Source organism: Carettochelys insculpta, chromosome 1 (assembly GCF_033958435.1).
Source record: "Carettochelys insculpta isolate YL-2023 chromosome 1, ASM3395843v1, whole genome shotgun sequence".
Lineage (NCBI taxonomy): Eukaryota > Metazoa > Chordata > Testudines > Carettochelyidae > Carettochelys > Carettochelys insculpta.
In genome coordinates this window covers 286,747,112-286,890,602 of record NC_134137.1, presented here as the reverse complement: position 1 = coordinate 286,890,602, position 143,491 = coordinate 286,747,112, and the positions used below count along the sequence as shown (strand labels likewise).

The 143,491-nt window shown below is 46.6% G+C and overlaps 4 protein-coding genes and 2 long non-coding RNA genes across 12 annotated transcripts in view; 3 read left to right on the top strand and 3 right to left on the bottom strand.

Moving 5' to 3' along the window:
• The first annotated feature begins 27,586 nt into the window (after nt 1-27,586).
• Nucleotides 27,587-31,384, top strand: APOLD1 (apolipoprotein L domain containing 1). The gene is made up of 2 exons (XM_075010846.1): nt 27,587-27,648; nt 28,820-31,384. The coding sequence occupies exon 2, from the start codon at nt 28,824-28,826 to the stop codon at nt 29,562-29,564; it is 741 nt and encodes a 246-aa protein (XP_074866947.1). The 5' UTR covers nt 27,587-27,648; nt 28,820-28,823; the 3' UTR covers nt 29,565-31,384.
• Nucleotides 31,385-41,403: 10,019 nt separating this feature from the next.
• DDX47 (DEAD-box helicase 47) lies at nt 41,404-55,521 on the top strand. 4 transcript variants are annotated; one of them, XM_075010810.1, is made up of 12 exons: nt 41,404-41,503; nt 45,002-45,095; nt 46,458-46,646; nt 47,587-47,658; nt 48,243-48,361; nt 49,982-50,053; nt 50,728-50,844; nt 51,000-51,146; nt 51,382-51,519; nt 53,087-53,157; nt 53,380-53,509; nt 54,801-55,520. In XM_075010810.1, the coding sequence occupies exons 1-12, from the start codon at nt 41,438-41,440 to the stop codon at nt 54,930-54,932; spliced, it is 1,347 nt and encodes a 448-aa protein (XP_074866911.1). In that variant the 5' UTR covers nt 41,404-41,437; the 3' UTR covers nt 54,933-55,520. The 4 variants fall into 4 exon arrangements, with proteins under 4 accessions (XP_074866911.1, XP_074866894.1, XP_074866901.1 ...); XM_075010786.1 differs by lacking the exon at nt 41,404-41,503 and adding an exon at nt 41,802-41,851; XM_075010793.1 differs by lacking the exon at nt 50,728-50,844 and having other exon boundaries at nt 41,425-41,503; nt 54,801-55,521.
• Nucleotides 53,990-57,885, bottom strand: LOC142021714 (uncharacterized). Its single transcript, XR_012647758.1, has 3 exons — nt 57,103-57,885; nt 55,536-55,670; nt 53,990-54,897 (listed from the first exon to the last, which is right to left on the bottom strand). It is a non-coding gene; the product is annotated as an uncharacterized LOC142021714 (long non-coding RNA).
• On the top strand, nt 55,666-109,405 carry LOC142021700 (retinoic acid-induced protein 3-like). 2 transcript variants are annotated; one of them, XM_075010826.1, is made up of 4 exons: nt 55,666-56,003; nt 104,692-105,756; nt 106,868-106,926; nt 107,642-109,405. In XM_075010826.1, the coding sequence occupies exons 2-4, from the start codon at nt 104,838-104,840 to the stop codon at nt 107,732-107,734; spliced, it is 1,071 nt and encodes a 356-aa protein (XP_074866927.1). In that variant the 5' UTR covers nt 55,666-56,003; nt 104,692-104,837; the 3' UTR covers nt 107,735-109,405. The 2 variants fall into 2 exon arrangements, with proteins under 2 accessions (XP_074866927.1, XP_074866918.1); XM_075010817.1 differs by lacking the exon at nt 55,666-56,003 and adding an exon at nt 97,065-97,227.
• An 11,843-nt stretch (nt 109,406-121,248) lies between these two features.
• Nucleotides 121,249-128,580, bottom strand: LOC142007325 (uncharacterized). Of its 2 annotated transcripts, none has more exons than XR_012643919.1 (3): nt 127,683-128,580; nt 126,903-126,986; nt 121,249-121,342 (listed from the first exon to the last, which is right to left on the bottom strand). It is a non-coding gene; the product is annotated as an uncharacterized LOC142007325 (long non-coding RNA). The 2 variants fall into 2 exon arrangements; XR_012643918.1 differs by lacking the exon at nt 121,249-121,342 and adding an exon at nt 126,553-126,729.
• An 11,110-nt stretch (nt 128,581-139,690) lies between these two features.
• HEBP1 (heme binding protein 1) overlaps nt 139,691-143,491 on the bottom strand; it is a 16,102-nt gene continuing 12,301 nt past the window's right edge. For both annotated transcript variants that reach the window (XM_075010772.1, XM_075010766.1), the window contains exon 4: nt 139,691-143,491. This exon is cut by the window's right edge and continues 858 nt beyond it. The gene's annotated coding sequence lies outside the window, so the exon portion shown is untranslated.

Here is a 143,491-nt window from a genome sequence, read left to right as displayed (position 1 = left end):
TGGGCTGCATGAGTGGGGCTCCTTCATCTCAGTGGGCTGCAATATTGTTGTAACAAAGATGGTCTCCTGGGATAGGGTAGTTTTGTTAACTGCACTTGTGTACCTACAATTTACAGAGTGTGCTGACTGAACTGTACCAGCACTTTGACTGGATGTGAGGAAGCACACAGCTTTCACCGTCAATGTTGTGTGTCACTTTAATAACACTGGTAGGAAAGAAACTACATGGATGGAAAACAACGGAATATGACAATCCTGAGCATGGGCAATCGTAAACAAAATGTCTGTCAGGCCAGAAAGAGAACCCTGATGGGTCACACATGGCCCATGCCCTGCAGGCTGCCCACTAGTGATTTAAACAGCTTACTAGAAAAGAGGGCTTAGGTACGGTTTTACTTGAGGCAGCATATTCTGGAGTGGCAAAAGCCTAGAAATACCAATCACCATTAAAGTCCCATAGCTGATGGTTGCAAGCAGTCCAGGTGGTTGAGGATCTGAGTGCTGCTTCAGAGAAAACCTACCGCTGTTTAGCCTTTGCATAGGCCCTGAGACCAGGAACTCTCCACAGCAAATGGCGAGAGCCTACCTCCAGAAGAGGGTCCTCAGTTGAAAAGGTCTTAGAGGTGAAGAGGAGTTAAATGGGCTCAGGTGACAAACAAACCTTAACAAATATATACACAGTATAGGGCAGTGGGGGGTGAAGACATTTGCAAGTCTGGGTGGCCAATGATTAACTAAAACTAGACCATTGAAGTCTACCATTTGCTAAATACAAAACTTCACCACTGGAGTGGTACCATTTGCTATATACAACCCTCACTAAACTGAGTGATAACCCATAAGAGCAAACCAAGGCAGAGACAGACTTTGTTCTCCTCGCCAAGCTGAAGGCTAATGGCCGCACCGACACAAGGGGAAGTTCCTGGGGTGAGTTCCCATGCTATAGCAACAAGAAGTCCTGTGGCACTTTATAGGCTAACAGATATTTTGGAGCATAAGTTTTCGTGTGCAAAGACCCGCTCCACCAGATCTGGACTTCTTGTGGACTTCTTCGCAGGACTTCTTGCTGTTCTCGGAGATACAGACTAACACAGCTACCTCTCTGATACATGCTATACCAGAAACCCTGTCACAACATTATTATTAAAAAAAAATAATAATAATAAAATAGAAAGTTAACTCAGGTCTGGGATTTACTGTCACAGTCTTGGTGACTTACTCCCCTACTCCCATTATACCACTTGCTCAATTTACAGGAGACTTGGGTTTCAGACCTTTCCCTCATTCCCCTGTTGTTGATCACATGAGCATAGCACAAAGAGGAAGACAAACCTCACTGTAACGGACCCCTTGGGATACGAGATCAACTGGTTAGGGTGGAAGTGACGGAGACCCTTATGTAATTACATTATTTATAAGGCTACAAGTGGGTCATGAAGGACACAGGTTCCATGACTTTATGTGATCACTGCAACTTCACCCCCAGGCAGCAGGGCTTGAGCTTCTGTCACGTATTGTTTGGTGCCCAGCCCCATCCGTGGTTCTTACCAACAACTGTAGGCACCTGCTTCGATTTCTGACGGGTTTCTCAATCCTACCCCACATCTGCGGCCCTCCACCCACCCTACCCCTTTTCCCCATGCCCCACCCCCACCCCACCTCTTTCTGCCCCTCTTCCAAGGTTGCCCCATATTCAACTGGTGCGTCTCACAATGGTGGGGACATGATCTAAAGGGCAGGTCACATGCTGCACCTCCCCCGTGTGCCCTGCTCTGGGGCCACCACACTCTCTGTGCTCCATGGTACCTGCAGGGGGCAGTGGCAGCGGACACTTTGGATCTTTGGTCTTCCCCTGTGCCTGTCTCCCCAGCACATTCTGCAGCTCTCCCTAGCAGGCAGGATGCCAGGCATGGAGCAGAGGGAGCCACTTTTAATGCCGGCCCCTCCTGATTGCTACTCTGCAGCTCTGTGCAGCGGCTGTCTGAGTGTGCCTGGCAGGGGATGAAATGGCTCCCACTCCTGGCTGGGCTGGGCTGCTGGCCAGGCCAGGGAGTGGAAGTCTTCTTCCCAATGAGGGTCTCTCAGGCAGCCACCTCACAGGGCCACAGAGCAGCTTCTCAGGGGCTGAAAAGGGCTAACCCTGCTCCTTCCACTCCTGGCATCTGGGACATGAATTAGCCAGAGCTGCCCCTGCTCCTCCCCCTCCAGCCTGCCACCATCAGCTGTTTGGCAGTGGGCTGGAAATGCAGGGGGGTGGGAGGAATAGGGTCAAACTAATCAGGGGGAGCAGCCACTGGCAGGAAGCACTTGGGGGTTGGGAAAAGGAGGCCCACCACTGGGTGCTCAGCACCAATTATATTTCTTTTGTCATAGGGGCTTAATGCTAAAAGTACCCAGCACAAAAAACATGGCTTTAAGGTTGCCTGCTGCATTCCATTCTAGTCCTGTTGTCAGTCACTGATAAGCTTCTGAGATTGTCATAGTTTCAGTGATACTTTCCATGCTGGGTCTCCACCCACAGATGATGTCTGTAAAGCTTGCTGGGGAAACAGATTATCCATTTTTGGTCATAAGACGGGGAAACCCTTTACTCGTCATGTATGGGACACTTTCAAACTGGGCCACCCCTAGGGGGCCTGGGGAAACCCCCCCATTCCTCTTCCCACCCCTGCTCCTATTGAACACCATCTCCAGAGCCCCCAGCCCTGAGCTACCAGACCTGGAGTATTAACAGGAGGCAAAGGGGTCAGCCACCGTGGCGGCAGGAGCCAAGGGAAGCGGTGTGACCCAGCAGACTGCTCTGCTGTGCGCTGCTCTCCCCCACTGGGTCACTCTAACTCACTGTGGCAGCAGAGTGCCCCGGCCCCAGCCTATTGCACTCCACTCCCTCAAGCCAGTGCAACAGCAGTGAAGCGGAGCAACTGCCTGGGAGATGGCAGCAGAGCAGGTTGCTTTGTCACTTCACTTCCCATGGCTCCCACTGCCTTGGTGAGCGTGGGGGGCTTGACCCCTGCTGCTGTCCCTCACCAGGCCCCCAGGTAACCCCCCAAGCCACCCTGGGTTCCGTGGGCTACCATCAACGTGGGGGACCGTCCCTATGGACGGGAGAGCTTTGCATTCAAGTGTCTTACAGGCAGAACAGCTGGGAGGTGAAAGATGAACGTTGCCTCTGATGATTAATAATTTTCCTTGTTCCTTGGGTTTGTCCTAGCTCAACTTTAAGTCTAATATTTCTGTATCCCCAAACCTAAGGTGATCAAGCTGGCTGGTTGTTTGGTACCTGGGAAGGACCTGAAGCAGTGGCATATGGATTAGCCAGGCACTTGTAAAGCCAGTGGGCCCTGGTGGGATTCAAGCTGGGACCTTAGGGGCTAAAGCCATGTGCCTGGCTTACCACATGAGCTAAAAAGCCAATTGATTCTTAGCTAAAGCTGTAGACCAGACTTCACTTTTCTCTTAGTGCCTCTGGGTTACACAGTGAAGGCACAGAGAAGCTATGAAGCTACAATGATGAGTCTAGAGCCCGATACATTGCTACCAATCAGGAGGGACAACGGGCTGAACTTCCAAGCATCCTGTAGCACATAAAGGGGACAAAGAAGGTCTCCTATGTATTTTCAAAGATGCACAGGAGGAACCCCTGCTCTGATGTACCTTAGCAGCTCTGCATCTAGTGACTCCCCCCTGCTCTTCAGTTCTCTAGAAGCACAGAAGAGGGCTTGACCTGGTTATTAAAACAAAAGAAAGAAACAGTTTGAACTTCTGCCAGAAATTTTTGGCTTCCAGGGGTCCTTATTCCCAAAAGGAATGGGTAAAGAGTGGTAATTCCATTTTATAAATATTGTTTTTCATTACGAATCATAATGAATCCACCCTTTGAAACCATCCTCAAAAAACTACCATTCTTTCCTCACTTCTAGGTGGGGCATTCTAGTGGCATCCAGCCAAATAATTTCCCATTATGGAATTTACCCATGCTATTTTCAATTCTTATGTACTTTTTGCAAGTCAGAGTACTGAAGAATTTGGGAATGGATCTTCTTTCATGTATGTTTTTATCTTTTTTTAGAAAAAACTAGGAAATATAGATGAGGCATTTTAATAGAATGTTAAGGATGAATAGCTAAACATTGCTTAGGACATATTTACACTAGAAATGGCAGCTGTAGAAATGGTAGAAGTTTAGCAGTGGTTCTCAAAGTGTGATGCATGATCATCTTGCAGGTGGGGATGTGGGCTCAGAACTTGCCTCACCCCCACTCCTACCCTGCCCCACATCTGGGAGCCTATCCTGGCTTTCCAGCCCTGTGTCCCCGCTTCCTCCCTCCTTCCCACACTCTTATATTACATTTGCGTATGGATGTTTTTATGCTTCAGTAGCTAAATATGAGTAATTTAGCATTTAAGGCATTTAGAGAGAAATGCATGCATTTTGTCATCCTGGGTGGCTGGCTGGTGGTCCATGGAAAGATATGTATTGAGAATCACCGCACTACTGTGATGGAAGGTGTTCTTTCATCATTATAATAAAATCCACACCTCCAAAATGTAATCACTAGATCAGGAGTTCCCAATCTTTTCAAGATAGTGACCCATTTTGATAATTCTGTAAGACTTTGTGATCCAAGACAATTCAAAACTGTGAAGAGGGAGGCAGCTTCTCCCTGGGAATTTTTTTTTTTTTAATAAATCTTGATTTTGTTTTACCCCAGTGCTCTCATCGCCCTCATCAGGTTTAACCCCCGCCCCACACCCACGGCAGTACCAACTCCCCTCTCAACCTCCTCCCACCATGGCTTCTGGCCCCAGCGCTGCTAGGGCTCTCCAGTCAGTGCCCGGGCCGCTAGCGGGGCTTTGCACCCTGCCAGCTTCCAGCTATAGCACAGCTCCTGCTACCAGCTGTTAAACCAATCAAATTGAATGCTAGTCTTTCAGCCCGCAGGCAGGGTGGGAGCTAAAAATGGCTCATTAATGAGCCATTTGCAGCTTATAGCCGCCTTGCCCAGCCAGCTTTCAAAATGGCAATGCTAGGGGAAAAAGGTGGCAGAACGTCATTCCACAGCATTCCACTAGAAAAAAGTCCTGTCTTATCCCCCTTGAACAATTTTAAACCCCGTGAAAATTTCATCTGGATCCGCCCTTGCAACATACGTATTAAATTTATATGCTGTTGAAAGTAAAGAAAATAATTAATATGTATTCTAAAAAGTTTATTTGCAGGTGTCAGAACTGGTGTGTGTAGTGGTCCTGTGTGTAGGGGCAGTGTACGTGTGTGTGTAAGCACTGCTAATGCTGTGTACAGGGTGTGCTGGTGGCACTGTGCAGGGGTGAGGGTGAATGTGATGCTGTGCACAGGGACAGGGTGTTTGTAAGGTGGCACTGTGGGCATAGTATCTGTGGCAGTGCTGTGTATGCATGATCAGGAAGGGTGGGTGACACTGTTTGCAGGGGCATGACGCTTGGAGGTGGCACTTAAACCCCTCTCTGCTCCAAACCACCCCAAACCACTCCACCTATCTCACACACGCTCCGTGCACTGGCGCTGCTGCCCCCCGCTGCTCCTTTGCTGGGCCACCACTGCCACCACCTTCTCTGCTCAGCTCCCCCCAGCCCTCCTACTCCCTTCCCCCACCTGCAGGGCAGGCAGTTCCCTGCCCTGCCACGCTGAAATGGAACTCAATTTAATGTGGTTAATGGCTAGATCCCTCCTGCCTGCCTTTAGGCCAATAAAATTGAGTTCAATTTCAGTGTGGCAAGGCAGAGATTGGGACCCGGAGGAGTCAGGCAGCAGCGTCCGGAGCCACAAATGGCTCCTTAAAGAGCTACATGTGGCTCAGAGCTGCCCAGAGAGCTACCCGTAGCAAATGTATAGGTTGGGAATCACTGCATTTGATTGATGGAAAAATCCTTCTATCTGCTTAGTGGTTTTACACTGGGAGTTAGGTCAGTTTAATTACATCAGGTCATGAACTTTTTCTTAGTCCTAAGCAATGTAGCAATGTTAAACCAGTCTAGCTCTTTAGATTAGACCTTTTCTAAAGAAAAGCTCTTTTAAAGCTTAAGTTTCAAGTGTAACTTTAATACTACTGTTTTTGTGAATATTTTGATGTAGATTTTAATCCTATGATTATTTAGGCCTTGTGTATATTACAAATGCTTTGCTGGTACAACACAAAGGAACTTTCTGTCAGCATCACACCATCTCCCTGAATAATTGTAGCTATGTTGCCAGGAGCACTATTACAGCAGTACAGCTCCATCTACCTTTTTTTCCTTAAAAAAACAAAAAACAAACAAAAAAAAAAAGTACAGATACATTGCTCAGGGAATGAGGGAAAAACCCTTTATGCAAAACCAGCATAATTATGCTGGCAAACCTTGTAGCACAGGCCTGGTCATACTAGCAGTAAAAACAAAACAAAAACAACCTTAACATTGTATATTTCTTCTATAAGCTAAGATAAATATTTGTAGGGGGTCTGCGTTCCCTGGCATAAACCAGGGTCTATGAAAGTCTTTCTTTTTCTGATTCTGCATTTACAGGTTACAGGCTAGATTTGCCTCTACATTACACCACTTTTGTTTTGGTGTTACTCTTCCTGAAATCCAGTTTAAAATATGGTGACAACTCACTCACAGCGAGCACATGTAATATGAGGCATCAGAGGAAAGTGCTGGCCAAACCAGGTCAACTTAATTCAGAATATAGTGGGATACATGGACTCCACAGCTCTAGCCCTGGACCACTGGCCCAATTATGTTGGAGGTGGCAGGGTCCACACCCGCTGCCCTCTTCTTCTTTCACACAAAGACCTCTGGGCAAGCACAGTGACAGAACAATGGGTTTAGGAGATAACACCCCATTGAGATTCAAGAGGTAGTTCACACATTTCAGAGCAATTGTAGATTCCAGCAGCCGCTACTGAAATTGTTGAGCTTTCCTTTAAATTCATAACATCTTTCATTACTGAGATACTGATGCAAAGGCAAACACATGACTACAGGAATCCAGTTTCTAGGAACTTTATGCAAGCAAAGAAATGGGTCCTTTCCTGTACAACTCTACCAGCAGGCACTTCATTAAGTAGAATACCCTGAGCACATGACAGAGTCAGTGAGTTCTGGAAATGTCTTACACCAGTGATAGGCAATCAAGGCTAGTGACTGGGCTGCATGAGTGGCCCTCCATCTCAGCAGGCCACAAAATTGAAATCTGGTATTTGCACTAACCATGGCACCAAGAATATGATTAAATACATTGGACTTGAGTCTCCTCTTTTACCATGTCTTTTTAACACAAAACGGTCCATTATTAAGGAGAAAATTAAATTGCTGGCCAAAGTAGCATAAAGAAGGAGCGGGTGCACAGGGCACTCACAATGTTGAGTGCAATCAGCATGCACCTCGCACATGCCCAATGTCGCTTTTCATTTTACCACAGGATCCTGGACCTTCCCACACTCTGCAGGCCTCACCCCTACTCTACCCCTTCCCTCAACCCCCACCCAGCCTCTTCCTTGCCTCCTCGCCTGAGCGTGCCTCTTCCTTCTCCTCCCGCTCCCACCCAGCATTTCCAGAGTGCTGGGTTCAAGCTGGGGGGTTAGGAGTTGGAGAGGGGGGCACAAATCAGCTGATTCACAGCGCTCTGGGAGTGTTGGGATAGAGGGGGAGGAGTAGATAAGTGCAATGCCCACAGCGCGAGAGAGGTGCAAGGGGAGGGCAGCAGAGGAGGTTGCACATAGAATCCCAATGGGCCACTCGCAGGCTGCAGATTGCCTACCACTGGATTACACACTGTGGCAAGAACTGCGCTGTTCAGGCAGGTGTAAAGAAAACAGAGGTGCAGATAGCTGTACAGTTTGAAGCCAACAGAGGGTGCGAACACCATGGATAGCCTGCTGCCTGCTGTCTTAATCCAGGTCTTTCTTAGGCCAGGTCTACACTAGACCTTAAAGTTGATTGCAGATACACAATTCCATCTAGGGCAACTGCATAGCTGGGATCAACTTATCTACAATCAACTTACCTGTCCATCCTCACTGAGCGAGGTCGATGGGAGAAACTCTCCCATCAACCTCCCTTACTCCGTGTCAGAGTGAGGAGTACAGGGGTCAACTTCAATAGTTTGATTTTGTGCATCCCCACGTGCAAAATCGAGCCCTGGAGGATCAACTCCAACCAAGTTGATCTTCTAGGTAGTGAAGACATACCCTCAGAAGCACTGGACAATCACCCTGTTCCTTTGTCTTCCTCTCCCATTGTAGGATGCAGCCCTTGCTGCAGGAGAGAAGGTGCGCAAGTGGTTACCTGAATAATGGAGAAACAGGTTTCCCAGCTTGTTACCTGCACTTCCATTGGCAGACTGGCTTTGACAGACAAATGCATTCCTATCAAATTGTTTGTGAGGGTGGGATTTAGGGAGGTAGGGGGTGTGGGTACACTCACCAAACACTACTCCATTCAAGAAAGCCACAACCGGCTGTGAAGGCCCTTTACACAAGCAAAGGATGGGAAGAATTCCTATTTTAAAGACACTCAAGATTGCTTTGGCTGTCAGTCAGGCAGCGGTCTAGGGAAGCACCAATTGGCTAAAAGGTCTGTCAGTACAAGTGAAAACAGTTTAACCCCACCCCTTTGGCTGCTGAGAAGAAGTCTGGAGTCTGTCGGCTCTGAACATAAAGCTCCCTACAGTGGAAACTTGAGGCTAATTGACTACAGATTCTTCAAATAGAAGGAATTGTTGAATCACTCCCTAAAATCAAAGTGCTGCCGCTGCGTCAAGAAAACAGGGTGTCATATATGAAGCGGCAGGGCTGCAGATAGCCAGCCCTCAGTGCAGCCTGGAGTCTGCTGTGCCACCCCTTACATCCAGGCAGCCCTCACAGCTGCCTGGAGTGTGCCATAAAGCAATGTAAAGGACCCAGGGCTCTGGCAGCCACCACTGCTGCAGTAGCAGTGGCCGGGGCACTGGGACTTTTTGAACAACTGGGCCCTGGGGCAACTGTCCCCGTTGCCCCCGCCCTGTTGGTGGGCCTGAGTGTGATGTAATGGTGTTGATTCTGTTGTTAAAAATGAATTCATTATTGCCTGCTCAGCTTCTCTTTCCAATCATTCGTTCGTTCATGCGGATTGGGGGTTGTTAGACTCAGTTTGATCAATGCTTGGGATGTTGATTTCTAATAGCATCACGGATGGGAAGAAGCAGGAAGGGCTGAAGCAGGGGTGGTAGGTGGGTGGGACAGGAGTGGGAAGAGACTAAGGGTGGTGTGTGAAGGCGTCGTGTGGGTGAGGGGGGCAGTCACCTGAAGAGTGCCCCTCGCTTGTGTCCCTGTCCAGTAGTCACCATGGCTTATTAGAATATCACCAGAAAGTGAGCCCAGATGTTCGCATGACCCTTTCTTGGCCAGCATTGCAAGGTATTCACTGCCAGAGGCACTAAACATTCATATGTCCTTTCAGCCACCATTCCAGAAGACATGTTTCCAAATGATGCTCTTTGAAAAAAATATTAGAATGCATTAATTAAATGTGTAACTTAACTCCTTGGGGGGAAAACTACACATCTTCTGCTCTGTTTTACCTGCATTCTGCCATATATGTCATGCTATAGCAGTTTCAGGTGATGGGCCAGAATGTGTTTGTTTTGAGAACACTCTCAAAGCAGAGTTGACGAAAATGCAAAGAAGGCACCAAGGTGAGATTTCTACAGAGAGCTACAGAACTCACAGAATCTGAAGTGCCACCCAAAATCACAGATGCTTTGTCCTCTGGAATGGTGGGTGAAGCATGAAGGGACATATGAACCTTTAGTGCAGAGGTGGGAAATCTTTTTTGGGTCAGGGCCACTGACCCAAAGAGAAATCAGTTGGGGGCCACAAAAAGGTGAGGGGAAAAAAAACAAAACACCGTCCATGATGTGGCCCCTGACTGAGATACCTCACTTCCCTCACGCTCCAGCCCCATGGGTGGAGGTTGGAGAAGTGGGGACCAAGGTTCAGGGCTTCCCCCAAGACAAACGAAGTCTTCTGGAGACCTGGGGTGGGACCAAAAATGGAGGGTTCAGGGTTCCATGTGTGGGATGTCTGGGTGGGAGGGAGAGTGCAGGAACAGCTTGAGGGTGCAGGAGGCTAGACTAAAGAAAGCGTGCAGGAGTAGTCTGAGGGTGAGGGTTTGGCGAGGAGAACAGTGCAGGAGCAAGCTGTGGGTGGGGTTCCATGAGGGAGGGATGCAGGAGTCAGATGGAGGTGGGTGGCCCAGGAAGGAGGGGCATGCAGGAGCAATCTGTGGGTGAGGGGTCTGGGGAGGGACAGGAGCAGGGTGGGTAGTCTGGGTGAGAGAGGGTACATGAGTGGTCTAGTGCTGTGGGATCTTGGGGCTGGGGGTTGATTACCCAGCTCAGATCCCCCACAATGCTCCCAGACACTGCCTCCCATTCAGCGTTCCATTTTAATTAAAAAGAAAAAAAAAGTTTTTTTTCTCAATCACAGAAAACTAGGATCTCTAGTGATGATCCAGCTCATTTCCACATGTGCCTAAGTCAAGGTTCCGTAGGCTTGGCAAACACATTTGACTGGGATAAAATACAAGGTGAGTAGGTGACTATGACAATCCCAGGGACAGAAGAGTGCCTAGCTCCCTGTGACACGCAAGTGCTTGGCCAGCTATGGCTTTCTGGTGAGGAGCTGACATCCAGAATCTAAATTCGTGTGTTTTTCATGAACAGAGGAGGGAATGCATCACTCAGCGTATGTCTCCTGGAGCATAAAAAGAATCAAACACTGGAATTTCAAATATGAAGGCAGATTCTGACTACCTATTCTCATAAACAGAAAAAGATTCCCACTGAAGAGTAAGTCTGGGGGAAAGGGACTGTTCATTCATGATATCCCAAATTGTAGAGACTCTTTTATGGAATGATTTAGAAAGGAAGAGCACACAATGCACCCTATAAAGTACACAAAAGGCTGCTCCCTGATCAGCAATGGAGCAATGGTTGACACGGTAGCTCACTCAGTGGTCTCTGTTTGTTGAGAATATAGAAAAGTACTTAACTCGGAAGAAAACACCAGGAAAGCTAGGTGATGTCAGTATGCATATTTTTACTTCATTCATTAGAAAGAAAATTTTGCTTAAGTGCCAAGAACATGATCCATACCTTGTTCTTAAAGCTGTGGTTTGCAGCCAATCTCAGAAGCCCCTTGGCCAAACACAGAACTTAACTTCAATGGTGTTAGTCCCAGACAATTTGGTCATCTTTCCAAAGCCAGGGGAAGTTGTATCCCAAAGGTGGGTTGTGTAGTTTCTTGGGGATTGGCACATATCACAGTGGTTTTCAGGGTTACATCTACACAGCAGCGTTCTTTCGGAATAAGCTATTCAGGAAGAGATTTTCCGGAATAGCTTCTTTTGAATCGCACATTTACACAAAATGTGTATCAAAATAACGCTCAGCTATTTCGAAATTAATCATCCACACAGAATAGAGCTATTTTGGATTAGAGCCCCTGGAAGCACTACAGCTTATTTCAAACTAGCCCCTATTCCCTGTCTACACAGCCCTTATTTTGAAATATCTATTTTGGAATAGGTAGTATTCCTCACAGAATGAGGCTTATAGAATTCCAAATAGGCCTTCCACTATTTCAAAATAGTGGTTTTGCTGTGGAGATGCTAACAAAGTTATTTCAGAATAACGACCATTATTCCAAAATCACTTTGCTATGTAGACACACCCTCAGACTTATTTCCAGCATATTCATTACAAAGCATTGTTGACAGCAACCTTAAAAATGTCTCCACTCTGCTGAGTTACTATGAAACTGAAGGGACCTTTAGCTATTTCCAGAGCAAATGTGCTCAATGAACAAGGAAAAGCACTACCCCCTTCCCATTCCAAATTTAACCTAGTATCTGAGGAACTGAGCTGGACTCTCCTTGCCCACTGTCACCTGTGATAAACTGTCAGCCTACAAATGAGCACATTTATTAATGTTTGCAATCCCATAACAATCCCTCAGTGACACCTGGGAGTTCCCATTGCTATCAATGTAAGTTGGCAGTTAAGGACTAAATGTCTGTAAAATACACCTGATTTTGGTCATAAAAGTAATGACTTAATCCCTAAAGGGAGAAACTCACAGAGTAAGAGTCAAACACATATATTTACTGTCAGGTCAGAATTGCATTTTAATGCAGTTGGCAGGATGACATGGCTACAACCAGGGGTCAAATGTCACACTACAACCAACAGTAGTAACTAGACTGGCAGCCATCTTGTGACAGGAGGGGAGAATACTGGCTTGAGATGCAGTCCTAGACTAGAGCATTTTTACCTCCCCGGTGTAAAATTTACTGCACTTTCTGCTCCTCCTGCCTCCAGGTCGGTCGCTTCACCTCTAGCTTGAGCTGAAACAGCCTGTACATAAGTAACAATATTGGATTCCTCACGTAACCACCCTAAACTTGTGGAGTATTTTTGCATGTGTGGTATGATGCTGCCATCACCTGGCCATTCTCATTTAAACAACACACCTTTAAAATGTTCCTGTCCCATAAGATTTAAAGCTCTTTAACAGCAAATCCAGAGCCACCTACAAACTTCAGGGCTGTTAGTTTGATGCACACATTGACACCCACAGAAGCAGCAAAGACCAAATTCAGATTCCCATGTTCACAAGTCCAAGTCCTTACCAAATTCCTTAGCTATCAACAACACAAGGCTACTGAAACACAGCCCAGCAGCTGTTCTACTTTCTAGGCAGCAGAGGTGCTAGTCATTTCATTCCTGTATTATGTACCGTATTCTGAAACACCTTTTGTCTTGAGTCATATAACCCACAGCCTGAGGCAGCTAAAGTAAATGAAAAGATGTAGAGTGAGGTCAGTTGGTTTTGGGTCAAGTACCTAATTAAGTGTTTTGTTTTGTTTTGTTTTTTTCTCCATAGAGGATGGCAGTCTCCCAAGTAAAGGGACACACAAACTGCACATTCCAGGCCTATATACAGGGGACAGGAGATTGCTTCTCACCACAAGGGGAGGCATGCCTCTTCCCTGCTCCGCTGGGGATTACCAGGGCAGGGGCTGGGCAGGCGGTCGCAGCAGTCACAGGGGATCACCCCCCTGCAGCCTCTCTCACCCCCTGGCCCTTGACCCAGGTAATCCTCCCTCTCCTGGGGCTAAACGGGGGGGTGGAGGAGGGGAGGGAGGGTTGGATTGAGCAGGAGGGGGGCCTTAGGCTGAGCAGGGGGTGGGGGATGGGCTGAGTGGGAGTGGGGGGGTTGGGCTGAGGACGGGACTGTGTTGGGGTGGATGTTGGGGCCTTGCAAGGGGTGAGTTTCAGTCTGAGTGAGGGAAGGGGAGGTCCCGAGCATGGGGTGGGGGATCTTCAGGCCTAGTGGTAAAATACAGGTACCAAAATGGAGTTCAGATGGGGTCTAGTCACATGCCCTTGCATGTCTTGCTGAGTCACAGCAGCCATTATCCACAGGCTGTTCAATGCCTTGTCAGGAAGGCTCACCAGGCAGGGGATAAGCTTCTCTGAAGGCATATTGTTTCCCCTACTGGCCCATGAATAGGCCTTTCACAATCAGCTGTCTAGTGTGGAAACATCTCCCCTGGTGGCTATCACCAAACTGTAACTACATTTGAAACACAGACATATAGTCAATATCAATAACTTGACACAAAAATGACACAAGCACAGAAATAGGATAATTGTATTCAGTGCATTCTAACTTTCCCATAGGCACCTGACAGCATGTATCTTGTGCAAAATGTATCATAATTATATTATAATCATGAAACTATAAAAAATAGTGTGTGCAGTATCACAGTGAATCCAGACTGGGGAGCCTTCCCTCCTCAGTAACTGAGCAACAAATGGGAATAGAAGGATCTGTAATCACAAAATTTGCTAGCCTGTCCTCCCCTAAACTGAATGTATGAGGTAGGAATATAGTTGCTTGACTTAAAAATAGACCAGCTTTGTACTGTAATTAAGTGCAGACAGTATCTAACCCAGAGGAAAATCACCGAACATTCCCAGTTAAATTTAGCTTGCCATCTCTCCACTTGCTAGGTAAAAGAGACCTAACTTTTAAACTGGGTGTGGTAAACTTTCTGAGTTGGGGGTGACTGACCCTTAGACAAATCAGCTGAGGGCCACACAACTGAGGACCCCCAAAAAAATCCACCACACCTCACTGATCTGGTTCCTGACTGAAAAACAAAACAAAAACATAAAACTGATGATGACAATCCCCTCATTGTCCTTGGACACCAGCCCCAGAACCTGCGGGGGGCGGGGGGCAGGACTAGTACATTTTGTAGTCCCCTCTAGCCTCTGGGGCTGGCAAAGGAATGAGAGTCTGAGTGTGGGAAGGGACTTCCAGGAACAAACATGAAGTCTGAGCAGGAGGCATGGTGCGGAAGCAGGCTGGATACTGGGAGGTCTGGGTGTCATGGAAGGTGAGAGAGCAGGCTGGGGATGAGCAATTGGGACAGGAGTGGGCTAAGGGTGGGGGTCTGATGAGGAGGGGGTACAGAAGAGAGGTGGGGATCTGAGCGGGAGGGGATGCAGGGGCAGGCTGCGATGTGGGGTCTGGGAGGGAGGGAGGAAGGGTGCAAGAGGGTTTAAGGGGTGGGATCTGGAAGGGAGGGGTCAGATTGGGGTGAGGGGTCTGTGTGCAGGGATGAAGCAGGAAAGGGATGGGAATGGAGGTTGGGGTGGGAGAGAGAATAGGCCATACACAGCAGAGGGGGCGCAATGGGTGCGTTCACCCCACCCATGGGCCACATGCAGGGCTGTCCTGAGGGGTGGTGCCCAGGGTAACCCCCACCCCCAGTGCCGAATGCGCAAAGCCACAGGAAACCCTTCACTGTGCCACAGGCCCGGCCCCTACTCCACCCCCCACCCTGATTCCTGCCCACCCCCCTCTAGCCTGGCCAGGGATTACCTGGGGCCAGAGGCAGGTGGGGGATGGCAGCTGGAGGAGTTCACCGCCCTGAAGCCTCCCTCCCCCTGCACTCGCCACACCATGCTCTGCCGCACACTTCTGGCACCTCTGCACCTGCTTCTCCACAGGCAGCTGGAGGCCCCCCAGTCCCCTGTGGAAAAATGGGGCTCAGGAGACCAGGAGGGCGCAGCACAGCGCCGTGTGTGGGGAGTGCTGATCAGGGGAGGCAATCCACCATGGCTGCTGCTGCCATCTGCCTGCAACGCCCACCAGTTGCCCCAGGTAAGCCTACCCCTTCCATCCATAGGCTTTGTGGGGCGGCCACAACGAGCCCCTGAAAGCACAGGGTCTGGGGTGGCTGCCCTTCCTCCTAGCATGGCTCCGGGTGTTCAGGCTGTGTGGGCGGTTGCAGGGGACTGTTCAGGGGTGGGGTGGGGTGACCAAATTGGGGATGGCCCTGCCCTGGCAGCGGCAGCAGTGGTTCAGGCCCAGCTCCAGTGGTCCAGGCGCCAGCAGCCAGGTAATATAACCAAGCCCCATGGTGAACCCCCAACCCCACAAACACTGTACTCTAACCCCCACTCCTAGTCCCCTGCATCCTCTCACCCCAGTGCCATGCCCTGAGCCCCTCATAAACCCTGATGCCTTGTCCTGGGCTCCTCACATGCCCTAACCCTTACTCCTGAAACCGACATCCCCAGCCCCCCACCCTAATTTCTGCACCCCCCACACATTGCAACTCCCTGCCCTGAGTCCCTCACCCACCTGTGGGCGCAAAACTGCTTTAAGGGTTAAAAGTTTTTCACATTGTACTAGAGAGTCAGCTGCACTTCTATGAAGTCTCTGTTGTGTTACATAGAGATGGGTTTATCTCGTATACTCCTCTGTCTGGGTTATCTTGTACTTCTGTCTTGTAAAACTCACCTTGAGCATATCTCATACCTATAGAAACATCTCAGGGTAATTCTGCTGAGACTTTCATATGTTAAAAAGAAACAATTAACAACTAAGCTGTTTTGACTTTTACCAAACTGTATAAAAAGCCCTTGAAACTGCTTCTCAAGGCTCCCACCTCTGTGTAAGCAGGCAGCCTGCATGCATGCATAATAAAGTTTCTTTTTACATCTCACTGTTGCCTCACTGCTTTGTCCTCCAGCCTCGGACCTTTGGGGGACACTGTGCCCCAGAAGAACGGGGTTCCCCAACAACTGGCTTCATGAACAGGATGGCTTGGAACTCCAGCTGGAGAGGCTGATGACGGGGAATGGGTTCGGGCCACAGCGTGCATCTGAGGGGTAAGGGATCCATTTAAAACCCTCAGTCCACCTCCCTGTTCTTGTCACTGGCTGAACCAGCTGGCGGTAAGAGTCATCTTTTGTTCCTAAATTTTCTCCAGGAGGCTTGAGAGAGATTTAAAACATTGGGTATAGCTGAATAGGGGTTAAAGTGTTGCTGACTAATTGGTGGAGAGTCCAAGCACATGAATTTGAGTGAGTGAAGTCCAGAACGAGACCGCAGCCGCACCAGTGCTGTCAGTGCTACTGAACAGCTGTGGAAAGCAAGGGCGGTTTCCCTCCCTGGCGCATGAGAGGCGTGAGCGAAAGCTGATGGTTTGGCTGGACTCCCACACTATCCTTGGATAATAACAGAGAGTAAGCCGTGCTAGTCTATACACTATCAAAACAAAACGCAGTCAAGTAGCACTTTAAGTGGGTCTGTCCCACGAAAGCTCACCTAATAAACTATTTTGCTAGTCTTTAAAGTGCTACTTGAGTGCTTTTTGTTTTTATCCTTGGATAAGGTAGTGTTGCTGGACGCCTGTGCTGCCCTTGGATAGGGTAACACCACTAGGCTCCTGTGCTGTCCTTGGACAGGATAGTGCTAACACGGGTGGGAATGCTCCCTCTAGTATGTCTCCGACTGAGGGGCAAGGCTCCCCACAGCCTAGAACTCCCTTGTCTCAGACTATAAGAATTTACAGTCAGCTAGGGAAATTGCCAGCAGGTTTGAAACTTAGGAGACTTAAGAAATTGATGACATTTGGAATGGCTATATTTATGGGAATCCCCACAAACAGCAGCCACTAGAAGGAAGTTTTGATTTGGAAAGGCTCACCTACCTTAGAGGCTGCCTCAAGGAAACACATCCTAACCAGATGGAATATTCGTACCTCTGGGACGACATGGCAGAAAAGAAAAAGAACCAAAGCATAATGCCTAGCCAAAAAGACTCTATTGAAAAGCTGCAGCAACAACTGGTTACTCTAAAGAAACAGCCCGATTCCCCAGAATCGCCGTCTGCACCCCGACTCTACCCAGCAATGGCACAATTATATCCTCAGTTGCCTGAGAATAGGGCTACCCCAGCTCTAATCCCTGACCCACCAGAGGACCTTCTGGACCTGTGGACAGGATGGCTACCGCCACCCCTGCCACCCACACATCCATCACCTCTATCAGATCAGGCTTCTTCCTCTTCACAAACGACCCCGACATCTACCCAATCAGTACAGGATCCATCTCTACACAAGGCAAAAGCACCTTTCACCCAATCTGAATTGAATAATCCTGATATTATTTTTGTACCATTAAGCCCCTTAAGGAACATACTCTTCAGGAGTTGATTGATAGCTTTAACCCTGAATTGCTCAGCACTGGTTGGAAGCCAGCCAAGATTCACGCTGACACAAACTTTGTTACAATTATGAAGGGTCTCCACCCATATGACATTTTGTTTGAGTGAAGCTACTTCCTGACTCTATTTAAGAGCTCACAAGCCATCAATATTTCTGATCAGGGAGACTCATCACAAATCATAGAGGCTCCCCTTAGAATGTTACCAGGGGCTCTGGGATCCACGTACCATGGATTGCTGCTGACATTTTAAACTTTAAGAGCATTTTGCCTCCTTTCCGAGAGGACCCCCAAGGATTCCGTGAGGAACTGCAAAGGCTTATTAACATTTATAATCCTACTCATCCGGACATAGACCGGCTCTTAAGGGCTACGTCTACATGTGCCCCAAACTTCGAAATGGCCACGCAAATGGCCATTTCAAAGTTTACTAATGAAGTGCTGAAAGGCATATTCAGCGCTTCATTAGCATGCGGGCGGCCGCGGCGCTTCGAAATTGACGCGGCTCACCGCCGCGCGTCTCGTCCAGACGGGGCTCCTTTTCGAAAGGACCCCGCCTACTTCGAAGTCCCCTTATTCCCCTCATGGATTGATTTGGAATGGGAATAAGGGGACTTCGAAAAGGAGCCCCGTCGGGACGAGCCGCGCGGCGGCGAGCCGCATCAATTTCGAAGCGCCGCTGCTGCCCGCATGCTAATGAAGCGCTGAATATGCATTTCAGTGCTTCATTAGTAAACTTCGAAATGGCCATTTGCGTGGCCATTTCGAAGTTTGGGGCACGTGTAGACACAGCCCCGAGGTAATCTGCCTCCACGTGATTATGCAACTTTAATTCAGCAAGCTTGGTTAGCAGCCCCACATCAGAAGGGTGCTCAATGGCCAGCTGATCCTCTCCCTGGCCCCCCGACCAATGATAATAAGCAAACTACTTTGAACAATGACTTGAAGGGACTCCTTAATGCAATCACTGAACTCATCCCAGTGCGGCATGACTGGGCAAAAATACAAGCAAAAGCCAGATGAGCCTCCTGTCTGCTTTTTGAAAATTTTCCCAAGTTAACCCAGAAGTAGAAGGTAATCATCCCATTATTATCACAGTTATAGTGGACAATCTCCTTCCTGAAATCAGAGACAGGATTAAAAACAATGTTGTGGGCTGGAGAGAGAACACAATCCTTCAAATTCAGGGGGCAGCCACACAGTTTTGGGAAAACCTGCAAGCTGACAAAGCAAAGAAAAAAGAATTATAAACAACTCTCATGGCCATGCAAATAGATCTGCAGAAAAAGCTAAACCCTAAACAGGGCTCAACTAGTGCACCACCGCCACCTAGAGGCTGAAACTTTATTCCATTTTCTGGCCGACCTAACTTTCCACAACAACAGCGCTCACAATCTCAGCCCCCAGCCTCCCTCAGAACTGGGCAGTGTCATTACTACAGCAAAAATGGCCACTGGAAAAATTAATGCTGCAAGTGCTGGCAGGATATGGCACAAAAAAATCAGGGCCTCTTACAAACCCAGAACCAGCTCAGTCCTGCTGCTACTCCCTGGCCTGATCCTCCAAGCAACCAAGAGCTGCTTCCACAGACTAACCCATGTATTAGCCACTCCAGAAATAACTAAAATTATGCCTGTAATTATTGACAATGCCATGAGGTCCTCACATTACCCCTGCAAACTTCCCTGCAAATCCCTGAACCTTTTGTCTCAATAACTGTAAACAGATAACCCCACACATTTTTAGTTGACACTGGAGCTACCCTTTCTACTTTAAGACAGTCTGAAGCCTCCCTCCAAAAATCTTCTTCTGTGATTAATGCTATGGGAATAGGAGGTCAGTGTATTCACCATCCAGTCTCAGAAACCACATCTGTGACTACTGGGTCCTTATCAGTTGAGCATTCTTTTATGTTACCTTCCTGTTCTCCTGTAAACCTTATGGGACGTGATTTGTTGTGTAAATTGGGTGCAAACCTCTGCTGCAGAGAGGAAGGGATATTTGTTGACCTTCCTCCCTATTAGGCTCCATATCTAATGGCATTACTACTCTCAGCGGATTCCGATGAGGCCTCAGGACATGCACCCCTCCTGGACCTCTCAGATATCCCAGAGACATTGTGGGCAGCCCACACAAATGAAATTGGGTTGCTAGCCTCTGCAACACCAATGCAGATAACATACAAATGCAACAAGCTGTTCCCAAGGGTACCCCAGTATCTACTGCCCAAGGAGCCGGAAGAGGGCATTAAGCCTGTAATCTCTTCCCTCCTTGAACAAGGGATACTTGTTTACACAACCTCTCCATGTAATATGCCTATACTACCTGTGAAAAGGGAGGGAAAATTTGACAACCAGGGTAGACAAATCTATAGATTTGTGCACGACCTGAGGGCCACCAACAAGTTTGTAATCCCTAGGTTTCCAGTAGTACCTAACCCTGCTAGTATTCTTTCCTCTATGCCACCCACATCTAAATGGTTCTCTGTAACAGATTTGTGTTCTGCCTTCTTCTCTATGCCAGTGCACAAGGATTCCCAATTTCTTTTTGCCTTTTCCTTTCAGGGTCGTCAATTAACCTGGACACGTCTTCCCCAAGGTTATTGTGAAAGCCCTACTCTGTTTTCTCGAAACAAAAAGCAGTCAAGTAGCATTTTAAAGACTAATAAAATAGTTTATTAGGTGAGCTTTCGTGGGACAGACCCACTTCTTCAGACCATAGGCAGACCAGAACAGACTCAATATTAAGACACAGAGAACCAAAAACAGTAAGCAAGGAGGACAAATCAGAAAAAGAATCAAGGTGAGCAAATCAGAGAGTGGAGGGGTGGGAGGGAAGGTCAAGAATTAGATTGAGCCAAGTATGCAGACGAGCCCCTATAGTGACTCAGAAAGTTCCCATCACAATTTAAACCATGTGTTTAAATTTAAATTTAAATTTAAATTTAGTGATGGGAACTTTCTGAGTCACTATAGGGGCTCGTCTGCATACTTGGCTCAATCTAATTTTTGACCTTCCCCCCGACCCCTCCACTCTGATTTGCTCACCTTAATTATCTTTTTCTGATTTGTCCTCCTTGCTTACTGTTTTTGGTTCTCTGTGTCTTAAATATTGAGTCTGTTCTGGTCTGCCTATGGTCTGAAGAAGTGAGTCTGTCCCACGAAAGCTCACCTAATAAACTATTTTGCTAGTCTTTAAAGTGCTACTTGACTGCTTTTTGTTCTGGTATAAGAATGTTATCCTTTCTTCCCCGAATGTTGTAATTCAAAGATGTAACGTACTTAACCCAGCTTCTCTTTTTCCGTTACCATCTGATGGTGAACCTCATACCCATGACTGTGAAGAATTGCTTGAACACTGTGTTAAACCTTGCCAAGATTTGTCTGATCAACCCTTGATGGTTCATGTAAAAGAAATTCATTTGGTGAACTAGAGGCTGGATATGCAGTGGTTACAGATAATGATGTTTTAGAAGCCTTTTCTCTTCCAGGTATCAGATCAGCTCAAGCAGCTGAACTCATTGCTTTAACCCATGCATGCCTCCTGGCTTCTGGACAGTCCGCTGCTATTTACACTGACTCAAAATATGCTTTCTCTGTCTGTCATGCTACAGGACAAATTTGGAAACAACGAGGTTTCCTTACCTCTTCCGGCTCTGCTATCTTCCATGGTCCCCTTATCCCAATTTCTCGATGCCATTCAGCTCCCCGCATCCCTCTCTATACCCATTGCCCGGCTCACACAGGTGCCACAGATCCTGTTTCAATGGGTAATGAAAGTGCTGATGCTGCGGCCAGACATGCAGCAGCACATGGACGTCCGGCTCCCTTTCAGATTCTGGTCTCTCTTTCTCTCCCTGTTTCTTTGCAGGACCTGATAGAAGTACACAAGGCCGCTTAACCTGCAGAAAGAAATCTTTGGGAGAAATCAGGCTGCTCCTTATCCCAGTCAGGGATCATGGTTGCACCTGATGGCTGCCCTGCTGCCCCGAGATCTCTTACGCGACAACTTGCTCAGGTGTCCCATCAGATGACACACATGAGCAAAAGGTGGGGTGGCCTCACAGATCCTAAAACAATGGTATGCCCCAGGCATGCATATAGAAGCTGCAAGGATATCCAATGCATGTATGATTTGTAAACAGTTTAATGCTGCAGGAGGAGAAACTACAGCTCCAAGCACCACCCCATGGCCAGAAGAACCATTTCAGTATTTGCAAGTAGACTTTACTGAACTTCCGAAATGTGTGAACTATCAATATTGTCTTGTTATAGTATGTTTGTTTAGTGGCTGGATTGAATGTTTCACCTGCAGAAAAGTAGATGCTGTGACTGTAGCTAAGAAGTTATTGACTGAGATCATTCCTGGATTCAGTGTGCCTTTACAAATTGATTCTGACCGAGGGAGTCACTTCACTGCATCCCTTATGACTGTCATCTGCAAGGGTCTGAATGTCTCTCAACAGTTCCATACCCCATACCATCCACAGGCTAGCGGCCACACGGAAAGGAGAAATCTTGACAGAAAATGACGCTTAGGGAAGATCTGTGCTGACACTGGACTGAAGTGGCCAGAAGCCCTACCCTTGGTGCTAATGCATCTTAGAAACATGCCCAATCAGAAACACAACCTCACACCTTATGAAACAGTCTTTGGCCGACCCATGGCAGTAGGACTATCACCCCCAAGAGTTGTAAAAAGTTTAAGTGAGGAGTTTGACTCTCTGACTGAATATGTTATCCAGCTAACTAAGCTTGCTTCTAGCTTACAGCTGCAGGTGAAAGAAGCCCTCCCAGTACCTACAGACATACCGTGCCACAACATCCACCAGGCAACTACGTGCTTGTGAAGGAACATCGCAGGAAGAACTGCCTGGCAGCCCAGTGGGAAGGACCATTCCAAGTGCTGCTTGTCACCCACACAGCAGTAAAGGTGAAGGAGTGCCCCTCGTGGATCCACGCAAGTCACGTATGCCGACCTGTAGATCCAGCTAAGCTGACTGACCCCATCACCTAGGACCCCTCCCCAGAGGAATCACCTGAGGACGAGGTTCAGCGGACCGAGGAGGCAGAATCCCAAGCCAGACTGCTACCAGACAGGCCTGCACTGGAAGCTTCGAGATACAACCTGAGAAGTAGGACTGTCCCATCAAAGACCTACAGGTGAGCCTAGCACCCTGTAACTCTCACAAAAGGAAATGCCTTCCAGTATTGAGTGAATTAAGAGACTACGAAATCTCGAAGAGTGCCTGCAGAGGCAAACCAAACAATACTCAATGACTGAGCTTAATTGAGGAGACTGTTGTGCTATTTGCTTACTTATCATTGCGCTATTACTATCCTTTCTATTTTAGAGATTGAAGGTACTATAATAGGACGGGGATTGTTGTCCTTCTCCTAGTAGTGAGATTAGCCTTAGCATATAACTTTCCTCATCCTTATTGGAAGGCCCTACAGAAAATTGTGTCCATCACCAAAGCAAGTGAGTGTTGGATATGAGAATGGCTTGTCGGAGGCTCAGAAGGCCTCCTGCCATTAGTTTGTCCCAGCTCCTGCCTCCCTTTGGGCTAAACCCCTAAAATTCTGAATTACTGGTAATCAGTATTTTATAGGGGAGTGGGAGTGGATGAATGCCCAAAATGAAACTATACAGCAAGGAGTACACAGGTATTAGGGAAACAGGCAGATCTGGCATAGAAATCTGATTGCCTCTGGGATACCCCTAACTCAAGCACTGCATCTGCCCGGGACTGTGTATCCACTGTGTATCGAAAATGAGAATTGCACTGGTAAAGATCTGCGGTGGTCCCAGAAAATATCTGTGGTCAGAGAGTATGGCTAGATTCAGATGATGGACAGTGGGTCACCGATCCAGCTGATAAAGGAAATTTCTCTCTAGGATGCAAAGCACCCATTACCTTCCACATTACTCCTAGATATACTTATTCTCTGAGCAGCATTACTATCAAACCCATAAAGTTTAACTCCCACTTATGGGCAAATGAGACCCAAGATTGGTATGACCATTCCCTGTTTTTAATCATGGATAATGGAATCTTATTTAATAATTCCTGGGAAGCGTATTAGCAGAAGAAGATTACGTGAGCACCTTCTATACCCCAGCTCTGACTCCTGCAGCCCCACATCCCCAGCCCACTGCCCTAAGTCTCCCATACGCCATCCCATAATTTTTGGAGCTTCTAATTAACTTGTAGATTTGTGTAGCACCTGAAAGATGAGCTGCGTGTGGATAACATGCATTTTGGTGTGTTCACTGGCTTAAGTTGTTAGAAATGATGAGAATACAGGTACTCCAAGAGTAGTGTTCTTTTTATTTGATTTCATATTAAATAAACATCATAACTATTGCTCCTTGTTAATCACCCCTTATTCTGATGTATTTTTCTTCCACACCTATGGATGGTTTACAATATATATTTACATATTTTTTTCTTCATATTGGTGGTGCATATCCACACATAACCTCAGCATTGGTGTTTCACATAAGAAATTTTAACCCACTTAAAAGAAAATTCATCTCGTCCAGGGATGGAAAGTCTTAGAGGGAACACTGCTCCCCTGCCGTGCATGTGCGGGGCTGGGGAAGGCTAGAAGACTCCTGGGTGCGCAGCAGCCAGGACCCTAGTGCACACAGCAGGTAGGCAAGGGGAAGAGAAGTAGGACAGCAGGGTCTCTGGTGCACAAAGGCATGGCTTCTGGCAGCAGGGATGCTGTGGGAGAGCAGCAAAGCGAGGCTGTCTGGAGTGGGGGGCAGGGCCAACTGGAGAGTCAGGGATGGCGGGAAGGGCAGGGCCCGCTATGATCCACAATTACAAACAAAAGTGCATGCACACACACACACACGTGCACACACACACAAAAATCCCTGCATACTAGCCTGCTCCCTTCCCCTCAGGTGGGAAAACAGCAGCAACTGGCAACGGTGCTGCAACTAAGTTGCTTCTGCCCTCCCCACACCCAGCATAGCCTGTCCTCTGGATTCAGCCCAGGTGTGCCTGATCCAGCCTAAGGCTCAGGGCTCAGCACCCGCCTACCTTGCTGCAGGCTGGATGCTGGGGTGGGGAGCCCTGAGCCTTCGGTTCCAGATCCAGGCAAGTTGCAGTCCATATGTTGACTGTGGGACAGGTGTTCCTCACCTGTGCTTTCAAAATACAAGGAATGTTAAAGGTGGTTATTTCCTTCATGAAATCATCCAGGTATCCATTAAGAATTATTCTAAAGTGTGGCTGCAACCTGATGGGAGCAGTTCCATGGAGACGTGGCTTATTTAACATTACACACCTGCTTCCAGAATTTCCTAGATATGGGCCTCAGTTTCTTTAAATCATTCAGGGCCAGACTGATACCCTTCCTCACACTAGTCCTGTACTCCACAAGAAGCCCCACTGACCTCAAGGGAACTATTCACTGTATAAGACTCTAGAATCTAGTCAATGCAAGGACATTACAGCCTGGACCTTAATTGTAAATCAATACATTTCTATTAATTGTATTTACACACAACTGTCTCTGCTAGATATTATTTATCTTTAGAGCCAATTGACATAAGGTTTATGCTTGCAATGAGAAATATGTCTAGCTGACTGCTTTGCAAATGCAATTTAATGCCCTGATTCTCTATATTAAATTTCTACTTTTGTTCTTTCCTTTGGCTGTCCTTTAAATAAAAGTAAACCAAATAGGTCAGTAAGAGCCATCTGAGGGACTGCTAATGATCTCGTTCAGGGACTGTGGATTCACTTAGCTATTTACTGAATAAATAAATGTTGTCATTTTAGAGGTACATTTTTGAGGTTTAAGAGCCAGAGATGCAGAGGGACAGATGGCTGTTTGCATATGTAGCATCCAAGTGCTGACAAAGGAGGTGTCAAGGGTCTGATTTTCAGCCATGTGGAGCACCACAGTACTCATTGACTTCAATTACTGCTGAGGGTCCTCAGCATGTCTGAAAATCAAGCCCTGGTCATAATGCTTCCAAAAGCGCCAAGGGAGGCACACTCAGTAACTGCACTTAACAGCCTGACACAAAAGCTTACAGATTGTCTTCTGTACCAAGTATATTGTTAATTCACTTATTTAAAGAATTCAGTGTATAGCCAAATGCACAATTGATGCAGCAACGTCCATTCAGTGAGTCTTCACCAGACCCACTAAATCAATGGGAGCATGTCGTATGTTCAAATTCTGTACTCCCCAAGAAGTGTAAGGGAGTTGAGACAGCAAGGTGTAGACAGTGCTGTAAGTTACCCCAAGTTATGTTGACCTCAGTCATATACCTTGTGTGATTGAAGTAGCATATCTTCAGTAAACACAATGAACATCATTTACATACAAAGTCAATAGAAAGATGTGAAATCAGCTGGACACTAGGCCCCACAGCTAATGCCCCCCATTGGCTGCTGGCTGGCCTCTTGCTCCTCAAGCCCAACGCATTTGAGGTGGAGCACATAGTCCTTCATGGTTCCCCCCTCACCATGTGAACGAGAGGGTGCGAACCAAATGCACAGGAAAGGTCAAAGCTTGCCAATCAAAACTTGCTTCTTTTCCAGTTCTGAGATTTTGGAAGTTGAAATTTTCCATGTGTGGGGTCTCGAATCTGATCAGCTCTACAAAATGAACATGTTATGGCTCATTTAATCATAGATATCCACGTCAGTACCTCCAGCACACGTCCTTAACAGCACATTGTTCTACATGCAGCTCTACCAAATTCACAGCCATTAAAAAAATGTATCATGGACTGTGAAATCTGGTCTTGTGTGTACTTTTACCCTGTACTATACAGATTTCAGGGGAGACCAGTGTTTCTCAAACTGCGGGGTCCTGACTCAAAAGGGAGTTGAGGGGAGGGGTTGCTAGGTTATTTCGGGGGGGAGGGGGGGAGAGTATTACTACCCTTACTTCTATGCTGCCTTTGGAGCTGGGTGGCCACATATTGGTAGCTGTTGATTGGGCACTCAGCTCTGAAGGCAGTGTCCCATCAGCCACAGTGCAGAAGGGTGACTATACCATACCATGCCATCTTTACTTCTGCACTGCTGCTGGCGGTTGCTTAGCCTTTAGAGTTGGTCTCCCTGCCAGCAGCCACAACCTCCAGCTGCCATCTCTTAGAAAATGCCCTGCTCTGGGCACACCCTGGACGTTCCTTGTCTAAAGGCTGGCCAGAGGGTGTGCTAGGACTAGAGCTGGGCGACTAATTCGTCATGATTCATTCTTCCAGCAAATGCACCCCTTCTTTCTGGTCACAAGTTATGAGAATTACACTAGGCACATAACAAAAGGAAATATAACTACAAATCCCTCCTTAGAGGAGCGTACAGCCTTGATTCAATGCAACACAACAGGTAAGGACTGTAAACAGAACAAAGCTGGAATAAGAATAAAAGCTTCTATTACCTCAGTCACTACAACCCCTTCTGCAAGATCCTGTCTACACTCCAGAGTCAGCACTGGTGCAGCTATAATGACTGCTTGCTACTGAAGACATTTTCCCTAGTTTAGGCCACAGGTCATGTGCATACTCCAGCCAGTCAGGGACTATGATCTCCATCAGAGTTCACTTTTTAAAAGTACACTATACTTAGTGAATAAACTGATTGGGCAAAAGCATAGTTTATTTATTACAAACATATGAGGGTTCCCTTATCCAGCAAGCTGACTGGCTAGCACTCATCCCATTGAGTGCAGAACTAGATAAAGTCACTAGCTATTTAAAGGGGAGGAAGGGCAGTGATTCCCATAGGAGGATGACTGCTCTCATTCAGAGCCAAGAATAGTCTGACTTTTTTTCTGCACTTCAGGAAAAACGAACACACAATGTTCATTTGAAGGGATCATTTCCTGAATACGATATGTGCTGCACTGTCCCCAGGTCACTTTCCAGTGTGTCACATCCTTCTCAACAAGGGGGACAGGAAATGGCAAACTCCCACTATGAGGCAAAGCATTCCCACTGCAGCAATTGGCTCGTGGGAACTATAAATTGGGTTTATCCAGAAACAGCATAACATTTGCCTTGGTGAGACTGTCTGGAAACGAAAGGTAAGTTGGAGATATCACTTCTCTGGGTCCCTTCAGCATTCTTAATTAGGAAGGTGTATTCTATCCAGAAATATGTCTGATCTGTTTCTGCCATTTCTTATTAATTACTCAAAGAACTTTTGTTTTCTAAAAACTGGGGGTGGGGGTGATTCTGTTCTCCATGTAAATTGGGAGACCCCCCTCCAGGGCATCCTGGAATGCAGGAGGGCTATATTTAAAATTATTTTACAAGTAGCGTCCGTGCAACTGCAGGACTTTTTTTTTTTTTTTAGAAAATATTTGTTTTCTCAGCAAGAAAGTCAGTAGCACAAGTGATTAAGGGGTTATCAGAACTGACTTCTTAAGGTTATCATATCAGTTATGCATTAATCACTGATAACATGTTCAGGATCTAGACTAAGTTTTGTGCAAACATTTGGCTCAGTGCTTGGCATCTGTACTGGTTTAGCAGAAAAGAACGATGGCTGAGAATAGCATTAATAAATTGATTTGGTTGTCTGTGTCTAGAGTTGGGGTGGCTTAGGATGCCTGTCATAAAAATCTTTCAACCTCTGGCATTCTAGTGGCTGCCTTTCTTCTGGCATGAAGCTGTACCAGGAGGACCTCTACAGGCAAGTCTACACAGCAAAGATATTTCAAAATAGCACCCACTATTTCAAAATATCTATGCGAGAGCCCACACAACGCAACCTATTTTGAAATAATTTCAAAATAGTGGATACCTTATATCAAAATTGGAAAACTTCATTGTATGAGAAACGGCGCCTATTTTGAAATAGGGGCTGTGCAGACAGGGAATAGCAGCTATTTCAAAATAAGCCATAGTGCATCCAATGGCTCTTTTTCAAACTAGGTTTTATTGTGTGTAGATGCTCTATTTCAGAATAGCTAGGTGCTCTTTTGAAATGCATTTTTTGTGTAGCAGTGTTATTTTGAAATAAGTTATTCCAGAATCCCTCTTCCAGAATAGCTTATTCTGCAATAATGCTGCTGTGCAGACATACCCTAGGTGTGAGGTATGATACCTGGAGTTAATTTGCCTGGTACCTGTCCTATCTTGAAAGAGCAGCCAGGGCCCTGAGCCGATCCTCAAACACACTCCTAAGACTGACCAGCTGAGTATGTGACTGGTTTTGAGAAAATCCATCTCCTTGGTTTTATTTCCTGACAGGGCCATGGAGAGAAACAGTATAACCTTTCCTCCAGCACTTGATCCTACTCGCCACTTTCAAATGTCACTGCTGAATCAGAGAAGCAGACTGCGTGGGCAGATCAGGACTCTTCGCCAGATTGCACATCACATCAGCAAGCTGCGCAGGCGATCCCTGATCGCAAATATCACTGGCAGTTCTCTGAGCGCAGTGGGAGCAATCACAGCCATCGTAGGGCTGTCCTTGAGCCCTGCCACTTTAGGGGCATCTCTCCTGGCTTCTGCTGTGGGTCTGGGCGTAGCTTCTGCCGGAGGAGCTGTCAGTGTCACTTCCGATCTCTCCTTAGTGCTCTCTAACTCCAGGGAACTGAGACGGGTGCAGGAGATTGCTGTGAACTGTCAGAACCAGATGAAGGAAATCCTGAGCTGCCTAGAATTCCTCCATCGCGGACAGGGCCCAATGGACCCCATGTTGCTCCAGTCTGAGAAAAACGCTTCCATCTCACTGTACAATTCCCTCTGCTTCATGGTGTTCTATGGTTCACGCAACTTCCTTGTGCCAGAGTACACGAGGGAGGTCACAAAGGTGAGCCAAGCCGTGCTAACAGCAAAAATCCAGAAGCTGGCTGAAAACCTCGAGTCCTGCACCAGGGCAATGGACGAACTCTGTGAACTCTTGGAGTCCAGAGCAGAACCTTCCTCCAACACTAGAAACCCCAGCTCAGGTGCTAGGATCATTCTCAAACCCCAGCGACACTCCAGCTGAAACAGCACTTTATGCCACGACTAGAAGTGTGGTTACAGGTGCTGTATTATTCACTATGTTTGTTACCATTGTTACTTGATAAGCATTGGTGGCACCCATCCACAGATGGGAAAAAGTGACAAGGTTCCAATTTCAGAGTGTCCCTAAAAGGGACCTTATGCTTTTATCTCCCTGCAGCACTGAACTAACTTTAGAGGTCATGATGGAGATCCAACCTGTAGGATAAATGACAGAAATTACTCCAGAGCTGAATTTAGTGGAAGGACAATCTGGTAGATGCTGGATTAAAGGCCTCAGCCCAAATTTCCCTGGGTCCCATCTGGTGCCACTTCCTGAAGGAAGAGGGGAAAGCGCAAAAGACATCTTGCCTGGTCTTTCCTCCCCATTGTAAATAACCTGTGCATTCTTCTTGCCAAGGTAAAGGGAGCGAGATCTATTGTAGCATCTCACACCCACCCATTTCCTAATGAAGCAGCCAGAGAAGGGGCACAGTATATCCACTAGATGGCAATGCAGCACTCAGAACAAGGAATGTGCCCCAAAACATATTCTGTCCCTTTTAAATAGGTAATTTTCTTACCAAGTGCTGCTGGATATAGTTGAAATTGTGATACGTTTCCTATTTATTTGTACAGTATAGAACTATTTTAAGTTTTTAGAACTGTATTTAAAGAAGAAATGTTTAAGAATATGATAGAAGCTGTATTGAGGAAAGCATTCCACAGTGCAAAGCAAGGCAGTGCTAGTGTCTGATGGAAATATGCTATTCACTCCCCAGCCCATGCGCAACACCCTGTCAAAAGGGGAGAGAACAGGCTGAATTCAAATAGGCACAAAACAAGCAGACTATAGGAAATCAGGTACAGCCTTTGGGATGGGAAAGGAGAAAAGGGGAGGGAAGGGCAAATTCCAAAAAGGGAAGAGTTCCCCTCTTGAAGTATGTAGAGGAGAGAGATAATATCTCATGCAAACAGGAAGGTCCGCTTGTGAGGTGTGGCAGGGGATTTGATAGAAATGTCAATAGTTAGGTCTCATGGGGTATCAGTGAGAACGCTCCGGTGATTTGCTGCATATCAGGTTTCGTGGTGACACCAGGTGTCTCATGAGACAGTAATAGCGAGAGCAGTGCAGCAGTCTGTAGTTGGGATGTATATTGGTACTCGTGACAGAGCATGGTGTAGAGGAAAAGAGTGGTCCAGTGGTTAGCACACAAACTTAGCACTTAAAAGACCTTGTTCCACCACACATTACTGGTGTGATCTTGGGCAAGTCACTCAGCTCCTCTGGATGTCGGTTCCCCAATTGTAAAAGGGAGATAACAACACTTCCTTACCCCCACCCCCAGATCTTGTGCCACTCAATACTTTACATATTTATGTGAGGTACTTACACACTGTGGTAGTAGGGGCTGTATAAGTACCTAAGGTAGGTTTAGGACAGAGGACTTCGATGCCTGGAGGACCTTTACATTAGTAAGAAAAAGGGTTAAGTCTAGGTATGTTTCCAGTCCCACATTGCAGAACTAGTTAAACAGAAGGAACTTCAGAATTTCAGTGCAGGAATGAAATAATGACCTAATGAGGAAGAATTAAATGTCTGAAGAACTCATGAAACTCTTGGGGGGAGGGGGAGAACAGTCTATCCAAAGTAGCAAAGTTTGAACCTTTGTCCTTGTTTTCTACCCTTGCAATGTTCTTGAAACATGGTTTTAATAAGAACAAATGTAATTGTCACTAAGCACATCACACATCAAGAATGATCGCCATAAATGAGTAATGACTCTGATGTGATGCTGATTCAATTAAATTAATATGAAGCCATTTTGTGTCCACATATATACTCTGTGTGTGTGTGTGTGTGTGTGTGTGAGTGAGAGAGAGAGAGAGAAATATGTACTCGGGGGGCATGTGTGTGTGAAATCTGTAGGTATGACAAATATATACTTGGGGGGCATCTGAAATCCAAGTGTGTGACACATATATACTCGGGGTGTGTGTGTGAGAAATCCATATGTGTGTGATTTCTGACATTCTTCCATATTCGCATCCCATGCTGGGTCCTAGCTGCCTTTCTGGCTATCAGACACTGTAAATTAAGACCCAGTACTAGCTGTGTTCTGAATGCTGGGGTTGAAAGGAGTAGTGAGTGTACTGTACAGTCATACCCCGAGATACGCCCATTCGGGTTACAAGAATTCGACTTTATGAGGAGTTTCATTTAATACCCCTACTTCAGCTTATGAGGCATTTCTTCGCATTTATGAGGACTGATTTGGATTTCGCACACCTCAGCAGGATGTGGCCACCCTGCAGCAGGAGAAGGGCCACAGCTCCAGGCAATGGCTGCCCGCAGCTGCTGCCCGCCCAGCGCATCTCTCCGCAGCGGCCAGTGGTTTCCCGGAGCCCCTGGCCAGCCGCAGCGGGCGCCCACCTCTGGAGCTGGGAGAGGAGGGGACAGCGCCCATCCGCACAGCTGCCACCCCAGGCACCTTGGCCCACTCCCACCTTTACCTTGACACTGCTGTGGCTGCTCTGGGTCTCCGCCTTGGCGCTGCGGCAGCGGCACGCCCCGGCCCGGCCGGCGGCCATGGGCTCCCTGCGCTCCTGGCCTGGTAGACGAGCACTGAGTGGATGGAGTTGGCTGCGTTGGTCTTGATGAAGAGGACATGCAGGGGGGAACCGGCGCCCTGCAAGAGGGTGGCGGTCTGGTGCGGGGAGGTAGACTTGTCCGAGTCCCAGCAGTGGATCACGCTGCTCTGCGAGACGTGGATGCTGGGCACACAGCCCATCCTGGTCCTGCCACTGCCGCTTGTTCCCCCTGGCAGCTAGGGGGCTGCCACCACCCACCCTGTGCAGCTGTGCCTCGGGTGCCACTCGCCGCCTGCGGCATTCCATCCCATTCAGCGCCTGGCTCGCCCGCCGCTGCCACCTCAGATGCTGCTGGAGGGGCCTCTCTGCCACACAGCCCCGCATGAGCGAGGCATCGCCCCTCACCAGCCAGGGGCCCCCTGTGTCTGCCTAGCTCCCTGAGCGGCCAGCCTCTGACACTGCCCCCTCCCGCTTAATCTAAGCTGTGCTCAGGCCAGGCTGCCTCCCCGTGCCCTGCTCTGCCCTGCCCGCACCCTTGCACCAGCCCCGCTTCTGCAGCCACAGGCAGCTAGCCAGCTTTGCACTCCCCTCCCAGGTGCTCTTCAATTTCTGTTCCCCTTGCAGCCCCACCTCTACACCTGGGACAGCTCCCTGAAAGCAGGCAAACAGCCATATTACAGAGTAATTAATGAAGGGAAAATATCTTCTTAGGTTGTGTTATGATAACTAATGTTAACTGTTGAAGCAATTTTGTTCATTTCAATGGGATTTGGTGGCGTTTTAACATAAATGGGTGTAAATTTTGGGGCTCAGGAATGCATAAAATTTTTTCCCATTGAAATTAACGGTAATTATGTTTTTGACTTACAAGAATTCACCCCAAGAGGGGTTTTTCAGGAACGAATTACCCTCGTAAGGCAGGGGAAGACTGTATATGATGTCGGTAAATATCACTCCAGCATATCTGTACCATGTAAGTAATGGTGTGTACCACGGTATGTCCATCTTAACTTGTGTGAATACCCATCCATGAACATGAGTGCTGATTGTGCATGTCTGAGTGCATGCAAATGGCACTGTGGATTGCGCGTGAATGTGTTTTTTTCTTGATGTGAGTGCAGCCTATTGTGTGATTTCTAACACTGCTCTGGAAAAGCAAATATCCCACAACTAACTCCTGGGCCTACAGCAACATAAAATTCAACCCTGAGAGCATAAGAAGATCACCTCTAAGAGACTACACTGGTCACATTTCCCCCTTTCAATATTAATTATGAGTGGTCTTTGTTTCATGGTAAATAAACCATTATAAGACTTACTTTGTTTTCCAACTCATTTCATTATTTACGTGGCAATAATATTATAAATTTCTTCTTTTCCTGTCCTCCCCTCCCGCTTCCCAACTTCCCAGGCACATATTTTCCATTAGGATTTTGTTTCTTCTAGAGACGTAAACGCCCATTTAATTGGTTGACAGGTTAGTCTACCGTTTAACTAATCATTTAGCCAATTAACCAATAAAAGGGATTGTGGCTGGGGAGGTTGCTTCAATCCAGCTGAGCAGGGGCAGCCTTCCCAGCCACCACATCCCCTGCCCCAACCCTGCCTGCGGTGTGCCAGGGACACAAGCTGCTGCAGCCCAGCTGGAGCTTCCCTGCCTGCAGCGCTGCCGTGGGTGGGGGGCTCCAGTGCGGTCACAGTAGCACTGGCAGGCTGCAGGTGGGAGAGCTCCAGCCTGGCCAGAGCAGCCCCAGTCCCAGAATGCCATGGGTGCGAGCGCTTCAGCCTTGACAGAGCAACCCTGCCCACAACAGGTGGGCCACTCCAGCCTAGCTGGGCTGGAGCAGCCTTCCCCATGCTGTGCCTCCCCCAGTCAGAAAATATCTAACACTAATCAACTCACTTTTACATTTAGTTCAGCCCCTTTCATCTTCACTAATCCCCAAAAGCTTTACAAATGGTGCCAATGAATATGGGAAGTGGCAGGTGTTTAAGTACACACAGCAACTCCATCCAACATGAGGAGAGGAAGTGGACTTTTTATCAAAAGAAATCTTCAAACTAAAATTGCATCACTTGGAATCAGATTAAGACACCAGACACTCTTCATAACCACTTACTGATCTGGTCCTTGGTTTCACACCTCTGTCAAAAGATAACACCTGCAGCAGTTAAGGGCCTCAGAAGGACAGTGAGTTCACTAATCAAAAGGAAGAGTGCTTCCTATTATATCATCAACTTCCTTTCCTGCACCATCCTAGCTTTTCCTTTGAAGTCTTCCTTCTAAGAATTGAATGGCCTAACACGACTTAGTTCTAACATACGATAAGCTCACAGCCTAAGATAATGCAGCTGCTGGTCAACTTTTGAAGAAAGCATTAGATACCCCATCCAGTGCATTTTGCCCCGAACACCGTGGGAAGTGGTAGCTCTATTCTCGATGGTGTCCTAGGTATTGTTTCAGGCTTCCTCTCCTTACGCTGTCACACAAAGTTTATTTCAATGCCCCCTCGCTTTCCTCATTGTTCTAGGAGTACAGGAAACAGCACAGTTGGAATCCATTGACAGATGCTCAGTTATGTCACTATTTCCACAGTTCCACCCAACCAGCTTTTCCAAATTAAGAGCATGCTCACCAGAAGCACGCTCACGAGCACTGCTAAAATCAGAATCATCATACTAGTCTAGTTTTGCAAAACTTTAGCACCATTTCTTCCAAGTCAGTGAATGATATTCAGCACTTCTAAACTGGGCTGTCCATTTTGGTGTGTATGCACATTACACCCATGGGGCTGTGGGAGTAGACACACAATACCTGCCCAGGCTGCTGCTACCACGGATTCATTTCTTGACACTAGCCCTGTGGCATCACATAACCAGAGGCCATACAACTGAAATTTTAAAAATAACAACCTGCCAGAAAGCCACATTCACTTCACTCCTTATGCCACCGGAGTGTCTGTAACCATGCAGACTGAAATCAACAGTACAGATCAGGGGCTTCTCAATCTTTTGCACGGTACAGGGCCCAGTTTAATGAAGAGCTTGTTGCATTCAGCAGCCTCCTTCTCCTTTGTGATTGCATGGACCCATCTCCCAGCTGTGATCTCTCTAGCATGTCAACAATGGTTTATTTAAAAAAAACATATTGCAAAGACGAGACAGTAATTTTAGGAGTGTAGGTGGGAAAAATCCACAGTTTTTGGTTGAAAATTCAGTGTCTGATTAAACAAAAATTATCTCCAAAAAAAGTGTCCATTTTCTTCTGATAAAAATGATTTCTCATTGAAAAATGAAGCACCCCCAAATCAAAATATTTCATCCAAAACCTGAAGGATTTTGCTTTGGAAATGCTGCCATGGTGATTTCTGGCAGTTGGAGTTCACTTGACTCACAGACCCATGGAGCAGACTTTCCAACTTGGCTACACTTCTTATAGTATAATGCATCATGGCCATAGATTCCCATGAAAAAAAATCTTGCCTCACTAGGGCTGTGTTCTACACTAGCTCCCAACTTCGAAGGGAGCATGGTAAGTAGGGTGTCGGGAGATTATTAATGATGTGCTGCAGTGCATATGGAGCACTTAAGCTAATTCTCTCCAGTGGCAACTTCAAAATATTAAAGTTCTAAGTGCCAGCTTGTGTGTAGCCGCGGGTACTTCGAAGTGCCCGGACTACTTCAAAGTCCCTTTACTCCTTTCCTTCTGAGGAGTAAAGGGACTTTGAAGTGTCCCAGGCACTTTGAAGTACCAGCAGGTGAGCTGTGGCTACACGCAAGCCGACACTTCGAAGTTTGTTGCCATGGGGGAGAATTAGCTTAATGATCTCCCCACACCCTACTTACCATGCTCCCTTCGAAGTTGGGAGCTAGTGTAGACACAGCCTAGGAGAGGCGTTAAAAAAGGGCCAACAAGGGGGATAGTGTCTTATCAGGAAGTCCAGCCAACAGATGAGAATGGGCACTTGAGACATGTGAACTACACAACTCTCATGAGGCAGCAGGGTTTTGAAAATGAATATTTTGGTTTTTAAATTGCTGTGGGGGGGAAAACAAAAATTTTGAATAGAAAATGTGGCAGCTTTCTTTCCTTTATTGTTAACATTTTCCGCAAAAAGAAGAGATTTCAACCATCTCTAAAGTTTAATTCTTTAACACCTGGAAACAAGGAAAACAGGCCTCTCCACAAGCCAGTCTTCTGCAGACTACAAGATAACACTCCGCTGAACACCAGTGCTCTACAGTCTGACTTTGGAGAGCTCCTGATACAGATATTTTTTATTCTCTTTGAGAAACAGACTCTTTTATGCAACTGTGACACAGGAACTTCTTAATGCCAACAGGCAATGCATTTTATTGAACTGTCTTGTTTAGGGTCTGTATATGCAAGTCCACCAAAGAACATCAAGCGAAATCTTAAATGAAAGCTGGAGTCACACTGGTTATTAACATAATTGTGAAAGGTAAGTACACATACTCTGTAAGGAACTATGTTTATATACTGAAAATATGTTTTAAAGTTTGTATTAAGGCAGCAATGAAAAACAGGTTTTCCAAACAAATATTTATTCACCTACCTCCATTGAGATGTAATTTAAGCTTTGTAAACTAACACAATGGACATCATTTACGAAGTCAACAGAGAGATGTAAAATCAATGTGGCAGCAGCACACAGGAAAACAGAATCCCACAGAGTCTCTGAGCAGTCTCTGAGTACCATTGTAAAAGCAGAAGGCAAAGATGACAGACACCTCCTATCCTGAACGTAAGTAATAAATGGGAAGTTCAGGATCTCAACCAGTCTTGGTTGGAAATGCTATAGAAAGACTTTGGGGGAGAGACAATTTCTTTAGCTATGAGGTTAGCTTGTTTAGTTTCTATAGAGCACATTATAGTTTTGTTTTATATTTAACCTTTTGTTTCCACTATCCTTATTTACTATCTCAAATCTTTGATTTAAAAATAACTTACTATTGTTTTCATTACATCTTAGGAAAGAATAATCAATTTCATATACACAAAATGAGAAAAAGAAGCACTAGAAAGAAGCATTTCAGAGAAGGAAGTGGGGGTTTTAGTGGATCACAAACTGTGAAGCAATACTGTTGGAAAAAACAACCTCATTCTGGGATGTATTAGCAGGAGTTTGCAAGCAAGACATGAGAAGTAATCCTTCCGATCTACTGAGCAATCAATAAGGCCTCAACTCAAGTGCCATGCGCAGTCCTGGGCACCAAACTTTGGTAGAGGCATGGAAAAATTGGAAAGTCCAGAGGATGGCACCTATAATATAGTTAAAAGTTTAGAAAATATGATTTACAAAGAAAGATTGAAAGAAGAGTTTGTTTAGTTTGCAGAAGAGAAGAATGAAGGTCGACGTGTGAACAGTCTTCAATCACACAGAACATAGTTATCAGAGGAGGGTGACATTGTTATCCTTAATCACTGAGGGAACAACAAACAATAGTAGGCTTAAACTGCAACATGACAGATTTAGGTTAGACATTAGGAAAAACTGTCAGGACAGTTGAGCACTAGGACAAATTACCTGGAAGTCTGTAGAATCTCCATCATTGGAGACATTTAAGAACCCATTAGACTTATGCCTGTCAGGCAATTGTAATATATGACCTACTGATATATCCTTTCAAGCTCTACATTTCTGTCATTCTATAGATGTATCTCAATGCTCTGATATTAAACAAGGAGCTGATCCTGAGTTGAATCATAAAAGCTGGTGAGTGCACTGCTTCCCTTGAGTTGCACCAGACTTGGTATGTCCGTGAGTGTAGAGCAGATAAGGGGCTGACACGTTACAAAGAAAAAGCTTCAAAAGTGTTCCAGCATTGGGGGGCATCTCTTGTTAACCTGCAAGATAAAATAAGGGTTTGCATAGTCCAAAGGAGATTATTTGGGTCACTAACAGGCTGGACGAGGGGGCAGGGGGGTGTCCAGGGAGCTGACACCTATTTAAGCAGATACAATTCTTCTTGCTGGAGGCAGGAGGGTAACGAGACGACTCTCAGTTCTGAATGCCCCAAGAACTGTGGCAGTAATTAAAGAATGTCATTTTCTATAAATGAAGCCTCTTCATTCCCACATATTGTGATCCAGCTTCCAAAGCATTAGTATTTGGGGGAAAAATTCTCTTTTGTGATTATTCTGACATTTACAGTTAGTCACTATCTTATCTGATTCTATTTCTTAGGTTATTTTTCTTCTTTCCATATCACAGGTCCAAAAATCAGAAGTCACTCAAGAAGTTAAGACAACAGAGTCAACTTGAATAATGTATTAAAATGCTAAATTTCTATAAAAACCCAATCCAATGGGCTCAAAATGGACATGCAAATACTATAAAACCTCATCCTGTCCACATGACACCTCACTGATTTCAATGGGAGTCTACCCACACACTTGTGGGATTGGGACCTAACACCGCAATTCAACACATAAGCACACTTGTAAATTAATCCCTATTCAGCAAAAGATTTAAGAATACGTTTAAGACACAAAGTGGATGGTATGCTAGTACAGCCTTCAAGACCTCTCTCTGCTACTAGGTGACCTTGAACACATCTCTTCATGGTTCTATGCCTCAGTCCTCTCACCTGTAAAATGGGGATCATGGTAATGATGTGCTGAGTAACTGCTTTGAGATTGACTGAGGGAAAATGTTGTGTAAGAACTAAGCATTATACAGTAGGGTCTCAACATGTGTGAACCTAAGGTTCACAAATTCAATTATTCATGACTGGCTGTGAGCCGACACTTCCCCGGGGCTCCAGAGCATGGAGCACTGGCAGCTGCCGCTTCCCAGGGCTCCAGGCAGCAGCGCTGGCAGCCGCCACTTCCCCAGGGCCTCAGGCAGGGAGTGCCAGCAGCTGTCGCTTCCCCAGGGCTTTGGGCAGGAGCCACGGCAGCCAGGCTCCAGGCAGGAGCAGCTATGATACTGTATTTGCGATATTCAGCATTTGTGAGGGTTCTCAACACAGAACCCTTGCGAATATTGAGACCTACTGTAATTAAAATTAAGTATGTGCTCAAATATTTTGCTGAACTGCCTACACTAGAGCCAGCATCTGTAGCCTCCTGCAGAACTAGCCTTCCTGTAGGTTTGGGTTCTGCTACATCTGGAAGGGAAAACATTCCATTACATACTCTTCACCAGTTCATTAAAAATTAGACCATATTTCATGAGATTCAAAGAACCCTTGCAAATACAGTAGTGCTTCCATTTACACAAGGGTTGTGTTCCCACGCATCCTCGCATAACTCGAATTTTGCGTAAGTCCTGGGTCAGCTTTTTTTCCCCAATGCATAACATGTTCTGCAGCCAGGGAAGCAACAAGAGCACCTGGACCTCCTTTTGAAAGTCCTGGGTTTGAGGGGGGCAGTTGGGGAGGGTTAAGCCTGGCAGTGGGCTTGAACCGGAGCAGGGTGTAGGGAAGTTAAGCCTGGGGTGGGTTATGGCTGCAGGGGGTGGGGGGCAGGGTGGAGTTGAGCTAGCGCTATGTGTGGGAGTGGTGAGCCGGAGCCACGTTCGGGTGGTTAGCTGGGCCACGGGGGGTTGAACCAGAGCTGTGCACAAAGCAGGGGTTCAGCCAGAGCCATCCCCAGGTGGTGAGCTGGCAGGAATTTGCACTGGAAGCGGAGCCACACCTGGGGGTGGTGAGCCGGAGCTGGACATAAGCAGGACCAGGGGGCTTCAACCAGGGCCAGGGGAACAGGATTTTGAGTTGCACTTAACTCATATTAATGCAAGTTAAGTGCAACTCAAAATTGTGCATTTCAAGGGTTTACTACACAGAAAAGAGGCTATTTGATAGGATTAAATTACAATCAAATTGAATTTTCCATTAAGAGCGCTAAGGTTTTATCAGCTACTCTAATTTAGAAATTAGTTTTATATCACAAGCTTGGCATCCTGCAAAACTAATCCCTGGCCTACAACCTGCATCTCTTGGATCTTTAAGGGCAGGGATTATCTCTAGCAGTTTTACCAACGTTATTTGAAGAACTAACGGGAAAAGGCATGGAGACTGCATGAACTATGCAAATGTAATCTGGCTTATCAGCCTCCTGTATTATCATCATGAGTCATGTAGCTCTTCTTATGCACTTAGCAAAACAGCAGTTCTGTAGTACTTGAAAGACTAACAAAATAATTGAGCTTTCATGGGGCAGACCCCCTTCTTCACATCAGACTAACATGGATACCTCTGTATTTTGACTAATAACAGAGAGGAAGCCGTGCTAGTCTATACACTATCAAAACAAAAAGCAGTCAAGTAGCACTTTAAAGACTAGCAAAATGGTTTATTAGGTGAGCTTTCGTGGGACAGACCCACTTCTTCAGACCATAGCCAGACCAGAACAGACTCAATATTTAAGGCACAGAGAACCAAAAACAGTAAGCAAGGAGGACAAATCAGAAAAAGATAATCAAGGTGAGCAAATCACAGAGTGGAGGGGTGGGGGAGAAGGTCAAGAATTAGATTGAGCCAAGTATGCAGACAAGCCCCTATAGGGACTCAGAAAGTTGCCATCACAATTTAAACCTGAAGAAGTGGGTCTGTCCCACGAAAGCTCACCTAATAAACCATTTTGCTAGTCTTTAAAGTGCTACTTGACTGCTTTTTGTTACGGATACTTCTGTGTGACTTCTTATGCACTTGCGCGCGCGCTCGCACACACACACACACACACACCGTATGACGTCCTGGTAGCGCTCGAGCATGTGCTCCACATATAACACGCACCTACCCACCCACAACAACTCCACGTAACCCCACCCCCGCCACACTGGAACATATGCCCACAGCAGCTCCCCCTAACCTCCTTACACACACGCAGCAGCTCCATGTAACCCCACACACGTTTCGTGTAACCCCCCCCTTCCCCCTCTCACTCACTCACTCACTCACTCACACACACACACACACACACCATCAAACACCAGCTCCGCGGAACCCCACGCGCCCGCAGCAGCCCAGCCAAGCCCTAAGCTCCCCAGTCCCGTAACATAGTCGCGTCACACGCACCTTTCCAGAACCGGAAAGCGGCTCACTACCCCCGCCCACCGCGCCGCTGGTGGCGCTCCCTGTCACGCTGATGGGCTGAGGCCCGCCTCGCTGGGACACCTCCCAGAAGGCTCCGCGACCGATTGGTCGCGCCTGGAGGCGGATCTCAGTTGCCCAGGAAACGAGCTGTGACGTATGCGGAAAGCGGGAGTTCCGGCGTTCCCCGCGGTGGGGTGGGGGGGGTCAAAGGTGCCGCGCAAGATGGCGACGGACACGGAGCACGAGCCGCTGGAGGAAACCGCGGAGCTGCGGAGCTTCAAGGACCTGGTGAGAGAAATGGGACCCGCCCCACCTCCCCCATCACCGGGTCCGGGGTGTCCTGCCGGTCCCGCTCTGTCCCTCGCGCTGCCCGGCCTCCCCCGTCACACGCCCGCGCGCCCGATTGCCGGGGTAGGAAGCACCAGGGCGGTCCCTGGGTCTCAGGACGCCGCTTCGGTTCCCTTCTCTGACAGCGGCTCCTCGAGGAGTATCCCTCCTTCGCGTTTGTCCCTCGGTGTGGTGGGAAGGACGCCCTGGCCCTAGGCGCGCGCTGGAGTCTGTGGTGCTCACCGGTGGAGCAACAACCACAAGAAAGAAGGTGGCTTTAGCTGGGACACCGAGTGAGGCGGCAGGATGGTAAAGAGCAAAGGAAAGCTGTCTCTCTGCGACATCTGCAGCCAGGGCTCCAAGGGGGTAGTGCTGGCAGCTGCCAGCTTCCTTGGTGCTTCGAGGGGGAAGAACCGGCTCCCCGGGGCTTGGTGAAGCTGGGAGGAGTTGTCCCTCCCTCTCAGGGGACAGGGAGGTATGGGGGCCCTATTCCCTGCACACACACTGAGCTGCAGACTCTGCACACCCTGGGATTGTGGGCAGATCAGTGCAGGCTGTGGACGAGGTCAAAGTGCAGGGCTGGGGTACCTGTGCTGGAAGTCTGGCAGGAAGGGGGCCCTCCCCCAGCTGCTACAGCAACACCAACACTTCCCACACTACAGCTGTGGCCCCTAGCCCTGCCCTGGTTTATATAGAGTGGGGTGCCTGACCCTGCATCCAGACAGGGGTACAGCCCGGCCACCGATCAGCTCTACGAAGCCCTGCTGCCAGTTTCCACCTACCCCATCTGCTGCCCAGGAGCCTGCGGAGTTCATCTCCCCCAGCTGGGGTAAAATGGGATAAAATATATTCATGCAATTGAACATTCACGAGGGTTCTCAACACTGAACCCTTGCGAGCATTGGGGCCCTACTGTACATGCAAACGTTTTACACATATCACAAGATCACTTTACATCGTGTTGAGCCCTGAAATTACATGGTAGATAAGATATATTAGTCCTGTGTTCCCCTGAGTATGTAAAAGTTGTGGTACAAACAGTTTAGTGCAGTAAGTAGGCATATTCTGTTGTACAACAGATGTGGGATGGGAATGGGGGGAGTTATGGGAAATGGATTACAGAGTTCACAATTTAGACTTTGCGCATAACCCATGTTGCCCCAGATAGACGTGAGTGGATATTTTAAAAAACTCAGTCCATATGAGGTTTTGGTGATTCTTTCCCTGAAGCGTCTGTCCCTGGTAAAGTTCATAAGGTTAAGGATAGAGCATATCCCTTAGTATGGCATGGTGCAACATCCGTAGCTTTCCAGTGGGTAATAAGCATCGTCTGTCAGGGAAAGCAGTGTGTGCTTTCCCTGACTGTCCCTCATCAGTCATCTGCTTACACCCTCTGCAGGAGGATACTCAGCTGGTCAGAGTATAAAGTGGGTGATGCCTCTGGCTGTGCCCCTGGCTTGGTGGACAGCTTCTAATGCTTTCCCCGATCTTCATCCCTCCTCACCCTCTTCGTTGCCATCTCAGTCTGTAAAAAACATCATTCCTCAGGAAAAGGAATGAAGCAGGAACCTTCCCTGACCTAGACTGTTATAGGGTCTCTTGATGGCAATCCCACCTGACATCAGAGGGAAGAGACTGAATCTGTTAGGGAAAGAACTGGTTAGCGTCTTTATACTTGACCCTCCTAGGTGAGATGTCTCACGTGTTTTTTAACACATATAGTGTATAGCATTTCTCATCACCTGTCTTGTGTTCATGGTGAAAGGGAGGGTGTTGTGCTTTGGTAGGGTAAATGAATGGCTCCCCCATCACATTTCTCCTCAGTGATCTCTGCTACTTGTCTTGGTATTGGTGGTGATCCATGATGTTTTCACATAGTTGTCCTGGAACTACCTGATGGTGTCAGAGACCATCAGTTGCCTCATGAGGCAGGTGTATCTTTGTCCAGTGCCTGGGGCACTTAGCACCCGTTCATTGTGAAGGTCCCATGTGCCCTGAGCCTCCACCAGCAGGATCTCCACTGTGGCCTTGGGCTGTCAGAGTGTCTGCTAGTAGGGGTATATTTGTCACTTTTCCATGCTCAAGCCTTGAGGAAGGCTGGGGTCCTGTTCTCAAAGGGCATAATCATGTCCACCCTGAGGACCTTCTCTGTCTCCTCATTGATTACGATGATGTCCAGTCTCAGGAGGCTGTCCATACCAGTGTCAGATCCAATTACCCTAGAGAACGTTCCTGTTCTGCCTGCCTGACACTTGAGGGTAAGCCCTCAAGGAATGTTGTGCCATGCTGACACTCTTTGCCCTTCTGTATCAGGGCTTTTCTAGAAGGGAGAAGTAGGTAGTAGCTGGCAAAGTGCCCGACTCTCACATGGGGTGTCCATTACTCTTGGTATGAGAGCTAAAAATGTGCTAATGACATGCAATATGGATAATAAAAGTAGATGAAGAGATGTTATAATTGCCCCTGTTCACCTTCATTCCCCTGCTAACTTCTGTAGTTTAAACAAAACAAAACAGCAGAAATGTATCACTTTAAAGACTAATAAAATGATTTATTCAGTGATGAGCTTTCGTGGAATAGACCCACTTCATCAGAACAGTCTACATCATTCTACTGTTCTGATGAAGTGGGTCTGTCCAACAAAAGCTCATCACTGAATAAATCATTTTGTTAGTCTTTAAAGTGATACATTTCTGCTGTTTTGTTTTGTTGGGGTACAGACTGACAGGGCTACCTCCCTGTTACTTCTGTAGTAAAAATCACTTTATTTTGTTCTTAAATGCTTTTCTCTGCCCTCTTTCTAAATAAAAAGCACTCAGGTAACAAGAAAAAAAATGCATGGGGAAATGCATCTACTTATAGAACCTCCCCAGTTGTGAACTCTCATCTGGCAACATCTGTAATCCGGCATGATTTTAGTTTGCCAGATGACCACTTATCGTAGGTGTGGTCACGTTTCCTGTGGTCCCATAAAATTTGTTTGCAGCCACTGGCCCTGACTCTCAGTGGTCTTTGCTGCTGTTTAGTTATAAGTTCATCCTAAATGTCTTCTAAGAACCCAATAAGTAATGGAATTGTTGATAGTATTGCTGGACAGCACTGACCTCCCATTGTCCAGCAAATTCTCTCATTCAGCGCTGATCAGATCCCAAGGGTGCTGAACTAGAGAGGTTCAGCCTGTAGTTGTATACACAGTACTTTGGAATGCGTGAGTGGAGTACTATGATCTTAGTTTTAGTGATATCGATAGTTACTTGTACCGAGTAAAATTTTAAGTTGAAGTTGTCCTTAAAAGCAATCCCCAGTGTAACAGATTGTGACTGCAGTATTGGATGTCCATGGTTTGGTGTCTGGCTAGGAGGGACTTAGCTTTGGCATTATCTGCATTTCATTGACTGGCTTAGTAATTACTGGCTGCTTGTTGAGGTTTTTCCTCTTGTCTTTTTATGCCATTCTCAGGGAGTAACAGATGTGTTGTGTGAAGCTTGTGACCAGTTAGGATGGAAGACACCAACTAAAATTCAAGTTGAGGCCATTCCTGTGGCACTCCAAGGTGAGTAGACTCTGCTTGTCTGTTTCTGAGAACAGATGTGAAAACGGCATACAGGAGACTTCATCTGGGTGAATCTTGTAAGGGTCTCTAATTCATGATGACTGAAGACCCTGTCTCTTTCTCCGGAGAACATGAAGTATTAAGTCCAGTATTCTGTCAGATTCCATCTGGAATTTGGTATCCCAAAACTTCCCCTGCAATTTTAGGTAGATATAGTATGCCTCACTCCCTGTTTTGATGTGTATTATTAAAATTCAGCTTTGGATAAACATGGTGTTTAATGGAGCAAGATGAAAAATTATAAGTTCATAATTTAGCAGACTTTGTTCTTTGCAATATATTAGGCTAGATCATGATTTTCGTCAGATGACTGGTTAATGCCTGAAACATTTAACAGTTTGGCATGAATATTTTAAACTTGAACTGCCTTGATTAGTCATATATATGTATGGTACATTTCTGCTTCTTTTTTAAAAGAAGGTATATCTTTGAATCAAGTTTCCAGAGTGAATAACTACTAATTCAAAGGGGCTTCCTGCAAACATCCTGTAATTGCTGAATAAAGGAATGTTAGCAGAAATATGACAGAAATTAAACTCATTCACTAGAGTCGACACAAAAGGAACACCATTAGGCTAGGAAAACAATTTAGTGACACATTTAAAAATATGAGTGGCAAGTTACTTTTTCAGTATTTGTCTTCTCCTACTCGTAAACATTGGCATGTACATTTGTATAAAAGCCACATTTAGATATTAGTACTTAAATTAGTTGCATTTCAGAAACTTTTCTGGTTGATGGTATGGATTGAGATAATGTTAAGAGACTAAGAACAACTTATCTCTTGGAAAATGCAAGGTTAGTACTGCTACTGGGTCTGTCTACAGCCTGGCTTCTGAGGCATAAAGCATGTTTAAAGCTGGACACAATTTCCTTATCAATCGCAAAGTCACAAAGATAACTTTTAGACATATTTACACCAATGAGGGGAATGACACACGTCTGTATTTAGTTAACTGAAATAAAGATTTTGAGATCTAAAGTGCATAAGATGAACAATATGCTGAATATTACCTAATAAGAACTTGAATCCCACAATCCCTTTCATTTTAACAGTTGCTTAGAAATAAAACAATGTTCAAATGCTGTAAAGATCTGTGGAAGCTTCTTGTTCCTGTGCTGCATTCCTTATACCCCTTGTTTTCTCACTCCTGTGAATACTTGCTGGTACAGGTCTTTAAAATCTTGGTGTAGGACTCTTTTTCTTTCTTCTGTTCTGTGTTACTACTGCATGGAGGGCCTCTTTCTTTAGCCTCTACTAACAAATTTTGTCCCCACCCCCATCTTCCTCTTCTGTTTTAGGCCGGGATATCATCGGGTTGGCAGAGACAGGCTCTGGAAAAACCGGGGCCTTTGCTTTGCCCATCCTTCAGGCACTGCTGGAAACACCCCAGCGATTCTTTGCTCTTGTCCTTACACCTACCCGGGAGCTTGCTTTCCAGATCTCAGAGCAGTTTGAAGCTCTTGGATCCTCCATTGGTGTCCAGAGTGGTGAGTGGCCTTCTAATGGGCCTCATGATTTACTTTATTGGGGTGCTACTATGTGAAAATTTGAGAGAGTAGGATCAGTTTAAGTTGTAAGAGAATAGACCGTAGGCAATAAGGGGGAAGATAGAGGACTAAACCATGGGGGTGGGAAAAGAATATTGGTGAGGAGGTAGTATTTGTAGTGGTCATCCCCATCAGTGTGAAAAAGAGCATGTAGCCATTAGAGATGTAAATATTTTTAAAAAGTAACTGTTGAAATGATTAAGATTGTGTCATTTAATCTGTTACCTGATTAGAGGCCTGGGATCAGGGTCACTCTGGCTATGGCTGGGGGTTGATGGTTAGGATGAGTTAATCAGTAAAACTTATGCTTATTGGTTAAGTGTTAAATATTTTATCTCTGTAGGTGTTTCTTTTCTCTGAGGTTTACATCCTGGTAATAGACATTTCCCAAGAGACAAGAAGGCAAGATCACTCATAATCACATGTTAAATTGTCAGCCATAAATTTGAGTCCCCATCCCAGTGACCCGAATAGAGGAGTAGAAACCTATTATGCTTTTTTTTGTAGACTTCCCTGCATCAGTTTCATATTCAAAATAATGTTTTACAGTTTTGTTTGCAACCATTGAAACTAGAAACTCTGCACAGATTTTGCAACTGAACTTATCTAAACTCTGGAGCTAGCTTTCTAATTGGAATACATAAGGCCATGACAGTGTGTGAGCTGCGTACTTGAAATCTGGATTAGGCAATCTGGAAAAAGACAGTTGCTGAATGGGGATGCTAAATGAAGTGACAAGTGGCTTTCAGTTCCTATACCAAAAGTGTAGGTGGATTTGAGAAGGGACAGAAATAGGTAGATTGTTCTTTATAGTGATGGCTTGTGTTGGTTTACTTTCCCAGGAGACTCACACTGACCCTTTATTTTCTTTTGCCCACAGCTGTTATTGTGGGCGGAATTGACATGATGTCACAGGCTTTGACCTTAGCCAAGAAGCCACATGTTGTAATTGGTAAGAAATCCGCATTTGGAGTGATGTTTGTACTATGATCACAAGACATCCTATGGAATGGGGGAAATAGAGGTGTTGATTGTCAAACTTGCCTGTATGTCTCTGGACAATGAGTATAACTTCAGTGTGTTCCTCTTGGCTTTGAGGAGGGGACAGTGGATTGCAATGCAAGCTCATCTCAAAATTGTCCAGCCAATTTACCTTGGGCCTACTGTCCCATTTTCACCCAGGAGCTCAGGAAGCATGGTCTAGAGACCTTCTCAGGGTGTCTCTAATATGGCCCAGGGTTTCTTGGGGAAAGCCTGGTCTGTTAAATCCTCATGTTAGAGTAACTTCTGGTCCACAAAAGTGTCTTCCATCCAAAGCAGTCAGTCTCCTTTGGCTTCTCACCGAGCTACCATCCCTTCCCAGCGCAACTCCATATTTTGTAGCTGCCTTGGCAATCTTAGGCAGAAGAAGCCAACTCTCTAGCAGAGTCTCTCCTCACTTGCAGTGCCTCTTTCCTTATAATGTGGACTGTATTCTGGGACACTTTTTTCCATTGCTGTCACTTTCACCTTTCTTTTTGCTTGTTTTATTCATAGCAACACCTGGCCGACTGATTGACCATCTAGAGAACACAAAAGGTTTCAACTTGCGAGCTCTTAAGTACCTGGTCATGGATGAAGCTGACCGGATCCTCAACATGGATTTTGAGACTGAGGTGAAGCCTACGACACCTCACGTTAAAGGAAAAGTCCTACAGAATTTAACAGATTAAATCAATGCAATCTATTTATAAGACAATAGAAAATAAGATCTTTCTTTTGCTTTATTAAACTATTCGTCAAAACTTAATACAGGTTGAACTTCTCTAGTTCCACACCCTCAGGACCTGTCCAGTTCCAAACCAGGGAATTTGCTGGAAAAAGAAGAGGTTTTTTCCTTTTTTTTGAGAAAACAAGAATAGGATGGGGTTCCATTTGGAAAGCTAAACTGAGTTATACTGAAGTAAAATAAGGAATAAATGTATAACACCACATATATGGCCTGTGATCATGATGCCCCAAAATAAGGAGCATGTGTTATGTAACATAAATTAAGAAAGTAGTACTCAGTGGTCACTGGCAACTCTAAATTTCTCTTACCGCAGCTTTCTGCATTGTATACTTGAGTGATGGATTCTAAACCAAGTAAATTAAAGAAGCCATAAGGATAAGCTAAGCTGAAACATCCAACGTAGCAAATGGTGTGGGAATTTACTTGTTAAATCACAGTTACAGTAAAAGGCAGAGAGAATGTTGAAGAATAATGCATTTCAAAGTGAATTAAGTTTCTGACCACTTGATCCGCATTGTTGTTCGGACATATCCACATCTTCATCCATATTTTCTCGTAAGACATTTTCCTTACGATGTTTCATTCTTTCAGCTACATCCTGTGTCTCCTTTTTACACTGACAAGTTTTCCTTTTTTACCGAAGGAACCCCCTACTCATGCATCTGATGTAGCGGATCTTTGCCCACAAAAGCTTATGCTCCAAAATATCTGTTAGTCTATACGGTGCCACAGGACTTCTTGCTGTTTTTGAAGACACAGACTAACTCTGCTACCTCTCTGATACTTGTACCCAAGGAATGAATTTCTTCAGAATATTCCCAGTTAGGAGCTCTCTTGTTCCTACAAGCCATGACAGTTTTTCTCTGGCAAAAGTATGGGAGAATATAGGAAGCTGTATGTGTGCTAAATAATGTAACTTTTTTCTTTCCAGTTCACTCCACCGTTCTGTTGTACTCTGCCTCTGTCCTTCCCTAAATATTGTCTCTCTGTCTTAAGACAGTGTCTTTACTAACTCCTCTGCTATACGTGGCTTGGGTCCACCACCACATAAGCACAAAATAAAAATAATCCTACCTAACCCATGTTTCTCTTTACACATGCAACTTAGTGTGCTAAGAAACAAAAATTGAAAGCCCAAGAAGCAAGAGCTGGTAGTTAAGCAGGACAAACTAGAGCCATTACTTCATTTTTATGACACTGGGATTGTAGGTGTAGCGTATGTAGGGTGAGATTTAATTGTAACTGTTTTAAAATAATGAGAGATTTAGTATTAATTTAAAAAAAATCCAATTTAATTTTTTTTTTTAAATACCTGAGGGTTGGGTTTTTTTTATTCTTTTCTTTTCATCCCCTCTTATGGCCACTCCTCCCACATCAGGCAAATTAGTATATATCCCTGTATTTGTGTCTCCTCTCCATTCTCTGCTTGGAACTCTTACTTGATTGGGAGTATGCCTGAACATCTATCAGTAGCAGGTGTTGTTTCCTTCTGTTTCTTCTACAGGTAGATAAGATCCTGAAAGTGATTCCGCGAGACAGGAAGACATTCCTCTTTTCTGCCACCATGACCAAAAAGGTGAGAGCATAATTTTTCTTGGATCATCTTGTGTGTGTTCAAAATGGGGAAAGAAGTAATGTGGGATGTGATTCCCCTGCTTGTGTGTGTATGCTCATTCTAGTTTTCATTGAGTTAGCATTAGTATAAACAGTAGTGTAAATGTATTCGCACAGGTGACAAGGGAACAGCTCAACCATGTGTCCACTATCAGCTCTACCATCAGTGTTTATGTTCTGGCAGTCTTGAAAGCTAGCACAAGCACGTGTGCACAAAAAGGCAGTCATGCTTGTAGGGTAGACCTAACCTTAGAGCATTGTTGCTGGAGAATTAGTGTCTTGCTAATATAGGTTGAACCTCTCTAGTCCGGCATGCTCAGAGCCTCACCAGTGCCGAGCAAGAGAATTTGCCAGACCATAGGAGGTCAGTATTGTCTAGCAGCATTAGCAACACTTCCTCTGATTACCAGCTTCTTAGACAGTTAGGGGTAAATTACAGATAGATAACAGCACAGAACACAGAGCCACAGCTGGTGGCTAGAAACAAACTTATGGGACCACAGAAAACTTGGCCACACCCATGATAAGTGGATATCCAACTAACAAAAATCACACCAGACTATGGATGCTGCCAGATAAGAGAGTGTCAGATCAGAGAGATTCAGCCTGTACTGACTTACCTTGCTCGTCATTCAGGTACAGAAACTCCAGCGTGCAGCGCTGAAGGACCCTGTTAAATGTGCTGTTTCCTCCAAATATCAGACAGTTGAAAAACTGCAGCAGCATTATATTTTCATCCCCTCTAAATTCAAGGTAATGTCTCTCTTCTCTCCCCATTCTCAAAGCCATTCTTGCTCCTGCTTGATGATTACGTTCCTGCCCTACTCCATCTTGTCTGACTGGTGGTTGAAGTTGCCCTTTGCTCTCATATAGTCTATATTATTACTGTGTTTGTTGATTCTTTGCAGGACAGTTACCTGGTTTATATTTTGAATGAACTGGCTGGGAATTCATTCATGATATTTTGCAGTACCTGCAACAACACTCAAAGGACAGCTCTCATGCTCCGCAACTTGGGTTTCACTGCCATACCCCTCCATGGACAGATGAGTCAGGTAGCAACCTACCCCACCTCTTGCTATGTAGTTGTACATGAAATGAGAACATCATTGTGTCATAACCAGACACCAAATTCTAGTGTACCAGTATCAGTTTTCCCAGGTGACAGTTCAATCTCCAAATCATTCTGTACGCAGAGTGGTAACAAGAATAGGTTCAGTTTCTCATTGATTGATTCTTTGACATTCAGATTGTAAACTTATTTCATTATTTTTCTTTCTGTTCTCTCAGAATAAGCGACTGGGCTCATTGAATAAGTTCAAGGCAAAGGCCCGTTCCATTCTGCTGGCTACAGATGTTGCAAGCAGAGGTCTGGACATCCCACACGTGGATGTGGTGATTAATTTTGACATTCCCACACATTCCAAGGTGAGATATTCATCTCAGTGTCCAAGGGGTCTTTTCACCTGAAGTTTAAGATTGAATACTGGAGCTCACTGCAAAAGATTTTGTCTTTTTTTTTCTGCTACGCTAACTAGAGCTCTTAGTTCACCTGTCTGAATGAAGCTGCGCCATTTCTTGTTTATGGTGACAGTGATAGCCTTGAGATTTTTATTTGGTCTTGTTTTTTGGGTACATTGGTGTATATTGCAGAGCATGGGTATGACAAATAGTGATGCTTTTTGTATGTGTTCATGGAAGGAGGGTTGAGGGGATAAATTCCAGTTTGTTACATCATACTAAAGGGAAAATATCAACTCTAATCATGGGGAACAGTCCAGTTTAAAATTATTGTCATTGTTCTTGTTGTGACTTTAAAAAAAAATCAGCAGTGGGTTTTTCTGATGTGTTTATAAGGTTTGTCACCGTGAGAGAGAAACTGACTAGGTTAGAATGCCGTGAAAATGTTCAAATTTATGAAACTGAAATAGAGACTTTACTAAACCTGAAGAGTTTCTAAAAATCTTACGACATTTGAGGATCTAGCATTATGAGATGCGAATTTCCAAGTATAGGGCATCCTCTGTTAATTCAGAGCTGCTATTAAGTAAATAATGTTGCAGAAATGTATATTGACTGTTTCCTGTAATACTTACAACGTACAAGACATTGCAAACAACTAAGAGGGACATACTCCCAGTTCTTGAAGAGCTTACATTATGAAAAAAACAAAGGCTAGATTGGGGTAGTAGACCTACTAGATTATCTAGTCTGGGATTTCTGAAGAAGTGGATCACATCTTAATAGTTGTGGATACCTCCACTTGTAATTCATAGTCTCAAACTTTTTCCCCTCTCATTTCTTGCAATCATGTAACAAACCAATGACAGGTATAGAAAAATAGTCAAAGTATTTTTATCGGCCTTACTGAAGTTTAGGAAATTAATTAGTACAATATAACCAGGAAGTGGTCTTCTGATCAGGTTGGAGATTTCAGGTCTAGTTCATTACCCCCATCTTTGTCCTTGCCCATTCAAGGTTGTCTCCCACTGTATATTGTCCAGAGTTTTTGTCTAGTATTAAATGACTCTAGTAGTGAAACTTGCATTTCCTATAGACCATTCCACAGTCCAACAGCCTTCACCCAAAAATGCCTTAATAGTTTCTTGTTTAAACCATGGTTTAATTTTTGTCCTGTGGATTGGGCTGTCTGAAAAAGAAACGAGGAGGGACACTGCTACAGCTCTATACCATAATTCAGACATGGGTTAATGCTGGGGGAAAAAATTAGAGCTGCTTTCACTATCTCCTCAGTTCTCAGGATGCTGCACCTGCTAGTGCTTTGAGCATAAGTGCAGACCACTGTTTTTCCCCTTCCTCGTGGCATCTCTCTTTTGTCATAGGGAATTGCATAGCCCCGCCCCCCACCTTGTATAACCACTTGGCCTGGGTTTGCGGGGGTTTCTGTATACTTAGCCACAGAGTGCACTTCCAGGGACTGCATTCAGGGTATGGGAAAGCACATCCTGTTGCTAATTGAAAGATTTGCTTTCAGGATTACATTCACCGTGTGGGGAGGACAGCTCGAGCTGGGCGATCTGGCAAATCCATCACTTTTGTCACTCAGTAAGTAACATCAGGGTGTTCTTGCCTCTTCCATCCTGCTGCGGAGCAAGATGCACTGTCCTGTTGTATGAGTAGGGAACATCTTTTTTTGCACTGAGGAGCATACAGAGTTCGTTGTGGTGCGTCCTGATAGGAATCATGCATGAGCGGGTGGAAGCTGTGGCCAAAAAGAACCAAAATATTTCTGGGAAGACTGATCTGAACTGGCTTTCATTCTATCAGGTATGATGTGGAACTGTTCCAGCGTATTGAACACCTCATTGGCAAGAAACTACCTGTATTCCCCACACAGGAGGAGGAAGTCATGATGCTAACAGAGCGTGTGGCAGAAGCCCAGAGATTTGCTCGTATGGTAGGTATCACTTTTTGTCCCTTGCCTCTTTCCACATTCAGAGAAAAATTCAGGGCACTGGAGACTTCCAACAATTGCTAAGCTTTTGGGCAGAGGATGTGATGATTTGGGTCACAGAGATCCCATTGAGACTGTCATCTGATGGGCTAATGGTGCCACTGAGCCTGCCTACCTACGTGCCTTCTAGGGTGTCCCTTCACCCTCTCCTGCAGAGCTAGAAGCTCTAGTGACCCCCAGTGAAGGCACAGAGTTAGGATAACAGCCTTCAGCAGGGTGACCTGGACACTGAGAACAGCTCAGCTCTGGGCAGGTTCAGTCACAGGGACTTGACACAGAATCCTTGTGCACAGCCCCAGTGGGACCAAAACCCCATCTCGTTCTGCATAACGGTTATGTGGAGTGAGCTCGTAAGATGTTTTCCCCCTTTATCAATGAAAGAGATGCACAGCTGTCGTCCACCCCAACGTAACAATTATTTACGTTGGGTTTGATTCATAAACAGAAATTTTACTAAGTATGAAAAGTAGGATTTAAGTGGTTACAAGTGATAACAGAACAAAAAAAAGTTACTAAGCTAAAATAAAACATGCCAGCTAAGCCTGATACACTGAGAAGTTGTTGCAAATCGTAATTTCTCACCTACTTCTTATTTAGAGTAAAGTTCTTCACAGGCCAGAGCTGATCTTTTTTCTGACCTGGGTCCATCAGCTTACCTCCACCCCTCTCCTGAATTCTCTTGTTTCCAGATATTTTCATGTATCCTTATGTTGGGAGCAGTTTGTGAAGCCAGCTGAAGACAATCATTGCCTGCTTCCAAGTCCTTTATATAGAATTTCCCCAAGGTGTGAAACCTTTGTTTAATCCCCACCCCCTCACATTGTGAAAAAGTATAAAATTCAAGATGGATTACAGCACCCATTGGGACATGGACACATGTCTTTGTGGGATCAAGCATAATTAAGTTTACAGGAAAAAAAGACTATTTTTAAAGATCATTATCTTGCGCATTGGACCACTAAGTTATTTGAATACCACTAATGGCCTTCATTAGCACATCTGGATGCGTAAATGGGCGTATATTACATAATACTAACTTTTATATGCAGAAATGATACATGCATGCTAATAGAATATACACATTCAAGGGATTAAAAGCTCTCAAAGGATAGGCTACATGCCCCAACTTTCGTAAAGCATATCTGATTTAACGCCTATTATCTTTTAGTATAACTTCCATTAAAAAACATGAAGGTAGAACGTCATGGGGTGGGGGCATTTGTTTTTTTTGCAGGAGTTGCGAGAGCAGGGGGAGAAAAAGAAGCGATCCCGAGATGAGGCCAATGATGACGATGACACAGAGGGAGCTACAGGCGTCAGGAACAAGGTGGCTGGTGGGAAAATGAAGAAGAGAAAAGCCCGTTAGTCAGAAGCTTCTGTCCCTTTTGAGGTGACATGGGCTGGGGAGACATGGTGTGGTAGGTATCTCCATCAAACTGCAGGCCCACAGAGCCACACTTGCAAATAGCGGGTCAGTTGGAAAGGCTTCACCCTATCCACATCTACATTGCCATCTTCAGTGGTAGACCGAATCTTCACCCTTGTGGTGTGCTGGAACCCACCTTCCTGTCAAAGGTTGGTGTCCATGCCTAATGCTGGGCTGTAAGGAGGAGTCATCTTTGGCAGCTGGACTGTCCCCTGGACCTGGAAGCAGCAGACTCTGGAAACACCCATTTTTGTAGGAGTCAAAGGGAAGATGTTGGTATATGGACAACCCCTCTCCACCATTCATGCTGCAGCCTGTTACCACTCACTGTCCAAACCTCAGTGAATGCTTCTTATAGGACAATTGAAAGAAGAAATCTGAAAAGCAGCTTAAGTTTTCTATCTTACGTATGTGGTGCTCCACGGTGGCATCAAAAACTCCAAATACATTTTGCTTAACCACAGATCAGTTTGGCTTCCTATGTATTTTAACCTGTACCACTCAGGCAACTTTCTAAGTTAACAGGTTTTGAGTTTTACTCACATTTAAGTCAGCATCTTCTCCACTTACACCTTTACTGTGAAGTCAGTCACAATACCCAGCATATGCTATCACCAAGCTTTCTATGGCAGCCTTATGATGTTCCAGATGTTTGTAACTTCATATGGACAACCCATGCTGGAGGAGACATGTCAAGAAGTGAGAGTTTGGCAGGGAACAGGCACAGAGCTTAAATATATGGCTTTCAGTAACTCCTGTACTACCTGCAAGCTAACACTAGGGGACATTGTTACACAGTCAAGCAGTACGGCTATGTATGCTAAGGGAATAGTAGTAATGGGTTATCAAATGTTCTATTTCTGGCTCTTCCTCTTCAATCCCAGTAGTGCTTCCTCTTTGTATTGCTTCTGAACATAGTAGAACTTAAGAAGCAAGAGACGCTTTGAAAAAAGAAGAATGAATTCAACTTCTTTTTTCAATACATCAGCAGTCTGGTTCTAATGACTACAGGTAGGAAACCAATGCTAGTATGGCCTATATGGGTATGCTTCAACTACTTTCTAAAGCAGCATGTCTTTTTTCTTTTTTTTTTTTTTTTTTAACATTTTAAAAATTCTGAAACGCTGATATCAGGATGAATTTGTTCATGTCCAAAGATGACAAATAATTTAGGAAGGCCTGTGCAGTGCACTGTAACCTTATCAAAAGCCAGTGGTGTTTTTAACTTCCCTGTGAAAGTTCGAGTTCAACGTATTCCCACAAAATTTCAGTTTTACATTAAGGTGCCACAGGGCTCCTTGTTTTTAAAGACTAACAAATGTACACTCATCCCTCATTAAACAAGTGCTTTACTTAAGAGTACTCACTTAAACGAGGGACACACATACTTACCTTTGTTCGCTCTGAGTGAACTCCCCCCGCTAATACGAGCCTTCTTCCCGCCCCATGGCTCAAACCCGCTGCAGCCTGACCACCCCCACCAGCCCCATGACCCCAACCAGCTGCAGCCAGACGCGCCCCCCCCCCCCCCCCCCCGCCCTGCAATCCCCACCCACGGCAGCCTGTCCCTGCAGCAGCTTGGCCCTCTGCCGCTGGCCCTGTGGCCCCAACCTGCAGCAGCCTGACACCTCTGCCGGCCCCGCAGCAGCCTGACACCCCCATCCTCTGCTGGCCCCGCGGCAGCCTGACCCCGCATCTAAGCTGGCCCCGCAGCAGCCTAACCCCCGCCCGCCCTCTGCTGGCCCATGGCAGCTTGCCTCCCCCACTGTCCTCCAGTAGCCCACAGCAGCCTGACTCCCCACACCTCCGCTGGCCCTGTGGCAGCTTGACCCCCCGTCCTCCACCGGCCCCGCAGCAGCTTGACCCCTCCTGCCTTCGGCCAGCTCTGCAGCAGCCTGACTCACACCCACTGGCCCGGTAGACCTAACCCGCTGCAGCCTGACCCCCATGTCTCCCACTGGACCACACATCCAACCTTCAGCAGTCTGAATCCCCCACCCACCCCACAGACCCAACCGGTCACCAGGTTTTAATCCTCCCTCCCACTCATGGCCCCAAACTGCCCCCAGCCTTTAACCTTTTCCAGCCCCACAAGCCAAGGTTTGCTTACCTTTCAAAAGCAGCGCCACCTGCTGCCACGCCTTCCCCAGCTCTAGGAACCAATCAGAGACACTTATGTGTATTTTAATGAGAATTTCGTGTCCCTCTTACGAGTTTTTGCCTTCAAGCACAAAGTTGGGAAACAATTGTGCTCATAGAGCAAGAGATGAGTGTATTAGGCGCCAGCTTTTGTGGGCTATAGCTTGTCATGCATCTGACAAAGTGAGCTGCAGCCCACGAAAGCTTATGCTCTAATATATTTGTTAGTCTTTAAGGTATCACGGTGCTCCTTGTTGTTTTTGGTGAAACGGACTAACACAACTAGCTCTCTGAAACATATCAAGTTACACTGTGACACTTCCCAACAATACTACTTTCAAATAATTGCTCTGTTGCTTATAATATAAACATATGCCTGGAGTGATACATAACCTTGAGTGCCTTACCAGCTATTTATCCTGGTAATTACCAGTAGCAACTAACTCACAGCAAACCTCTAATACAGCTTTAAATAGATGTACAGCACCAAGTTCTTGAGTCTACTCCCTCCCAGAACGGTTGAGTTTTATCACTTGCTTGAAGTCAGTGGAAGTATGAGAACTTGTGATTGATCAGGGCTGTCCATAAATGCAATATGTGATTGTAAAGGAGAGTTTGCACTTTTCCAATGGGGCTTGAAGCACTTGCCTCTGTCTCAGGAATAGCTCAATATACTGAATTTTAAATCTGTGATCTACTGTAAAAAATTTACCTAAAACTGTATTTTTACTACTTACATGGTCCTTAATTAAAAACTTTCTGGTGTTCAGTAGTAACAGAGAGAAAGTTGTGCTAGTTTATATACTGTCAAAACAAAAGAGCAGTCAAGTAGTACTTTAAAGACTAACAAAATAGATTAGGTGAGCTTTTGTGGGACAGACCCACATCTTCAGTCTGTTCTGGTCTGGCTATGGTCTGAAGACGTGGGTCTGTCCCACAAAAGCTCGCCTAATAAATTTTCTGTTTGTCTTTAAAGTTCTATTTGACTGCTTTTTTTCTGGTGTTCAGGTACTGCAGTGATACAGTTGATCTTCACAGCACCTGTGAAGTAGGAAAGGGTTCTTATCCTCATTATCCAGCAGGAGTAAGGGCTTGTCTACAGGAATTACTAGCCTTCAGGCAGCAGGATGAGATTCTACTGCCCCATCAGCCTGCTACAGTCTGTGGTTACCCTGCGGGCTGTGGAGACAGCTTGTCACAGTACTTTGGTTTGGTAGTGCTTGTTGAGAAAGCACAACAGCAAGTATTTGCAAGGTGTAGAAGAACAGGCAGCCAGATAGTTGCTGTCCCACTCTGTGTGGTGAGGGACCCTGAATGGTGGTTGGCACGAAGTTGCATAGAAATTGGGTGGTGGAACAGGCCATAAGCATATGCTAGCACTCTAATCACAAGATGACCCTTCCCCTTTAAAGGCTTAAACCCCCAGCTTTATAGCTGGAGGGATGGATTTCTTTTAAGCAACTTCTTAAAAGCTAGACTGTACCTGGTATGTAAAGTGTGTTTGGTTTTGGTCTTTTTTGTGTGTGTGTGGGCGGGTGGGCTCATAGTGAGCTACAGATCTAGTAGTATCACTTGCGATTACCACAGCCAAATGCCTGCTGATTAGCATGGTTGTCATGGTGGTTGCATAATCCTCTTATCACCCATTTTTAATGGTGGTAGGTGTGTGGAAGGACAAGCCAAGGAGAGTGTTTCTCTTCTGGTTGTTAACAACAGCAGTGCCCTTATGAAAATCCTGTTTTCATGGCTCTGTGTTCCCACCACTGTGAGGCATTTTGTTTGAATTATTGCATTTTTGTTTGAATTATTCCCTTCCCCTGCTCCGTTCCTACTGCTGCCGCTTCTTTACAGAGCCAGTGTTTAAAATGCTGCTTCCTGACCTGTCTGAGGGGAGGGAGCAAAAGTCAGGTAGTTGGGGCGGGGGGACAAGAGCTGTAGGACTCTAAATCCACTTATTCCCCTACTGAAAGTGTCCTTAAAATCTACATTCTCTTTCTACAGTGATCTCTCACACAATTATTTGTAAGATCAAATAGCTCAGAGGCACAAATGCTGAGGGGCCATCTCAGTCCTACAGCACCACCAATTGGTGCCTCCCCCACCCACTCTGAGCGGTATGTAGCCTTCCAGCAAGTGACGGGAGTAAGCTGGAAATAGATGCACAGAATAAAGGGCGGGGGGGGATGAAAAGGGAGAGGAAACATTTGGAGTTTGGCATCTGTGTTGGGGCAGGGTGATTGCGTGGACAGGAGTGTGTGTGTTTATCCACCAATGAGTAAGGGGGTTCTTAACAAAAAGGAGGGGAGCTGCTCTCTGAAGGCGTTCCTCCACACCTGTACAAGTGACCTCTGCAGTGGCTTGGGAGAGCAGAAGCTAAGCAGGTTTGGCCCCGATGCTCAATATGTAATGGACATGTCTACGTAACAGTTACTTTCCAGCCATGGGTGCTCGTGACAACTGATTCAGGCTTGTGGGATTTGGGCTGTGGGTCTGTAAAATTGCAGTGTAGGCAGTGGGGGTTAGCACAGGAACCCGAACTGTGGAAAGCTTATCCCCTCCTGGGGTCAAAGCTCAGGCTTCAGCCTTAGCCTGAATGTCTGTCTATACTACAGTTTTACAGCCTGACCCCAGAAGGTCTGAGTCACTGTCACAGGCCAGCCATAAGTGTTTAACTGCTGCTTACGTCCCCTCAAAGGTCTCCAAGGCACGCGCTTGTGTAGCTGAGAGGGGGGTTGGTGATTCAGTGCATGGCAAGCTTGTGTCTGAGTCAGAACGGGGCAAGTGTTGCAGTATGGATTAAAGGGCACTATGATACTTGAGTTGGGCATGGGGACAGCAGTGCCTTTTGACAAAAACCACACCTCAAGAAGCAGTGGGGGTGAAGGGCAAGCCAGAGCACAGGCCTCTTCCTATGGGCATTATCTGCTTTGCTCCCGAACAGAGGTTTGTGACTCTCAAATTCTGCCTTGCCTGTGAACTGACAATCCAAGATGCTGTTTCCTAGATGCTTAATAATTATAGGGTGAATGTGAGCAAAGGGAGGCTCACATTTCAGAGAAAGTAAAACCACTCCTCGTGAGGGAATGCAGGGTGTTTCCTAGCAGAGAGGAGTGTTCCTCAGGTATTGACGGAATGATGTGAGCTAGCACTAGAAAACTAAAGTACTTGTCCCACTCACATTCCTCCTCGTGCCTCACCCACCCAAGTTTTATGTGTTAATTTCAGCTAAAAATATCACACCGGCTTGGAATACTGGGAAATAGTTTCTTTGGTATGATTGTGCCAAGAGAGTAGGGTTAAGGGTATGGGAAACAGGGTGTAGGGAAACATAGGGTCCTAATACTCATAGGCTACATCTACGCTACAGTGATCTGTTGACCGAAGTTAACTGTCAGAATGGATCTTCCTGCAAAACTTTGGTCAACAGATCACATCCACACAGAAAAGTGGGTCAAAAGAGCGCTGCTCTCTGTTAACAGAGAGCAGCCACCCTGCCTAGCTCCTCTGTCAACAGAAGGGCCAGCTGGAAGCTCAAGAAGGAGGACTACCTGGTGAACCGGAAGCCCTGTCTGTCGACTTGCAGAGGCTCCAGGGGGCCCTCTGGCTTTCTTGTCAACAGAGACTGTCAACAAAGGTGTTATTCCTCATTGCAGAGAGGCAGAACGCTGTCAGCTGAAGTGCTGAGTTTTGTCAACAGACTGTCGACAAAACGCATGTTATGTGTAGCTGTTTTCTGTGAGTTTTGTGGACAAAACTCTCTGGTGGCCATACTGTCTAAGAGGGTAGAGTGCTAACACCACCCAGCCAAACGCTTATATGTGGCTTCATAAATATAAGTGGGAGACATCTTTCTGCAGGGGGAGTAGCTTATGTCGGTTTAACTACAGAGTAGCCCACACTTAAATTTTAATTCTGCTGATACAACTGACATGCTCCACCAACTTATCTCTACTTCCACAAGCGACATACCATTAGCAGCTTTCAGAAGTGCAATAAACACAAGTCCTCCTGGTGAAAACACACACTGCCAACAGGAGGAATGAGTGCAGATACACACAAGCAATGGCGTTATTGTGGCAACTGTATGGTGGTGTAAATTAGGTCAACTTAATTTTGTAGTGTATCCATGGCCTCAGTCCTGGGCAGAGATTATCAGTAAGGTAACCAAGAAGTACTAATTTTGAGGAGTCATTAGAGTCCAGCACCTTGTTCCTGGTAGGTGGTAAATTAAATTATTCAGGGTTACAGTTCAGATGAGGAGTATGGTTTGCTGCAATGTAGGGCTGTAGGATATATTTGACAATGGGTACATTGTAGTAAAGGGGTGGGGTTTGAAGGTGATCAAGCAATAGATTGGACTGGTTTATAAAGTGATGGCAGGCTGCCCAGGGCCCCTTTAGTGCATAAATTGAAATCAATTTCCATTTGGATGTCCCTCTATCTGCTGTGTAATGGGTGGTATGGCCTTAAAATGGAGAGGAATCTTGTCTTTTCAACACCCTATTGTTAATGGAGGGAGGCAACCTAAAAAGTTTAGTTCCTTTTGCTGGAGCCTAGGACCAACTGACCAGAGGGCTTGGAACTTGAGTTGCCTTGACTAGATCCCTAGGGTAAATCTGGTGAACTTGTAACCTTGTCAGATTTCACAGAAACAGAGTATGCAATGCTGTGGAGAAAGCACCAGCACCAGCTTTACTACCACTGACTTAAATGTAATTTAGGAGCTAAACTGGGCAGTTTTCTACCACTACCACTAGCTGGTAGTATACAGTAAGTATTGGGAAGAGGTCCAATTCTGGAGGAACCTCCCAGAATAACAAATGATACCGAATCTGGAGGGACTAATTTATGAAGTGAGACTGAAATAACTGAATATAGTGTAGCCAAATAGCTATATTATATCGTATATTATATAGTAATTGCTTACAAGTATTTTGAAGGACGCAAGCACTAAGGGAGGAATGGTCAAGATTTGCGCTTGGTGACTTATATAAGAGAAACAAGTATATGCAAACATTTGTTCCAAGCAAATTTTTGTCTTTACTGGAGCTGTAATTTGACTGCTTTTTGCAAACATTTGAGTGAGTGATTCATTCTTGCAAACATTGTGTACAGCAAAAAAAATTTCATGCATGTGCACATAAACTTAACCCCAAATTCCACATAAAAGCCAGAAGTGTGTGTTTGAGGATTCTGAAATCAGACTTTTCCTCCCGTTGATAAGCTTCTCATCAGCAGAAATTACCACAGTGTGAGTTTAGGTGGCTAGCCATGCTCCAAGAGTAGCAAGATGCACTCGTTTACAAGCAACCCAGAGACTGAATCATGTCCCTAGAATGGGTTTGCACGTGCATGGAGTGAGGAAGAAAGGGCGATATCTGTTCATGTTCTATGTAAAATGAAACATGAAGCTTTAACAAAGTAGTAAAGCAAAGCCTTCTTGAAGGCCTCCTCCAAGCAGCCTCCTTCCCTTCCTTCTACTGCTTTCCTTTACCACTTACAGTGGATGTTGGTTTGAGGCAGCATCCTTTCCAGACACGCTGTCTGAAAACCTTTCTCCTGCTCAAAGCCCTTCAGTAGCTTTTCTCTCACAACTTTCAGGCAGTTTAAGTAGTGATGGCAGGATTTATCTTTCATTTATTTTTTTTCTTGGGCTGTAGAGAGGCCCAACGAGCCTAGTGTGCTAGAAAGGCTTTAAATGGAGTAACCAATAAGCTTCAGTTAGGAACTAGGTTCTGAGTGGAGAAAATAAGCTCCCACCCATCAGGTGTTTGGCTTTGAGCCTTCCTTCCATTAAGCAATGAGAGAAATGTACGAGAACCTTGGACCACTTTGTAAGCCTTCAAGAAAGCAAGTGGAGGAATGTTAGGTTACACCAGGGAAATGTGATTATTGGTGTGTCCCAATCAATGTATATAGTTCAGTTTCACGTAGAGCACAATAACCATTTATTTGTAATAGGTTTTTGCCATACTCTTTCTGGCATAGGTGTTTTCCTTCTATAATACACATACATAATATTTACTTCTACTCTTCCTTAATCTTTTTATAGCATCTCAGATTGAAGGGTTGGTGCCGTTGCCAACGTTATCTTTTAATGTGTAACTTTGTTACGTGACAGATGGGAGTCAATAACATTAGGAGGATTGCACATACACTGCGCTGCCCTCACACATGAGAGAGTAGGAAGGTAACTACCAGAACATAAATGTCACCGTGCTGGTTGTACCAATGGTCCACTGAGCCCAGTATCCTGCTTCTGACAGTGGCCAATACCAGAGCTTTAGGGAGAACACAAAACAAAGCAATTTTGAAATGATTCACGTCTGTCTTCCAATCCTGGCTTCTGGCAGTCAGAGGCTGAGAGCTGTTCTGAGCATGGGATTGCATCACTGACCAGAATGGCTACTTCTCTAAGAACTTTTCCAGTTCTTTTCATGCATTGGGGAGGGGGGGTGGCGGTGGGGGGGCGGAATTCTTTGTATTACACCTGATGTCTGTTTATTCCATTGGATGACCCCTGATTTCTGCATTATCCAAAAGAACACTGATTTCCCTTCTAGATGGGTTAGACACTCAATCCCCTCTGGGTCCCAGCCCCTCTTCTACCCGCACCCTGCTCCATCTCCACACTTTACCTCAAGACTCTATCTCTTGCCTGCCTCTTTCTCCCTGTTCCCAGCCCACTCCATCCCACTGTTCTCCCTATCCCCTAATCTAGGCACCACAGAGCAGCTGTTCAGAGTGAGGCAGAGGCACTAGGAGGGCAGGGCAAGGCAGGAGTTGTGTATGGGGCTGCTGGCAGGTTGGAGGCATTGGGCAGAGGGGAGGCTCTTAGCTGCTGGTGGGGACTAAGCACTCACCAATTTTTCGGCATGGGTGCTCCATCCCCAGAGCATCCGTGGGGTTGGCACCTGTGGTACGTAACGTTTCTCTGTTCATTTATGCAGTGGTGGTGTAACCATGTTAGTACCAATACGTTAAGAAAATGGGTGAGGCAATATCTTTTATTAAACTAATCTGGTGCTGGAGCCTGGTGTACGCTACATTGTTAGGTTGATGCAAAGTAGCTCACATCAGCACTTAAATTTGCATGATGTAAGTGCTCCACTACTCTGACTTAATAACACCATCTCCCCAAGAAGCACAGAAGTGGAGTCAATGTAATCGGGCCAATGCAGTTCCAGTCTCAACACTGGTATTTATCCTGATTGTATTAGCCTCCAAGGGCTTGCCCGCCCCCGCCCCTCCCCCTTTTTTGAAATTTCGTTTTCTGGTTGCCCATCTTGGTGAGCACATCAGGTCATTCTTTATTGTTGAATGGCCGCCCAGCAGACCATGCTAGCTACATCCTTCAGACATGCTTCTGCTTGGAGTACAAAGTAGGTGTTCCATCTCCTTGGCTTCTGAGAGAAGCTATGCAGACACAGCTCCAATCCAGCTGTAGAAACACAGACATGCACAAGCAAAGAAGGGCTACAAGAAGGTCCAGCTCCTGTGTTGCTTAAAAGCCAAGAAGCAGCAGTACGCATGCCAGAAGGCCAGAGAGGCCAATAATAGATCTGGTGTGGAGCCACACACTTGCCACTTACAGAGAGCTGGGTGCCATCCTCACTGGAGATCCAACCCTCCCCCACCCCAGCCCCTAGAACATCATGGATACTTCCAAGGAGCCTGAGTCTCAGTCTCTCGCTGTGAATAGCATGAAGTAGGAGATGCATGAGGAAAAGGATGTGTATGGGGGTCAACTGGGTGGTGAGCTGGGCCGCAACTCCACAGTCAAGCACAAGCAAGCTTGGTGCCAGGGAAGGAATCTCTAATAAGCATGCTGTTTTCTGTGAAATGACAGCGATGGCACACCCAATATAGCAGGACATATCTTTCCATTTGCCTGTTTTTTTTAATTGTGCTAGAAGAGGTAGTGGGACACCCCAGAAAGGCAGCCTTGCTGTCAGTTTTTCATTACCCTAGAGTTAGGCAACGGGAGTGCCCATTGAGCCATTTGCATATGTGCACCAGGATGTCCTGTGGATCCTCTGCAGAGATCTCAGTGAAACTTTCATGGAGGTAATCTACTGTCTTCTGCTGAAGGTTTCAAGTGAGGGCTGCCTTCTTTCTTCATCCTTGGTAGGACATTTGGTGATTACTTCAGAAGGCACCATTGCACTGCATAGGCAGCATATGGTCATCAGGACACCAGTACCAGCTATGAGCTCTATGCCTCTGCTACCGTCAAGAGCAAAATATCTACTAAAATCACCCCCTGTGAGAAATGGTGCCAACATTCAGTTCCATTGGACTATACAACTAGAATGGTGCAAGTGACCTATTACCTTTTATGCCCTAAATCCCTGGAGCAACTGGGGCTGTGACTGGCCACCATTGCTCTATCAGTTCCTAGCAGATGTGAAAATGGAGTGCTTACAAGTTTTAGGGAGCAAGGGGAGTGAATTCAGCACCTTAAATGTCAGTCTCCATCAACAAGAAGTCCTGTGGCACCTTATAGACTAACAGATATTTTGGAACATAAGCTTTCCTGGGCAAAGACTCACTTAGTCAGATGCATGAGTGAGGGGGTTTCAGAGGAGGATTTAAAGAGGGGGTCTCAGTAAAGGGGAGGGCCAGAGCTGACAAGGTCTATTCAGTCAGGGTAGATATGGCCCATTATCAGCAGCTAATGTGGAGTTGTGAACATCAAGAGAGGAGAAAACAAGTCCGGGGACGTGGCCTCCTTGTCAGATGCTAATGTAGAGGTGTGACCATCAAGAGCGGAGAAACTGCTTTTGTAATGGGCCAATCACTCCCACTCTTTGTTCTATCCTTGGCTGATGGAGTCAAATTTACAAATGAATTGCAGCTCAGAAATTTCTTTTTTTTAAGACTGCTACTTTTAAATCTGTTACTGAGTGTCCAGGGAGATTAAAATCTTCTCCTACAGGTTTTTGCATGTTCCTGTTCCTGATGTCTGATTTATGTCCATTTATTCTTTTACGTAGAGACTGTCCAGTCTGGCCAATGTAAATTGCAGTGGGGCATTGCTGGCACATGATGGCATATATCATATTAGTAGATGGGCAGGTGAAAGAGCCCCTGATGGTAGGGTTGATGTTAGGTCCTGTGATGATAACGCTGGTGTAGATATGTGAGCAGAGTTGGCAGTGAGGTTTGTTGCAGGGATTGGTTCCAGGTTTAGAGTTACTGTGTTGTGGTCTATAGTTGCTGGTGAGAATTTTGTTTAAGGTTGGCAGGCTGTCTGCAGGCGAGGACAGGCCTGCCTCCCATGTCTGAGAGAGTGAAGGATCATTGTCCAGGATGGGTTGCAGATCACTGATGATGCATTGGAGAGGTTTTAGCTGGAGGCTGTATGTGATGACCAGTGGTGTTCTCTTGTTTTCCTTGTTGGGCCTATCTTGTAGCAAGTGGCTTCTGAGTACACATCTGGCTCCATCAGTCTATTTCTTCACTTCCTTAGGTGGGTATTGTAGTTTCAGGAAAGCTTGGTAAAGGTCTTGTAGATGTTTGTCTGTGTCTGAGGAATTGGAGCAAATATGGTTGTAACTTAGTGCCTGGCTGTGTACAATGGATTGTGTAGTGTGCCCTGGATGGAAGATGGAGGCATGTAGATAAGCACAGCGGTCTGTGGATTTTCGGTAGTATTTATGTGACCACCACTTATTTGCACAGTAGTGTCCAGGAAGTGGATCTCTTGTGTGGACTGGTCCAGGCCAGCGTTGATGGTGGGGTAGAAATGGTTGTAATCACGGTGGAGCTCTTCAAGAGCTTCTTTCCCATGGGTCCAGGTGATGATGTCATCAATGTAGCACAAGTTGAGGAGGGGCACTAGGGAAGGACAACTGAGGAAGCATTGTCCCAGGTCAGCCATAAAAATGTTGGCATATTGTGGGGCCATGCGGGTGCCCATAGCAGTGCCACTGATTGAAGGTATAAACTGTCCTCAGCTCTGAAATAGTTGAGTGAGGACAAAGTTCCGCCACCATTTGTGCCTCAGTCTCGTCAGGGATAATGTTCCTAACAGCTTGAAGTCCATCGTCATGTGGGATATTGGTGTAAAGGGCCTCTACATCCATTGTGACCAAGATGGTGTTTTCAGGAAGGCCACCAATGAATTGTAGTTTCCTAAGGAAGTCCGGTATCTTGAAGAAATCTGTGAGTGCTGGTAGCAGACCCTAGCTTTCTTCAACATATCACTGACTTCCTTAGGAAACTACAATTCATTTGTGACCTTCCTTGTTGTTTTTGAAGATACAGACTAACTCGACTACCTCTGTGATACTAGGGTGTGCATCATGAGAATACTGACAATGGTACCTCAGCATATTGTATCTTCAGTAGCTGCCATTGCCATTGCCAAGGTCTCTCCCTCCATGCCTGTGGAATGTTGGAGCCAGAGCAGGAGGGGGAAAAAAAACAAGAGGAATGGGGATGACATATTCCAGGAGATTCTGCAAGCCAGCATTGTATCAGCAAATGAGCACAGGCAATGGAGGAATATCCTTGAAGACACCATAGCCAAGGATAGAGTAGAGAGGTGAAAGGAACTGGAAAAGGAGAACTTGTAGCAGGAGATGCTTGCATTTCTTAAACAGCAAACAATGCTTCTGCAGACTTTAGACCAGCATGTTCAATTATCCCATGCTTGCCTCCCTCTATCCCATTGGAAACTCTGCTGAGCTCACACAAAATCACCCTTCACATTCCTCTTGGCATTGGAATTCAGCATATTATCCCCATGATTCCACCCCATGGGCCATTAAAGAAAATAAGGCAGACATACTAACCTATGAAAGACACGGTTGGCGTGTGTGTCTTTGAAAAGTATATAACTATTTTTTTTCTTTGCCCTTTAAGCTTTGTTCCCTTAATAAATTAAGTGCTAGATTATTTTATTTGTCTGGGTCACGTTACAGAATAAAATTCTATTTTTTGGAATATAATGCATCTTCATTAGTTTACAGCAAATGGTGGCTGGTGCTGAGAAGGTTTGAGGGAAATTAATTCCATGTTGCTGCACCCCTAACCTCATTCACAAACAATATTAGAGGCTGAATTGACACTGTTAGATTCCTACATACACCCCACTCATGACAAGATTCAATGCAGACTTCGAAAGATAAGGGTGAAATAGAACACGCTACAGTAACACACACTAAGGCTTGCTATTAAAATAGTCTTTCGTAGCCTCTCTGAGCCATAAAGCTCTGCACTGAGCTCTTATATTTCTTCTGTCTGGCTGTTCAAATTCAGCAAACTCCTCCACTTCCACACCAGTAGAAACCTTTCTCCTTTTATATCACAGATGTTATGGAGGACACAGCAGATAGCTGTAACCCTGGGGATATTTTTCTCACTGAGGTCCACTGTTATAAGAAAACACCAATGATAACACTTTAGAGGACCAAAGGTACAATCCACTGTCATTCTGTTCCTAACAAGCTTGTCATATAATCACTTGATGGTGCTGTTGAGGCAACTAGCATACAGATTCATGAGTGTTGGGATTTACTTAGCAGCACAGCATCTGCTGTTGGCTGTCGCAGGGATTACCTCTGCTAGCCCATGCACCTCTCTCCTGGTCGTACCACACCTACTATTTTGGCTCCCAACCCAACAATCCTCTGCATTGCAGCCTTCTGCTGCACCTCAAATTCCTCTTTTTGCTGGTATGTCTTCCTGGGATACTTCCCCCTGGTCCCATCACATTCTTCTCCCTTCCTTATGACATGCAACTGCCCATTCTCAGCACTCGGCCAGGAGCTCTCATCATCCCAATAGCAGTTGAGCTGTCAAAGGTACGGTAGCTCTGCCAACCCAGTGTGGATCACACAGGGGTATATGTATTCCTGGGAGGTAGGTCGAGGTCTTCTGGAGGTACATCCCATCCTCTAGATATTTGCCTAGTTTTACCACCGGCTACATGAAAAGCACTAGCAAAGTCAGTGCAAACTAAAGTTTCATGCAATGACTTATTTATACTCCTCAATACACTAGACACTGAAATGTAAAGACAATATTTATAGTCCAATGGAGTTTTCATAATTATGTGGTGAAACTTAGAAAGTCAGCAATAGCTTGCTGTCACATTTTTATGTATTATTTTGTAAGCAAGTAGTTTCTAAGTGAAGTGAAATGAGAGGGTAGACAAGATTAGGGTACTAAAAGGAACATAGGTATCTGGAAAGGTTGAGAGTCACTGTGTCAGCCTCCTGAAGAAGCAGTCTTCCTTCCTTGAACTCTTAACAATGACTGATGCTGCAGGGTCTTTTTATACAGGCCTGTTAAGCCCTGACTGGCTGCTTCTTGGTCGGCGCTCCATTAACCCTTTCACTACCAGTATGGAGTAAACATCCCATCACAATGTGCCATCGGAGCAAGAGGTTGTGTTGCCCTGGCTCACTATTGGAATTTCAGTATTCCCAGTGGTAATCTGCTGGTTGGGAAGTAAGGTTCCTGCTTGCAGCTTTCTGAACTGTTCTGTGTTCTTAGGGAACTATGTGTCATGCACCTCCCCTGGCCAGTGCACACCGATTTCTGTAAAGCATCCCTGGTGATCCACCAACACTTGCAATAATATGGGAAAGTTGCCTCTCCAGTTGATGTACTCTGTGACAAGGTGGTCTGGTGCTAAAATAGGGATAGGCATGCTCTCTGTCCTCCCCATTACACTTTGAAGGCCCCATTGCCACCAAAGCACCCACTATATGCTGCACATAAGTCAGAGTCACAGTCCTGCATTCCAGGAGGCAATTAATGGCCTTAAATGCTTGCATCACAGACCCCAGCAGTGGATTTGCTGACTTCAAAATGATTCCTAACCGAAGAGTAACAATCTGGTGTTGCAGGTTTCCACAGTGTAATTGCCACTCGCTTCTCATCTGTCAGTGCAGCTCATTTTGGTGTCCCCACAATGGAGGGCCAGGGTGAGCTGAATGCACAGAGTCAGGACAGTGTCTTTGCACTTCCAGAAGTTCTGTAGCCATGACCAGTCATCCCAAACCTTCATGGCAGTGAGATTCCACCAGTCAGTGCTTGTTTCCTGGGCCTTAGAATGCCACCAACAACTTTGAATTGTCTCTTTTTTCTTCCACAATAATCAAGCTGCTAAGGAATTGTCATGTTCCATGGGGTTGCTCTTGGGGTTTTGGAAATACTGCAGGGTCAGGCATCTAGCGCTTCCAATGCTCATGACAGTAGTGCAGAGCTGTGCAGGTTTCACACTTCTGTCAGAGCTGGAGCACAGTGAAGAGGGAGATGAAGGTTTGTGGGAGTTCAAAAAGAAGGCTTGAAATATTGTGAGCTGCAAATGAAATTATTGGGTGAAGAACACAGTAGAGGTTGAAACTCTTTTATCCAGCATGCTCTCATCTGGCAACTTCTCTCATCCAGTAGGACAATGGATGTTGCTGGACTAGAGAGCAGCTGCAGTACACCAGCCAGGGGAACCCTGATAGTCCTGTGGTGGGAAGCCAGCTAGGGCACAGAGCCTTGCCAGCAGCCTTAGCCATAGGGACCCCTGCTGCACAGAGGGAGCCCAGCAGCCATGGAGAGGAACCCGGCAGGAGTCGGGGTCACACCTCCAGGCAGCCTAACCTCTCCTCATCTGGCAAATCCCCTCGTCCAGGACCAGTCAGGTCCCAAGGGTGCCAGACAAGGGAGGTACAACCTGTATTAGAAGAAGTTGACCCCATCTCCCAGTCACCCCCGTGCAACTAATTTTGGGCCTATCGGGCATCACAAGAACTTCCTGAAAGACCCCGTGTTGGAAGGTGGTGAGTTGCACAGTGGAATATCTACCCAAACATAGGTCAATGCATTTATCTAAGTATTCCTGATGAGAGCACACACTATTGACACAAGGTGCCAGCTGCAAACATACAAGTGATTTAATAACTGTGCAGCTGTATGCTGATGTGATATAGGTCAACATAATTTTGTAATGTAGATACAGCCTGAGAGAGAGAAGCTTTTGAGCTTACAGAAGAACTCTTTTGGGGGGAGAAACATAGTGAGGCCAGGTCTACGCTACACACTTACTTCAGTATAACTGCACATAAGAACATAAGAATGGCCATACTGGGTCAGACCAAAGGTCCATCCAGACCAGTATCCCGTCTGTCGACAGTGGCCAATGCCAGGTGCCCCAGAGAAGGAGAACAGAAGACAATGCTCAAGTGATTTATCTCCTGCCATCCAGCTCCTGCCCCTGTACTGAAGGCTAGGGCACCATACTTTACCCCTGGCTAATAGCCATTTATGGACCTAACCTGCAAAAATTTATCGAGCTCTTTTTTAAACCCTAATAGAGTCCTGGCCTTCACAGCCTCCTCCGGCAAGGAGTTCCACAGGTTGACTGTGCGCTGTGTGAAGAAAAATTTCCTTCTATTAGTTTTGAACCTACTACCCATCACTTTCATTTGGTGTCCCCTAGTTCTTGTATTATGGGAAAAGGTAAATAATTTTTCTATATTCACTTTCTCCACACCATTCATGATTTTATATACCTCTATCATATTGCCCCTCAATCGCCTCTTTTCCAGACTGAAAAGTCCCAGTCTCTCTAGGCTCTCCCCATATGGGACCCGTTCCAAACCCCTAATCATCTCAGTCGCCCTTTTCTGAACCTTTCCTAATGCCAATATATCTTTTTTGAGGTGAGGAGACCACATCTGCATGCAGTACTCAAGATGTGGGCGTACCATAGTTTTATATAGGGGAAGTATGATATCTTTTGTCTTATTATCTATCCCTTTTTTAATAATTCCTAACATCCTATTTGCTTTACTAACTGCTGCTGCACACTGTGTGGATGTCTTCAGAGAACTATCCACTATAACTCCAAGATCCCTTTCCTGATCTGTTGTAGCTAAGTTTGACCCCATCATGTTGTACGTGTAATTTGGGTTGTTTTTTCCAATGTGCATTACCTTACACTTACCCAGATTAAATTTCATTTGCCATTTTGCTGCCCAATCACTCAGTTTGCTGAGATCTTTTTGTAGTTCTTCACAATCCCTTTTGGTTTTGACTGTCCTGAACAACTTGGTGTCATCTGCAAACTTTGCCACCTCACTGCTTACCTCATTTTCTAGATCATTGATGAACAAGTTGAACAGGATCGGTCCCAGGACTGACCCCTGGGGAACACCACTAGTTACCCCCCTCCATTGTGAAAATTTACCATTTATTCCAACCCTTTGTTTTCTGTCTTTTAACCAATTCCCGATCCATGAAAGGATCTTTCCTCCTATCCCATGACCGCCTAATTTACATAAAAGCCTTTGGTATGGGACCGTGTCAAAGGCTTTCTGGAAATCTAGGTATATTATGTCCACTGGGTGCCAGCTGGTCTCAGCCAGGGGTACCCACAGTCCTGCGGGTACAGAGGTACATCCGCTCCTTTAGATAGTCACCAAGTTTTACAACAGGCTGTAAAAGAAGTCACTATAAACAAATTTGATGCTGGCAATGATTTGTTCATGCTACAGGTTGCACCTCCCAAAACTGGCTCTTTCTGGTCTGGCAGAGGTATGACAGACCAGGGAGGTGCAACCTGTACTCCATGAACTATACACTGAACTGCACATGCAATATTTATTCCAGCTGGTTTATTTTATAATTAAACAATAAAAATGAGAATGATACCATTTTTCAGCAACACTCTGGCTGTGACACTTCAGTATTTTTGTAAACTAGTAGTTTTTTAAGTGAGGTGAAACTTGCGGTATGTAGGACAAACCAGCCTTTTGAACGGGCTACAATAGGTTGAGAGCCATTAAACCATGCCACTGAAGCGTGTGAAAAAACACACGGGAGAGCGACGTAGTTACCCTGACCTTAACTCTGAGTGTAGATTGTGCTACACCTCTCACAGAGATAAGAGTAACTCAGCCAACAGGAAGTTCTCTCTCATATTGGCTTATAGCATCTTTATCAAATGCTTCACAGGTATAGCTGCACTGAGCTCTAACCTCAGTGTCAGAGCTAAATACAAAGTGGAACAGTTGTTTAGCACAATAGCTAGTTTGAGGGATTAGTCAAGGTGAAGTGACCCATTTGCCCTTCTCCAGTCATTAGTGAGGGGAAGGCAGACTGGAGGAGGAAGCTAAGTGGGTTACAGATTGTTGAGGTGTATATCCAGTGTCTGTTCAACCCATCATTTTTAGTTCCTCACAGTAGTCATGAGTTTTATGTTCCCTGGCTCATCTCTTGATGATGTGCAGGTTTCATTGGAGGATGAGAACTGTGTGGACAGGTACCAAATTCACACTGTGAAAAGTGTTCGTGCACTAGTGATATAGTGTATTTTTGGTTTAATCACTACTACAATCATTATAGTCTTGGATGGACTCACAGAGAAAAATGATCATCTGCCAATTTTGGCATTGCACTAGTGACTCCCCCTTTCCAGATCATAGTTATGCAACAACAAACGTCCCAGTACAGATCTGCTATTTACCTCTCTCCATTGTGAAAACTGACCATTTTTTTAATTCTGTTTCCTATCTTTTAACCACATACTGAGCCTTGCGGAGCACTTCCCTCTTATCCCATGACTGCTTAGTTTGCTTAAGAGCCGTTAGTGAGAAATCTTGTCAAAGGTTTTCTAAAAATCCAGATAATTTACAGAATCATAGAATGGTGGGGTGGCGGTAATGTGAAATACCCTAAACCAATACCACTCCACACTATAATCGCTTGTTACCATCTCTTCAGGTAAGTCTACACATGAAAATTATAGGACTATAGTTATGTTGGCCAGTGAAGTGAAAAAAGGCACATGTTGACAGTCTCGTGCTATCCTATCTACATCGGCGGGGGGCGGCGGTGTTGGTGGCAGAATGGTTTGACACAGGCCAGGTCTACATTACAAGTTTTTATTGGTAAAACTACATCACTTGGGTGTGAAAAATACAGACCAATGAGCACCGTGGTTTTACTGACCTCATGCCCTGGTATAAGGCAGCGCTATGTCAAGGGGAGAGCTTCTCCCATCAGCATAGCTACTGCCTGTCACCAAGGTTGATTAACTCTGCCTTCAGCAGAAGCCCTTCTTTAAAGTTGTTACAGCAGCACAGCTAAAATAAGCAAGGAAATGTAAGAGACAAGAAATGGGACATTAGTTCAGGAAAGTGTTTCCAAAGGCTACTGAGCAGTAGAAGGTCTGGGGGTAAATAGCTGTATCTGCATGCTTCACAGAGCAGTCACAAGGAGGCAGGAAGAATCCTCCAGCTTTACTGACTTGAGGCCAAAATGGTAACTGGTAACCTAAAAATGAGAGAATCTGCCTCCCATTGCAAGCCCTCCTGTTTTCAATGTGACCTGGTAGAGATCAGCCACCCAAGCTGGTGAACCCTCTGCTGTTTTCACATCCTGGGTTTATCTGTGATGGAAACAGAGGTAAATGTTGAGCCTCTAAACAAATCTTGCACAAGCCAGAGAACATCATATGAGAGTCTGCTCCCTGTTGCAGTTCAGGTTTGAGCCAACCCCACTGAAATCAGTGGGAGTCCTTCCACTGACTTCCCTGGGGGATGGATTAGGACTGAAATTCTCTTTAGTTTCCGCATCTGTGTGGCCATGCAGCTGCCTGTTAAGGCCCATAGCTAGCACACCATCGTCTTGCCCCTCCCTGCTACCTGCCTGGAAACACAGCGCTGTGGCTGGCCCTTAGCCAGGGAAGTAAATAGCAGCAACGGGCTGAGGTGTGGCTCTCGGCATTCCTACAGCGAAGGCTCTCCCAGACGCAGACTGCCATCGGTTCTTGCACAATGCTGGCAGGCTGTCACCAGGGCCAGTTAATATATCAGCAAGCACAGAAATGCCTCATCACTCTGACCTTTCAGGGCTGTTCTTTGAAAGAAGACTCCCTGGCAGCTCTTTTCAGCTTCTTGTCAAACCTCAGTGAGGAGTCTTATTATCCCAGCTCCTTTTCCCTCCTCTTGGTCCACCCCGTTAATTCCAGCTCTTGTTGGGTTCCTCTCTGTTCCATTCACGGATGCATTTTTCATCCATATTAGAAATGACTCAGACAATGGGATTTCTGTCACTTCTCTCCAGAGAGTTCCATGGTTTAATAACTGTAGGGCTGCATGTTCTTAGGAAATGGTTGATAACCCAAAACTTCTTTTCATTGGTGTATGCATATAGCACTGTGGCAGTGACAACTATGTAGTGCTTCAGTGAATAAATGAGGCATTCCCACAGGGGTATAGGTAATCAGCCTCCCCATGAGGCAAAGTAGCTAGGATAATGGAAGAATTATTCCAATAACCTTGCACTGTCTACAATTGGATTTAGGTCCATTTAATTACACTACTCGGAGCTGTGGATTTTTCACACCCGTGACCAACGTAGCTACACAGACCTGAGTTGCTTGAACTTTATTTCTCTTAAATCCATTTGTCCAGCAAAGGCTGGGCTCTGGGGAGCAAGCACAGGCTCCGCTTTCCTGGATTTTCAGGTTAAATCTTAATTTTTACCAGAACTTCAGTCACTGATGGATAATATTGTGAATGAGTGTTTATGAAAGGAAGAATCTAATTGGCCAGTGAAGGTTCTGACCATCCAGATTAACCACATGAAAGGTGGGGCTCATCAGCATCTCATCACAGGGCAGTTTAGAATCCCACCCTGCCAGCAGAGAAAGTGTGGGTGTTTCTGGCACCTCTGAGGAGTCCAGAATCTAATATGCCCAATGTGTCTCTCATACAAATGTGTACCCCAAACCCCACTTATCATTGCGGTTACATACAGCCAAGTGTTATTCAGGGTGTGAATAGCTATGGAAGTTAAAATGCTTGGGGCACTGAGCTACAGACTGCTACTGGTGACTCAGTAGGTTAGCTATGCCAGTACAGAACCACTGCCCCACCCTGTGCCAGCCAGATGCAGAAGTCAGTGTCTAAACACTTGTAATTTGATAACTGATATCAGTGTTTCAGGGCAGGAGAGGTTAGGCCTCAGTAAATTGGCTGGATCCTATTAGGAGAATCCCTGTTCCTACCCAGTTTATTAAATCCAAGATTGGATGTTTTTTCTGTAAAATTCTCATTTATCTGCCAGTTATTAGGTTCAGGACAGAAGTTAGTGGCTGAAATTGTGTGCCTGTGCTATGCAGGAGGTTAAATGGATGATTATGCTAATCCCTTCTGACATTTTAAATAAATCAACCTAGGAACATTCTGCCAAAGTAAAACAGCCGCTCTGGATTCAATTGGACTCAGTGTTCTGCCCACTCTGTTCTAAACTCTGCTGTAATCTTGCTATGCCCTGTTAAATAGCTGGTGCACCCCATCCCACAGATGATTGCTTTTCAGTGACAAGTCCTGTGGTTCAGTAAAGTAATTTACAGTCTTTGAAAGGTGTTTTGTAAAACTGTCTTTATATTGTTGCTGTTGTTTAATAAGCAGTGAAGGTAGTTGTTCTACTAATAATGAATGAGCATTCTCCTGGCAGTCCTGTGACCTGAAGAGAAACAGAATCTGGTGGCAAGAAATGATAGGTACTACCACTCTTCCAGTGGTAAGTACCTGTTCTTTTCTAGCAGACCCTTTCCCCAGCCCTTTCACAGCCATTCCTGTTAACTAGATGCACTTCCATTTCGCAAAACAAACCAGCAGTCATGTAGCACTTTAAAGACTAACCAAATGAGTTTTTGTGGGACAGACCCACAAACTTGATTTGAAGAAGTGAGTCTATCCCAGGAAAGCTCATCACCAAATAAATTATTTTGTTAGTCTTTAAAGTGCTACATGACTGCTGTTTTGTTTTGTTAGAATACAGACTAACAGGGCTACCTCTCCCTTACTGTTTCCTTTCACAGTTTATTGGCAGCTAATTGCCTGTTAAACATTATCCTTGCCTAGGGCATGGCTGTGACCCACACACTTCGCCTCTGTTACTGAGACAACCAAAGTCATGTGTCTGTGGCCTTATTTAAGATAAGAAGCACTGCCTGTCCTTTCCCCATCCTGGGAGCACAGGCATGATTCAAACCCACAATCTTTCACATCTTTCAGAAGGACAAGCAGAAGGGCAGAGCCCAAAGTGAAGAAAAAGATTAAGAACACAGAGAACCAGCCAGCTTCATCAATCAAGACAAAACCAAACCTATCAAAACAAAAAAGCAGACCAGTAACACTTTAAAAACTAACAAAATAATTTATTAGGTGATGAGCTTTCGTGGGACAGGCCCTCTTCTTCAGACCATAGCCATACCAGAACAGACTCAATATTTAAGGCACAGAGAACCAAAAGTAGTTATCAAGGTTGCCAAATCAGAAAAATATTATCAAGGCTAGCAAATCAGAGAGCAGAGCGGCAGAAGGAGTTGGGAGCGGGGAGTCAAGAATTAGATAAAGCAACGTATGTAAAAGAGCCCGTGTAATGAGCTAGAAAATTGCCATCCTGGTTCAAACCATGTGTTAATGTGTTGAATTTGAATATAAAAGAGAGTTCAGCAGCCTCTCTTTCCAAAGTGTTGTGAAAATTCCTCTTCAGTAAAACTCAAACTTTCAGGTCATTAACAGAATGGCCCACTCCATTAAGTGCTGGCTGACATGTTTGCGAGTCAGGAGTCTTTTTATGTCTGTTTTATGCCCATTAAGTCTTTGTCAAAGACTGTTTGAAGCCTGTCCAATATACAAAGCATGTGGGCATTGTTGGCACATGATGGTGTATATGATGTTAGTTGAAACCAGCTGACAAAGGGGGTGCTGTTGTCATCACGAATAAGTCAGACTGTGAACAGGAGGCAGCCGACAACTCTCCAACACCAAATTTTACAGATCTCTATCCTCTGATTCCACTTTGGAATTCCAAAAGAAATTACAACACCTACTTAAGGAACTCCCTGCTGCTACTTGGGACCTCATTCACTGAGACACACCATCTGAGCTCCAACCTGGATTATTCTATTTACTTCTCAAAATCCACAAACCTGGAAACCCCAAACACCCAATTTTGAGTATTGGCACCCTTACCACCAGACTATCCAGTTATGTGGACTCCCTCCTCCAGCCCTGTGCCACCAACACTCCCAGCTATCTCTGAGATACCACTGACTTCCTGAGGAAACTACAAGACATCAGAAAAGTTCCTGACAACACCATCTTTGCCACCAGGGATGTAGAGGCTCTGTACACTAATATTGCACACAAAGATGGATTACAAGTTATCAGGAATACCATCTCTGATATCACCACAGCCAGTCTGGTGTCTGACCTCTGTAACTTTGTTCTCACACACAATTATTTCCGATTTAGGGACAATTTATACCTCCAGGTAAGTGGAACTGCTGTGGGCACCCTCATGGCCCCACAATATGCTAATATATTTACAGCTGACCTGCAATAACGATTCCTCAGTTCTTATTCCCCTATTACCCCTCCTCTACTTACGATACATCAATAACATTTTTATGATTTGGACCCATGATATAGACACTCTAGAAGAATTCCACAGAGACTTTAACAATCTGCACCCCACCATCAACTTATGCCTCGTCTACTCCATGCAAGAGAGACATTTCCTGGATGCTATACAGTACAAATCAAGGATGGCCTGATCAGTACCACACTCTCCTGGAAACCCACTGATCGCTATACTTACCTACAAATTCTAGCTTCCAAACTGCACACACAACTAGATCCATTGTTTACAGTCAAGTCCTTAGGTACAATCCCATTTGCTCTGATCCTACTGACAGAGACCAAAAACTACAAGATCGCTACCAAATATTCAGAAACCTGAATTACCCACCAGGAGAAATAAAAAAATACAAATTGACAGGGCCAGATGAATACCCAGAGACCAGCTACTCCAAGATAGGCCCAAAAAAGCAAAGAACAGAACACCACTGGTCATTACCTACAGCCCCCAACTCAAACCACTGCAATGCATTATTAAAGGCCTACAACTTAACCTTAATCAGGATGCCACACTCCAGAAGGCCCTAGGTGACAGGCCTGTTCTCTCCTACAGACAACCTTCCAACCTTATGAGGATTCTCACCGACAACCACAGTATATACCTCAGGAATACCAATCCTGGAACTTTTCCTTGCAACAAGGCCTGTTGCCAACTTTGTGCACATATTTACTCTGGAGATACCATCACTGGACCTAACCAGGTTATTCACAGAATCACGGGCACATTCTCATGTTCCTCAACTAACATCATATATGCCATCATGTGCCAACAATGCCCACATGCTTTGTATATTGGACAGGCTTCAAACTCTCTTAGACAAAGACTTAATGGGCATAAAACAGACATAAAAACACTCCTGACTCACAATCCTCTCAGCCAGCATTTTAATGGATTGGACTATTCTGTTAATGACCTGAAAGTCTGTGTTTTACTGAAAAGGAATTTTTCACAGCTGTTTGGAAAGCAAGGCTGCTGAACTCTCTTTTATATTCAAATTTGACACACTAACACATGGTTTGAACTGGGATGGCAATTGTCTAGCTCATTATATGGGCTTTTTTACATACTTCGCTTTATCTAACTCTTGAACACCCCCCCCCCCGCCTCCTTCTGTCCCTCTGCTCTCTGATTTGCTCACCTTGATAACATTTTTCTGATTTGGCAACCTTGATTACTATTTTTGGTTCTCTGTGCCTTAAATATTGAGTCTGTTCTGGTATGGCTATGGTCTGAAGAAGTGGGTCTGTCCCATGAAAGCTGATCACCTAATAAATTATTTTGTTCGTCTTTAAAGTGCTACTGGACTGCTTTTTTGTTTTGATAGTATATAGGCTAGCACAACTATCTCTCTGTTACTATTCAAAACCAAACCTGACTGGGTAACTCCAGGAGCTCATAAGGCAGCAGACGTTCAAAATGCTTAGCTGTAGAGAGAGGGCACAGGATGAGTTCACAAGAGACATGAAGAAATTAACCCACCAAGTGGCTCTGGGTAGCGTCATAAATCCCATCGGCAGACCTAGCAGCCAGCAGGGTGAATTAGAATTTTCCCATTACACTTTTTTTGCTAGAGTACAGGGGTATAGGCTAAAGGAAAGTTTTCCTACATGTAACCCTTCTGTTAACGCCAGATGCCTGCCAGAAGGGCCGGGTTCAACTCTTGTGGGGTTTTCCTATCAAGGATACAATCAACCGGCTCGAGCCCCCACCCAGTGGCCTGGGACAATTTCACCCCCGTGCTGGGTGCCTGTAAGGCGGTTCTCCCCCACCCTCGCAAGCACAGAGTCTGAGATAGAAATAGCTTGTTTAATGACCATAACGTACCCCAAGGTTACAGCGACAGATGCAGTATATTTCAGCACAGAAGAGACAAAACCCCTTTTACCCAGATACCATCCCCATATGCAGTAGAACCCAGTCTCTTGCTGGGGCTCTTGGCCCTTTTCCACACGCACACAGTTACAGGGTGTACCCTCTGCGGTACAGTCCCAAACTCAAAGCCCACAGATACATCACCAGAGCTGCGTCTACACGTGCACGCTACTTCGAAGTAGCGGCACCAACTTCGAAATAGCGCCCGTCGCGTCTACACGCGTCGGGCGCTATTTCGAAGTTAACTTCGACGTTAGGTGGCGAGACGTCGAAGTCGCTAACCTCATGAGGAGATAGGAATAGCGCCCTACTTCGACGTTCAACGTCGAAGTAGAGACCGTGTAGACGATCCGCGTCCCGCAACGTCGAAATTGCTGGGTCCTCCATGGCGGCCATCAGCTGGGGGGTTGAGAGATGCTCTCTCTCCAGCCCCTGTGGGGCTGTATGGTCACTGTGGGCAGCAGCCCTTAGCCCAGGGCTTCTGGCTGCTTCTGCGGCAGCTGGGGATCTATGCTGCAGGCACAGGGTCTGCAACCAGTTGTCAGCTCTGTGTATCTTGTGTTGTTTAGTGCAACTGTGTCTGGGAGGGGCCCTTTAAGGGAGCGGCTGGCTGTTGAGTCCGCCCTGTGACCCTGTCTGCAGCTGTGCCTGGCATCCCTATTTCGATGTGTGCTACTTTGACGTGTAGACGTTCCCTCGCTGCGCCTATTTCGATGTTGGGCTGAGCAACGTCGAAGTTGAACATCGACGTTGCCAGCCCTGGAGGACGTGTAGACGTTATTCATCGAAATAGACTATTTCAATGTTGGCTGCACGTGTAGACGTAGCCCAGGGCAATACTAGCTGTCCACTTGTCTGTAGCCTCCCCTTGCTGTCACCAGCCGCCCGCCGCCATCGTCTGCCGCCACCGCCGCTCCTACCGGCCGCCCGCCGTCGTCATCTGCTGCTGCCGCTCCTACCGGCCACCCACTGGTCCTGCTGTTGTCCGCCAGGCCTAACCCCACTGCTTGGGACTGCCCTAAGGCAGAACCCAGTGATTTCAGCTCTGTGTGGCCTCAGCTGCCACTCTGTGATTTCAGCTCTTGGTATCTCTAGTGTGGGGTTTCACAAACACCCTAGTATCCAGCTCTATTTTTTAACAGGTGGGGAGGGTTAGTCAAGCCAGGCTTATAGCTATATGGCCAAGGTATAGGCAGGGCCAAGGCACTCAGCAAGCTGGCTCAACCCATACCCCTCCCCTTGCTCTCTCACAATGCTTTAAACCAGGGAGCCCTGTGTAATCAATGTCTTACACAGCTAAGGCGACTGCCCTGTCCCCCCACAACAACCCAGAGCATTGGTGAGATCTCACAACTCCCACCTTAAGTGTCAGCTTAAATTGTGATTTTACAGCTACATGTTTACAATAGACCAAATCTCATGGCTTACTTGCTACCCATTAGGCTTTGCCTGAAAAGGTATCACACATGCACACCTTTTGCATTCTCATGCAGATGACCTCTGGGAGACTCATTCCTCCCAGCCTTCAGCAGCACTGCATTCCTTCTGCCACATTCCCTACATACAAAATGTCTGATTTTAAGAAAACAAAATTGATTTTTAATGGCAAGTTTGCATCATAGAACACTAGAACTGGAAAGGACCTTAAGAGGTCATCAAGCTCAGTCCCCTGCTCACACAGCAGGACCAAGCACCATCTTCTAGAAGATCATCCCTGAAAATGTGTAACCGGAGAAACCCTGATAGAACTCAAACCCACACTCCCTAGTGCAGCAGGCTGATGCCTTATCCATTTCCAGGAAAACGTGGTCGGGGAGCAGGGTGAGATGAGCTCATTTTCCAACCACCGTTAGGCACCACATCATCACTCTTCTTCCTTACCTGAAAATGAAATTTGGCCATGTCTATACTAGACAGGAAAGTTGACCACAGATACACGATTTTAGCTTCCCGGGTAGTTTAGATTAAGCCTTGGCAAGAGACTAAAAAGAGACATCTTGGTCTAAGTCTTAGTCTACACTACCACAGAAAATCAACCTGTTTAGGGCTGATCTTCCAGGGACGTCTCAGGGGTCAAAGTCGACCCCTGTGCTCCTCAGAAGAAGCAAGGAGTAAGGAAGATCAATGGGAGAAATGCTCCCATTGACCTTTCCCTGTTAAGACAGACAAGTTAGCCAAGGGCAGATAAGTCGATTTTAGCTACACAGTTGGTGTAGCTTAAACTGTATTTCTGAGGTCGACTTCCACGTCTAAGATAGACATAGCCTAAGTATCAGCACTATCATACGTAAAGCCCCTGGTTTGAATTCCAGCACCACTGACCTAGTGCTGTTCCTTTTCCAAGCAGCTAAAGTTCAGTGTTGTTCAATGTGTGTGGGTCTTTAGACTGTGCCTCTAAAAATGCATTTTGCCTGACTTGTGGGACACTCCAAGGACCCCTGGTAAGCGCTTGCACGGGTGAGCCTGGCCCAGCTTACCCCTCTCTGCAACAGGTATCGTGCTCACTGGTGATTGCCTGGTTACAACCCTCCATCCCAGCAGTGGCTCTAGTTCACTGCTGATACAATTTCTGCACTAAAATAGTTTGTACGGGGCGAAGGTTAACCACTGGGTTTTAAACATATAACCTCATAAAACCAAAACCAAAGTTGCACAGGTGTGTGCATGTGCACACACAGATTGATGGCTGAAAAGATACCTGCAGCATTCTACAGGAAGAACCCTTTGGAACAGGGATGCTACCACCCCCCTTCAAACACACACCCCCTGACACAGTCCTCTCCCTATGGGGCAAGTACACCTCTTTCAGCTGAGTATCGGGGTGTGGCTATCATTAGATCAGTTGTTCTCAACCAGGGATATGTGTACCCCTGGGGTCACGCAGAGCTCTTCCAGAGGGTACATTAACTCAGTGTTTCTCAACCTTTTAATGAATAAAAAATGAACTTATTTTATGTTCATCTATTTTTTTTATTTGCCCCTTTTCACAGTCCTAAGTACGATGGCAAGTTTATTGCCTATAGGCAATTTCTTCCACCCTACCACTTACAATTAAGTTGTTTAAACAAATGTGTTCAAATGGTAGAAAAAAATTGTGTGTCTGCAACTTGTAGGTACTGGGGGTACTTATAATTTTTTTTGAAAGGGGGCACTTTATAAAGAAAGGTTGAGAAATGCTGCATTAGATCACATCTCTAGAGTTATTCATTCAGTGTGTGCAGAAGGGTGCTCTTTGCCCTCCATGCAAGGGAATTTAAAATCTTATTCAGCTACTGGAGTGAGGATGTCTCTATCATAAGGAAGCAGCAGCAACTGAGTTGCAAACAAGTGCAGCTGTCATAAAAACATTCTTATGGGTGATTACTGTTGAAAGGTTTTGTGAAAAAATTGATTTAAAGCAAGGCCTTTGAAGGTGAATGCAGAGCCGAACACATGTTATTGAGCTCAGCACTGAGGGAAAAGAGAAATGTGATGGCTTGTGATATATAGGAGATCAGACTGACTGATGGTCTCTTCTGGCCTTAAATTCTGTGAATCTATGAAAGACATGCAGGAAGGGGAAATTGAATGTGTGTTTTCCACATTTTTGCAGCCTAACATTTACTGTGATTTTAACAAAATGCTGCACTTAAGGAAGCTGGCCAGGAAGCTGCTGGGCTTCTTCAACTGTAGCATGAAAATTGATGTGGTCTCTTTCCTTTGTAATAATAACAGAGAGGTAGCCATGTTAGTCTGTACTCCAACAAAACAAAACAGCAGAAATGTAGCACTTTAAAGACTAACAAAATGATTTATTCAGGTGATGAGCTTTCATGGGACAGACCCACTTGATTGAAGAAATGGGTCTGTCCTACGAAAGTTCATCACCAAATAAATCCTTTTGTCAGTCTTTAAAGTGCTACATTTCTGCTGTTTTTTTTCCTTTGTTATGTTATTGGAAGGGAGCTGAGAAGTCTCCCATCCCCACACCTATTCTCTGTCCATTTCAGATTTCAATTTTTGTGGCACGTTGAGCAAGGATGCAGAGTCCCAAGCAACTTGAAAACAAAACGTGTGATCTCACTGAGATGGTGTTGCGTGTGCACCAATGTGTCTAAGAAGGAGGGATGATGATGTTCTTTTGGGAGAGAAGAGAGGGTGAGATGATCTGCCAGTTTAGCAGCAGCTGGGCAAGAAGTTAGAAGGTCTATATTAAAATCAGCTGCTGCTCTCTCTTTCAACTGGCTTCTACAGTGTTGGAATGTAGCTGGGAGTCTCCAGAGTGCCACAGCTATGGATTTTCAATCACAAACCGATTTTTTTCTTGCTCTTATTTCTTCAAACATGTCAAAAATGGCATCTAATTTATCAGTGGTGCAGCCCCACTGGTAGAACTAGGAGATAAGATCAGGTGACAGAGGCAAATCTTGTAGCCCTGACTGCATGACAGCTTTCACTGGTAGAGTTGTTCCAGTTGTGAGTTGTGGATTATATTTTTGCTCCTGTGAAAGCCAACTGAAGGCAAAGACCAAAGCCAATTTTTCTACTCACTTATACTGCAGTTAACATCGTTGGTCTTGTTGCCATTATTCTTAATTCACATTGATTCATGACCACAGAAACCGTCTCTCTGTCCTTTGCCATCTTTGAGGTATCCAAGCACTTAATACATCACTCAGTTCAGTGTGAATAATGTCAGTGTCTGGGTAAATGCCTTTATTATGCTCATTCAAATAATTCAGCAGCTGCATGGAATTTTACCCACATCCCCAAATTAGCTTCCCGCACATCTGAGCAGCCGTGTGCGAAATTTATGCAAAACATCTTATTTAACAGTGAAAAACTAAGTACCTGAAACAGGACCTTAGCTTGGAAGGTCTCTGTGAAGGGGCTGTAATTCTATTCTCAAACCTAGCATGTAATTGCTTTCTTTGGCAGCTGTTACACACTGAGCACATGAACTAACCACAGTGTTATGTCTAAAGCTATATTCTGAGATTTTTTAAAGGCTTTCAGAGCCACTAGTACCTTCTTTTATTCTGTACTTGGTACTTTTCCACAGTGGACTGTGCCCACCATTGGGTTTGGTTTTACCTGTGGTTTCTAGATCATTCTGGGATGCCACAATCGTCTCTGGTCTTGACTAACTTATTTTGGTGCATGTCATTGGCAGGTTTTACCATCTCCCTATTCACCTTCCCTCTTGCATGTGTCTGTTAAATAGGCCAGGTCCCAAGGAGGAGAGGAAAGAACTAGCACAATAGAAGCCTGAGCAGTGTTTCCAGTAAGTTGAGTGCTTGGGCACAGGAGAGAGTCAGGTCTCACCCAGCTGATTAGCAAAGCACTTACAGCCATCTGCAGTGGGCAGAATGTTTCTATTGGTGGTGCACAGCCACATACGCCTTGGTGCATGCAACAAAATGTATTCCACCCAAGAATAGAAAAAAATAGAGAGAACGCTGATTCTGAGCCAGGACACTGGCTCCTCGGCACTACAAAGCTGTAACACTAAATAACAGAAGCCAGCGTCCTGGGCCTGGCTTAAGGAGCAGGTTGCCTGCAGCATCTACCAACCTGACACCAACTGGGGATTTCCTTACTACATCTGCCCTATTAAGGTTGTTTCCTGATGCATTGCCTGACCAGTGCAGTGTAGCTGGGGGCTGGGTAGCTGAGGATTTTGTTCCCAAGACAACACTGACTGGCCCCTGCTTATCCCTGGTATGTCCCCCTCTTGGTGTCTTCCCATGCAGAGAATTCCCTATTTATTCCCTTATTGACTATTGCTTTCCTAGATCTTACCCAGTGTTCAATCGTGGGTTGAACTCCTCATCCCTGTGGTTATTAACTTTCTTCATAGTTTCTTGTGAAAGACTTTATCAAGAGCCTTTTAAAAGTGCTGGTGTATTGGGGCTGGCTGGAAAACGTACCAAAATGAAACAGCAGGAGAAAAAAGAGCTGCCCACACACTCCTCCTTCTTCAACCAGCTCTCTTGAGTTCACTAGACTCTCCCTGATTCTTCTGCACAGGCACAGAGCTGAGCGAGGGAGGCAGGCACCCGAAGTTTAGACTCTCCACAAGTCTTCTGGAACAGACTGTATGTGTATTGACCTCTGCAGTGTTCGGCTGAGACGTGTTGTGGCAAGGCATTGTGTATGGTGCACTGAGTTCCACCTCAGGAGATGTGACAAAGCGACAGGGCGTAGACGTTGTCTACGGTGGACTCCTCCCCACCCCATCTGCTAAAAAAAGTTTCCTCCCGTTGCAGTGGTTTAATTCTACCAGTCATAGGAATGGGGAGCTCTGCAGGGTAGACTGGGTACCAGTAAGAGCCAGCAGTTTAGTTGTGTAGTCTAGATGAGCTCTGAGCAGGGTTAAAGGACACAAGGTTTAGAAGGCCAGCAGCCATCAGGAGCCTGACTCGCTAGTGCAGCAAACCCTTGATTTGAAGGGCCCCAATTTAGTGGACTTCGGGAACAACAGACTTCCACCCCCCACCCCCATTGGTCTGAAGTCTGCTTAAATGGAGCCTGGAAAATCCTAAATTCTTCCTCCCACCCCTCATCAAAGTATGTTACAAGACTTACTGCTGGCACAGCCTGGAGGGGCTGCCACCTCCTCCACCAGCACCTCCACACGCTCCTCCCACCAGGGATGGGCGTGTACACAGGCAGATGGGAGAAGCCCATGTCAGCTCTAGCGGCCGCTCCAGCCATGCGCAGCAGGGACCACCAGCCCCTGTTACCCACACAAATTTCTCATCCCTTCCACACTCAGGGACATACACACCTTTACCCAATCCATAGGGCTCAGGGCATGACCCTGTTAATTTAAACTCCCACACTTACCCTATTCCTAGGGCTCAAGGCATAATTCCCTGCGGGTATTCAGGATCTGTGCAGCTGAAAAAGCCTTATACAGTAATATTCTTATTCTCTATTTATTTACAATTACCAAGAAAGCAGAATACCTGCTCACCAATCCCGATAAGGCAGACAGACTTCCCCTGTTGGGACAAAGTCACTCTCTGTACCTCAGGGTCTTGGGGTTGAGTCCTCCTTAATGTGTTCCTTCTTTCACCTTTCCTGCTTGATATTCTGTTCTTTTCTTTCCTGCCTGATGTTCTGTTCCTCCTCCTTTTTCCTTCTTGAACCCCAGTTTAAGTAGAAACTTGAGTCCTGCTTGAGCTATACCTTGACCAATTGTTTAAGTATAATTTTACTAACCAATCATAACCTAGTGTAACAGAATTACCTAACCAATCATAACCCACCACCTTAACTGATTTATACCTAACAAAATTTGTTATACAGCGGACGGGAGCAATTACAAACCAGACAGAGAATACACAGAAAACAGAAAAGTGAAGACAGTCATAGAATGGTGATTCCACAACCTGAGTTATTGATAAGTCATTGCCTGCCAGACGAAATGCTGTTAACTAATAACAGAGAGAAAGCTGTGCTAGTCTATGTACTATGGAGACAAAAAACTAGTCCAGTAGCACTTTAAAGACTAACAAAATAACTCATCACCTAATAAATTATTATTTTAGTCTTCAAAGTGCTACTGGACTGCTTTGCTGTTAGCTAAGATTTTTTTACCCATCTTGAGATCTGTTTAACAGTGGGTGGCATTAGGACGTGGTCTTCTTAACAGCCTGATGTGATACTATTGTACTGAAATGTAATAGGATGTGAGTATGTGACTTGTAGCTTCACAGTTAATGGCTGCTGCTCTTTAGTCTGGCAGCAGACAAGCTATAGGCCTTTCAATATGACTGTTACACCACAGCAAGGCCCCGAGCTGTGATGGTCGGCTCCAACGGCTCCTGCAGCTGGCAGCAGTTCCAGCAGAGGTGAGTTGCGGACATTTTTTTAGGGGGTGGGGGGGACGACTGCTGGGGGAGACTGGTGGGGGTGGATGGGCAGTAAACCCTACAATCTAATGAGCTTTTGGATTTAATAGACACCCCTCCCCTCATTAGTTTATTAAATTGAGGGTTTACTGTGGTCCTAGTAGAATTGAGTAGTTATAACCAAAAAAAAAAAAAATCTAGACTTTGCTACTGTGGTGCCCAATACGCCAAGAAATACCATAGGTAGCTAAACCAGACAGAGGAAGAAAGAACTCCTGCAATACCATCGGGATTTTTGTACCTGGGCTACATTCTAGGCAGGCAGTCACAGAGACCTAATCTATCTGATCTGATTGTACCTTCACCAGGGAAGGGATCATAGTTCTTTTTCTCTATGTGCAGCACAGTGGGGTGGATGCATACTATAAGAGAAATAATCATTATCATTCAACTCCAGTGTGCTTCTTATCTCCAGGAAAACAATTACATAGTTAAAACTAGCTACAGAAGAGATTAAAAGAGCTAAATATTTAGTTTGGCTAAATGACAACCGGAGTAAGAAAGCCATGTGCGTGGGGTAGAGAGGGACACAGTTAAATTAGACTGTAGAGCTGGATGAAAACAAATTTGGGTATGAAATGTGCCACCAAGAAAAAAGAAAGCAAGCAAGCAAGCTCGCTCGCTCACTCTGTACTTGCTTTCCAGGATGTTTTGTGGAGATAGTTCAATACTGAGGAATTTCTAACAGACCCTGCCTGGCTTTCTGCCAGTTCCTCTGCCTGGCTTGTGGCAGACAGGTGGACTGCCTCTGCCTTTGGTTCTTCAGGGCTTCCAAGTCTGCAGCTCCACAGCAACTCTCCAGGCAGACTACCATGGGCCTGTTCCCTTATGCTGAGAATTCTTCCGTTTGAGGTGGGTGGAGGGTTGTTCCAAATTGGAATGAAACATCACAATCCTAGAGGGGAAAAAAAATTACCTTTCCACACCTGGCTCTATTAAATAGAGTTGTCTGAAGAAGTATGAAAAACAGGTGGGGCAAGGACTTTCGGAGATGAGGTGAGGGGGAAGGAGCATAACCAGGACCGATGGGCTGAAACAATGGGTGTGAGCATTTCCTACCAGTGAGCTCTGTTAAGCAGGGGATGGAGATGGGCAAACTTTTAGGCCTCAGGGCCACAGTGGGATATAGACATTGCACAGAAGGCCATGAATGTTCATGAAACTGGGGTTTAGGTGTTGGCAGGGTGAGGCTCCAGCTGGGTAGTGGCCTCTGAGGTTGGACCAGAAGTGAGGAGTTCAGAGTGTGGGAGAGACTCTGGGCTGGGACTAAGGAGTTTGGAGGGGGGGATGGGGGCTCTGAACTAGGGCAGGGGGATGGAGTGCATGGGGGGGAAGGGGGAGAGGGCTCTGGCTGAGAATCCAGGCTCTGGGGAGGGGCCAGGGATGAGGAGTGAGTACAGCAGAGTTCTGAGCTAGAACTCAGGGGACTGGAGAGTGGGAGGGGATGCTGGGCTGGGCTGGGCTGGGGGCCTAAGGGGTGAAGACTCCGGGCTGCGTGGACCTCCCCAAGTAGCTCTGAGAAGCCACAGCGAGTCCCCCTTCGAGACGGCTCCTATGCAGAGGCACAGTCAGGTGTCCGTGTGCTACTCCCCTCCCTCCCCATCTGCAGGTGCCACCTCTGCAGCTCCCATTGGCCGCGGTTCACTTCTCCTGGGAGACATTAACTCACACTGCATGTGTGTGTGTATACATGTGTATGTGTGTAACATATGAAAACCCTTTCAGGTTGGTCCTTCAGTATAGGTCTAATGTTTTGTGTTGTAGAGTCAAGTCAGTTCTAGATTGTAAACTCCGTAAGGCAAAAGCACAGACTAGCGTGTCCAGTAGGTCAAACGATTAAAACCACCTCTTTGTTTTTGTGCAAAGGAAGTAGCAGATTCCTGGCAAGAAGAACAGATTTTCTCTCCCCTCTTTATGCCTATGTATTTGCCTGTTGTTGGCAGGCAGGTCTTCTCCAGTTTGCCATGTCAATAAGTAGCACCAGTGCTTGTGTAAGTGGGCGAATGGTCACTACTCTGTATACTACTCTGGTGAAGTGGACCAGCGAAAGGATCTGAGTCCTCACTCCCTCTTCCTTTACCCAATGGCCTCCCGGGCCCTGAGGGCTTCCCTTCCACTCTCCTGCGTAGCAGAGTCCTTGAAATCCCAACAAGGTTGGACCCAGGTTTCCTGGGGCTGAACCCCCAACCTCATGGTCACTTAGGACAGGGGTTAGGGTGTCCCCACTCCAGGGTGCTCTCTTCACGTTGGATGTTTTCCTGAGCCGCTGATCGCCTCATACAGTTCAAAGCAAATTCAATTTATTTCACAGCAACTGATTAAAAACAAAGGAATAGACAAAAATGAGAAAGGTCAAAAGAGAACATACAGCCCTGCTCTGCAGAACGGCGACATCCCTGGGGACTGTCCACCTCAGGGCCCTGGTTTCTCATGAAGCCTTCCCTTTTAGTGCTGGGAGCTAGCCAACCAAAACCCCTCAACGAGTTTCAATAGGGGGCCAACAGTCCCCTTACACTTGGGTTCTGAGGTCAGAGGGAATATCAAAGAGGGTTTGTTTTGAAAAATTTAACACAGGACCTCATGGCAAAGTTGCCACCCAACCCTGTACGCTCCTGGGTGACTTATGACATGGCAGCAACTTTTGCCTCAGTTTCTCCTCCCCGCACCGGTCTTTGGCCTACTCCAGCCATAGGAGAATCCTTGTCTTTCAGCCCTTTGCAAAGAAGGACCTACCCCTTCTGGGGCCGTGGCAACATTGACCAAAAAAGAAACATAAATAAAACCCAAACTGCTCCCCAGTTGGGATGAGCTGCCAGCTACCTCCTTGCAGAAACACATCTGCTGCTCTAGCCTCTCCTCACACCTGATCTGTTAATCCCAGCACACTCCTCCCCTTGCTCAGGGGTTCAGTAGGCTACAGCTCCTCAGAGCCCCTGCTTCCAGCTCAGCCCTGAAGGAACCAAGCTGTGCTGGTCTAGTCCCTACTCTCAAGTTACTTCTTTCTCCTTCCACTAGCCTCCCTCAATACCTAATGGCCCCACATCCTGCTGTTCCGCACCAAGGCTTTATGAGACAGAGAATATCTTATTGCCTCTATATAAATCCATGGCACATTCACATCTTGAATGCTGGGTACAGATATGGTCACCTCATCTCAAAAAAGATATCTTGGTATCGGAAAAGGTTCAGAAAAGTGCAAAAGAATGATTAGGAGTTTGGAATGGGTGCCATATGAAGAAAGATTAAAAAGATTGGCACTTCTCAGCTTAGAAAAAAGAAGACTAAGGAGGATATGATAGAGATCTATAAAATCACAACTGATGTGGGAAAAGTGAATAAAGAAAAGTTATTTACTTGGTCTTATAACAAAATAACTGGGGATCACCAAATGAAATCAATGGGTAGCAGGTTTAAAACTAACAAAAGGAAGTTTCTCTTCACACAGCACATGGTAGACCTGTGGAACTCCTTGCCACAGGAGGTTGTGAAGACCAAGACTTTTAAAAGGGTTTAAAAAAGAACTAGATATATTCACAGAAGTTAGATCCATCAGTGGCTCAGCCAGGATAGGTAGGAATGGCGTCCCTAGCCTCTGTTGTCAGAGGTTGGAAATGGACGTCAGGAGAGGGATTGCTCTGGTGATTACCTGTTCTGTTCACTCCTTCTGGGACATCTGGCATTGGCCTTTGTTGGAAGACAGGATACTGGGTTGGCTGGACCTTTGGTCTGACCCAGCGTGGCCATTCTTATGTTCTTATGTTCATGTTTCATAGTAGGTCTGGCTGACTCTCCAGGTGCCAGCAGACAGCTTAATTGGCTTCTCAGGCCCATGGCATCCCTTTTCTCTGGTATGTGTGGGGATGCATAGTCCCTTACAGCACCTCCTAAAAGCCCCCTGGTCCTTAGCCTGATGAACCCCATGTGCCAAGAGTACACATGTTAGGAAGAGAAAAGAACTGGAGAAATCTATTCATTCAAACAAAAGAGCTTCTTCACAGCTGAGGAAGCAGTCAGCACCACTTGGCAAATCAGCATATTGAATGTCATGTAACTGTACATGTTTCTATTTTGCTCCTGAGCTGTATAATGGCAGATAGCACAGCATGAAGCTTGAGTAATCTGAAGGAGATGAAGTGGGGTAAAGAGACATTGTAGAGCTCTGTAATTAACTTTTCCTTAGCAATTACCTCTGATTTAAATGCCATCTGGTCAATTGCAAAAGGAAAATAATTTGTTCTTTAGATATACTTTTGTGACACAACACCCACCCTCCCTCAGTCATTCTTCCTCCCTACCCGCATCCAATTTAGCCGAAAGCAGTGAGCAGGGGAGCTCAGAAGCAGGAAAATTAGCCCAAATTTCCCTTCAAATTTATGGCAGAATTTTGACAAGGGGCTCCTGGTTTTCCCCTTCCAAGGCCTGGTGGACCTTAAATGGTGGCCTTAGAACATTTTTGATCAGAGGGGAGATTTGACTTGACAACAGACATATCCAAATGAAAGGCTCTGAAGCCCACTACTGATTCCCTTCTCCACTGCAGTTCCTGTGAACAACCTAAAGTTTGTATCTGAGTGAATGTAAAGATAGACGAAAGCCATGGGGTTGGACAGGGTGTAAATTAGGGTCATGTGGGGTCAGCATGATACTGAACACAGAACAAAAGTTCAGAAGGAAAGAGGTGTTTCTATGATGTCACTGAGGCACATTTTGTCAGGTAGCTGAGCAGAAGGAATTAAATGGATATAGTTGATGCCCAGCCAATATTGTTGACCAAAAACAAACCAGATAATCCAGCTGCATTCCAGAGGATTAAACATCATCACTTCCTCTCTGCGAGTTTACTCTCTTGCGTGCTCAGCTGTTGTGTCCACAGCCAAAGAGAGAGAGACCGTAGAACTCTCATCTTTCTTAGGAGTCAGTGAGATGGGACTTTTGCTACTACTTGAATGGGAGCTGGCTCAGACCCTTTGTCTGGGACCAATATACCTTTTCAATAATCTTTCTTGGGCTGGAGAAATATAGCAGACGCATTGCAGCCTTTCTACACACTAGTTGCAGTTGATCTGTCCATGCTGCGGGACAGGGATCATGAGTAACATTAAGGATATGTCTGACTACAATGAAAAGTTCAGGCTCAAGCCTAACTCCCCTTCCACCTACACTCAAGTTGCACTGTCCCAGGATCTCAAAACCTAAAGGGATGGGGGCGGGTCTCAGCCTGAGTCAAACCAGGGCCCAGGTTTCAAGGCCTCTTGCTTCGCAGGTTATCAAATTTAGAGTCTGCTAGCTCAAGTTCTGCTAAGGCTGGGCTTCCATTCTAATGTAGCCATATCCACATAGTACGTTCCTATGTCTTGAATGAATACATGCTTGGGGCAGCTAGCCTTTCCCACTCTTCATGCCACTTCAGCTGTACTCTAGTTGGCATGGGGATGTCTCCTCACACTGGGAATTACACTTCCAATTAAAGTGTAAGCATAACTCTAGGTGCCTATGTTCCATTGAAGGTAAATGGCACATAGGTTCCTAAATCACTGAAAGGCTTGTACAAACATCACCCCATGTTTGTACAGGTCTTTCCAGCAGTTGGGATACTGGATGAGTTAATCTTAATAATGTGCATGACATCCTGGAAATAATCTGTTTCCAAACACTGATGGAAACCTAACACTGCACCTTAGTGAGGTTCACGGTCTCTACATGCAATTAACATGCAATTAACATATTAATTAACATGCAATTAACATAACATAATATACATGCAATTAACTTTCCACTTTCCAGTTATATATTATGTATGTAGCCAGGAATAGAGACAGGTGAACTTCAGAATGTTCAGAGGGTTGGTGCTGATAGATACAAACCCAAGAGTGATTATCTGAACCATCCCCACTTGGGTCTACAGAGTTCGTGCTGAAATCTTCTCAAACAAAGCCTCCCTTTCTCACTTCCTGTGATTTTCACTGCTGCCTGCATCTTTCCTAACTCATAAATGGAGACCTGTGAGGACTGATTCTAAGAAACTTGAAACTCCTTTTCTTAAAAGTGCACATGGAAATGAAATTGGCCCAGTTCACCATAACTGTCTGATCACTGAGACAGGTGCCGTGGCACTATAGTGTTGTACAGAAGTCAGGTGATAAAAATACAAGTGGATTTAATTAGCACATCAGATTTTTGTGTAAGGAGCTGCCTCGTACTGTGCAACTCTTACTACGAATGGCTGAGAGGGTGCTGAGACCACACAGCCAAGCCAGCTGACCTAGATCTGTGTCTGTGAGCAATAGGTGCCAAGACTTTTTTTAATGTGCTGGTGGTACCTTGTGATTTCAACTTATAAATGGTACCAATTCTCATTCTGCACCTGAGTCGATTACCAATGAGTGTTTGTATTCTCAGCCTGGTCTGAGCCAAGTTCTGTTAGCAGAGGCCTGCCTAGACTTGTTGCATTTTCTTCTTGTATTCCACTATCTGCCTGGCTGTATCTATCCAATGGCTCTTGTCTTATGCTTAGAATGTAAGTGTAGTAAGATGCTGGCCTAAGCCCATGCAGCACAGGCCTGGTTTGAGGCCTGAGGCCTAGCAAAAATGTACAAAACATGGCTAAAAGCAAAGTTAAGCTGTGAGCAAGAGGCAGGCCTCTTTTAACAGAACTTGGCTCAGACCAGGCTGAGAGTACAAAACACTCAATGGTAATCGACTCAGGTGCAGAATGATAATTGGTCCTATTCATAAGTTGAAATCACATGGTACCACCAGCTCCTTAAAAAAGACCTTGGCACCTATTCCTCACAGATACAGATCTGGGTTCAGGAAAGGATCTAAAATGACAGCATGATGGATAAGAGATGATCTAACCAAACTATGAGACGAGCAAAATGGTTTATTAGGTGAGCTTTCGTGGGACAGACCCACTTCTGGGCCTGAAGAAGTGGGTCTGTCCCACGAAAGCTCACCTAATAAACTATTTTGCTCGTCTTTAAAGTGCTACTTGACTGCTTTTTGTTTTGATAGCGTATAGACGAGCACGGCTTCCTCTCTGTTACTATCCAAACCATGAGGTGTACCTTCTGATTCTTTTGTGTACTTCATGGTTTGGTTAGATCATCTCCCATCCATCTTGCTGTCGTTTTAGACCCTTTCCTGAACCTAGATCTGTATCTGTGAGGAATAGGTGCCAAGGCCTTTTTTAAGGAGCTGGTGGTACCAGATGGGTGTTGACCTGCCAATGTCAGAGGGTGGTAACCAGAGAATGTCAGCAGTGAGGTGCACTTTGTTTGTACCTGTATATAACATAGTGTCTGGGGTGGGGAGGGGGATCTTCATCTGACCTAGGGAGGCAGTGGAATTCCCACTGATTGTGTCAGTCCATTGCAGCAGGTACATCTGTACAGTGTATCAGTACAGTATAGTACACCTAACAACTATTATTTGTAACTTGCTTGACAATAAATCCTAGCTGGGTGCTTTCAAACCTTACCTGGTCTGTGGTCTTTGGGTGGCCTCTGCTGCTGTCATTGGGCCTGCCCACATTACTGTGCACTCGCGCACGCGCACGCACACACACACCCCTTTCTGGTTATCATTGACGGAGCCAAAGACTTGTGAGCACACCACAGCAGTAAATCTGCTCTGCTATAGTAGGCTGTTTGCGGACAGCTCTAAATTTATCTTTCTTCTGTGTTGTTTCAGCTTCCAGGGCAATGAGGTCCTGGTCTCTGATGCAGGCTCCTCAGTTTTAGGAAATAGAAATAATAAATAGTAGAAATAAGATCTAGCTCCTCACATGATGGGACCTGGTCTTGGATACAGCTTTTAGCTATCTATTGAACTGCAAAAAATAATCATAATGATGAGATTTTCCCAGGAAGGACCATTCAAATGAAATAACTCCATAAATAAGATAACTCTCGCATTCAGCTTAACCTGCTGACTTTGAGACAGAGCTGATGGTTCAGAGACAGACCCTGGGAAACGATATTTGCCATGGAGACCTGTGCCCTGATTTATTGTTTTTATCAGAGCCATAACCGTGGAAAGTGATTCAGATCTGTGACAGAGCACAAGGCACTGCTGCCAAGTCCTCCTTTTACTGGGGCTCCTGAGCTGAGTAATGGAAAATTCCTCCTTTCAGGAAATGACCATGGGTTTGTAGCCACAGACCCTGATTATAGTAAGAGGTAGAGGCCACAAAAGAATCAGAAGCAAGGAATGTAAGGTGCTTTTATCACTGGGCAGGACAGAATTCCCCCTTCCTCCCACCCAGGGGCATAAGACAAGGGAACTCATCTCGGTTTGGAGTCAGAATCAGAATGATACAGAGTACAAGTAGTTTGGAGGGTCAGTCTTATCATGGGCTTTCTTGCAGGTACAAACCCTTGCCAGTGGTTAACTCCACAGTAGGCAAAAATATACAGGTATGATGAGGTGGGGTTCTGCTGTTATTGTTGCCATAATGACACTCACAGACACCTGCCTGGCTGGTGCCAGGACTCAGAGGGAGGTGCAGCGTTTTGGTCGCCTTGATGAATAGCGTTTGATTCCGTCCCAGGGCTGGGCCTGGGCCTGCCTGATGTTCCTTCTCCACCCTACTGCAGGGTGACTACCCTGCTGACATCAGAGGTTTTTACTTCATCGTCTGGCACCCGTACCTTATTTCCATAACAGCACAAGAAGTAGTGAAACTGGAATAGGCGTGTCCTATTCCCCACCCTCGCCATCCTGGTTACTTTTAAAGCTGCCCTTAGAGAGTGAGCGCTGACTCGCTGCTTGCCCAGGATTACAGGAGCTGGTATTATTCTCCACCTGGGTGCCGTAGGAATTTCCCTCCTTCAGCCACTGGCACTGGGGTTGCAGCTTCCCTGCAGGACGTGAATCAGGTAATTCAGAGCTGCACAGTCAAGGCTACAGCTGCGGGGCGGGGGCTCACGCACAACCTGTGAGGCGAGGCAGGGAACTCAGACCTGGTAGCATGAACAGAGCCTTGGCCGGGGAGATCTGGCTTCTGTTCCTGACCCAGCAGCTGACCTGTTAAAAAGTACTTTGCCTTTCCAGATGTGTATTCACAGCCTTGTGGAGCTAATGGTAACAAGTCTCTCAGGCCAGATCACTAAACTGAGGCGAATGGGGCTCCTAGATCTCTAACAATAGCTGTATAGACAGGGTGTTAAAGAGGTGGCTTGAATTGGAACTTCTACTAGAAACCCTCCTCCCCGCTTTCCTGGTAGGCTCCCTTCAGGTCTCAGGCTCCCTGCCTGTTACCTAGGGGATAATGCTGCTCTTTTTCCTTGCAAAATGTGTTGCAACTGACAGATGTAAAGCCCTTATTAATATATAGATTTAGAGGCGGCATGTCTCATACCTTCCACTCAGAGGTGTCCCTGAGTCTCCAACCTCAGATGTGGGGGATCGAGGCACACACCCTGCAAGCTTTCCTATACCTGTGCATATGCGTACACACACAAGAGAAATTAGCAGGTGCGTCTGACCTCTGCATCTTAAAGATTATAGAACTCTTCCCATCTGGTCAGCATGTGGCCAGTGCTAGGTGCTGCACTGGGGAGGCACTAGCATTTTGCTATCAGCATAGGCTGTTCAGCACATCTCACTGTCTGCATGTCCCCGCTTATCTCTGTGTCTCAGGCTTGCCCTTTGCAATCTCCAGCTGTCTGTGCACTGTGCCCTGTCTGTTGTCTGCTAAGGGTGGTCAAGCCTGAAACAGTCTGAGGTGTAAATATTTGTGTGAATGCAAGTATTGAATTTGCTTCCCTGACATGCATGGGGGTCTCATTATTCCTTACTCACACCTGTTTGGACAACTGCCAGGTATTTGTGCGAATGATCAGAAATCCCACACGTATGAATAACTAGTCATCTGAAAATCTCCAGTGGACATGCACTATGGGTGTTCCCTACGTGTGACTGGTCAGTAGGCATCCTTCAGTCTGCATAGACTATGGATCGCGCCCTTTAAAGTTTCAATTGAGGACTTCATTTACAGCGTCCATTGTGACTATGAAGACCCACACGAGAGTGACAGTCCTTGCTGCATCTCTTGCAGATGTAGTGGGTGTCTGGCAAGTCCTTACTGTGCTTTCTGTGCTCTCGCTTCTCCTCTGCTAGCTGTCTGATCTTCAACTCACCCTTCTGAAGGCCCTTGTGTAACCCCTGCCTCCATCTGCTGCGGTCGTCTGCTAGTTCTTCCCAGTTGTCCAGCTCAATGTCTACCTCTCTGAGGTCTCTCTTACAGACATCTTTGTAGCGCAACTGGGGGCGTCCGGGAGGTCTGTTGCCAGAGGCTAGCTCACCATACAGGATGTCTTTTGGAATCCTTCCGTCATTCATCCTGTGGACGTGGCCAAGCCAGCGGAGTTGACGCTGCCTGAGGAGGGTGTGCATGGCTGGGATTCCAGCTTGCTCGAGGACGGTGGTGTTGGTCACTCTGTCCTTCCATGATATTCCAAGGATGCGCCTGAGGCAGCGCAAGTGGAAGACGTTCAGCCTCGTTGACTGGTCATTCTCTTATTTAAAATAGATCCATCCTCCAGGCCTGGAACAGAAACTGGGCTTTTTGATGTAGGGGTCCAAACACAGATAGTAAATAGCCCTGGGGAGTGGCTGGGAAACACTACACAAAAAGAAAATTCACCACCCCAACTCAGGAAATACATTGGAACCATTCAGGGCTTGTTTGTGTATGATTTGCTTGCCAAAGAGACGAAATTCATAACCAACGTTGTTTGCTGTGACAGTGATAATTCAGACAGTCTGGTTTACCAGTGGGATTTGTGGTGACAATTTAACAACACTGGGCTTTCCACCTGGTATCAGTGGCCTTGATTGGCATTCTGTGGACATGCAGGTTTCCTGTATACTTACATACTTCTCATTTTTGTAACCACTTTTTTAAAAGAGAGCAGTATATTTTGCATTTTTCTTAATGTGCAGTGAGATGTTGAGAAGCAGTGCAATACACTATTACTAGGCATCTTGCTCGGGAGCATGCCCAGGTGTGCTTCCATGTGAAATTCAAGGCTCCCACTCTCTTCGGGTTGTCTAGAATACTTTTTGAAGGACTCAGGCCTAGTTTATTGAAGTCAATAGAAAGGCTCCCACACTGGCCCCTGAACAGAGAAAATGATCTAGAAAACACAAAATCTTAGTCCATGGATTGCACTGAACGATGAATGTCAGAGGATCCCTCAGCTTTTCTTTATGCATGAGAAAAAAAAAAAAAGAGCAAGCAAGCAAAGGCCATTTTCCTCCCATTCCAGTCACTTTTAGCACTTGTTAGTAAAAGAGCTTGAATGTATTAGGGCATTAAACATGCGTTCTATGTAGGGTCTTGAACTATGGCCCCGCAGAGCATCATCATTACTGTCTGAGACAAAGAATAATGCTTCTGACACAGTAACAACGGTACCCAATTCCAAGCTTGTAGTAATGGGGAAGCACTTGGTGAGAACAGTGTCCTTGATCTGCTTTCCAGTGCCAAACTGACCTAGAAATCCTACAAATGTAACGTAGAATTAGAAGGGACCTTGATAGTTCTCCTAGTCCAGTCCTCTGCATTGAGGCAGGACTGGGGCTTCATCTACACCAGACCTCAAAGTCAACGGCAGATACACAATTCTAGCTACAGCAACTGTGTACCTCCATCACTGGAAATATTTTAAGAGCAGGTTAGAGAGACACCTATCAGGGATGGTCTAGATGGTGTTTGATCCTGCCAGGAGGGCAGGAGACTGGACTCAGTGACATCCTGAAGTCCTTTCCAGTTCTGGTGTTCTATGATTCTATGACTGTAAGATCTGTCCTCACTGAGGGAGGTTGATGGGAGAATTTTTCCCATCAATCTCCCTTACTGCTTGTGAGAGCAGGAGAACAGCAGGTTGACTGCGGACCCCAGAGATGCATGAAATGGAACTTTGGGATATTGACCCTAAACGGGTCGATCTCCATTAGGTGTAGACATACCCTAAGTATTCTCTAGATCAAGTGTATTCAACTTTTTTCTTTCTGAGGCCTTGTTCAATACTCTGAAAACTCCAGGGCCCAGCAGGGACTCAGGACTCCAGGCCAGGGTGGGACCATAGGTTATAGACATACTACAACTTCTATTTGGAGCGGTAGAGGGAGAAGAAGGGCTGGCACTGGGCTCATCAGCTCCACAGAGTGGAATCTGGGGAGAGAGTGCCATTCCCACTCGCTGACTTGGCAGGCCACCCAGCCTGTCTGACAGTGGAGGGATGCAACCAAAAATAAAATTCAAAGTGGGGGTTCAACTCAAAAAGTGTGCAAATCACTCAGGGCGGAGGGAGGAGGGGTAGCTAGGAGCTATGTGTGGGCAGGGGAGTAGCTCAAGGTATAGGGAGAGGGCTACTAGGGGCTGTGTGACAAGAGGACTCCTCCACGTTAGCTCCGTGTGGTGGCTGCTCCCTGAGGCCTCTGCTGGTCCTGGAGCCTTGTCCACCACGCAGGAAGCTCTTACCGGTTGTGAGAGCAGTAAAAGGGGGCTGAGAGCTGATTGCCCTGGGCACCACCAGTAGGCAAAGGAATGCCTCAGCTGCCTGCTCCATGCCACCACCATCCAGAAGAGCAGCTTCCCTACACTGCTTCAGCTTCCCCTCTCTCTATGACAGGGCCAGAGGGCAGGGCATGAAGGGGACTGGGGGAGAGAAGGAGGCATGTGTGGTGCAAGGGGGATAGCCCCTGGGACTCTCCCATTGTGGGTAAGGAACTGCAGTTTGAGGATGCAACAGCCTTGTGCCAACTCAGTTCTGTCCATGGACTCAGAGTCTCTGCCTGCATTGGCTCCTGGCTTCAGCCTGACAGCAGGGCGTGTCCCAAGGTTCAGGGCACCAGGTTTCAACCCTGAAGCTCCACAAGCCTTCCTGAAAGGGCTCACAGACCCCTAAGGAGCAGCAGATCCCTAGCTGAGAACCACTGATCTAGACCATCCCAGACAGGGGTTTATCTAATCTGTTCTGAAAAACTTCCAGTGATGGAGATTCCACAGTATCCCTAGGTAACCTGTTCCAATGCTTAACTACCCCGACAGTCAGAAAATTTTTCCTATTGTCTATCCTAACCATTGCTTCTTGTCCTGATTCTGTGGTTTTGGAGAACAATTTACTACCCTGCCATTCATAAGAAGTTTTTATGTACTTGAAACAGTTACGTCCCCCCCCAGTTTTCTTCATACCTAACAAACCCAGTTTTTCTATTCTTTACTCATAGGTCATGTTTTTTAGGGATTTAATTATTTTAGTTGCACTTCTCTGGACTTTCTACAATTTATCCACCATTTTCTCCAAGTGTGGTGCCAAGAATTGAACACAGAACTCCACTTGAGGCCGTATCTGTGCTGAGTAGAGCAAAAGAATTACTTCTCGTGTCTTACTTACAACACTTCTGCTATCCATCCCAGAATATTTGCTTTTTTTTTTTCAAAATATTACACTGTTGATTCATATTTCATTTGTTATTCACTATTATTCCCCAGCCTCCCAATCCCTCCTGGGCCGTGTCTACACTAGCCAAAAACTTCGAAATGGCCATTTGCACGGCCATTTCGAGGTTTACTAAAGAAGCACTGAAATACATATTCAGCCCCTCATTAGCATGCAGGTGGCCACGGCACTTCGAAATTGATGCGGCTTGTCCAGACGGGGCTCCTTTTCAAAAGGACCCCGTCTACTTCCAAGTCCCCTTATTCCTATGAGCAGATGGGAATAAGGGAACTTTTGAAAAAGATTTTCAAGTTTTTGGCTAGTGTAGACGTAGCCCTGGACAACCTTTTCCCATTTTATGTTTATTCAATGAATTACTTCTTCCTAAGTGTAGTATTTTGGTTTTGTCTTACTTAAATTTAATCCTATATATTTAGTATCCTTTCTCCAATTTGTCCAGCTTATTATGAATTCTAATCCTGTTCTCCAAAGTGCTTGAAACCCCTCCCAGCTTCATATCATCTGCAGACTTTATACTATCTATGCCTCTATCCAAATCATTTACAAAATATTGAATAGAACCATATCCAAGGCAAATACCTGTGGGACCCCACTCAATGGCCATGTCTATACTAGCCCCAAACTTCGAAATGGCCACGCAAATGGCCATTTCGAAGTTGACTAATGAAGTGCTGAAATACATATTCAGCACTTCATTAGCATGCGGGCGGCCATGGTGCTTCGAAATTGACGTGGCTCGCCGCCGTGCGGCTCATCCCAACGGGGCTCCTTTTCAAAAGGACCCCGCCTACTTCCAAGTCCCCTTATTCCCATTTGCTCATGGGAATAAGGGGACTTCGAAGTAGGCGGGGTCCTTTCGAAAAGGAGCCCCGTCGGGACGAGCCGCGTCAATTTCGAAGCACCGCAGCTGCCTGCATGCTAATGAAGCGCTGAATATGCATTTCAGCGCTTCATTAGTAAACTGTGAAAGTGCCATTTGCGTGGCCATTTCGAAGTTTGGGGCTAGTGTAGATGTAGCCAATATGCCCTTCCTGTTTGACAGTGAAGCAGTGATACCTACTCTTCAAGTACGGTTTTCTAACCAGTTGTTCGCTGTTCTTATGATAGATTAATCTAAGACCTGCTGTGTTTCCCAATTTTGTTTATTAGTCAGGTAAGATGGTAGCAGAAGCCTTACTCATGCTGAGGTATATTGCATCTTCTGCTTCCCTCAAGGCTTGTTACCATGTTAATGAAGAATATTAACATGACTTGCTCATGGTAAATCCATATTGACTGTTACGGATCACTTTATTTTTTTTTCCTAACTGCTTACAAATTGATTGTTTGATTATTTGTTCCATTATCTTTCTGGGTACCAAAGTTAAGTTTGCCCCATTGCACTTTTTACAGATAGGTATCCTCTTTTCCAGTCCTCTGGGATCTCTCCTGTCCTTCACAAATTCTCAAAGAAAATCAAAACAAAAAAGCAGTTCAGTAGCACTTTAACAATAAATTATTTTGTTAGTCTTTAAAGTGCTACTGGACTGCTTTTTTTGTTTTGATAGTATACAGACTAACACAGCTATCTCTCTGTTACTATTCAAAGAGAATCACTAATGGCTCAAAAGTTGCTTCAGACAGTTTCTTAAGCATACGAGGATGTATTTTATCAGGTCCATCTTACCTGAAGATATTTAATTTGCCGAAGGGTTTGGCTACACTTACAGGAGTGCAGCTGAGCTGCTGTGGCACTTAGTGAAGATGCTGCCTATGTGGACAGCTTCTCCCATCAGCATCTCCCTGAAAGACTGTGGCTGAACTTATGAGAGAAGCTCTCCCTTTGACGTAGTACCTTCTGCACCAGGAGTTCAGTCAATATCACTGCATCACACAGGGGTCTCGATTTTTCACACCCCTGAATGATGTAGTTATACTAATGTAAGTTTTGACTGAGTAATTCTTAAATTATTCTTTCATATTTTAGTCGCAGGTCCTATCCGAGTTATACTGGTGTTCACTATGTTAGTCATCTGGTCACTGTTATCCTTTCTGAAAAGCGACACAAAAAGTGGTAGTTAACACTTTGAACATTACTGCATTTTCAGTTATTGTCTCTCTCTCTCTCCTCATTGAGTAATAGGTCTCTCCTATTCTTGCTCTTCATGTATTTGAAGGATGTTTTCTTATTAACCCTTCGGCATGAAAAATAGCAATTAGTTTATGCCACTTGGGTATTGGCCCACCTCCAACACTAAATTGGTTGGACAGGAGAACAGTAAAAGGAGCTATGTTGGAGGTAAACAAATAACGAAGGGAATGAAGCAAGCTAATCAAGAGCTTCCGATCACCCATTCCCATAAAACAAGGACAAGAGGGCACTTCAAATTAGACAACAAAGACTAACAAAAAAAGTGTGTTTTCATGCTGTTTATAAGTAATTTTAGCAACTCATTACTGCAGGCTATGGAGGCAAATACTGTATCTTACTGAATTTCAAGAAAGGAATAAGTATACATATGAAAAACAATAATGCCTGCCGTTCCATTACCTAGCATAAAAGTTGCAAAGTGTATCAATCTTTATGCTTCAGGGCATTCAGCTAGAGTCCAGAAGAAACCTCTCCCCATTAGAGTAGAGCAGAGCTCAATTAGAGACAGGTTCACGTGGCACTAGGGAGTGATTCACCTTTACCTAAGGTCTGCTTGGCACCTGCTGCTGTCCGAGATGTTCTGCTAGACTACATGGGCCATTGGTCAGTTGTGATGCAGTAATACTTACAAATAGTCTGACTTGCAGATAAACCCAGGTGTTGGATCTTTTCTTCCTTTGCCAGCTACTGTAAAACTTAGCAAGGTTTATGTTACATTAGTGTCTTAACTTCTTCTGCAGATCTTTGGAAGAATATTCTGACAGTCGTAGAGTTTAAGGCCCGAACTGACCATCAGATCCTCTAGTCTGAGATTATTGGACACCATCACCGCCCAGAACCCCACGCTAAATCCAAGTTCCTGCTCAGGGCTGGTCTGTGAATCACCATGGCTCCTCCAGGCTGCAACAACAACCTTGACCCTGACTATTATTTTCTCTGTGACACTCAAAAAGGCTGGGGCATCGTCCTGGAATCACTGGCTACAGCTGGTGTCATTGCCACAATCATCTTCATGATCCTGCTACTCATCTTCATCAGAAGGGTCCAAGACTCCACCAAGCGCAGCATGATCCCCATCTATTTCCTCTTCCTCTTAGGCACCCTAGGAATCTTTGGCCTCACCTTTGCTTTCATCATTAAACTCAATGCCCAGACTGGCCCCACCCGCTTCTTCCTCTTTGGGATCCTCTTTGCCCTCTGCTTTTCATGCCTCCTAGCCCATGCCTCCAACCTTGTCAGACTGGTGAGAGGGTACGCCCCCATTTGGTACGTGGTGATGTTGGTTATTGCCATTAGCCTCACGCTGGTGCAGATTGTTATAGCCATGATATATGTAATCATCACAGTGGCCAAACAAGGAGTGAACTTTGCAAACATGAATGTAGTACAACGCAATGAGGACTTTGTCATGCTCCTGATCTTTGTGCTCCTCTTGATGGCTCTCACCTTCCTGGTCGCCATGTTCACCTTCTGTGGGACATACAAAGGCTGGAAGAGGCATGGAGCACACATCTATGTCACTGGCCTATTCTCCATCGCTATCTGGGTGGTGTGGATCACCATGCTCTTGCGAGGCAACCCAGAATTAAACCAACAGCCTGCATGGGATGATCCTGTCATCAGCATTGCTCTGGTCTCCAACGGATGGGTCTTCCTGATGATGTACATTGTGCCAGAATTCAGCTTCCTCACCAGCCCGCGCAAGCCCGAGGACTACCCTTCAGAAAACGATTCCAGCCAGCCCAAACTCATGAAGAACAGCTATGGAGTAGAGAACCAAGCCTACATGGAGGAGATCACAAAAGGTATGACAAAGTGTGTTGTCGCATAGTATTGCAGTGTCCTCTCTTCCGGTGCAATAGAATTCAGGAGAGAGAGAGAGAGAGAGAGAGAGAGAGCAAGCAAGCACCAGCCCCGTGTTGGAAGTGGTAGAGAGGCTTTAAAAAGGGAATTGAAGATGATAAATGACTTAGAGGTAAAAAGGAGGTGGGGGGCGGTTCCAGAGGGACAGGGAACCACAAGTGAAAGAGAACTGGCCCGTCTGAAGAGAGGGAAAGGTTATGGACAAGGAGGCTACAAACTGGGGAGAGAAGAAAATGAGAAGGCCATGAAATAAATATCAGGACACAGAGGAGATCTGGCAAGACCCAACTGAAAGTCAGGAAAACCAGGAAAATAAACATTCTGTGTGGTTTTGCTTGTTTGTTTCTTACACTATCAGCATTAGGGAGTCACAGGGCTATGCAGATCACCCTGGTAAACAGCTTCTCCCAGTTCTGACCTGGTTCCCAACATCCACTCAGAAAATAAAATTATCTGAGGGGAGGAAGGGGGAACTTCTCTGTGGGAATCTCTTTCCAACTGGTCTAGAGCTGTCACATGTCAGTTCATGTTTCCCAGGACCAAGGTTAAGGGAAATGTTCACTTGCAAGGTGTGGGTCTGCTAGTCACAGCACACTCATGCCCTGGATGGCAGACTACCCGGCAATCTCCTCGGAAAAGGACCTGTCCTCCCATCCAACACTGCAGGGGGCTCACACAGTGTGTGTGTGAGGAGCTCTTGGGTGCAGGGGGGGCTCTGTCTAAGTCTGCACCTGGGAGGATATTTTTGTGTGGCATCAGGGATGAGGGGAGGACAAGGGGTCTGGAAGAAGGAAGAGAAATTTCAATACTCCTACCCACACCTTATCTTTTTTCCTAAGATACTTTGCATTGGTTTCTCTGGTTGACCAGAAAGTGGGAAATGGTAAAGTTGCTTGTGGAATTGAATGATTCCTGCCTGCTGCTTACCCAGAAGACCACCAGAGGCAGTTCCCCAGATAGCATGTCCTCTCCTCCGCCCCAGACTTTGTGTTGTCATGGTGACATTGTGACACTAACTGGCTACTTATTGTCCTTTTTCCTTCTTGTTTGCAGGCCTAGGAAATAAAAAGGATCCACGCTACACCCCACATTATGCTCACTTGCAGATGGAGGTAAAGACATCCCTTCCTTCATCTGTTTCACTGGGGAGATGGGATAAACAGGATGCTTTATATGACGCTGCCCTCTGTACACCATAGGCAGAGCTGGGTGGGTCCTGAGGCTGCAAAATTCCAGATGGAGTTGTGGTTGATGCCTTCATTTGGACAGAGGGTGGCCCTGGCTGGGTGAAGCAGTGGTGTATCTGCATAGGCTGTTCATTGGCTAGTGGGCATTGCAGTGTAATCACTCCTGGGCAGGCAAGGGGTTGTTCCTACATTGTGTAACGTGCATTTTGGCAACTTTCAGGACCCTCTACTCATGCCCTTGGAACACCAAAACAAACATGCAAAATGAAGGCCCCACCCATCCCAAATGCAACATGTAATTTGTGGACACCCCCTGCCTGCCTCAGTGGGAACTCACTATCCTCCCCTTGTCAGAGCTGGGCAGGGCCTAACAGATGATCTCTTGCCCAGAATCCCTGCTCTGCACACACCCTGCCCAGTGTAAGGTTGTTCTCCACAACCTATTGTAGAGTGTTTTATCCAGTCCTATTCCAAAGGGCTCAACAAGCAATGCAGCCTCCACCATTTCCTCAGCCTAACAGCATGCGTGCACAGGAAGTGTTTCCTGATATTCAATCTTCCAGTCCCCCTTTTAGTCATTCTCATCCCATTGACATTCCCCCAACTTTGGAGTTTAATTCCATGATTGTTTCTTTTCCAGAGCCTCAGACCCCAGCAGGAATTCTCCATTCCACGGCCTCAACCTCGGATCAGCCCCTATGAGGATTACACTGGGGGGCCAGGCACCAAGTAACAGCTCAGGAGCCCAGAGACAATGTGCTGGCAGTAGGGGCACAAGGAAAGGCCATTGCATGCTTCTATCCTGCTGAAGAGACAGAGCTAGACTGACATGGCAATGTGGAGGAAAGGGACGGGCTCTTTTTCTACCCCACCTCCCCTTGGCTCTACACATGCAGTACTTTAATTCCCTTCCATTCACCCAGCAGAGCACTTTAAACACAAATCCCCCTGCCCACCCCTGTTCACTTAGATCCCAGCTCAGCTGTCTCCTGAGGTCACCAAGGCTTCCTGTTGTAAACCCCAGGAGACTTGTCAGCAGAGACTATGACCCCAGGTCCATCAGTTCTGATCACCTTGGCCCCTTTGTGCTCATGGCCAGGTGCCAAGCTGGAACAAGCAGGAATGTTTAGCTATCACCTTCCAACTTCTGCCCCACCCAAGTACCTCATTCACATGTATTGCTGAAAATACCTGTTCCATCCAGCACAGATCCACCCCAAGTACTGCAGCCTCTCCCATCTCAGTGCAATTGCACTAAGTCACAGCTGGGGCTGCCTGGTAAAGTCTTTCATTCTTTCTTTCTTTCTTTCTTCCTCCCCCTACAGACCTGGTCTGAAAATGAGGATGGGGGCAATTAATTAAAAGTTTTGGGGGGGGCATTAATTTTCATTGAAGTTTTGAAACCTTCCACATTTCTGGACCAGCCCCCTGTCCCCAGACATCCTGCTCACCATTAATTCCCAGACTCTTCCCTCTCCCCTGCACCCCGCAACTTTCCCAGCACTCACCATTAGCACCCCCTACCCCAGAGCTCCTTCACAGCACCAATCCCTAGTCCCTAGGATTCTGATCTTCCTATTACTGATTTCTGCACCCCCACCCCCCACCCCCAGCAGTCCTTTCAGACCTTGGCTTCTGGTTTCTCCAGCCCCTGCGTCTGAAGCATCCTGGCTCTCCCAAAATTTCTGAGACAGGAGGATAGAGCAGGAGAAGGGGAAGGAAAGTAGACTGGCTTTTTCCCAGAAGTGTGTGTGAACTGCGTCCTGGTGATGACTCTTCCTGGAGTCTGTGATTCATTTTGTAAATGACATATATATATATATATATATATATACACACACAGACCCCTCCAAGTGAACAGGCTTGGTACGTTAGTGGCTGATGAGTCTATATTTATTCAGTACTTTATATGTTGAATATTTGATAAAAGCCTGGCTCAGATGATGTTCTTCATCAGTGAAATGAACCTTCAAGTCCGGTGGAGGAGCAAGGGCCAGTATTTGTCACTTGTGACACTCTATGGGGTTGTAGTGAGTGAGTTAGCACAAACCGCCCAGGAGAAGCCTGGCAGGGACATCAAGCCCTGGGCCCCCAGGAGCTGTCACAGTGGGTAAGGGTGAACCTTGTAAGGTGATGCACTCTTGGAGAAGATTTAGTAGCACTGGCTTCTCTGTGCTGCTGTCCCAGATGAAAAAGGCTAGTCAGACTTGTGTTGCCCAAGAAGTGAAGAACTCTATAACCAGGGCCTACAAGCCATGTGTGTTGAAGGCTGTTGAGTGTTTCAATTTTGCATCTACATGTGTGTGGATCGGGATTAGATTATTTGTGTTTTGTTCCACACTGGGCAGGCTGTCACAATGTAACTAATAAAAGATAAGAACTAAAACTAAAGTGTATCTATTTATTTCAGTTTATAAAAATGCCCCACTGTAATGCTCTGGGTGCAGGTACCATATTTATTGAAAATCTACAGCCAATGTTCTAATCTGCAGGGACTTCCTGGACTCTTCCCAGACTCCTCATCTCCACCTATTTATTCAACTCTAAATGTAATCCTGTGTACACTCACACTCTAGCAAACGCGCCAGTAGGCCTTGTGGCATCAGCTGAAGTCAATACATTCAGGCTCTGGAGAACCAAGAGAGGAAGCTAACTCCACAGTAGTGGGCTCCTGGTGAAAGACTCCTTGTCTCTGTTCCCCTCATAATTAAACTACAGAGCTCTTACCTCTGATAATCTTTATTTTTGTAGTTTTAAAATAATGTCCTTGTCCACATTAGCAGAATTCAGAGGTGTAATTCACCACCAGTGTCAGCTAGCATAGGTGGAAATGCTAAAACTAGGCTCAGGTGTCCAGCCTTGGTCCCCTGTTCCCACTAGCACATCAGCTGCTGCTTTCAGCCATGAAATAGCAATAGTGAAGACTCACAGTTGCAAACATTGCTCAAGTTGACATGCTTGGCTAGATGTGTGGTCTCTAAGGAAACTGGGACCTAGCCCAATTAAGATCTTATTATGTAAAATGCATAGCTGAACCTGCATACAGAAACCAAGGGTAGTCTGAACTGTGCGTGTGTTAAGCGTATAGAGAGAGAGAAACCAGTTAGGGACTACAGTGTGCTAGAATATTGTAAATACATACAGAAGAGAGGGAACTGCACAGGCCCTGCCTGCTTTCTAAAGCCAGCCTATCATACAATTTAGGACCCAGAACAAGCATGTCCGCCAACAAAGCATCATACCATGGGCTCAGGGCACCCCAGGACCCAAGAGAAGGACAGGCTTAGCTCGTGCAAGTACTGCATACAGTACAAAAGGACTAGGAAGAGGCATTATGGACTTTCATGCATACAGGTAATAAGTGCAAGAGAGAAAGTACATTTGTAAGGCTCTGACTTTTGTGATAAACAAAATCTGTGACTCACAAACTTTAATGTCAGAAGGGACCAGCAGGATCGGCCAGTCTGAGCTCCTGCACATTGCTGGCCACAGAACCTCACCCAGACAGTCCTGTAACAGATCTATAACCTCTGGCTGAATTATCAAAGTCCTCCAATTGTGGTTTAACGACTTCACATTACAGACAATTCACCGTTTACACTAGTTTGAACCTGCAACTGACTTCAGAGATTTGTGACTTGTTTTTGATTAGCTACTGAGCTAAACTTGTCGCTGGATTCTTCACCCATCTATGTCTTCATGAGCTCAGAACTATCTGGGAAAGGCCATAGCCCTGCCTAGTCTAGAAAGCAGCCACTCACCTTCTGTGTGACACAGGCCAAACTGAGCACATCAGACCTGTGCTCTGCTCTCCACACTGATAGCCAATCAGCTGACGAGTGAAATATGTGCACAATATTGGCAGGTATTCACAAGGACCTAAGTGGATGAGGCCCACATTACCTAAAGGTCTACCTCCAACCCACTTTTTGACTACCCTATAGTCATCCAGAATGATGGCACTTAATGTCTCACTGGTGAAGCTGGTGAGCAAAGGCAACAATCAACTCATTCTCAATAACAAGGCTGGGCCCTTCAGATTGGCTCCTGCCAGAAATAACATGTACATACAAACCTAGACATTAGCAGCTGGAAGATGCATCTCTTTCCACTAATTAAAAAATATAAAATCCTGGCTGTTCAGCTGACTGGACAGGAGTCTTGTGTCAGAGGCTATGTCTACACTGTGCCCCTAACCCAAAATAAGATATGCAAAGTGATGGGGTTATAGTTTCCTGCTCCCCTTATTCCAGTGCCTTTTCACAGAAGCGCTGTTGCTTACTTGACTAGGAAGGCTCACCTAGGAGTTGGGCTTGCAGCATAGAAGATGAGCCCTACAGTTGGCTTCAAAACAGGAAAGTGAAGACCAAGACACGATGGAAGGAGACTGGGTGGGGAGAAGATGAGCTGCTTTGTAACCCTCAGGAAAGACCAGCTGGAGGCACAGTTTGCACAGCTCCTCTCTGATACTCCTCTGGTGAAGGAATGGTGATTGCTGGCTTGTGTCCAGATTGTCTGTGTGAACACACTGCAGGATGAGCTGAGCAACAACTCTGGGAGTCTGTTCTCCCCATGCAGCACAGTTCCATTGCAGAATCTATTTACAAGGGGGTACCTGCTTCAATTCCTGCTCCTGTCTCTCCACCTTTCAAATAACTTGCGTTAGTCTAAAATCACTAAAGTAAAAAATCAGTGAGACAAAACCTACAATTTTGTTAAGCAAAAAAAATCAAAGCAGTTTCTCCACCTTCTTGCCCATTACGTGGCCTGTGCAAAGGACAGGAACAGCCACAACACCTGCACTCCGGGGTTGGGTGTTTAGCGTCTGGTTTTCGACAGCATCAATTAGTTGAAAAAGAATCCTGGCAGCTCCGCTCAGCACTGCTGACCGGGCCGTTGACTGTGTGATTAGCGATGCCTTGCACCAGGGCTGATAGGCTCTCTGCTAGACTCTGGGCTGTGCGCCTCCCTGGAAGCCGCCAGCAAGTCCCCGCTCCAGCTCCTATGTGTAAGGACAGCTGGGGGCAGAGCATGTTGCCCCTGCTCCATGTGCTGCCCTCGCAGCTTTCAATGGCTGGGAACCACAGCCAATGATCGCTGCAGGGGCAGAACCTGCAGATGATGCAGCTCACAGAGCCTCCTTGTTGTGCCTCGGAGGATGGACATGCCACTGCTTCCGGGAGCAAAATAAGCAAGTGAGTGAGAGTCAGAGACAGGGGATGGCGTGAACGGGGGCATGGCAGGGACAGGACCTCAGAGGAGGGGCGAGATGTAAGACAAGCGTGTTTGGTTCTTGTGTGAATAGATACTGAAAGTGGCAACCCTACTCCAGGGGCAGGATGGAAACTGTGCTGTGAGCCAGGACCTCGTCACTAGCCTGTTGCGCCAGGATGAGTGTGTAAGTGGATCATGAAGGGGACTGGGAGAGATGACGTCCTGCGGGGTGTCCGCACAGCAGAGTTATTTTGGAATAACGGCTGCTATTCTAAAATAATTTTGTGAGCATTTACAGGACAAAACCAGTATTTTGAAATAACTGGGAAGTAGTGGACAGCTTTTTGCAAATTCTTTTTTGCCAATAAACATTTCAGAATAGGCTCTATTCCTTGTAGAATGAGGTTTACAGAATTCAAAATAAGCTGTCCACTAGTTCACTGTTATTTCAAAATAGCGGTTTTGTCATGTAAATGCTCACAAAATAGCTATTTCGGAATTGGGGCTGTGCAGACAGGGAATAGGGGCTATATCGAAATAAACTATTCTGGAACAGCTTATTCTGAAATAACGCTGCTGTGGAGCCATAGTGGCTATGTCTACACTAGTGCCCCCCTTTTGAAAGGGGGATGCTAATGAGACATTTTGGGATATGCTAATGAGGCACTGCAATGAACATGCAGCACCTCATGAGCATAATGGCAGCTGCGGCACTTTGAAAGTGCCACTTTCGATCACACACGGCTCGTCTACACGGAGTCCTTTACGGAAGGACCCCGCACACTGCAAAATCCCCTCATTCCTATAACCAAATCGGAATAAGAGGATTTCAAAGTGAGTGGGGTCCTTTTGAAAAGGACCCTATGTAGACCGGCTGCGCGCAATCAAAAACAGCACTTTCATAGTGCTGCAGCTGCTATTATGCTAATGAGGTGCTGCATATTCATTGCTAGTGTAGACACAGCCAGTATGTCAGTGTAGACAGACTATGTCAGATTAGAGCCCCTAGAAGCACTGTTTCCAAGGGCTGTAATCCAAAATAACCTCTGTTGTGTGTGCACACTGTCTTTAGGAATAAGCTTTACTTATTCTGAGGCTTCCCTGTAGTGTGGATGCAATAGCTTATTTGGGAAACTGTTTAACCTTGCAAGGCTGACAGCTAAGTCTAAGGTGCGAGAAGTTCTCATCAGAGACATGCTGTTCACAGACGATGCTGCTGTAGTGTCTCACACAGAAGACCAGCTTCAAAAACTGCTGGATCAGTTCTGCAAAGCGTGCAAGGACTTTGGGTTTACCATCAGCCTAAAGAAGACAAACGTATTCGGTCAGGATGTTGCTGAATCCCTATCAATCAGCATTGACAACTATACGTTAGAGGTTGTCCACGAGTTCGTTTACCTCGGGTCCACCATCACTGACACCCTTTCGTTGGACGCTGAGCTAAATAGAAGGATCAGAAAAGCAGCCACAACTCTGTCCAGACTCAGCAAGAGAGTGTGGAATAACAACAAGCTGTACACTCACACCAAAATGCAAGTCTACAGAGCCTGCATCCTCAGCACCCTCCTTTATGGCAGCGAGACTTGGATCCTGTACGCCCGCCAGGAAAAGAGGCTGAACGTCTTCCACTTGCGCTGCCTCAGGCGCATCCTTGGAATATCATGGAAGGACAGAGTGACCAACACCGCTGTCCTCGAGCAAGCTGGAATCCCAACCATGCACACCCTCCTCAGGCAGCGTCGACTCCGCTGGCTTGGCCACGTCCACAGGATGAATGACGGAAGGATTCCAAAAGACATCCTGTATGGTGAGCTAGCCTCTGGCAACAGACCTCCCGGACGCCCCCAGTTGCACTACAAAGATGTCTGCAAGAGAGACCTCAGAGAGGTAGACATCGAGCTGGACAACTGGGAAGAACTAGCAGACGACCGCAGCATATGGAGGCAGGGGTTACACAAGGGCCTTCAGAAGGGCAAGATGAAGATCAGACAGCTAGCAGAGGGGAAGCGAGCGCACAGAAAGCACACTAAGGACTTGCCAGACACCCACTACATCTGCAAGAGATGCAGCAAGGACTGTCACTCTCGTGTGGGTCTTCATAGTCACAGTAGACGCTGTAAATGAAGTCCTCAATTGAAACTTTAAAGGGCGCGATCCATAGTCTATGCAGACTGAAGAATGCCTCCTCCTCATAATTCTGGAATAAACTATTCCAGAATAATTCTGTAGCGTAGACCTACCCTTGAGGTTCCCTTGAGTCCTATGATTTCTGAGCTGCCCCACCAACGCATGATGAAGGCTTCTTAAAGCACCATGAGGTGCTCAGGATCAGTGTGTTTCTAACAACCCTCTCCCTGAGCTCCCCAGGGAAGGCATGGCACTGCCTTACTTTACTGGCAAAATATAGGCCTAATTGCAGCCAGGATTTTAGGTCCAGGAGCAAATTTCAGTATCTGTCACTTTACCCTGTGTGGAGGCAGGTAACTGAAAATTCCCCAGGGGCTCTTCCTTCAGCTGTTAAACTGCATCACAACTGGGGTGGATTTATTCTTAGTGTCACTTTTTCCCTGCAAGCAATTTCTGTATTTGCCAAAGGGGCGGTGATGTGGCTGCAAACGGGAAAGGAGGTGACTGGGGCTATTCTGTTGGGAGGAGGCGGCATTTCGCAACGCAGTCTCTCTAGGATGTGGCCAGCGTGCTGGGGAACTCTGCAAAGCCGACGCAGTTCAGAGCGGGAGTGGGAGCGGGGGGCGGGGCTAGGCTGGGTTTCGCTGAGATGGCTGGTGCCGGTTCACTTAGGCCCAGCTGCGCTCATCTGTTTGTGCCCTGAGAGGCAGAGTCCGGCATCCAATGCGAGTGACTCTTCACAGCAGCACTGAGTGCTTCAGGCTGACCCAACACACCCCGACCAACCCCATGCCAGGGGCCGAGGAGGCCCTGCTCAGGCCCAGGGTTACCCCTCAGGCCTGAGGCTGAACTACGTGATTTATGGGCTCTTCTGTGTTCTTCGCTCCCTTCTCTCTCAGGCCAGGCACAGGGTCCTGCTGGCTTAGTTCCTTGCTCCCCTCCCATCCACTGCCTGAAACCCAGGAGCTCTGGTCCTTCCTTCCCCTGCCTTCCAGATGACTCACCCTTCCCCTGGATTCCCTCAGTCTTTATCATCTCCCCTCATCTGATACTCCGACCTCTTCTCCCCCACATGAAGTCAGCATGCCAGGACCGGATGAGCCAGATGTTCAAAGGACGCTGGTGTTTGCTTTCCCTTCACTATGGTGACCCGACACCGTGGCACATTACGTCATGAGCAGCGCCCTCTTGCACATTTCCAACATGAACGTTATTGCTTAACAATCTGCAAGCCTTTCCAACCCAAACCGAAAGCATCTGGCTCTCCTGGTGGGCAATCACCAAGAGAGGAGGAGAAATTCTGAGAAGGGCTGTGGGTCTGTTAATCCATCCGATTTCAGTGGCTGTTTGACTTGCTCTCTCAGGATTTAGCCCATGATCTTTCCAACAGTGGATTGAATCTCCTCATACTATTAGTAACAGATGATCAGACAGAAAGTGTGAAAGAGGGAAGGAATAAGTGCCTGTATGAGACAAAGCCCCAAATATCAGAACCCTACATCAGAGGTGGCCAACCAGTTAGACCTAAGACCAACAATAGCTGTGGATAGAGCGCAAAGAGCCACATACTATATACTTACTTTTATCCATCTATTGAGCCATTGATTGATATAGTACGGCTGTCTTGGCTGCCATATTTGCATCTATGAAGACTTTGAGTTTAAGGTGCTTCAGCCCCTCCACTCAAACCCAATGCACCCCCACCCCCAGATCCAGGCACCCCCAGCTGGCTCCAACCCAATGCACCCACCCCTCCCTGCAGCCAGCGGTGTGCATATGCGTGCGCGCGCATGCGCGCGCACACACACACACACACACACACACACACACACACACACACACACACACACACACCCTGCTCAACCAAATGCCTGGGTCCATTGGAGCTGCCACGCTGCCATGTGCTTCACCCTTTGGGTGCTGAAGTGCACATGTGCAGAGAAGCCGTGAGCAGTTCAGGTGTGTGACTCAGCCTCAGTTTTTTGAGCAAAAAAGAGCTGCAGGTTGGCCAGCCCTGCTCTAGATAATAGTTCAGTTGTAAAAAACACAGCATGTTCCTTTGCTACAGAATTAACATGGTCCACTGGTTTGTACTGAATCTTCTGTGGAGACGGTGAGGATTCAAACGTATGCTAGTTCTTGAAATTGTCTGAGGAATCCAAGTCAGAGGAGTACTGGAAAATGTCCTAGGCAGATCTGCTACGAAGCAGGGAGAGAGACTGAGTTGCTTTTCTTATTATTAGATAATGTTCCCTGTTCGGTGTTGGAAGAAAGCAAAGCTGACTCATCATTGTCCCAGAATGTAGGGGAGGACAAAATAGGAGATACATAGGGCCTGATTCAGTAAGATTTTCAGGCTCCATTGACTGTGATGCTGAGAAGCTCACAGGCTTCGGCCCATGAAGTGACCCCTTGAGAAAGGGACACTGAGATTCAGGGCTTAAATGTTCTCAAAAACATGACAATCCCAAGTGAGTACAGCTATGCAAATGGCCTAGTGTCTTGACGTAGTTTTGATTTCTAACTGTCAGAGGAAAGATTTCCTGTAGCAATTCATCATCTTCGTCATTTGCTAAGGAGTAGCAGCCCATATCTTGTCACTAATGAACTGAATAAACAGGTAGATGTGTTTACTGGGTGGCCTGGCCTGTAATGAATTCTGGCTCCTGTTCATGGAACAGGAAGTACAGGACTAAATCCCAACTGCCCTGTGGAGTGAGCCATTAACAGGTTCTTCCACATGAAATGTTGTAACTGGCCACTAGGTGTCACTCTTGTATCAAGGAAATCCGGCGGTTTCCAAAAAGTTGAGAAGTGGCTCTGAAATACAGGCGCTAACACTGGAGGAGGCTGAGGAGTGGGAAATCTCTTTGGCCAGACGTATGGCCATGAGTCTGTGGTGAATGCTGCACTGTTGTTCTTTTTAAAAGCTGAACTAAATGTTGCTTTCAATGCATAATTGTGTTCTACTTCTTGTGCTTTTCCTGCGAGCCGGTGGTTACCATGCTGAGCCTGAGACGTAAGTATTGCCAGACTTCGCAATTTTAATCAGTGTTTCACCATATTTGACTGGGATTAGATTGTCTTTTTTCCCTTAAACAGGAGACTCTACATTTGCTTTTATCTTTAAAGGTAAGATTTTCTGCAGAGCTAGTTGAAACGCAGGTATTTCCATTCTACAGGAGAGTCTGGCATTTGAAATTTGCTTCCATCTGGATCAGATGAACAGTCAAAACTTCTCACCACACAAAATTTCCCAATGTCTTTGTGTCTGTACGGTGGAAGTGCTTCCTTTGGATGTTTATATATTACGTAATTGTATAAATCAAAATGAAGCCCTTTAATCCAAATATTTGCCCAGATTATCACATTGATATGTTTCTGCGAAGCATTTTACTGACATTGAATCAGCATTTCCCAATGGCAGTGCCCAACTGTCATCTTGTTTGCACAAGAACATTGCACAAGCATCACTTTAAATCCATTCTGAAGCCAGTGGCAAAGGTGCCTGTTGGGAGACAGTAGGGAGAGGAGTTTGTTTCAGTTTAGCTGAGCTGAGCTAGCCCCTTCCACCATTCACATTATCACTGCTACACGCTATATTCAGTGGACTAGCTTGGCCCAGGTAGTCCAGCTGGGAGTGACACCACCTGCACTTTAGGTTTATACACGTGCGCCCTATGGACAGGGCCATGTGGCAGCTGGGTGGTGTGCAATGTTCCTTCTAACTTTTGCCATCCATGTGTGGAAATGATTTTTTCATGTGCACCCAGGCACATGCGAATGTGCATCATTGACAGAAACACAAAACCTTGCTGTGAATGCTCTGCCAGTCAGATGGGTGGCATTGGAATTTCTCCTGGGCAGCCACCCAAGTGTGCAGCTCAAAGAGATCATGGGCAGTGTGGTTCTCAGCCCAGGTGAACATGCATGTGTTAGTTCTGCTCACACTAGTGTAACCCACACACCTGGGGGTACTTCACTGACCCATGTAGTGGCACCTAGACAGAGCAAAGCCAAGTCTCCTCTATAGCTTTGGCTGAGCACCCACTGGCTTTTTGCTCACAATGTAGAGGCTCCTGCAAGTTCCAGACGTTCCAGGTTTGAGTCCACCTGTGGGTGGTTACAAGAGCATCTAAATAGTCTTGTGGCCCTGGTAGCAGAGGCAGCAGCTTGGGTTGGTTGCCAAAGGACATGGCTGTGGGGGTTAGGTGGGCGTGTTCTTGGGGTATGCCTGCATTGCAGTGAACAGCCAGCTTGCTTTGACTCTTGGGGCTGTTTCACTGCTGTGCAGTACGATAGGCCTGGCCAGAAGCCTGGGCTCTCTGGCCCTGTGAGATGGGAGGGTGTAAGCGCCTGGGCTGCAGCTCAGACCCAGAAGCCTACACTGCAGTGAAAGAGCCCCACAACCTGGGTCCTGTGAGCCCAAGTCAGCTGAGTGTCTCCTGCAGTGCAGCCATATCCACAGGCAACTAGCCTGAGACAGCACTCGTGCTGCTGCAGCCACACAGCTATCATTAATGCCTGCCTCAAGCAGAGCCAGCAGGCATATGTTTCCTCAAGCTGGGAATGATGCCATCTAACAGCTGTGTAGTAGCTATACCCGTAGTATCTTGCTCAAGGCCGCACAGTAAGGCGGTGGCGGAGATAGGAAGTGAACCTGTTTCCTGAGTCCCAGTCTAGGACCTTAACCATGCAGAATGGAGTTTAGGACATAATAAGAAAAGCACTTTATGTGATGGTTTGAAATGTGTACCAGGGATGGTGAAATTAACAAGCCTGAGAGGCTTCTGTGGCAACGTAGGTGCTCTAGGAAGGCTTATTTTAGAACCTGCCCTTATGCAACAAAGCTGCATCTGCACACCATGACCTTTGGGAAAGTCCAACATCATAGCTGGGTGTGGACTTTGCAACTCTGGCACATCTTGTTTATTTGTAATTGTGTGCCCAGAATGACGCACATGACCCAAAATTATGTACAAGGAACAAGTAAAGCAACCCAGCTGCGCAAAGCAAGACCACGGTAAGTGTTTTCCATCTAGTCCACCAGAGCTAACAAATAAGAGAGTTAAGAAATGCACTGATGCCCTTTACCGTCTCTGACTGAAGTATCAATGCCAGGGGAAGTTAGTTTCTTTTTGCTCGGCAACACAAGGCTGAACTACCAATGAACTCACCTTTCCCTGGCCTAACTTCGCTATTCATTTCTCAGATGTCATGTAAAACTGGAGTCCTGGCCACATGCAGGCCTTGTGGAGCCCAGAGTAGTTTTTGCAAGACAGTGTGCTATTGGCCTTGCAGTCATGCTGGGAGGCCCCAACAGGGAGCGAACAAATACTGTGCTAGATATTATACAAACATGATGGTGGACTCAAACGTGGGACCTCTGGAGCTTTGTACAGGCATCTCTACAGTTTGAGCTAAAAGCCAGCTGGAGGTCAGCCAATGCTGTAGGGGAGACTCAGGCTTTGTCTGTGTAAGTGGTCCAGGTGCCACAGTGAACCACAGCAAGGTGTGTGGGTTACACAAACCCCTAGTAAGAGCTCACCAGCTCTGGAGAGCTTAACAGACAAGCTAAGGTGTGTGAGCAGGGAAGTGCTTTGTTCAACGTCACACAGCAGCAAAGATTTTTCTTTTTGGTACACAGTCCAGAGCTGACAGGTTATTTATATAGTCATACCCCAAGATACACCCATTCCGGTTATGACAATTCAGGTTTACAAGGAGTTTGATTTAAAACCCCGACCTTGTCTTACGAGGCATTTCCTCGAATTTACAAGGACCAATTTCAGTTTTGTGCACCTCAGCGGGACGCGGACACCCTGCAGCGGGAGAAAGGCTGTGGCTCCAGGCAACGGCTGCCCACAGCTGCATCCTGCCTGGCGCGTCTCTCCGCAGTGCCCGGCGGTGGTTTCCCAGAGCCCCTAGCCCAGCCTTTACCTGTGGCTGGTCTGGGTCTCTGCCTCAGCTCTGCTGCAGCGGCGCTCCCCAGTCCAGACGGCGGCCGTGGGCTCTCAGGTGCTCCCGTGAGACCTGGCTGCTGCGCACGCAGCCCATCCCGGCCCTGCCCCTGCCCCTGCCGCTCACGCCCCTGGCAGCTAGGGGGCCGCTGCTGCCCGCCCTGAGCAGCTGTGCCTCCGGCACCACTTGCTGCTTGTGGCGTTCCTTTGCATTTAGCAACTCGGTCGCTGCTGGCGGGGCCTCTCCGCCGCACAGCCCCACACGAGCGAGCCATCGCCCCTTGCCAACTGGGGGCCTCCTGTGCCTGCCTAGCTCCCCGCGCAGCCAGCCCCTGGCACTGCCCCCCTCCCCACTTAACCTAAGCCGTGCTCAGGCCGAGCCGCCTCCCTGTGCCCTGCTCTGCCCTGGCCACCCCCTTGCACTGGCCCTGCTTCTGCAGCCGTGGGCAGCTAGCTGGCTTTGCGCCCCCTCCCAGGTGCTCTTTGATTTCTGTTCCCCTGTCTCTGCAGGTAAACAGACATATTGCAGAGTAATTAATGAAGGGAAAATGCCTTGTTAGGTTGTGTTATGATAACTAATGTTAACTGTTGAAGTACTTGTGTTCATTTTAATGGGATTTGGTGTTGTTTTAGCGTAAATGGGTGTAAATTTTGGGGCTCAGGAACACATAAAATTTGTTCCCATTGAAATTAATGGTAATTACATTTTCGACTTACAGGAATTCACCCTAAGAGGAGTTCTTCCAGGAATGAATTACCCTCGTAAGGCGGGGGAAGACTGTATTCTGTTTAACACCCTCCTCCCGCATCCCCACAAACAGATAGTGAGATGTACAGCTCCTCCAGATGAAGTGTACTTAGTCGGAGAAATCACAGCGCACTGGGCAAGGAGAACAAACACAGTTACCCCTTTTCACAGACCCTGAAGCATAGGAAGGTGATGTGACTTGTCCAGGGTCACAAAGCAGGTGATGGAGCTAGCAATCGACTCTAGATCAGGGTTGAGCAAACTTGCTGTGTTGGCACGTCAGAAAATAAGTCTGTAGAATGTAAAAAGTTTATTAATTGGTATATAAACGTGAATACACATACGTAAAAACAGTCACATATTTTTAATCAGATGGATGAGCTTGAGACCCAGCAGCCAATTCTGCTGCACCATCCTTACAAAATGTCTCGTCCCCCCCCACAAGGGCCGCCCCCCCACTTTGCACACCCCTGCTCTAGATCTACTGATTTCCCCTCTATGCCCTATCCTCTAGACCATGCTGATCTCCCAAGTTCTGTAGCGCAAGCCAGGAGGGGATCCGTGAGAGCAGGGGCCTCTGAATTTGCCCTTGCCTTTGAAGAGTTCTCATGAAATCAGTCCACTGGGGCATGGGAGCTTGCCCCTCTCCACACCCTCCCTTGTTTTGGAGGGGAGAAGTCCCACCAAGCTCAAGAATCAACTGGAGGCACGAGCTTTTCATATGAAGCGCAGGCCTTCTGACGCAGCAAAAGGTTAAAGCACCAGGCTATAATTTGGGAGACCCGGGACCACTTTTCAGATCTGCCACATCTGCTGGGGTGACGCAGGCTAAGCCAGTCATGGCCCATGCCTCCATTTCCCATCTGTAAAATGGAGGGCATACTTCCTTTTTCTTCTCTCCTTAGCCTGCAAGCTCTTTGGGGGCAGGGACTCAATAGCCCTCATTATAGGCTATCAGATAATTCTTTCTGACGCATGAGATGACTTCCTTCTCTGTGTTAGGCTGTGTACGAGTGATTGTCTGCCTCGCTTGTTTAAGTTTTAGTTTCTCTTTATTGTTATAATTTTTGAAAATATGAGGAACTGTTCTTATTTTAAGAGAAGGAAAGGTGAGACTGGAAGTGACTTCAGGGCAGAAAAATGTTCCTTTAGGGACAGAACCATCGGTGCTTTCTCTTCTGCTTTCCTCCTACTCTTACAATGCAGTCAGACTTCTGGGGCATGCTCTGCCTTCACCTGTGCAGCTGATGCTAACCTTGAAGTCAGCTGGAGCAGAACGATATCGGCAGAGCGGAAAAGTGGCCCTTCCAAGGCAAGTCCTTACCAATCAAGTAATGGCAAAACTCCTTGTGGCTTTTGGCCTTGCATTATAGAGTTCTAGTTATTTAGCAATCCGTATGGACATGCAGAGCTTAGAAACAGCCACAGAAGTGAAAAAACCATGGGATTTTTTCTTAAGTCATAGAATCATAAAAGTGTAGGAGTAGAAGTGCCCTTGAGAGGTCATCTAGTCAGCCCAGCGCCCTGCATTCAAGGCAGAACTGTACAATACACTACTACATTCATTGTAATTAAGAACCAAAAGTGCACATTCTTCCAGGTTCCAGGAATTCCACCCTCCCGTCCCTAGAATACCAAGTAGGAGATCCCAATGCACAGGCAGCTTGGACACCTGTCCTCTATACTTGATTTTACCACAGATGTACTTGCTGTGTATGTATGTGTGCCCAGAGCTCATGTGGGGAAAACAGGTGGAGATGGGGGGAGAGGGAGAAGGGAACAGTGTGTGTCGCATAATTAAAGGCCACATCATAATATAAACACCCAAAGCGATGGAACTGATGTACTGTGAATCTTATTTTGGCATTTATTAACTGTTACCATTATTTAAAATCCATCTAGTTACCAAGGTAGCTAAGCACATTACGCTCTTCGAGCTGTTTACCCTCACAACCCCCATGAGACAGGGCAGTGCTATTATCCGCATTTCACAGCTCAGGTCCAGAGAGACCAAGTGACTTGCCCAAGGTCATAGAGGAAACCTGTAATAGAGCAGGGAAGTGCTCTGTGGTTTCCAGGTTAGTGCCCTAACTACAGGACCATCATTTCTCCCTGCTTCATGGAGGTGATGTATGTATAAAACCCTCCCACGGATTCTCCCTGCCCCTGCTGCCACTGTCCTATATGCCCATAGGCCCGGCCAGCATTGCGAGGCTTAGGTCAGGGCTCATCAGTTTTTGCACGCACCTGGTGGACATGCTGGCAGAGGGCTCTACCAACTGTGACCTGCAAAGAAGCAGTCCACCCTAGGAATAAGGACAAAAGGCTAGCCAAGCCATCAAACAGCTGGTTTCCTCTCTATAGCCCCTCTGGTGTGCTACTGTTCATTTGAATTCAGAACCTATTTTGCAAAGCAAAAGTTTCAAGATCTGGGGCCTAAAACTAGTGTACCCTGCTCTCAAAATGTAAGTAGGGCAGCAGCCTGCCTCTTAGGCTTGGAGCCAGCCTGGATGTGAGTGTCCCAGACTGTCTGGCTGCTCCAGAGCACCACAAGAACTCCAATGTGACTGAAGGCATCTGCAGCACAGCTGTGCTCTCTGAGAGTGAACTCTGCCTGCTTCACATTACTCCCCGGGCTCCGTGTGTGTGTGTGTGTGTGTGTGTGTGTGTGTGTGTGTGTGTGTGTGTGTGTGTGTGTGTGTGTGTGTGTGTGTGTGTGTGTGTGTGTGTGTGTAAAGGAAGAATGGCAAAGGAAAAGCGCCTGGCCCTGTTGCTGTCACAGCTCTATTAAACACCCCACATGAAGCACTTCTTACATCACTAGTACTTCCAGCTGCTAAAGTGCAATGGACACCCCGCAGGGTACCTGTGTTCTCTCTGGGTCCCTGCTTGCAAAGCTGTTTATAGTGCACACAGTAATGGCCAGATCCATGGCCCAGTATCAGCTATTTGGGCCCTGGTTCAAGAAGACATCCTGATTCAGGAAGGGTGTTTAACATTCAGCCTGGACTCTAGGCCCACTGAAGTCACGGAGGGGAGGATTAAGCAACTTTTTGGAGTCGAAATGATTACAAAACAATTCTTTACCACCATCCATTTATGTTAAACAGTGAATCCCCTCCAGAAGGCCAGGGGAGGTTAGCCATGGCCTCGGAGACTGTAAGGTCAGACAGGGACATCATGATCACTGAGTCTGACCTCCTGTCAGGGCTATACCTAGGTGGGGTGCAGGGCCTGGGACCACTTCTCTCCACTCCAGTGCCCATCCCCACACAACCGCTTTCTGCCCCTCCTCCGCCCCTTGCTAACCCCCTGGTACACTTTCCCTCCAAGTCCCCTCCCCTGTGAACCATTACCCAGGGGATTACTGGGGGTGAACCATTACCCGGGGATTACTGGGGCCAGCAACAGGGACTGGGCCCCTCACTCACTCACCACAGTGACGGGAAATGGAGCACCTGGCCCCAGCACACTACACTTCCAGAAGCCGGGCTCCCATCTGTGTTGCTTGGGGGAGGGGAACAAGCTGGGTCACGCCACTTCCCACCGCGGCTGTGAAGAGGAGCAGCTCTGCTGGGAGATGGGGGAGCAGAACCGGCTGTGGGGTAGGTCACTCAGCTTCCTGCGACTCCTGCTGCCACTGGGGAGTGCAGGACTGACCCCTGCTGCCTGCACCAAACACTCCAGTAAGTCTCCAACTCAGTGGGGCCCCAGGCAGCCATCCTGAACCATCCTAAAGATGGGACGGCTTTGCCTCCTGCATATTGGACACCCCAGAACCTCACCCTTTCTTGTAGTAGACCCCTGACCTCTGGCTGAGTTACTGAAATCTTCAAATCATGGTTTGAAGACTTCAAATTATGGAGACACCATTTACACTGGGTTAAACCTGCAAGTGACCCAGGCCCCCTACCGCAGAGGAAAGGAAAAACAAAACAAAAGAATAAAATCAGGGTTTCTCCTAATCTAACCAAGGGGGTAGGGGAAATTTCTCCTCAAACCCAAATCTGGTGATCAGCAAGACCCTGAACACATGGGCAATACCTGCCAGGCAGACAGCAGGGAACAAATTCTCTCTAGTAACTCCTGCCTCATTACTGTCAGTGGGACCCCATCAATGTAGCCATCCGGGATGTGAAGAAGGGTCACGCGACTGAAAGGAAGCTTGTGAGTAGGGAGCCAGGGCAGGTGATGGGTCAGATGTTTGAAAGAGGTTTAATAAAGTATTTTTGATAAAGGCTCCCAGCAAGCATAAGGGGTTAACACGCCACATCTGTGGGGAAAGGAACACCACTGTGACCTCTCCCTCTCCCTAGTGGGAGGATTGATGAAGCGTTGTTCTATGTGCACCTCTAAACATCCTCCTTGCTCCCTCTCACACCACCACTTACTATCTGGGTGCAGGTGGGAACATGGGCCCAGAGCCAAAAAAAGTCTTGTTGCAGTGCAAGATGTTGAAAAGGGAGTGGCCATGTGGTCAATCTTCAAAGCAAGAGAGGAAGCAGCAGGCCCTTGTGAGCAGAACTCCCTGGAGAACCTACCACCCCAGCTGGGGCACAGGACAAATCTCATCACATTTCTGAAGGATTCGTGAAAGTCCGACAGCCAGGCGGAGCGCCTTCAGGTTCGCATTCCGATTTCACCTTCCCGCTTGACTCTTAACAGAGCGAGAGTTCAGTCCATGCAGTACCTCCTGAAAGGCGATGAATGCCCCAGGCCTCTTGCAGTCTCACATGGCCCATAGCAGGGGAATATCACAAAGGTGAAGGCCATCAGGAAAAGAACATAACAGAGTCCTTGTTGCATTGCTCAGCCTCCATCTGAGCAAAGTCCACAACATGTCTAAGTGGCCATATAGCTAAATGAATTTTGATGATTACATACATTAGGCACTCAAGATATGTGCTACCAAGTTGCATGTCTCGGGTTAACGCAACTGCCACCCCTGACAGAAGCGGGAAACCAGTCCTGTCAGGGGCGGCAGCCTGACTCTCAGCTGCTCCCCTGGCAGGAGCAGTTTCCCACTCGCTGGAGTGGCAGGGAGCTGGGAACCAGGAAACAGCCTGGCTCCCACCTGCACTTTAACAGCTGGGAAACTGACCAAGGCAGCAGCCCTGGTCAGTTTCCTGGCTCCAAGGAGTGGAGAGGAGCCAGGGGCCAGGCTGCCCCTGGTTCCCAGCTCCCCTCAGGGGCTGGAGCCAGGAAACTGACCAAGGCTGCTGCCCTGGTTAGTTTCCTGGTTCTGCAAGGGAGGGGACCCGGGAGCCAGGCTGCTACCTGGTTCCCAGCTGCCCACTGCTTGCAGGACCCAGAAAACTGACAAGCTCATGGCTGGTCAGTTTCCTGGGTCCCCTAAGCATTGGGGAGCTGGGAACCACACGGCAGCCTGGTTTCTGTCTCCCATTAACTTGCGTGAAAATTTGAGTTATGCAGGGGTTTTAGGAACACAACCCCTGCGTAACTTGAGGGTTTTACTGTAATTCATAATCTGTATTAGTGTGAGGACAACAGTCTAAACCAGCATCCTTGCCTGTGATAGGAGAGGTGGGTTCCCCTCTAGAGCTTAAGGACATTAAGGCATGGGGCAGGGAACAGGAGAAGCAAAGGGCAATTAGGACCTTACAGAGGAAAACGGGAATGGAGGTCCTCTTGCTGAAGTGGATGGTGAGGTGAAGACATCTAGGAAAATCAGAAGGAAGAGGAACTGGAGGGTGGTCAGTTTCCTCTTGTTGCAATTTCTTATCTCACAGATGAGAATAATTAATCTCTCTACAGGACTTGGGAGTCCAGGTTACCCATGTCTGCTACAGTCTCCAGGCCAATGCCCCAGGGTATTACAGATGAAAGCTTACCCAGTGTTGTCACAGCCTGGAAAAATGATGTGGTAACCATGGCGACTTACAGAGCTGCCCTTAATAGGAGCTTCTCACTAAGCCCTACAGAAGAAAAAACAAACATTGTGATATATTAAATTGCACTTCTATAAAGCCATTTATCCAAGGCTCTCCACCCTCCTTACAGATGCTAATTAAGCCTCACAACATCACTGTGAGTGAGATCAATATTATGCTCATTTTATAGGTGACTAAGCTGAAGCACAGAGAAGTTAAGTGCCTTTGCCAAGGCCTCTGAACAGGGCTGAGGCAGAGCTAGGGACAGCAGTCTGGAGCCCTATTTCCTACTCTTACCACTAGAGGGGACTTTTTGTCACAACTGCTTTGCCCATCCACAGGCTTTTCACTGGTTCCCTGTTGTATTCAGAACACAGTTCATGTGTTTGAACCTTTCTGTTTTTAAAAACGTGGTGAGTTTGCTTTAAGCTGCATCACACACCTTGTAGCTCAGTCTCCTGCCTTCACCTCTCCCTGAGCTTATCCAACACTGGTCACCACGCTGTCTTTTCTGATAATCTCTGCTGTTGATGTGAGGCCCTTCCACAGCTCCTGCCAGCTGGAAGAGCCCTCAAGCATCTCACCACCACGGTGACACTCCACCCCTTTTCAAATTGCAACAGAACAAGTGTATTTTCTCCCAGGCCTCTTCTTGTCTCTCACTGCCTGCTACTGCCCTTGCAGCTGAATGCTTTAATTTATTCACAGTACTGTGTCATTACACCACTGATTTTCTCTTACATTCACTGTCCTGGGTATATCCAATCCATCACTATCTTCTCTTCCTGATTTCTTCTTTGACAGGAAGTTGGTAAGTCAGTTGCTACGGGTCTTGGTTGTTGCATGGAAAGGAATGAGGCAGGTAGCATCCGGTGCTGAGGACCTTAGTAAGCCTCCAGGGGGATTTATCTCATAAAATGAATTGTGGAGAAGTGCTAGATAAGTACTAATTTCTTATTAATAATAACCTCTCCTTGAGCAACTGGGTAGCAAATATAGGGCAGCTAAAAAGCAGCACGGACAAAGATGCACCTGTTCCAGTCCCGCTATGATCCAGGCCATTGGGAAAATAAGGATCTTGCACCAGTTCCTCTGCTGGTGTCAATCAGCCATATTGCACTGGCTTCAATAGCACCACACTGACGGATATGGTGACCATCTATCCCATTTTCAGCAGGATAGCCCCATATTTCGGGTGCCATTCTGGTGTCAGGATTTATTTTACAGAGGGGGCTAATTGCCCCATATTTCACAGGATTCACTGGCTTTCCCCAGCTGCGGGAGGTGGGAGCCAGACTGCACTGTGGTTTAGCTGCTGCCCTGCTTCCCCCAGCAGGGGCTGGAGCTGAGCCGGGGCCGTGGGCATTGCAACAGGAGCCGCGGCTGGGTGTGGGGGGTGAGGCAGGATTGCAGTGGGGTTGGATCCAGGGCTGGGTGGCGGGGGTTGGAGTGGGAGACAGGATTGGTGCCAGAGCCGCGGAGGGTTGAGTGAGGCCACTGGAGCCAAAGCCCGGCGGGGTGGAGAGGGAATTGAGCCAGGATGCTGAGGTTGGAACAGGAGCCCAGGCCAGGGGCAAAGGTTGGACTGGGGCGGGGGCCAGGAGGTTGGGGATAGAGCCGTGAGGGTAGGGGAGGTAGAGCTGGGCTGCAGAGGTTGGAGCAAGGGCCAGGGCTGGAGCAGGGCTACTGGAGCTGGAGCCAGGGATGGGGCTGGGGGGAGTGGGTACATCCGCAGCTTTAAGGTGAGTTGGGGGGTTGAGCTGCTGGGGGGCAAACTGTGGCCACAGTGGGGTTGGAGCTGGAGCCACTTGGCTTCCCCCAGCTGGAGCAGCCGGGAGCTGGACCTGTGCGGGGGCGTGGGCTGCCACCCAGCTCGGGAAAGCCAAGAGCTTTGCTGGTGGGGCAGCAGCCCTGTTCCTGGCACCCCAGATACGGTGATCATCCATCCCATTTTGGCCAGGATAGGGGTCATTCCCCATGCCCGATATTTGGCAGGGGGAGATATGGTCACCCAACTGATTGACAGCTGCCAAGGATCTGGCCCCCAAGGCCAGGGGCTGAAGTTGAAGCCTTCCAACAGCAATGCTGGTGGCAAACCATCAAACCAGGTTGAGAATGGAGCCTGATAAAGTTATGATGGACATACATGGAAGGGTTCCCTATAATACCAGGGGATTGGATTTGAGGATCCGGGTAGTTTCCTCTGTTTCTATGGCCCTCTGAAATATTTGGGCATCATCAGGTAGTTTCTCCAAGGGTGGAGAGCAGACCTTGCCCAGGAAATACATCATGTCTTCCATCCAGGGAACTAGTTGGTGTACTTTCTCTTAAGCCACATTTTTGGAATATGGTGTTCATGAGACCCTTTAGAGCAAGAATGACTCCATCCCACCCATCTCCACAAAGCCCCTGTGATTCCCTTTGCAATCAGGTGTTGCAAACAAGCAACTGCAGAATGAACCTGGCCCTGCTCTGTAATGCATATGTGCACATGTCCATGAATCCAGTCACTGGGAGGGAGAGGGGCTGTAAATAAGAAATTCCAGGGCAAAGACAACTGCATGCCTTCCATACCGGCATCCTCTTTCCTTTGAGCTAAGCTGCTGGAGGGAAAGAGGATGTGATGCTGAGACTCCATGGGGAAAAAGCCTCTGCACCGCCTTCCGCTACCAGGCAGGCTTCTCTCCCCAGCCGAATGCTGGGAGGGCAGGGGGATGTATAAGCAGACCAGAGAAGGAAAGGGGTAGCAAACTAAAAAAAGGCCCAACCTAGAGAGAAATGAGGGCTGCTTAATAGATTCCTTTTATACAGTGCCAGTTTCTCTCTGGGTTGGATCTTTTTGCTTTTCTTTGGCTTGAAGCCATCACAACAGCCACAATCAGGGCTAGCTGCCATTTGTCTGGACACTTTTTTGTTTTTTTCCCCAGGTAAAAGAAATAGCCTTTTCTGACATCCACATTTTTCATGTAAAATTGTTCACGTTACCACCAACAGTAAGGTAGAGGTAGTCAGTTGTTTTTGTCAAGGTCCAGATTTCTTGGTCAGGGAACAGTCAAGGTTCTGACTCCAAAGAAAATAGAGAGAGAGAGAGAGAGTGTGTGATTTTAACACCACCTTTAAATGCTATCAGAAGTGTCTTCCTGACAAAATGGGCCCATACCGAGCCAAGCAAAATTAAAACACCCTCCAAAAGTCAAACCACTCCAAATGGATAAAGATCAGCTCCATAAAGAAAATCAAGTTCTTAATCTATTTATTTTTGTGAAATGTGGTACTGTATGTGTTGAAGTGCACTCCACTAACAGAAGCACTGGGTTTAGTCTGAGTATGCTCACAATACTTAGGAATTCCACTGTGGTTTGTCACACCAGTTGGCCTTGCAGAGGTTCTTTGTAAGTGGGCTACAGAACTAAAAATGCTGGAAAATAATCATTCTTGGTTTTGCTTCAGAGCATTTTGGGGTACACACTATCAATATGGCACCTCAGGGAGAAGTAGAACAGCTCCAATCTGCAGCTGAGCCCCCACCCCCTTCTCCACTAATCTTCCAAATGTAATAGGGACTGCATAAATGCTATATAATCCAGGGCAATCAGCTTTCATTTTATTTTTCTTCCACATTAAAAACAAAGGCTGTGCTACACTTGCATATTCCTCTTTTGAAACAGGCATGCAAATGAGGCACAGATTTACATATCTGGCACCTCATTTGCATATTCTTTTGAAAGAAGAAAAGCAGTGTAGACATGGCTCTTTCGAAAGTAAACCCCATCCTCGAAAGAGCCCTTCTTCCTTTAATTTTTTTAAAGAAAGAAGGGTTCTTTTGAAAAAGCAGCTTCTACACTGCTTTTCTTCTTTTGAAAGAATAGGCAAATGAGGTGCCAGATATGTAAATCTGCACCTCATTTGCGTTTTCAATTTCCCTCATTTACATGGCTCTTTCGAAAGGGGAATGCAAGGGTGTGTCTACACGGGAGCCCGCCATCGAAAGAGCAAAATCGAAATTCAGAAATCAATACACCGTCTTTCGAAAGAACACAACCACACAGCAAAGGCGGATAGCAGTTCCGACCCACTCTTTCGAAGACCCCGTCCCATTATTTTGAAAGAGAGTGTCCACATGTGTACGAGCGCTCTTTCGAAAGAAGGGAGGCGGGGATGCCGTGGACGGGGCCACATGGCCGCCAAGCCCTTCCGGGGCCCGCAGCCAGCTGCTGCCTTAAAGGGCCCCCCTTCACCTCCCACCCCCCCGCACTAGCCAAGGTCTGCCAAGCTGCCAGGAGCAACGCAGGACCCCAGTGCAGCAGCACCATGGCCGACGACACCCTGCTCCTCGCACTGGATGCGGACATAGTGGGCACTGTTGCCCATGTTGTCTGCACGGTCGCCGCAGCCGCTCCCCTCCTCCTTGGGAGACAGAACAGCCCCCCTGAGGACACAGAGCACGCCCAGCCTGCACCCCATCCCCTTGCACCCCAGCGCCTGTGGAGCCAACCCTAGCAGCACGGACGGGTGGGAGCGACTGGTTCTGGGGCAATGGGATGATGTCACCTGGCTCCGGAACTTTTGCATGAGCCGGGACACCTTCCAGGAGCTGCGTCACTGGCTGGCACTTGCATTGAGGCACCAGGACACCACCATGCGGCCTGCGCTTCCCCTCAAGAAGCAAGTCGCCATTGCGATGTGGAAACGGGCACCCCGGACTCCTACCGCTCAGTGGGTCACCACTTCGGGGTGGGCAAGGCCACTGTGGGAGCAGTGCTCATGGATGTAAGCCGGGCCCGGGGCACACTCCCACCATGGGAAGGGGGAAGTGGGCCCATGGACACAGGGACCCCTTGGGGGTTGCTGGCTGGGGAGGGCTGGGAGGGGGGGTTGCTGGCTGGGGGGCAGGAGAGGGTCGCCAGCTGGGAACACCCTGCCACACGCTCACGAGAGTGCACAGCCTCCCTCCCTGCAGGTTATCCGTGCCCTGAATGCCATGCTTCTGCACCGGGTCATCTGCATTGGGGATCTGGACCCCATTGTCGAGGGTTTCTCTTCATTGGGGTTCCCGAACTGCTTTGGTGCCCTGGATGGGATGCACATCCCCATCCGTGCCCCACCACACAGTGCCGGCTGCTATATTAACCGGAAGGGCTACCACTCAGTGGTCCTCCAGACCCTGGTGGACCACAAAGGCTGGTTCATGGACATCAACGTGGGCTGGTTGGGGCGAACCCACGATGCCAGGGTATTCCACAATTCTGCCCTGTGCCGGCGTATGGAGGCCAGCACCTTCATCCCCCAGCGGGAAATGCCAGTTGGGGACACCACCATGCAGATGCAGCATACTTCCTACTGCCATGGCTGATGTGGCCCTATACTGGCCACCTCGACCCCAGCAGGGAAGCCTTCAACGCCCACCTCAACCAGGCCCAGCACGTGGTCGAGCGGGCCTTTGGGCACCTCAAGGGGCGGTGGCGGTGCCTTCTTGCCTGCCTCAAGGTGGGATACGCAACATCCAACAAGTGGTGGGCACCTGCTGTGTCCTCCACAATGTTGTGGAGGCCAAGGGGGATGCCTACATGCAGGGGTGGGCAGCTGAGGCCACCATGGGGTTCGAGCAGCCAGCTGCTGTCGCCAGCCGCCAGGCAAATTGCGATGGTGTCCGGATCTGGGAGGCCCTTCATCCAAGTCTCGCCCCAGGGCCGCACTGAGCACCTTGATGCCCACACCTCCCCCTCCCCCCATACATCCACCCCCCACCACATGCACCGCCACCACCACCATGCCATACCTCCCCCCCATGGGACCACAGGACACGGGTAGTGGTGCACAACATAAACCTTTATCACTAATAAACTGTAAAAAACTGGTGTAAAAGTTCAACTATGTACAATGTGTGTGGGGGGTATCGGGTGGGGGCTAGAACTGGGAGAGGGGGCCTGAACTCGGAAGGGGATGGGGAGGAGGCTAGAACTGGGAGGGTCACTCGGGCAAGGGGGTTGGGGGCCGAGAGCCATGCTGGCCCCGAGATCCCCTTCCCCCCCAGGAGCGGTTGCCACGGCAGGGCTGGGATGGGGCGGGGAACACCGGAAGGTATGGGCATGGTGGGATGGCGGGGGGGCATCTGTGTGAGATGGGGTGGAGGACTCGGGCGGGGGGTGGGGTGGGTAGGGGACCCTGGGTGGGATCTTTCTGGGGGGGACCCTCCAGGGGGCTCAGGGGATTGGGCAGCTGGGGGTGGGGTGTGGAGGGCCAGGAGCCGGGCCACATTGCCCACGTGCTCCTGTAAAGTGCCATGAATGGCGTCCAGGCGGGACGTGGGCCTGTCCCAGACCTCTCTCTGCCACGCCAGGTCGGACTCCTCCAGCAGGAGCTGGTGCTCCATAAGCTCCGCCTGGCGGAGGTTGGTGGGGTCATCCACCGGGCGATGCTGTGACCTCTGGGTGCGCACCCGGCGTAACGATGCTGCTGAGGGTGCCCGGCCTCTGTCTGATGCCTCCGGGGGGCTCTTGGGGACCACTGACGCTGATGGACTGCGTGGGCCCGCACTTGCTGCACCTGCAAAGGGTGATGGAGAGCATGTCAGTCTCCAAACAGGACCCCGTCCCCAGTACCCCTGGGGCCCCGCCTCCCCGGACCCTCCCAGGGCCTGGCCATGGTGGACATGGCACCCCTGTGGCATCAAGCGCACACAGGCTTTCCCCCTGGGTGGAACCACCCCCGGGTGTGGGCTGGCCCATGGGCGTCCCACTGGGCAACTGGGTGCCTGGAACTGTCCATGGGTCCGGGTGCTGGGTGGTAATGGCAGGTGCAGAGGGCATGTTCCGGGCTGTGGCCAGCCAGGGTGTATGGCCCTGGGCCTCTGGGCCTGTGCCCAGGCCACTGTCAGGGCTACCACCCCTGCCCTGCTCTCAGGCGTGCTGGCCCTGCTGTGCACTTACCGGGGGGGACCTCGAGGATCTCCAGCTCCCTGTGGCCTGGCTGGATGACCATGAGGGGACATCGATTACAAGGTCACCCTCCTCACTGGACCAGTCCCGGGTGGTGTCCGCCCCCTGGCTCGGGCTGGTTGGTCCTGGCTCCTGCAGCTCCTCGGGCTCAGGCTGGTCTGCCGAGCTGTCCAGGACCGCTTTTTGTGGGGAGCTGTCCCGGAGCCCCAGGATGCTATGGAGCTCCCTATAGTAAGGGCATTTGGAGGGGCGTGCTCCTGAGCACCCGACCTCGTCACGGACCCGGGCATAGCCCTGCCAGAGCTCTTTAACTTTGCTGCGGACTTGCTCCGGGCTCCGCTCCAGGTGGCCTTGGCTGGTCAGTCCCCAGGCAAGGTGGGCAAAGGCAGCAGAGTTCCTCCGCTTTACCCCCATCTCCCGGAGGACCTCCTCTTCCCTCCAGAGGCCCAGGAGGTGTCTCAGTTTACAGTCCGTCCAGGAGGGGGCCCTCTTCTTTTTTTCGGGACAGACCCCTGGGAGCCCTGTGGGGGCTCTGAGGGGGACCCCCGGGGCTCGGGGGACTGCCGGGCACTGGCCATGTGCCTGATGTTGTTGTCGGGTGCGGCTGAGAGTGCGTGCTGCCTGGAGCTCGTGCTTTCGCAGCTTTCCCGCTCTCAGCTTCCTGCCACGGGGTTTCTGGGTCCGTGCAGCTTTAAGAGCAGCCAGACACGCGGGTCATAGAGCTCCACTTCATGGGGCAGGGCGTCTCCGCACTCAGACTGGGTGCTGTCGTGGAGGACTCCTCTTTCGAAAGAACGGGCCGTGGCACGTCTACACGTGCCTTCTTTCGATGTTGTCTTTCGATGGGTGGCGCTTTTCCCGTGCAGGATCGGCATCCAACTTTCGATGTGTGGGCTGCGTTCCTTCGATTTCACATCGAAAGAGTGCATGGTACATGTAGACGCTCACTTCACTCTTTCGAAAGAAGGCCGGTCTTTTCAAAATACTGTGCACATGTAGACGCAGCCAAAATGAAAGAGCTCTGCTAGAGAAGAGTGTTAAGGCTGCACAGTTAACATTTACAGAGAGTAAGGAAAACCAAGGGTTAATGCAACAGTGACTCATGCACATTGCATAACTGACCCATGGAGTAGGGCTGCCAATTTTTGTCTCCAGGAATTAAAGATTAATCTTTAAAGATTATTGCATGTGACGAAACCTCCAGGAACACATCCAACCAAAACTGGCAACAGTAGCATGGAGGGCTTACTTCTCTACTGCTTTGAGCAGTCACTTACAACCCGTGCAGCACAAGCATAAACTTGCTGCCACGCTGAATTGGGTGGGGCTTACACTCACTTTGCACAGATGTAAAATCACTGCTGAAAGGTGCAAGGTAGGGGAGAATCAGGCCTTTGCTTTGATTATGGCTTTAGCAACTTTAAATAAAGAGGATTAGCACAAGAAATGGGGTGACTATATGCCACACACCGGCTGTGTCTACACGTGCCCCAAACTTCGAAATGGCCATGCAAATGGCCATTTCGAAGTTTACTAATGAAGCACTGAAATGCATATTCAGCGCTTCATTAGCATGCGGGCGGCAGCGGCGCTTCGAAATTGACGAGCCTTGCCGCTGCGCGGCGCGTCCAGACGGGGCTCCTTTTCGAAAGGGCCCCGCCTACTTCGAAGTCCCCTTATTCCCATGGGAATAAGGGGACTTCGAAGAAGGTGGCATCCTTTCGAAAAGGAGCCCCGTCTGGACGCGCCGCGCGGCGGCAAGGCTCGTCAATTTCGAAGCGCCGCTGCCGCCCGCATGCTAATGAAGCGCTGAATATGCATTTCAGCGCTTCATTAGTAAACTTCGAAATGGCCATTTGCATGGCCATTTCGAAGTTTGGGGCACATGTAGACACAGCCAGCATGTGATATTGCTTCAGCTTTGGGAACCTTCACTTGAATACTTCTTGTGACTTCAAATTCTAACTCTGTAACCTTAATGTTGCATTAACCTAGTTTTTCCCCCACTTACATTTAATCATACCTTGGCTAAATAACATTACAACTGGGGAAGGGATTTCAACTATCCACTGAATGTTGATCCAAGATCTTTCCTTACCGAGCTTGGTCATAAAGAGGATTTAGCAACTTTTCAATCTTTGATAAAAAAATTGGGGTTAGTAGTGACCTGACTGTAGGAAAAACCACCCCAGAACTGCCACATGCTACCCTCCATCATAATACAGCACCCGGGGTATAATTTTTTTGCTTGCCCTTTCCCTTATAATTTTCATTAGTTTTAGATGCAGTTTTCTTTCTGGTTTTCTCTCTTCTTTTGCTAATTACAGTATTTAGCAATGCTGATTCTGTATTTCATCAAAAACTGAAAAAGGTGATACAGCCATCTCCTTTCCAGGCCCGCTGAGAGTGGGGGACAAAGAAAGCAACTGCACCAGGGCCCAGTGTTTCAAAGGGCCCCAGAGCTCCAGCTACTGCAGCAGTAGCTGGAGCTTTGGGGCCCTTTGAAAGGCTGTGGTAGCGCTGCTCCACCGTTCTGTGCCATCCTGAGGTGGGGGAGGGGAGCACCATGGTCTGAGTGACACTAAGGGCAGAATGCTTCTTCCATCCTAGGCCTTGCCCCCTCCATGGAGCACAGAGCTGGGCCCCCTTCCCCCCTCAAGCCTTGGGGCCCACGGTGGCTGTCAGCCCCACTGCCTCTTTCATCAAGGATGTTTCTATGACTTGCTCATGTTCAAATGAGAGAATGTATTCACATTAATGCAAATGATGCTATAACTCCTGGAACGGAATAGGAAGCTTTTGAACAGCTCAGTAGGGGACTAATAGCTGTTTGGTTGCTACTTCCACAACAGGTTTTTAAAAAGAAACAAAAAGGATATTTCTGCAATGTGCAAATAGCAGCAATTCAGCATACACAGTTGCTCAATTTTTAACAGAAGTTTGGTGTCTAACTCCTATTTGTGTCTTTAAAAATCTTCTAAAAGTCTCCTTCCCAAGGACAGTGTCATGGAAATCAAACAGCATTTACATGCAAACAATGCCAAATGAGACACAATCTCAACTATGCTGAACGCTATGCTATCCAGAGTGTCAAAAATAACCCAGATGTTATAATCAAACCAGGTGACAAAGGGGGTGCTGTTGTCATCATGAATAAGTCAGACTATAAACAGGAGGCAGCCAGACAACTCTCCAACACCACATTTTACAGACCTCTCTCCGCTGATCCCACTTTGGAATTCCAAAGGAAATCACAACAACTACTTAAAGAACCCTCTGCAGCTACTCGTGACCTTATTCACTGAGACACACCATCTGAGCCGCAGCCTGGATTATTCCATTTACTTCCCAAAATCACAAACGTGGAAACCCCAGATGCCCTATCATTTCAGGTATTGGCACCCTTACCACCGGACTATCCAGTTACATAGACTCTCTCCTGAAACCCTGTGCCACCAACAATCCCAGCTATCTCCGAGATACCACTGACTTCCTGAGGAAATTACAAAACATCAGAAAAGTTCCTGACAACGCCATCCTTGCCACAATGGATGTGGAGGCTCTGTACACTAATATTCCACATGAAGATGGATTACAAGCAATCAGGAATTCCATCACTGAGGTCACCACAGCCAATCTGGTGTCTGACCTCTGTAACTTTGTTCTCACCCACAATTATTTCCAATTTGGGGACAATTTATACCTCCAGATTAGTGGAACTGCCATGGGCACCTGCATGGCCCCACAATACGCTAATATATTTATAGCTGACCTGGAACAACGATTCCTCAGCTCTCGTCCCCTATTACCACTCCTCTGCTTAAGATACATTGATGACATCTTTATGATTTGGACCCATGGTACAGAGGCTCTAGAAGAATTCTACAGAGACTTTAACAATCTACACCCCACCATCAACTTATGCCTCGATTACAACATGCAAGAGATACATTTGCTGGACACTACAGTACAAATCAAGGATGGCCTGATCGGTACCACACTGTACCAGAAACCCACTGATCACTATACTTACCTACACGCTTCTAGCTTCCATCCTGCACACTTAACTAGATCCATTGTTTACAGTCAAGCCCTTAGGTACAATCGCATTTGCTCTGATCCTACTGACAGAGACCAAAAACTACAAGATCTTTACCAAATATTCATAAACCTGAATTACCCTCCAGGAGAAATAAAACAACAAATTGACAGGGCCAGACGAATACCCAGAGACCAGCTACTCCAAGATAGGCCCAAAAATCCAAGAACAGAGCACCACTGGTCATCACCTACAGCCCCCAACTCATACCACTGCAACGTATTATTAAAGACCTACAACCTATCCTTAAATCAGGATGCTGCATTCCAGAAGGCCCTAGGTGACAGGCCTGTTCTCTCCTACAGGCAACCTCCCAGCCTTATGAGGATTCTCACCAGCAGCCAGAGTCTATACCACAGGAACACCAGTCCTGGAACTTTTCCTTGCAACAAAGCCCGCTGTCAGCTTTGTCCACATATCTTTTCTGGAGATACCATCACTGGACCTAACCAGGTTATTCACAGAATCATGAGCACATTCTCATGTTCCTCAACTAACACCATATATGCCATCATGTGCCAACAATGTCCAGATGCTTTGTATATTGGACAGACTTCAAACTCTCTTAGATAGAATTAAAGGGCACAAAACAGACATAAAAACACTCCTGATCCACAAACCTGTTAGCCAGCATTTTAATGGAGTGGGCCATTCTGCTAATGACTTAAGAGCCTGCATGTTACTGAAGAGGAATTTTTCATAACACTCTTGAAAGAGAGGCTGAACTTTCTTTTATATTCAAATTTGACACATTAACACATGGTTTGAACCAGGATGGGAATTTTCTGGGTCACTATAGGGGCTCATTTGCACAGTTGGCTTAATCTAATTCTTGACTCCTTCCCCCTCCCCACTCTCTGATTTGCTCACCTTGACAATTTTTTTCTGATTTGTCCACCTTGATTAATGTTTTTGGTTCTCTGTGCCTTAAATATTGAGTCTGTTCTGGTGTGGCTATGGTCTGAAGAAGTGGGTCTGTCCCACGAAAGCTCACCTAATAAATTATTTTGTTAGGTCTTTAAAGTGCTACTTGACTGCTTTTTTGTTTTGATAGCATTTGTAAAGATTGTTCTCCTAAAACATCAGAAACTCAGAATACAGAGAAACAAAAAATCAGTGTGACCAATACCCATTCTGTAAAGTGCATTTTATTTAGAGCTAAGCAAAGATTACAAATGAGCTCATAAAAATAGCAAGATGTTGGGTTGGACATACAACCCATTGGATTAGCTCTTATATTTATCATTCTCTTATTAACTCAGTTATTAGTTATGTACTGTCAAAGTAGGTCCTTCCTTCTTATATCAAAGCTTTGATTCTTCCAAAGTTCAGGACAGAGCCTACAGACACTTACATGTACAAGTAGGAAAACTCTCATGAGTTACGTTAAATGTATGTGGTAGAGAGACAAGGTAAGTCAGAACAACGTCTACTGGTGGAAGAGACAAGCTTTCAAGTGTACACCGCTTACAAGGAGAAACATCCTGAAAGCTTGCTCATTGGACCTACTTCTGCTGGTGAGAGAGACAAGTGTTACCTCATCTGACGTGTCTGTCAAATCCTGAGACCAACACAACTACCGTAACACTGCATGGAAAGATGGCTGTGTTTGCACGACTAGAAGCATGAGCTACCTGTTTTTTCAAGCCAGTGTGGTCAGGCCACAGCGACCAGTTCCATAGGTCCCTACCTATGTTATGATTTTGACTATAAATAATCATTTTTTTTTTTTCTATACAGGTTGAACCTCTCTTGTCCGGCATCACTGGGACCTGACTGGTGCCAGATGAGAGAATTTGCCATATGGCAGGAGGTTAATATTTTCCAGCACACTGCCACCTCTTCCTCAGCTCACTGGGCTAGTAGAAGACATGTAGGGGTAAATTACAGTTAAATACACAGAACACTGGTGTCTGTAAACAAACTTTGTGGAACCATGGGAAACTTGGCCACATCCATGATAAGTAGTTGCCCAGCTAACATCATGCCAGATTACAGAATTGGCAGGATGCTAGTGTTCCAGATTAGAGAGGTTCAACCTGTGTTACAATTACCACTTCTCATGTAGTGGGACAACAGCTTGCAATCTGCTTTGTTTTGTGGCTGGTTAACCACACAGAATGGGGGATATGGTTAAAGTATATGCAGATTCATTTATCTCTATTGAATCAAGAGAAAAGTATTTCCTTCTGCAGAGTAAGGCTGAAAAGAATAAATTCTAGAGATGTTTATTCATAAGACTAAATTGCTTCATGCAGTTCCTTCACAGTTAATGGAGAGGTAAATTTGGATTTCTGAATGTTTTTGTCTGCACAGCAAGATGCATTAAGTAACAAAGTTAGCATCCAATTAATTCACTCTTCAAAGTTGAGTGTGAAATAGAGAACGGAGAACTGTAACACCTAAAGTACAAAGCAAAGGACATAAACAATGTAAAAAAGTCTGTCATACAAACATGAGGTATTAGAAGACATTGACAAGGAAAATCCAAAGGGGATGTTTCTGTATCATCCAACAGAAATAGCCTCCTTTTAAATTTTGTTTTCAGTTAACATTTTTAATTGCATACTCAGTTAACAACAATATCAATTCTGAAGATCAGAAAGAGCATAAAATATGTTATTTTCAGTGTTCATGTGAAGCAGAGATAAGGGCACACCACTGACAAGACAGGTAACACGAAATATTTGATATAATTAATTTTAGTCATCTCCTATGATGAATCTGAGAACATAAAAGAGGGAGGAGCCTGCAGTTTTTAAGCCACTTAAGGAGTATCAGTGACGCATGTGTGCAATAAAGTGGGTTTGACAGTGTGGCTCTAATCCTGGAAACATAAACAAGTGTATAACTTTATTCAGGTGAGTAGCCCCTTATTATTCAAGGGGTATGCTCTCACAAGTAAAGTCACACATGAGTTAAGGGAGCAGGGCCTATGCTATAAGAAGTCATCATAGATATATATCAACCCTTCATTGGCCTCACATACAGCAAATAATAGGCCTGTATTGAGAGAGGAATAGGTGGCTAGGGAGAGGTATTGTGACATGATCTTTATTCAAAACACACACACGCGCACACACACACACCCATTAGGGCTACGTCTACACAGGATTACCTGGTACATGGCAACATCCCCTTATTCCTATTTGGTTATAGGAATAAGGGGATTTCAATGTGTGCAAGGTCCTTTCAAATAGGACCCCGTGTACATGAGCTATGCGCGATTGAAAGCTGCATTTTCGAAGTGCTGCGGCCACTATTATGCTAATGAGGTGCAGCATATTCATTGCCTCATTAGCATAACCTGAAGTGTCTCATTAGCATCCCCCTTTTGAAAGGGTGGGGGCAGGGCTAGTGTAGACATAACGTAGCAACATAAAATTAGGCTCCTCAGTCAGTGGGTCTGGCAGCCCTATCAGGCTTCTGGGACAGGTGGGAGAGGGAAAGAGGCTCTGCTCCATGCCCCTGGAAAGGAGGGCCTTTGGCGGCAGGGGCAGGGTAAGGCAGCCAGTCATGAGCGCTGTTCAAGCAGGAGTGCACAGAGCTCCAATGGCAACGTAAAAAGGTCAGGAGCTCAGCGGCTTTTTGCACCAGCAGGTCCCGAGGCAGCTGTCTCCCCTCTCCCCCCACCAGTGGGCCTGTCCTCAGTGACACAGCACCTTAAATCCACAGGTCTAAGCAAGCAGAAGTGGCCTCCGCCTCCTCAGAGTCTTGGATCAAGTCATAACATTCTACATTACAATTTAAAAAAAAAAAACAACTAATTTTTTAAATGTTGCACAGAATGGGAGAAGAATTTAGACACTTTTGCTTGTGAAATAACGTACGGTTCTGTTCCACTTGAATAATCTCACTGAAAGCAATGGTATTAATCATGTGATAAAGCTCTACTGAGTTTGCAGGAGAACATCAAAATTTGACCCATAAAAAGACAACAGAGGCAAAGCCTGGGACTCCATTACAATCTACCTTCAGTCACAAACTCAGTGCTTGATGATAGGAAGGTGTTTATACATTTTGTGAACTCCTCCAGCTCCTAGAGCCTGCTGCCGAAACCTGGAATGTGATCACATCAGGTTTATGATTAGCTGCTACACATTCTAGGAGTTGTCACCTGTGGCTTTACATCACTGTTGCCTTGAGCCAGAGAAGACAGTGCCTACACCGCACGCAATACTGTGCAACAGTAGCAAAATAAGCCCTAGAATTCAGAAACAGATGAGCCCAACCTTCCATCTGCCAGCTGGTAGGCAAGAATAGCCTTACGTGTACACAGGTTTCTTTTCTTTTAAAGGTAGCACCTGCTGCTTGACAGGTCTCCATATTCACTCCTACCTATTGTTTTATAATTTTAAAAACAAAATGTCAGCTTTACAAGATATCATGGTCTTCCTATTTATTTTTGGTCCATCTCCCCTTCAGGAATTATGCTCCCATGTCTTTCTGTAGACCAGTGACTCCCCATCTTTTCACTGATGTAGACACCTAAGCACCTCACCAAAACTGTTTGCGGACCCCCATCAAAGCCAATTCTAGCCTATATGTACACTTCATTAAGTGAAAAAAGGAAACCACAACATACATTTTCAGACAGCCATTAAAAACACTATTAGAAGATATTTAATTTGAAAATAATTGATTTTAAATTGCCAATTTATTTAAAAGGTAGTTTCTACAATTATTTTTATTTATCTTTTATTTTTCATAGACCTCCTGCAATAACCTCGCAGACCCCCATCGGTCTGCTGACGCATGGGAACCACTCGTCTAGACAGCTGTTACTTTATTTCTAGTTTTTCCTCTCCTCTGCACTTATAAAATATCCATCTATTCTTTTTTCTAAACCAGACAACTGTTCTGAGCTCAGCTTTCACTGAAGTCCAAAGCTCTTAACTTCAGTGGGAGAAAGATCAGGATATTAAAATGTCCCCTCCCTCTATAAAGCTTTCATAAAAGCAAAACAACACCAACCTAACATAGGAGACCTTGACTAGCCAGAGCCCATCTTCCTTCTGAACAGCTTCTCCTCTGGCTTTCAGGAAGAAATTGTTCCTCTCAGTAAGCACCCCTGGGCATTCAGGCGCTATGATATTAGAAGATTTTCTCTCTTAGTCTGAGTTAGCATAAATTATAAAGACACCTGTGGAAGGGTAGTACATGTCCACCTGTCTCATACTTTGGGACATCTGCCCGGCAGGACTTTTGACAGCTAAAGTGCTGGTTTGATACATGCCTGTTAAAGAGATTATGATGCCCGCAGAACAAGTGACACCCATATACACATGAATGTGAAGATTTGTAAAAGCAGCTACCTCAAAGTGGACCCAAATCTGTATGTTCAAGAAAGCTGAGTCACCTCCACGGGAGCTGTTGAGTGTACACTCTTCCTAAAGTCTGAGGCCTACATAAGAGGTATTAACTTCTGAGAACCATTATCCCTCTGTGTACATTTAGGCCAATACGGGTTCCACTATCATGTCCCAATTTTGACCCCTTCTTAAGTTAACTTC

Coding starts and splice junctions, on each gene's coding strand:
- APOLD1 (XM_075010846.1), top strand. CDS start 28,824: ATGGAGAGAAACAGTATAACCTTTCCTCCAGCACTTGATCCTACTCGC.
- DDX47 (XM_075010810.1), top strand. CDS start 41,438: ATGGCGACGGACACGGAGCACGAGCCGCTGGAGGAAACCGCGGAGCTG. Junction 46,647..47,586: donor CTCCATTGGTGTCCAGAGTG/GTGAGTGGCCTT, acceptor TTTTGCCCACAG/CTGTTATTGTGGGCGGAATT. Junction 51,520..53,086: donor ACATTCCCACACATTCCAAG/GTGAGATATTCA, acceptor ATTTGCTTTCAG/GATTACATTCACCGTGTGGG.
- LOC142021700 (XM_075010826.1), top strand. CDS start 104,838: ATGGCTCCTCCAGGCTGCAACAACAACCTTGACCCTGACTATTATTTT. Junction 105,757..106,867: donor CATGGAGGAGATCACAAAAG/GTATGACAAAGT, acceptor TCTTGTTTGCAG/GCCTAGGAAATAAAAAGGAT. Junction 106,927..107,641: donor ATGCTCACTTGCAGATGGAG/GTAAAGACATCC, acceptor TTTCTTTTCCAG/AGCCTCAGACCCCAGCAGGA.